The 144,179-nt window shown below is 39.6% G+C and overlaps 2 protein-coding genes and 1 long non-coding RNA gene across 3 annotated transcripts; 2 read left to right on the top strand and 1 right to left on the bottom strand.

Annotated features, from left to right (window-relative positions):
* The first annotated feature begins 28,208 nt into the window (after nt 1-28,208).
* On the top strand, nt 28,209-89,676 carry DPT (dermatopontin). The gene is made up of 6 exons (XM_059935788.1): nt 28,209-28,289; nt 32,470-32,532; nt 45,674-46,208; nt 67,921-68,046; nt 84,819-84,926; nt 88,514-89,676. The coding sequence occupies exons 3-6, from the start codon at nt 45,904-45,906 to the stop codon at nt 88,578-88,580; spliced, it is 606 nt and encodes a 201-aa protein (XP_059791771.1). The 5' UTR covers nt 28,209-28,289; nt 32,470-32,532; nt 45,674-45,903; the 3' UTR covers nt 88,581-89,676.
* Nucleotides 44,665-89,778, bottom strand: LOC132373155 (uncharacterized). Its single transcript, XR_009505357.1, has 2 exons — nt 89,485-89,778; nt 44,665-49,343 (listed from the first exon to the last, which is right to left on the bottom strand). It is a non-coding gene; the product is annotated as an uncharacterized LOC132373155 (long non-coding RNA).
* Nucleotides 89,779-95,196: 5,418 nt separating this feature from the next.
* Nucleotides 95,197-95,989, top strand: LOC132373147 (riboflavin kinase-like). Its single transcript, XM_059935801.1, has one exon. The coding sequence runs from the start codon at nt 95,461-95,463 to the stop codon at nt 95,926-95,928; it is 468 nt and encodes a 155-aa protein (XP_059791784.1). The 5' UTR covers nt 95,197-95,460; the 3' UTR covers nt 95,929-95,989.
* The last annotated feature ends 48,190 nt before the right edge of the window (nt 95,990-144,179 follow it).

Below are 144,179 nucleotides of genomic sequence, written 5' to 3'. Positions count from 1 at the left end.
TATTAGAGACAATTTTTATTTTTTATTATTACAGTTAATATAAATATATTTATTATAATTATGTTAGGTATTATATCAAATTAGGGTTAAATAAATATAATCAGAACAAGCATAGCATAGGTAAAATTATAAAAACTATATTCATGTTTTCATTGAAAGTGTGTGTGTAGGTGAATAACATAGATTTTACCTAGCTAACTGTGAAAAATTCTGAGGCCCAAATTTAGAATAGCACCGCTATAGAGGACCTTGGCTTTAGAGTCAAAGATACCTGGTTTTGTCTCAGTCTCTTACTGGCTGTGTGACCTGAGACGACTTACTGTCTTAGCTTCCATTTCTTCATTTGTAGAGTATAGATAAAAATAAAATCAAGTGGGCTTCCCTGGTGGCGCAGTGGTTGAGAATCTGCCTGCCAATGCAGGGGACACGGGTTCGAGCCCTGGTCTGGGAAGATCCCACATGCCGCGGAGCAACTAGGCCTGTGAGCCACAATTGCTGAGCCTGCGCGTCTGGAGCCTGTGCTCTGCAACAAGAGAGGCCGCGATAGTGAGAGGCCCGCACACCGTGATGAAGAGTGGCCCCCACTTGCCGCAACTAGAGAAAGCCCTCGTACAGAAACGAAGACCCAACACAGCCATAAATAAATTAAATAAATAAATAAATAAATTTTAAAAATAAAAAAATAAAATAAAATCAAGTAAGGTTATTGTAAGGAACTAGTAAGGTAATACATGTAAAGTGCTTAGGTTAATATCTAGCATAGTAAATGCTACAAATTGATAGCCAGAATTTCTGTTACAGGGTCAGCCATCATGGAAAAGGCTTATGGAGATTTAGTGATAAAAAATGCAAAGAGCAAGCATACATCTGTCTTCAGGGTACCATCTAATAACAGGAGTCAGATGCGTGTTAAAAACCTGCAGCATAATAGACTACTAAACTAATAAGAGTTCAGCAAAGCTGCCAGATATAAATTCAATTTACACTATCACTAACCACCAAGAAAATGTAATAGAAATTGAAATGGCTTTCACAATATCAAGAATCTCTAAACTTTCCAGGAATAGAAATAACAAGGAATGACAAAATTTTATGGATAAATCTTTCAAATTTTATTAAAAGACATAGAAGACATAAATAATGAATGAATGAAGTGGAATTAGTTGATATTATAAATTTGTCAGTTCTCCCCTAAATTAATGTATATATCTAATATGTTCCAATATAAACTTTAACTGAAATTTTTGTAAAAGTTGACAAACTGATTCTAAAGTCTATATTGAAGAATTAGGTTTCACAAAGAGTTGTCAATTTTGTGTGTGCATGTGTGTGCACACAAACACATACACACACACACACACACTCACATGCAAAGAGTGAAGAGAGAATAGTATATACCAGCACAGCAGCAGACAAATAAAATATGGAACAGATAAGAATGCCCAGGAACAGAGCACATGTGTAAAGAAATGGAATATAATAGAGGTGGGGAATAGATAAATTGTTTAGTAGATGGTGTTAAGAAAGCTGGCTCACTTATGAGAAATAAATGTATACATTCTTATTTCATGCCATGTATACATTGAACTCCAGGTGGCTTAAAGCCCAAAATGTAAAAGGTGAAACTGTAAAGCTAATAGGAGAAAATATGACCTTAGGGTGGAAAAAGTTTTTTTTAAACAAGACTGTATAAACACAAATTATGAGGTAGAAAATTGTTGGATCTGACTACACAAACATTAAAGATTTCTATTCAACTTGGGCCTAATAGGAAGTGTTAACAGATGTGTACCACACCTAGAGAAGAATTTGCAACATTTAAAATCAATGGGATTAATACATTATAAAAATAATTCCTATTAATCATTGAAAAAATAGAAAATGAGTAAAAGATATGAATACAATGCACAAAAGGAGAGACCTGAACGACTAAAGTTAAAGAGATTCTCACCCTTACCTGTAATAAGAGATATAAAAATTAAAACAACAATATTATGTCACTTAATACCCACTTAATTAATGTCACTTGTGACATATTAATTATGTCACTTAACAAGAGATATAAAAATTAAAACAACAATATTATGTCACTTAATTGAAAAAAAATTAAAACCTAGAGGACTCCAAGTTTTCGACAAGTTGGGAGAAACAGGAATCCACATGCCTAGCTGGTGGGAGTGGGAACTAACACAGTCTTCTTGGAAAGTTATCTGGCAGCTCTGAGGGGAATTAGAAAGTCTATGCACCCTGCAATACAGCAGTCTCTCTCCTGAGAACATGCCTGAGAAAGTCTCACACAAGCCCATGAGGCACCACGTAGAAAAATGTACACAGCAGCATTATTTGTAGCAGCAAATAGCTCTCCATGATTAGATGGAATATTATGCAGCCGTCAAAAGCAATTAACTAGAGGGTACACATTAGAATATAATATTGAGTAAAAAGGTAAGAAATACAATGAGACACCCTTATGGAAGCTGAAAGCATGTACATACACAAAACACCACCACATATTTTCTGCAGATACATACATATCAAGAACGTATATTAAACATCATAAAGGAGGCGACTTCTCAATGGTAAGGAATAGTAATGGGAAATGGGAGATGCAGGGAAAACTAAAATAAAATAAGAAAGGGACCTTGTGGGATCAAACATAATAGTGTGTTATGAATTAAGAAAGGTGTTTGATTAAATCAAAGCTCTGCACCTAAAATCCAAAAAGTTAAAAAGGAGGGGGAAAAAGGTACATGCAACGTGGAACAGTGTTACCAAAGGCACACTTGGTTCCCCATACATGCTTTACCTAAGCACATGGAAACACTTGAGACCCTCAGGAGAGAAAAATGAGTATTGAAACTCTGTTCAATCATGAACTGTGGGTCTCCCAGACTGGTCTTTGATCCCTTGACGTTCCTTTCAATTCTGCTATATTTGTGATGATTAGCGAAGTGGGAAGCAGAGGGCTTGGTTTCTCTATCCTGAAAAGCTGGTGACAAAGCTATCTCCTGGTTGAGGTATCCTAGAAACGCTCAACTGTGTTCTTGCCTGAGCAGTATTTTCCATGTTTCTCCTGTACTGCTGGCAGTAGCAAATGTCTTTACCATGGCTGCCGTCCAGAGAATTCGAAGCCAGAGCTTTGCTCTGGGCTAACATCCAGAAGAGTAATTTGGATTCCACGGCTGAATAGCCCCAAACTTTAAGGAGGACTCAGAGGCTACACTGACTGCCTCTTCAAGCCTTTGTAAGCAAGAGGGGAAACGGCTGGAAGCGCTCAGTCACTCTCAAGTCTGTGTGAGGGCCTTACTTCGATTTTTGTTCTTGTTCCAGGAGGCCCAGATATTTGGTGTTTCAAGAGCAAGAGGTGAAGCATTACCAGGATAGGCATATGTTTGTATTTTAGACTTTGCCTCACCTCCACCCCGGATCTGAAGATCAGTTGGGTAACATTTTCCTTATGCGTGCTGTGTTCATGAAAAGACTGAAGTGTGATTATCTTTTCAGTGGGTCAACATTCATTGACAAAGCAAGCATGTTCCCACACAGGGTGATAAGAGGCATCTGAAAGTTCTTCTAGTCTCACATCAAATGTCCTCCAACAAGCTGAAAGTCCCATTATGTTTAGTAATGGTAACTATCATTTAAAATATGTATAGTGTTGTAAGATGTTTATAAACAAAGTCTCATTTTATAATTTTAACAAAACTGCTAATGCTCTTATCATTCCTAGTTTACTAGTAAAAATGGTTTCAGAGAGGTTCCTGCCTCGTCCAAGGTGACACAGCTGGGATACAGCAGATCCAAAATGCAACCCAGGTCTACATGGGTCCATGTGTATAGCCTTACACCATCTCAGTATTGGTATTAAGAGCTTCTGATGAGATATAGATATATTTTATGCAGCAGATTGGAAGCTAAGTCATCCTCAGCATTCAGTATTATTGATTGGTTAAAATTAGGCGGATGTGGCCTCAAAAATAGGACTTTGAAAGAATGAAGCACAGAAAACATAAAAAGCTTCCAAGCTTGGGACCACTCATCACCTAAGGAGAACAAAATAGTGCATCACATAGGAGAGGCCCAATCAATACAAATTCCCTTCCCTTCTTGTCTTACATGAGGTACACAGTGGAGTGTTAGAGAGAGTAGGCTGGACACCAGAGATCCTGGATTATAGGAGAGGGGGTCGACAAAAATTGAGAGTTCTCTGAAAGGGTGATAAGAGATTCTCCAAGGCAAACAGAACCCATTTTTTTCCAAACACACCAAAGGTCAGTCCTCTCTAATCACACAAGGGCTGTTCCCTGTGCCATTTTCTAGCTAAGGTTGATGGTCCCAAAGCACAGGACAGGTTTTGATTCTTTCTCATTACCTCTAAGTCTACCTGAGGACTCTGCTGATAAGGAGCCTATAGTTTGTCATTGTTATATGTCAGGCATACTGACTTTCATTTGATAGCCAAAATGCCTGGTGATTACAGGTAATAATAATCATAGCTGCAGTGATAGCAAACTCTAGTTAAGCACTTAGTACGTGTTAGATGCAGTGGCAAATGCTATGTGTGTATATATATATATATATATATATATATATATATATACAAAATATATACATATATATTATATATGTATACAGCCTCATTTGATACTCTAACAGTCCTCAAAAGTTAATATCATTACTCCTACTTTATATAATTAAAACAGAATGGAAAGGTCAATTAATTTGCCTATGACCACCCAGCTAGTGCGTGGTGGTGTAGAACCAATTTATTTCAGGCTCCAAATGCCATACTCTTGACCCTTACATTATACTCTTTGCTGCTATTACCCTGATCATCTATGATCTGGGGAAACTGAAACACAGAGTATAAATTCATTAGGGTAACAGTTTGTGATATATTTGTGACCTAAAAACATTTTACTTCTTAACTGTCCAGCCATTTATTTTACTAATATTTACAGTGAGAAATAATTAATTAATATAATTAACATCTGCAGTAAAGTATAATTGAACATGGTAAATATATTACTGTAAATGAAAAAAAGTAAACATTAAATGCAATCCTAAGTGTTATTTCCTCCACAATTTATTGCCTTCCACTCAAAAGCCTTCTTTAATTTCCTCTAAACCAGGGATTCTTAATCTTGGGTCCCAAAGGATTCATGCATAGAATTCCGGGGTGGAAAAGGGAGGATGTACAAAGATTTAGATAGGAAAAAAATGGCATTTTTGTTTCACTGATCTCTGATTGAAATGCAATATGTTTTTCAATGACAAATACTGCCAACAAACTACTGCAGTATTTATGAATATCTAATTGATGACTTTGTCATCAATAGAAATTGCATATTTTTAAATATTATTGTACAGGTGTGACAAATATCTTGAAATATCATTTGTACATATCTCTACTTAGAAATTGAAGTAGTTATTAGACCCACTGCTAAATCTTTTATCTAATACTTCCATAAAGATACAAACATAATTACTATATAAAAATATTTTAATATTTTGATAAGTGCATTTCAATATAATTTGTCTCTTCTGTAGTCCAATGTAATTGATATATTTAATAACATTATTGAGAAGAGTACATGGGCTTTACCATAGAAAAGTTTGAGAACGTTTCCTTGAAGCTACACATTAGAGGTAACTTCTCTTGCAAGTGGGACAGAGAAGGTAACTGAACCTGACCTCTGCAGAGAATGGGGGCCCTGAACATAAGGCGCCCTCTGAAAAACTCCTTCTATCCACCTTGCTCAGACCAGTGAATATGCAGGTAGAGGTATCTCTTTGGTTAGCTTATTTCTTCACGTTCCTAGAAAGCAGCATGTCCTCATAGACAGAAAACTCAACAATTGGTGTCTCTCCAAATATTGACTAAGCAGGGTCTGCAATGCTGGCGGGTACTTCAGGAGTTTGGTGCTGACACCCGGGTCCTGTTGGACCTTCCTATATGATTCTGGGCAAGGTCTTCAAGACACTGAACCTCAAGTTTGTCTCATCTAAAGTCAGGATAACAAGGCTTGATATTTGTAAAGCACTTTACAACTTTCAATCTCCCTTTACATTAACACTTCAGCCGTCACAACAGCTCTGAGGTACTGGATAAGCATTATCACCCTTGTGCCACATGTGACAGGACAGGGTAGAGCTGGGACCAGCACCCTTAGCCAACTACCCCTTCCTCAACACAGATGCCCCTGCACTGTTTCCCTGCAGAAGTAGCTTCTGGGCACCTCTCGCCTGCTGCTTTCATCCTTAAAGACACTCTTCCTCCAATGACTCATTTCTTCCCATGATGATCCCTCTCTACCCTGCTCTGTGTAGCACCTGACAGCCTATCTCTCATGAATCCATCTTAAATCGTAATATTCTTGTGTGCTCAGGTCTGAATCTCATAACAAATCTCAGTCCACAAATTTATGGACTGGCTGAGTCATTTAAGCTGCCTGAGCCTTATTTTCTTATCTATAAACAGGGTATTACTGATTCGAGGTTTGTCATGAAAATAAATGATGTATGAAGATGCTTTTGTAGAATCATACAATACTTTATAAAATGTCACTTGATGCTATCAACAACCAAAGTAAAGACAGACTGGGAGGTGGTGAGGTACAGAATAAGGGTCTGAGGACACACAGACCCCTTGGGTCCTAGCTATGACTTTTTACTTGTATTGATATAACCCTGGAAAAATTGTTCCCCCTTCCTGAGCCTTAGTCTTCATCTTTGATAGAAATATTTTTATCTTCCTATTAAAGTTTTGTGAAGCTAAAGGGGATCAATGTATCAAGGACCTTAATACAATGCCTGGCACTTAATAATTTGTGCCATTATATTTTTCGTGGTGGTGGTGTGGTATGATTATTATTTTTTTCTTTTTTAGAACAGAATCTTTTTTCATACATTTTATGTCCACAACATTAAGCATAGTGTTTTGCAAATAATAGGTACCCAAATATAATTTTTGAAGGAATGCTTGTTTTTATTTTTTTAAAGCTTTGTTTTTAAAGGTTTTTTTTGATGTGGACCATTTTTAAAGTCTTTATTGAATTTGTTACAATATTGCTTCTGTTTTTATGTTTTGGTTTTTTGGCCGCGAGGCATGTGGGATCTTAGCTCCCCAACCAGGGATCGAACCTGCACCCTCTGCATTGGAAGGCGAAGTCTTAACCACTGGACCGCCAGGGAAGTCCCTTGATTGTTTTTAAATACTATGAGGTAGTCAAGAGATAGGAACCACTGTAAAAATTTTAAAATTCTACCTAAATATCATAACTTCCTATTTTTCTATGTTATAAAGCAGAGTGAACAGGCCTCCGTTCTTGGGGTTCATCCTGGTTATTTTCTCCACTGAAGACTGTAGGATATATAGTCTACATAACACTTCCTTGTTCTACTGCACATGTGACTTTGCAGGCTCCACACCCCCATTAGGTGGTGAGCTCCATGGGAACTGAGTCCACGTTTACAGTTCTTCAGTCCTCAGGCATCAGCATAACACAGGGCAAGGGCAAAGGCAAGGCCCTCACAAACGTTTATTGCTGACCACCACCATTCTGCCCATCCCATGGCACAGAGGCCAGGCAGAGGCAGCTGCTAAGGCTTTGAATACAGGACCCATTCTCCTTTCTCCTTTTCTGAATTCTTTTGAGAAAAGCAGTCCTTAGGTTTAACATAAGAGAACTAAAACACCCATTGAGGATGCTGTGATTTTTACTACAGGAGTTAATTATGAGCTGAATGAAATGAAAAAAGAGAAATGTGTATAGGCATTTAATGTTAAATTAATTAAATGCACAGCTTGACACTTCAGTGTCATCCCAGCAGATATAATAAAGTTAAGCATATACCTCTAGCTTATTAATTCTAGGAGCTCATAATACGTGATATTAAACAAGATTGAAAAGGCCTCTATCTAAAATATGATGTTCCTGGAGATGGATATCTAGCTTTTATGTCACATTTAATACTGTACGAATAGCTCTCATCTGCATCATATCATTTAAGTCTCATGACACCCTTGTGTAGTAGATGGCATTATCTCCATTTTTACACGTGAATAAACGGGAGTGTAATGAATTAAATCACTGCTTAAGAATATACAGCCAGTGCATTTTTCATTTATTGCTGTGTAACAAATTACCCAGAAACTTAGAGACTTAAAACAACCAACATTTATTATCTCACAGTTTCTGTAGGTCAAGAATCAGGGCACAGGTGAGCTGGATGTCTCTGGCTCAGAGTCTATCCTGAGGCTACAGTCAAGTTGTTGCTGAAGGCTCACCTGGGGGAGGGCTGGCTTCCAAGCTCACTCTGGGGCAGAATTCAGTTCTCTGCAGCCTGCTAGCCTAAGGATCTCAGTCCCTCACTAACTCTTAGCCAGAGGCCCCCCTCAGTTCCTTGCTGCGTGGACCTCTCCATAGGATGGGTCACAACAGGGCAGCTGGCTTCCCTCAGTGAGACAGAGAGAACATGGGGGAGGGCACCCAACACAGAGCCACAGTCATTTTACACCCTAACCTTGAAAGTGACATCTGTCATTTCTTCTGTGTTTTATGAAGGGAGTCAATAAATCTACCACGCTCAAGGGGAGGGGATTAGAGTGGGGCGTGAACTGCAGGAGACAGGGCTCACTGGTGAATCATCTTCGAGGTTGTCTACATAGCTAGTTAGTAGTGAAGAAAGGACTCAGATATAGATGAGTGTTTCGTCTAAAACACCGTGATGCTCCAACCAGGATCCAGTGATTCATTCGAATGTTTACTGCTGGGACTATTCTTGACACAAAAGATTTTAAGATATAATATGTGTCCTCAAGAGACTCACAATATATACATGAAGACTGACTGGACAGTTACAGCACATTGGGACAGAGGCTGTGCTAGAGGAAAGCAGCGGGACAGTGGGAAGCACCCAGGAAGGCACACAGCCAAGTCCTGGAGGGACTCAGACGTCTGAGCCAAGTGTTGACAGACTTGACGGACTCTCAGGCCTAGGTGAAGAAAAGAAGGGGAGAAAGGCCTGTCCAGCGCCTGTGAAAGGCAGAAATTTGAGAAAATATCACCGTTCAACAAAGTGTGGATTATTTACTACAACTACTAAGAGGCAAGTAACACATGAGGCTGGAGAATTAACTATGTGCAGTAGCTCTCAACCCTGATTACACTAGAATCACCTGGAGGGCTTTTTAAAATGGCCTATACTTTAAGTTAAATTAATGAAATCCAAATCTCTTGGGGGTGGACATTGATTTTGGTGGGGATTTTTAGCATTTATTTTGTGGCAGTCTTTTTAATCCTCGTAGCTACCCTATGAGGTAGATATTGTTAGTGCCCTCATTTTACAGAGGATTTACTTCTGCATACTTCATTTTATTTCTAAATTTAAGTTACATGGCATCAGACATGTGATCTAAATGCAGTTCCCCCAAATACATTAACTGTGATGAATACATTTGCATTCCTGCCATGGTGCCTTGCAAATAATATTTTCTAAAATAATTGTTTCATTCAAGTTAGCCATCTTGCACATGGCTGATTCACTTTGTTATACAACAGAAACTAACACAGTATTGTGAAGCAATTTTACTCCAATAAAGATCTCTTAAAAAAAAAAACAGGGCTTCCCTGGTGGCGCAGTGGTTGAGAATCCGCCTGCCAATGCAGGGAACACGGGTTCGAGCCCTGGTCTGGGAAGATCCCACATGCCGCGGAGCAACTAGGCCCGTGAGCCACAACTACTGAGCCTGCGCGTCTGGAGCCTGTGCTCCGCAACAAGAGAGGCCGCGACAGTGAGAGGCCCGCGCACCGCGATGAAGAGTGGCCCCCGCTTGCCGCAACTGGAGAAAGCCCTCGCACAGAAACGAAGACCCAACACAGCCATAAATAAATTAATTAATTAATTAAAAAAAAAAAAAAAACAATAACCATCTTTGGGTTGCGAAAAAGCAGTTGATAATAAACTACCAAATACTTTAGCAGGTTAGTCCTACAGGCTCCTCCATGAACCAAATTCTGATTATGAGGAGTGACTGGTGGATGCAAGGGAAGAGAGACCTGGTTCTCTGTCCTCATTTGGGATAACTCTGAAGGGTCAATGCAGCCCAGAGCTCCTGTGGGATCAGCTGAGGCGTTTGTTGAGACTGCACTGTAGTTCAGCTTCTCCCTTTACCCAACCCTGCCTCCTTTACTCTCTCACAGGTCTTGATCTCAAGGACTCTCCCCAATAAACTTCCAGCACACAGATTTCCATGTCTCCAGAGTCTCCCTCCTGAAGAACCCAACCTAAGAGCAAAGGACTATGGAAGGACCACATTTATTAACTTTATTTTACCTTAATAGATACATCGTACATGCTTAATAATCAGAGAGATTGTACATGCTTCATAATCAGAGAGATTGGAGTTTATGAGTTATCATCTCTGGGAAGTTACTTAATCCCTGTTTTCTGATTTCTGAAGAGAATTTTACCAGGATTAAATACAATTCACATAAAGCACCTATTGTGGCATTTGACAAAATACAGGCATGCAGTACATGGAGATCTATAACTTAGTAAAGTAGAATCACTAGAAGACTACATATCTAGGGCACATCTTCTTAACCCCTCCACATTGGTACTTTTTAAATCACTCTAGGAGACTCCAAGATGTTGACAGGGTAAGAGCCACTGGGCTCAATCATGAAAGGGCCTTGTCAGCTATGCTAAGAAGTTTACATTCTATTTTGAAAATATCAAGGGAGATTTAAAGTAGGGCAGTAGCTTGATTAGGTTTGTATTTTAGAAATATTCTATCTATACAGTCTAGAATATGGAAGAGAGGAGATGAAACTGGAAAGCAGGAGTGGGGTACAGAGGCTAATGCAATAATCCAGCTTAGACCTGAAGGTGAGAAACGGTGAACCAAAACAGCAGTGAAGATATAAGGGAAGGGACAAATTTGAGGATTTTAAGGCAATAAATCTGTCGCATGTGGGATGTAAGAGGGAGGGATAAGCTAGAGGTGACTGCAGGTTCCTGGCTTGAAACCATGGGGAGACAGTAGTGTGAATCCTCAAGAAAGGGAATGCAAGAGGAGCAGCATGAATGAGTGAGGAAATTGTAGAAATATGAGTTCAGATGGGACAGGACATCCCAGTAGAGATGTTCAACAGGCCACTGGCATTATAGTCAAAAGCTGACAAGAAAGATGTGAGCTGGAGATAATTATTTATGGATCACAAAGCCACGGTATTGGATGAAATCAACAAAGAAAGAAGTTAAGGATGGAACCCTGAGGGAGAATGTTGTTTAAGATGAAGGCAGAGAAAGGGAAGCTATCCTCCAAGGCTGAGAAACAGCTACCTAAAACTTGAGAAGAAAACCAGAAGAAAGTAGTGGCATCTAGAGCAAAAGAGGAGAAACTTGCAAGAAAAGAAGGTAACCAACAGGGCCAAACCCTACAGAAAAATGAATAGCCCCTCTTTTGAGTAGCAGTTTTGTATCAGGCACTTCACAATTCTTTCAATGAAGAATATTTGCCAGTATATGTGAGCACAGCCCTGATTTAAATAATTACATTTATTATTTCACATATCAAGATGTCAACAGAGAGAAGGCTCCAGGAAGAGTATGCCAGAGCTGATCGGGATTTATCCGTGAGCTGGAATAAGATCACCATCCAGGAGGGTATCCAACCACCTCTAAAAATTGTAAGTTTCTGCTAACAAGTAGGAAGGAGGAAAAATGAATGTTGGGTAGCCAACCAATAGTGTCTGCTACAGAGGATTTACTTTAGGTTCCCTTCACAACAATTGTGCAAAGTAAGGATTCTTGTCTCCTTTTTTTTTTTAATAGATAAGGAAACCATAGAAGGCAGAAGTAAGAACATTTCCAAGAACCCACGTCTTAGAAGTGGAAGATACACAATTCAATTCGAGTCTGTCTGATTACCAAGCCTGTATTTTTGAAATAGCTTGTAATGAAAGTTTCTTCTACAGCTCTCCATAAAGGGGCACACAGTCTTTTCTTAATATATTTTTTCCTTAGGCACTTATTTCTGCATTCATATGTTTGTGAAGGTGTCCTCTCTAAATAAGCTACTGTGACCTTACATGCCTGCAGCTTCCTCACTTTACAGCTATTTCTCCAGCTTGTCGAGATTATTCAGAATTTTAATTTTACTCTGCAAGGTGTTAGTCATTCCTTATAACTCAGGATTTACTAAAGAGAGAAGCACACTGTCAGGAAACATCTTTCAAGCTGTGACCACAATCACCTGTGTGTGCTGGGTGACTAGGACTACTCCTGGAGTGTGATTAGTGGTGCATCTACCTTACAGTGAAATGCCCTCTAGAGACTGAGTTTGTCTAGCTTGTTAGCAAGTTTGCTGTGGCACAGAGTCATATGTCTTATTGATGATAAGGTAGTCTGTATTTATTACTTATTTTACCTATAGAGTAGCTCAACAATCTGACACAGAAGAATATTAAATCAGTTCACATGAAATGGGTTGCAAAGCTGGTTTGTTATTATAAACAGCTGTGATTGTCCACGTGTTATCAGATTCATCATCTGACTTTCTCTAGGGTGTTTCTGGGAAACCAGGTCACAGTGACTGATCAACCATGTCATGGACTTTTCTTTATATTCCCTTGTTTCCCCTACATCTTCTTTCTTCCTCTGACACTTGCACTTCCTCTGACACTTGCAATTCATTTCCATGAATTTCTTTTCCATAAGAGAGTTCGCCAATTTAACCCTGGAGCCATGCTCAGTGATGAAATAGGCACAAACTTGAATAATGGATTTTTTTTTTTTGGCAGCCCCACACAGCTTGCAGGATCTTTGTTCCTGAACCAGGGATTGAACCTGGGCCCTGAGCCCTAACCACTGGACCATCAGGAAATTCCCAATACTGGATTTTAGGTGGACTATTAACCCTCCAGTTTCTATAACCAGTGCCATCCGTGGGCATGTCTGTTCCACATTCCAAAGGGAGTGAAAGGAGAAAATGAAATGGGTGGGCAGCAAATCTAGCACAGTTTGAAGGTAGTATCGTTTGATTTAAGTCCCAATTGCCCCATTGGCCAGTGACTTGACCCTTCTTGCTCACTAAATGTTAGTCTTCTACCCCGTGAAGGACAGCTATGGGATATGAGCAAGACCGACATACAGTGGGAAGATGTTGATATCAGGAGAATTGTTGATGATAGTAGTAGCTACATTGATTGAGTGATTACTATGTGCCAGGCAAAGTGCTCAGCACTTTTCCATACAATAACTCTTTTGATCTTCATAACAACCCTGTGAGGTAACCACTATAAATAGACCTATTGTGCAGCAGAGGAAACTGAGGCTTGGAGAGGTTAAGTAATTTGCCCATGGTCACCCAGCTAGGTAGTGACAACCTGAAATTTCAATACAAGATTTTCTGTCTTCAGAGATAGCAATTCTTAGCCATTCTGCTGCTCTATCTTATATAAGCAATAGCAATCGCCTCTTGACTCGTTCATTTAACTCATATATATATTGAAATTTTGCTACTGTACCCAGGACTTGGGTTTACAAAAGGAATAATACTTTATTGGTTCTCTTGGGTGTATTATTTCTTCAACCCTCCAAATTTTCCTCCATAGAGAGGGTAAAACTCATCTTGGTCTATAACAAAGGTAAAAGTTCTAAGGAAGGCTTTTCAAGGGAGAGGCTGGCTCAGTTCTCACTAATCCTGGACTGATCTGAGTGGAGAGGGGGCCTCCCAGGAGAGATGGGACATGAGCACTGAGTCACCTGTGGCCAAGCACAGACGGAATACGGGGCTGCATATCTTGCGTGTAAGAAGGCAGCTAATGTTTTTTTAATAAATTATTAGAGGACAAGTGTAGGCTACTGTGAAAGCTGGAACCCCTGGGAGCCAGAGACACTAAGGCCGTAGTCATCCACTTGGAGATTCTTCCCTCTGGACATCTACTGGGTGCTCATGGAAGGTCTGAAGTTAGGGCTAGGGACCCAAGGGAGCATCCATGGATGGTGCAGGCCAGTTGCAGATAAAGCATGAAACATCACCCACTCCCTCTCCTCTAAGGAACAAAAACCTGCAGTTGCTTGTGGGAAGGCAGCTAACTCTGTCACCCCCAGGTCAAAATTGAAGACCCATTGCAGCTGGGAGAAAGCAAAAGAAAAGAAAAAACACTAGCCCCAGGGTAAGGGGATGGAAATCCCCCTGGGCCAGTTTTTATATGAATCCCGCTGCTGAGAGTAGGGCAGGACCAAAGAGAAAGACCCACCCTAGCAATCTGAGACCCAGGGCATGCCTAGAGCAGATTAGCAAGCCCCTGGCAACAATCAGCAATAGTCTAGTGCCGGGGATCAAGAGGAAGCAAGGAATGAGGTGCTCTCAACCACAAGGGCACAGGAAAGCAGGAGGTTTGGGTGGTGCAGGAACACTGAGGAAGACTTTTAGGCTGCCAACTGTCCCCAGAGATGATGCTAGAAGAATCCGGAGCTGGTGGTGCACTGAAGGTAACAAAAGCTAAAGTCTGATTGGGGTACATTTGGGCTTTCTGAAACTGAAGGTTCATATCAATCGTCAATTCTTTAAAATAGTGTTGCCTTTTCTCCACTTTCATTCCTGAACTCTGATTAGACCTAAGTTAGTCATCTAGTCTCTATGGTCCATACTCTTCATGTTTCCCATCTCATTGTTTCCCTGTGCTACGTCCTGGCTTATTTCTGCAAATTGATGCTTTCGGTTCACTTATCGTTACAGCTGTGTCTAATCTGTTGCTCAGCCTACTCAATGAGTTTGTACATTTCAAGTATACTTTCTTTTATAGGAGTTCTATTTGATTTTATTTGACTCTCCTTTGTCACTTTTGTAGTCTCTTATTTCTTGCTCATACTTCTGGCATTTTAAAAAATGTATTTAAACTGGGAATTCCCTGGAGGTCCAGTGGTTAGGACTCCGCACTTTCACTGCGGAGGGCCGGGGTTTAATTCCTGGTCAGGGAACTGAGATCCCACAAGCTGCACAGCGCGGCCAAAATCTTAAAAAATGTATTTAAACATTTTAAATATACACACTTTATATACCACAACTAATAAATCCAATATCTGAAATCCTCATGCATCTGATTCTACAACCTGTTTGCTTCTGCTGGCTCTCATCTATGATACCCTGTTTTTTCCATGCTTTTTGATTATATTCTTGTTTGATTTAACTTTATGTGGAAAAGGGTCCTGGTGAAACTATATTCTTCCATAAAGAAATTGTGTTTTGCTTAGCCAGATGATAGGGGGCTACAGATGGAATACCATCTAAAAATAAAGTTTTAACTTGCAGTTTTTTAAAATTAAATAGGTAATATGAATTTGGCAAGAAATCCCAAGAGGGCCAATGTTCAATTAAAAATTCTCAAGGAATAATACATTTTTTCCTCTCCATCTGTGGCCAAGTTTAAAGCAGCAATTTTCCTTATGGGCCCCATTTGTGTGTGTGTGTGTGTGTGTGTGTGTGTGTGTGTGTTCTTTCTTTCTTGTAACCTAGTCTATTCTTTTGTGAAGAATAGATGGTCTTTAGGGTTCTGGCTTTCCTTACCCTCTCTGATTTGCATGGACTCCTACAACATGGGTGGTCACCCAGATCACCAAGAATTAGCTGATATCTCCAAGACAGCCAGTGGTTTAACTCTTACTCTCCTTTTGGATTCCTGCTTTTTCTTTGTTTTTTATCAAGTTGGAATCACTTATAAAAAATAAAGGAGCAGAATGTCCTAGTGATGCTTTTTAGTCTATTCTCGGGTTTGAACCCCGGGTCTGCTATCTTAATCATTATGCAATCTTAGGTAATCTATCTGCTTTTCTGAATTAGTTTTATCATTTTTAAAACATAACTAAGAATACTTATCTACATATCTGACTCTTAATAAGATTCAAGATAATGACTGCAAAGTACCTAGAACCAAAAGACCTTGCCTGGCTATTAAACAGTGGCAGCTATTACAAGTTTTATTAGTAGGCTCCCTGGAGATAAATGTCCTGAAATCTTTAAAAACTCCAAATTGGCCACTTCAAGACAGGTCTGCTGCTCACTCAGCCCAGAGTGATAGTAACAAAGGAGAGACCTGGTTTGGAGTCCATGCACTATTATATTATGTGTGAGGGTAGTCATAAAGGAAATTTATTTTTTTCTCCATCTGTGTCTCAATAAGAAATGACCTGGCAGCATAAATGGCACATCTCATGTATGAATGATTGCCTCTTAAAGAAAATAATAAATAGGATAGGACTCTCAATCAAGAGACCAAGTTTTATTATTATACAGCCTCTTGAAAAGTAACAAGGAGTCTGACTTCAGTGGTATTTGGGCTGTGAAGCAAGCATTTTCCATTTGCCAGGGTGATGGTCTTAATGATTACATACACAACATCCAAAGGGTAATTTAATTCACAAGCTCCTGATCCACTTACACTAATATAATTTGAACTTGGCCTGATAGACACCGATAGACATGACAATAAGATTGCCCTCTCTCCTTTTGGTTAATTTGGCCAGAGGAAAATTAATGGTAACTTAATGTCCATTTGAAAATTCTTAGGTCTATTGGATTTTAACGTGGCAAAACACCATTACTTTTAAAGGTTTTTTTAAAGTTTTTTGATGAATAGTTATGTGTTTATGGCCGCTTTGGACGTTTATGTTTACTGTGCTCTGCAGCAATCATTTAAATGTCTGTCTTTCAAAGAAATAATAAATTACGACAGCATCATTAATTGGAGTCTGTCCTATATCTTAGGAAATGTTTGCCTATAAAACTATGGAAAGTGGCCATGGTTTCCATTCTTTCCCATCTCTGGAGGGATGTTTATATTAAATTGAATTGATTTTGCTGGCAGCTTTACCTCCTTCCAGTGTTCACTCAGACTTCCACAAATATTATTTGAACCCTACAATGAGTATCTTTTTTTGGGTTGGGCTCCCTAGGAAACAGATTTTGCTGGCAGGTCTATTGACAAATGCTTTTGGCTACTACACCTGTTAGTGAGTGAGGAAAGCAGGACTGGGAAAAAGTAGAAGTTGAATTTTGACCCAGTATCAACGAAGGCCTCAGCTAGTCATACAGAAAGTTCTGGAGCTGAGGATGGCCCTTCAGAGTTGTCTTAATTGAGGCAAGGGCCCCAGGCCTTTGTACCACTGTACTGACCAGCCATTGGGCTGCGACTGTAGAGGGGATAAAACCTTGGGCAAGGAACTTTCTTCTACCAGGGGCAATGCCTGAGAAGGCACTCAGCTGTGAACCATCAGCAGCCAACATTCCCAGCAGCTAGGGAAAGTCTATGCTTCCATCCTGAAGGTGGGACATGGGAAATGCATTACAGTGTCCCCTAACCCGGGGTTACACCAGTGAGCAAATCAAACATAGTTTCCTGCTTCGTGAATATTCAATGTTTCTCTATTTCCTTTACCGTGACCTCCAAAGGTCACACTCATCCTGTGCTTGGTAGCCCTGCTCCACTCTGTCTTCATTTACTTGTTCGGGCTTCCTTTCACTCAAGGACCTTGGAGACAATTATGACCATCGTTAGCAATGTTTGAGTCAGCATTGGGCCCCTTCTTGCTTGAGGAAAGAGTTCTATTAACCCAGTGCTGTGTTCCCAGTGGTTTGGTTCTATCCATGATCTGAAATCACAGCTATAACATGAAGGCATATTTAGGATTGATCCAGGGAATGGGCACTCTCCAACATCTCCTTTCCTCCAGTGTCTTTTAGATACGGCTCTACACTAGCTGGTCTCAAACTATTGTGAGCATCAGAACTTCTAGAGGCTGTTTTTAATGACACAGAGATATCTGGCCCCAGAGGTTCTGATTTAGCAGGTCCAGGTTGGGTACTGGTACGTGTAATTATAGAAAGATTCTGAATTGGTTCTTATGCATTTCAGATTTGAGAAGCACTTCTCTACTCCTTCTGCTTTGTGATTCTGGGAGTCTCCTCCCCTCACCCAGACTTACATTCCTGACTTGAATATTTTTCTCCTCTGGCCAAATTCTGTTCCACTTTGAAAACTGGGCTCAAGGGTCACCACTGCATTTAAGGGCAAAATAGCACCATGATTGAGTAAGGTTTCTGCAATCAGACAGGTGAAATCAAATCTCAACTTATTTTATTGACAACATACAGAAATAAGTTTGCTTATGTAATCTCCCTGAGCTTCAGTTTCTTCTTCTGTTATATGAGAATAATAAAACTATTATCTCACACGGCTCTCAGGGTTGTGATGAGGATTAAATGATATAATATTCAATACATGTAAAGTGTTGAGTACACCACCAGGCACACACTAAGTATGCAATTGTCACTTCCCAGTGGGAAGGCAGCACAGCACAGTGCTGCCAAGTGCAGGTTCTTTGTCTGTATGTGGTCAGAAGTGGGACCTCATACAATGTACTTAATGTCTCTGAGCCTCAGTTTCTTCTTTTTAAAATTGGAGTAATACTAACCTCCATCTCAAAAGGTTGTTGTGAGTATTTGAGACAATAATACCTGTAAAGTACTGTGTAGTTTCCTGGCACTTAGGAAGGATCTCAGCAAATATCTGTTATCATTATTCTATGAAGATATCCTGCCTTTTCACTCACGATACAGGATTTACTTTTCCTCTTTGGCATTTCCATAAAACTGTTCATACTCTTATGAAAGTACTCATATTACTTAACAATTATCCCGGAGAGACCTTCAAGACAGCGGAGGAGTAAGACATGGAGATCACCTTCCTCCCCACAAATACATCAGAAATACATCTACATGTGGAACAACTCCTACAGAACACCTACTGAACGCTGGCAGAAGACCTCAGACCTCCCAAAAGGCAAGAAACTCCCCACGTACCTGGGTAGGGCAAAAGAAAAAAGGAAAAACAGACAAAAGAATAAGGATGGGACCTGCACCAGTGGGAGGGAGCCGTGAAGGAGGAAAGGTTTCCACACACTAGGAAACCCCTTCACTGGTGGAGACGGGGGTGGCAGGGGGGAAGCTTTGGAGCCACGGAGGAGAGCGCAGCCACAGGGGTGCAGAGGGCAAAGCGGAGAGATTCCCACACAGAGGATCGGTGCCGACCTGCACTCACCAGCCTGAGAGGCTTGTCTGCTCACCCGCCAGGGCGGGCGGGGGCTGGGAGCTGAGGCTTGGGCTTCGGAGGTCGGATCCCAGGGAGAGGACTGGGGTTGGCTGCGTGAACACAGCTTGAAGGGGGCTAGTGCACCACAGCTAGCTGGGAGGGTGTCCAGGAAAATGTCTGGACCTGCCTAAGAGGCAAGAGACCATTGTTTCGGGGTGCGCGATTAGAGGGGATTCAGAGTTCCACCTAAATGATCTCCAAAGACGGGCGCAAGCCGCGACTATCAGCGCAGACCCCAGAGACGGGCATGAGATGCTAAGGCTGCTGCTGCAGCCACCAAGAAGCCTGTGGGTAAGCACAGGTCACTCTCCAAACCTCCCCTACCAGGAGTCTGTGCAGCCCGCCACTGCCAGGGTCCCGTGATCCAGGGACAACTTCCCCGGGAGAACACAAGGTGCGCCTCAGGCTGTTGCAACGTCATGCCGGTCTCTGCGCTGCAGGCTCGCCCTGCATTCCGTACCCCTCCCTCCCCCTGGCCTGAATGAGGCAGAGCTCCCGAATCAGCTGCTACTTTAACCCAATATTGTCTGAGTGGGGAACAGACGCCCTCAGGCGACCTACATGCAGAGGCAGGGCCAAATCCAAAACTGAACCCCAGGAGCTGTGCGAACAAAGAAGAGAAAGGGAAATTTCTCCCAGCAGCCTCAGGAGCAGCGGATTAAATCTCCACAATCACCTTGAAGTACCCTGCATCTGTGGAATACCTGAATAGACAATGAATCATCCCATATTGAGGAGCTGGACTTTGGGAGCAACAGTAGACTTGGGGTTTGCTTTCTGCACCTAATTTGTTTCTGGTCTTACGTTTATCTTAGTTTAGTATTTAGAGTTTATTTTCATTGGTACATTTGTTTATTGATTTGGTTGCTCTCTTCTTTCTTTTTAAAATTATTTTTAATATTTTTTATTTTTAATAATTTTTTTATTTTTAATTTTAATAACTTTTTCTTTCTCTTTCCTTTCTTTCTTTCTTTCTTTCTTCTTTCTTTCTTTCTTTCTTTCTTTCTTTCTTTCTTTCTTTCTTTCTTTCTTTCTTACTTTCTTTCTTTTTTCTCCCTTTGCTTCTGAGCTGTGTGGCTGACAGGGTCTTGGTGCTCCGCCCAGGTGTCAGGGCTGTGCCTCTGAGGTGGGAGAGCTGATTTCAGGATATTGGTCCACCAGAGACCTCCTAGGTCCACATAATATCAAATGGTGAAAGCTCTCCCAGAGATCTCCATCTCAGTGATAAGACTGAGCTCCACTCAACGAACAGCAAGCTACAGTGCTGGACACCCTATGCCAAACAACTAGCAAGACAGGAACACAACCCCATCCATTAGCAGAGAGGCTGCTTAGAATCATAATAAGGTCACAGAGACCCCAAAACACACCACCGGACGTGGTTCTGCCCACCAGAAAGACAAGATCCAGCCTCATCTACCAGAACACAGGCACTAGTCCTCTCCAACAGGAAGCCTACACAACCCACTGAACCAACCTTAGCCACTGAAGACAGACACCAAAAACAACGGGATCTATGAACCCGCACTTGTGAAAAGGAGATCCCAAAAAAAGTAAGGTAAGCAAAATGAGAGGACAGAGAAACACACAGCAGATGAAGGAGCAAGATAAAAACACACCAGACCAAACAAATGAAGAGGAAATAGGCAGTCTAGCTGAAAAAGAAGTCAGAGTAATGATAGTAAAGATGATCCAAAATCTTGGAAATAGAATGGGGAAAATACAAGAAACATTTAACAAGGACTTAAAAGAAACAAAGAGCAAACAAACAATGATGAACAACACAATAAATGAAATTAAAAATTCTCTAGAAGGAATCAATCACAGAATAACTGAGGCAGAAGAACAGATAAGTGACCTGGAAGATAAAATAGTGGAAATAACTACTGCAGAGCAGAATAAAAAAAAAAAAGAATGAAAAGAATTGAGGACAGTTTCAGAGACCCCTGGGACACATTAAATGCACCAACATTCGAATTATAGGGGTCCCAGAAGAAGAAGAGAAAAAGAAAGGGACTGAGAAAATATTTGAAGAGATTATAGTTGAAAAATTCCCTAATATGGGAAAGGAAACAGTCAATCAAGTCCAAGAAGTGCAGAGAGTCCCATACAGGATAAATCCAAGGAGAAACACACCAAGACACATATTAATCAAGCTACCAAAAATTAAGTACAAAGAAAAAATAGTAAAGGCAGCAAGGGAAAAGAAACAAATAACATACAGGGGAATCCCCATAAGGTTAACAGCTGATCTTTCAGCAGAAACCCTGCAAGCCAGAAGGGAGTGGCAGGACATATTTAAAGTGATGAAAGGGAAATAACTACAACCAAGATTACTCTACCCAGCAAGGATATCATTCAGATTTGACAGAGAATTTAAAACCTTTAGAGACAAGCAAAAGCTAAGAGAATTCAGCACCACCAAACCAACTTTACAAAAAATGGTAAAGGAACTTCTCTAAGCAGGAAACACAAGAGGAGGAAAAAAGACTTACAATAATAAACCCCAAACAATTAAGAAAATCGTAATATGAACATACATATCAATAACTACCTTAAATGTAAATGGATTAAATGCTCCAACGAAAAGACATACTCTGGCTGAATGGATACAAAAACAAGACCCGTATATATATTGTCTAAAAGAGACCCACTTCAGACCTAGGGACACATACAGACTGAAACTGAGGGAATGGGAAAAGATATTCCATGCAAATGGAAATCAAAAGGAAGCTGACATAACAATTCTCATATCAGACAAAATAGACTTTAAAATAAAGTCTATTACAAGAGACAAAGGAGGACACTACGTAATGATCAAGGGATCAATCCAAGAAGAAGATATAACAATTGTAAATATTTATGCACCCAACATAGGAGCACCTCAATACATAAGGCAAACACTAACAGTAATAAAAGGGGAAATCGAGAGGGTAGCACAGAGGGAGAAGACTCAAATCAACAGAATTAGAAATGAAAAAGGAGAAGTAACAACTGACACTGCAGAAATACAAAGGATCATGAGAGATTAGCACATGCAACTATATGCTAATAAAATGGACAACCTGGAAGAAATGGACAAATTCTTAGAAAGCACAACCTTCTGAGACTGAACCAGGAAGACATAGAAAATATAAACAGACCAATCACAAGCACTGAAATTGAGACTGTGATTAAAAATCTTCCAACAAACAAAAACCCAGGACCAGATGGCTTCACAGGCGAATTCTATAAAACATTTAGAGAAGAGATAACACTTATCCTTCTCAAACTCTTCCAAAATATAGCAGAGGGATGAATACTCCCAAACTCATTCTATGAGGCCACCATCACCCTGATACCAACACCAGACAAAGATGTTACAAAGAAAGAAAACTACAGGCCAATATCACTGATGAACATAGATGCACAAATCCTCAACAAAATACTAGCAAACAGAATCCAACAGCACATTAAAAGGATCACCCACCATGATCAAGTGGGCTTTATCCCAGGAATGTAAGGATTCTTCAATATACACAAATCAAATCAATCAGTGTGATACACCATATTAACAAATTGAAGGAGAAAAACCATATGATCATTTCAACAAAATTCAACACCAATTTATAAGAACCCTCCAGAAAGTAGGCATAGAGGGAACTTACCTCAACATAATAAAGGTAACATAATAAGACAAACCCACAGCCAACATCATTCTCAATGGTGAAAAACTGAAGCCATTCCCTCTAACATCAGGAGCAAGACAAGGTTGTCCACTCTCATCATTATTATTCAACATAGTTCTGGAAGTTTGAGCCACAGCAATCAGAGAAGAAAAAGAAATAAAAGGAATCCAAATCAGAAAAGAAATAATAAAGCTGTCACTCTTGGCAGATGACATGATACTATACATAGAGAATCCTAAAGATGTTACCAGAAAACTACCAGAGCTAATCAATGAATGTGGTAAAGTAGCAGGATACAAAAGTAATGCACAGAAATCTCTTGCATTCCTATACACTAATGATGAAAAATTTGAAAGAGAAATTAAGGGAACACGACCTTTTACCATTGCAACAAAAAGAATAAGATACCTAGGAATACACCTACCTAAGGAGACAAAAGACCTGTATACAGAAAACTATAAGACACTGATGAAAGAAATTAAAGATGATACAAATAGATGGAGAGATATACCATGTTTTTGGATTGGAAGAATCAACATCGTGAAAATGACTATACTACCCAAAGCAATCTACAGATTCAATGCAACCCCTATCAAACTACCACTGGCATTTTTCACAGAACTGGAACAAAAAATGTCACAATGTGTATGGAAACACAAAAGACCCTGAATTGCCAAAGCAATCTTGAGAAAGAAAAACGCACCTGGAGGAATCAGGCTCCCGGACTTCAGACTATACTACAAAACTACAGTAATCAAGACAGTATGGTACTGGCACAAAAACAGAAATATAAATCAATGGAACAGGATAGAAAGCCCAGAGATAAACCCATGCACACATGGTCACCTTATTTTTGATAAAGGAGGCAAGAATATACAATGGAGAAAAGACAGCCTCTTTGATCAGTGGTGCTGGGAAAACTGGACAGCTACATGTAAAAGAATGAAATTAGAACACACCCTAACACCATACACAAAAATAAACTCAAAATGGATTAAAGACCTAAATGTAAGGCCAGACCCTATAAAACTCTTAGAGGAAAACATAGGCAGAACACTCTATGACATAAATCACAGCAAGATCCCTTTTGACTCAACTCCTAGAGAAATGGAAATAAAAACACAAATAAACAAATGGGACCTAATGAAACTTAAAAGCTTTTGCACAGCAAAGGAAACCATAAACAAGACAAAAAGACAGCCCTCAGAGTGGGAGAAAATATTTGCAAAGGAAGCAACTGACAAAGAATTAATCTTCAAAATTTACAAGCAGCTCATGCAGCTCAATATCAAAAAAAAAAAAACAACCCAATCCAAAAATTGGCATAAGACCTAAATAGTCATTTCTCCAAAGAAGATATACAGATTGCCAACAAACACATGAAAGGGTGCTCAACATCACTAATCATTAGAGAAATGCAAATCAAAACTACAATGAGGTATCACCTCACACCAGTCAGAATGGCCATCATCAAAATATCTACAAACAATAAATGCTGGAGAGGGTGTGGAGAAAAGGGAACCCTCTTGCACTGTTGGTGGGGATGTAAATTGATACAGCCACTATGGAGAACAGTGTGGCGGTTCCTTAAAAAACTAAAAATAGAACTACCCTATGACCCAGCAATCCCACTACTGGGCATATACCCTGAAAAAATCATAATTCCAAACAGAGTCATGTACCACAATGTTCATTGCAGCTCTATTTACAATAGCCAGGATATGGAAGCCACCTAAGTGTCCATCAACAGGTGAATGGATAAAGAAGATGTGGCACATACATACAATGGAATATTACTCATCCATAAAAGGAAACAAAATTGAGTTATTTGTAGTGAGGTGGATGGACCTAGAGCCTCTTATAGAGTGAAGTAAGTTAGAGAGAGAAAAACAAATACCGTATGCTAACACATATATATGGAATCTAAAAAAAAAAAAAAAAAAAAAAATGGTTCTGAAGAACCTAGGGGCAGGACAGGAATAAAGAAGCAGATGTAGAGAATGGACTTGAGGACACAGGGAGGGGGAAGGGTAAGCTGGGACGAAGTGAGAGAGTGGCATGGACATATATACACTACCAAATGTAAAATAAATAAGTAGTGGGAAGCAGCTGCATAACACAGGGAGATCAGCTCAATGCTTTGTGACCACCTAGAGAGGTGGGATAGGAAGGATGGGAGGGAGACGCAAGACGGAGGGGATATGGGGATGTATGTATATGTATAGCTGATTCACTTTGTTATAAAGCAGAAACTAACACATTATTGTAAAGCAAATATACCCCAATAAAATTTTTTTAAAAAGTTAAAAACAATTTTCCCCATGTTTCTTCATTAGGCCTTGTTTGTTATATTATATTATATTATATTATATTATATTATATTATATCTATATTATATTATATTTTATTTTATTTTATGTTATGTTATATATATATACACATATAAAACAACCACCACCTCATAGGTATTCCATAAATGTTAATAAATCCCTGAAGCAACCCAAAATAATCAGGTAAGTTTTTTTATTAGATCAACAAGAGGTTCTTTGAGTTGGTCCAGAAAATCTGGCTTATATGTGACCTGATTTATTTTTGGATAACTAACAACATCCCAGACTCATCATGTGTTTAATGAGAGACAGGAAGTGCATTGCTTTCCTGGAACAGCTTAATAAAGTCCTCAGTGTATGATGCTAAAAGGGAAGATGAGAAAATGAATAAATTAATGTTTGCCAAGAGCAAGAAGCTCTGGAGAAAACAAAAGTTGCATAATAATATAATGGCTGTGGGTCATGCATGGCCAGAATTTTTCTCCTTTAGTCATTGAGGGAACTCAATCTTTTACAGTAAAGAGGTACACTATCTCTACAGCTTTTGTGAGATTGAATTAGGCAGGAGACTCAGATTATTTCCATTCTGCAGATGGGGAAACTGAGGCATGACATAGGCATAGATTTTCCCTATGTCACATACCAATGAAGTGGTGCATGTAATAAAAATAGCTACTGGTTGTGAAGAATCTACTATGTCCCCTCACTCTTAGGCTTATTATAAACATTATCGCTAATTTTCACATCTATGCTGGGAGGTAAATATTAGCAAATTGAAGTTCAGAGGGGTTAAGTGACTTGCCTAAGGTCACAGAGTGATTAAGTGACAGAATCTGGGATCATCCTGTATGATTCCAGAGTCCATGCTCTTTGCACTACATCAAGACCAGGCATTCTGATCTCTAGCCTAGAAGATTGCACTGTGGGATAGGGAAAGAGTACTGGCTTTTGAAAAACCTGTGATTAAGTTTCAAGATTTCAGAGAGCAGTGCACAGGACATGGTTGAAGGTGAATTTAGCCTCAGGTGAATGCCGCTGCAAAACCAGTTGTTCCTGGTTTAACGAATGTGATTAAGTTGCAGTGGGAAGTGGGGTCGAGAGGAAGAGTTTCAGGGCCCTGCTCTGGCTCAGTGGAATAAATAGTGCAGGGACCCAGCCCTCAGCTGGAAAGAGGAGCCTCTCGCAGGGAATGGACTGCTATCTCTCGCTTGAGTGTCCTGCAGAGAGGAGCAGGAGAGAGAGGCTGTAAGCTAGTGTGGTCTCGGGGAAAGCACGAACTGCACAGCCAGACAGGCTAGGTTTGAATCTTCTTTCCGACATTCTCAAGGGTGTGCCTCGGGTATGTTCCTTCACCTAGCTGAGCCACTGCTTCCCAGTTGGGAAATCAGAGACATTCTGATCATTTTCACAGCAATGTGATGATGATTACAAGAACTTATGATTAAGATGCCAATCGCAGAGCAGGTAGTTTGACCTTCCAGCTCTGGGATGGCTGGGACTCAGAAAGCAGTCAGAAAGCCAAGCTGCCTCACTGGGAGATGAGGTGACCCAGGGCAGCCCAGGCTGGTTTGTGGTTACCAGCATAGGCCAGACCTTGCCTTTACTGCCCTGCAGGAAGGAATAGGTCATGGTTCCGGTTCACTAGCTGGTACGAGGTAGTTTCTACCAGGCTAGCGTAGAAGAATGAGGCAGTGAGAACAGGAATGGCTCAAGGCGAGATTACGTCCCCGGGAAACAGCACCAGACTGCCTTGCTCTGCCCAGAAAGCAGCAACCTTCAAGCTGGGGCTACAGAGTCCCCGGGTATGGGAAGGGGTAGGAGAGAAATTGTCTACTTCTCAAGGCCACTTGCAGGCCTCTGATACATCACCCACACCTTTGAGCAGAGTGTGAAAATGACACCCAGCCCTGCCAGATCTCCCTCCTTGTATTTTGCCTGATGAACAGCAGGCTTTCAGGGGCACAGCTTTAGAAGAGTGAGAGTTTTCCAAGTCCAGACTAAATGGAGCCGACGTGGCACCAGGGCCTTGGCATTTATTATTCCTGGGGAGACTTGAGCTCTCCTGTAATTTGCAATTAATATGGTGAACTGTTTCTCACTTGTCAGCAGCCTAGACTGAGTGCCTGCTCTCTGCAGAGCACAGTTGCACAGACGGACTTAGAGTCCTGACTTTAAAGCACACAGTATGGAATGGGAGCCTGAGCCAGGGCTTACTAACTGAAGGGCTTTGAACTCCCTGAATTTCAATTGCCCCATCTGTAAAATGGGAAAAGTGTTAATATAACCTGATGCAAATGAACAAATGCATTTTCAGATACTTTCTCTAATGCCTGGCACTTGTTAGATGCTCCATAAATGCTACCAATACAGTGAATAGTAGAATAGTTGTATTCTCAATGTGGTCACACTGAAAAGCAAAGGAAATGATGATAGAATGAAATGCACAGATTGCATGACTAGAAAGAAACATGGGCTGCAGAATTATGGAGAATGACCTTAAAAGCATTTATTTCAGACAGATGGCCACACTGTCACTGATGAAAGTCAGTCAGCTCTAAGGGGGCCTCGGCTTTAGAACTGCATTTTATATGAGAAGGATTTTTAACTTAGTTATCATAGGGCTCAGGGGTGTGGGTGATAATTTCGTTCATTCCACAGATATTTTTAATGCCTCCCATGTACAAAGTTTTCAAAGTAAAACAACTGCCACATCCAGACTAGAGTGATTGGAATTATTTGGGTCGAAACTAAAAAGAAGGTAGTTTACCCTGTGCGTTTTCAACTGGTTCTTTCAGCATTCCCTTTCCGCCGGGTGTCTTCTCCCCCAGCACATCCCATCTCAGCACAAGTGTCCTTAGTCATCTCTTAGGGTCTCCCTCTTTTCCGGATGTCAGTCAGAACTTACCTGTCCTTGCTCATTGTCTTTCGTTTTTCCGGGCCCAGTCTCGGCTAACTACGAGAAATTGAACTGGGAGGCCACATTTCACATCATATTAATGATTACAAGCCCATTATAGTCTTAACCATCTGAGAAATATTTACAGCATAAACAGGGACGGGTTGGGGACTTCACACACTGGCCCAAGGAACAGAATCTAATAGGATTCCAGACTCTGCAACAGGAAGATGAGGTATGTACAGATATTTTTGCTTCTTACTCTGTCATTTTTTTTTGCCAAAAGATGGGAAGAAGGAAGCAAAAAATTTGCAGAAAGAACAATGGGTCAGATGCTGACTTGGGCTTTGGAAATATGTAAATGAATAAGAGAGTCTGAACAAGTTTTAAGTAGAAAAAAGGATGTGATTTGGAAGGTGCTAAGATACCTAATACTTTTTTCCTCCAAATAGAGCTTTTAGCCATGTTATGATTGTGACATTTTCTTAATATTTCCCCCTCTGTTGAAATCTCCTATGCTTGTCACCTCTCACCACCCACCTAACTCATTTCCTGTTTGACCTCTTGGATTAATCCTTAAAATGCTCCAGGTCACAAAGTAGACATTTAAAAGGGAATTTGTGATTGTACTGACACAGTGCTCTGCTAAGTGGTCAACCCTTAAATTTGTTTTCCTGGCATTTTAATACAATGGTCACATCAGGGTGGTTCCTTCAATCAGGCCTATAATAAGGTTTCACAGGTGAACATTAGTTCTTATCAAAATGTGATTATTTGTTTATATTTACAGTCTAGGGTCAAATTTTTTTTTCCTGGAGAAATACCTTTGAAATCGTAATTCAAGTAGAAAGTCTGGTTCATTAAGAAAATTTAATTTTATTTACAAATATACAGAAAGGAACCTAAGGCTTATTTGAAGTTGTTTGATTAAAATTTTATAATACCGTATGGGTTAAAATTCAGGAAATATCAGATTTTTAAAGTTTTAACCTGATACTCTCTAGAACACTGAATTTAAAATTAGGTCTTTGAAGGCAGAAGCAGTGCCCCGTGGTTTATCCTCTCTTGGTAGGAATTCATAGTCATAAAATATTAGGAAAGAATCCTTTGGGTTGCAGGGACCCATGGTCTGTGGTTGGATTCAAGGTGTCCATAACGTCCCTGAAAATGTATGTTAAAAGTCTAATGTATGCACTCTCTTCTGCAAGGAAGGTTTAGTGTTTTCATCGGATTCTCAAAGATTGTCTATGATCTTTAGAATGCTAAGCATCACAGTCTTGAAGATAAGCTGTACCGACCTCCTCATTTTACCGGTTGGGAAACAGCTCACTCCCTCCCAAACTTGTACGGTTAAGCAACTTGCCTGACAGTCTGCATGAGTGCAAGGCAGATCCCAGGCATAGACGAAAGTCTGTGGACTTCAGGAGCATAAGAATTAGAACCATCTACACTAACACCAGTATCTGATGGAGCTTTTAGGCAAACGAAAGATACTAAGTTTAGTTTTTAAAAATATTATTTTTCACCGTAATTGTAAATGGCTCATTAACATTGATGAGGAGTTGGAATTGTATCAGTGAAACCCTGCATCACTTAGGTTCACTGGCATCCAGTTTGGCTCCGATTTAGGACAGGGGCTGCATATGTGCTGGAATAAACACCCCCTCCCTCCCTTTCTCCTGCACTGCATCTTGCTCACATGTTTGGTGCCGGTGGCAAGTATTTGGTCTCTTCTGATGAAGCCCTGGAGTTGAGGGATGCTGTCTGCTTTTGTTTCATGGAAAATAACTGCCATATCTCGCCCTGATATCTGAAACCTCATACCATGGTTGTCATCCAACAGGTCTGTCAGGTGTGAGGTGTTTGCACAACAGTTTCTTGGACAATAAGGAGAAGATAAAATTTCCCAGATGAGGAGGAAGTGATATGAGTGGAAACCTGCAGAGGTTTAATTCCCATCTCTCCTCTCCTCACCTCGTCCCCACCCCTCTCAGGGTCTGTCAGTACAATGCTATCTGCACACATACTACAAGCTGTACAGGGTCCATAAATCATAGTTGTAAGTGATCCACCATTTAATATTTATTCTACTTAGTGTGTCAGCTGATTTGTCTTTAGCTGAGTGAGAGTAAATAAAGTTGAATTTGAAAGGTTAAACTGTCAGGAGTTGAGTGACCTTGATTCCCTTTCCTGGCAAACCTGGGAAAAATTGCCCAATTCATCGATCTCGATGCTCTCCAAATAACATGTTTAATATCATTATTCATATTTTTCTCAGTGATTTTTCCTGTAAAATGGAATTTTTACTTGTGTCTTTCAATCACTTCTCACCCTCAATCAATTTCCCGACCACCCATGTCAGGGTGACTGTTAAATTTGATTTGTTTCTTGCCGTTTTAGTTGTTTCTGGGGAGACACAGCACCTCTCTTCCTAGTTATCATGTTTGGCAGAAGGAGTTTTCTGTTTTAATTCATCATTTCAGTTCAGCTCAACAATGGCTTTTGAGCCTTTACTATGTACCCACACTGATTCTGAGGAACTCATGGCTGAAACAAGCAGTCCTTGTCTTCAAGAAGCACACAACTTTGTGTGGGAGTCTCGTGTAAGCTGCTAATTTTAACACATGGCAGCACGACAATTTCATGCTGAAAAGAAATACGGGCAATGTGTTATGGCAGCTCAAAGCAATGACATCTTAGTTGTGTGATCAGAAAACTCTTCAGAGAGGGGGATGCATGTGAGTTGAGCTTTTTTTTTTGCCTAAAATAGTCAACGAATATCTTTTGTTGAGTGCTTACTATGAAGCATCGTGCATTTTCTCCTTTCATACTCACAACAATCCTATGAAGTAGATACTATTATCCCTATGTTACAACTGGGCAAACACAAACGTAGAGTTCAAATAACCAACTGCCAAAGGCAGTTCTTCTTGCTGACTCCAGAGCCCCTCACCTCACCACTCTACCACGCACCTGCTTATTTGAGTAAGTTCTCTAATCAGCAGGAGTTGAAAGCATCCCAGGCTGCACCTCTATGTCTACTGGATGAGCCGTGGAAATGGAGTCTCAGAGGGCAGGACTGTGCAGCCTAGAAAAGAGGACAGGAATTGTCCTCAACTCCTGACTGGTTCCTCTGAGCCAGGCACTGCCTGAGCACTTCACAGACACAATTATCATCTCATCCTCATAATACATTTGAGAACTGGATATTATTATGCCAATTTTTACAATTGAGGAGACTCAGAGAGTTATGTTTACTTACTTGAGGCTTCAAGGAATATTGGAGGGCAGGGACTTGATGTCAAGTCCTGATGATTCCTTTCCAACCTCTCTAATCCATTAGGGGAAGAGTAGGTTCCACAATACTGATCAAAGACTCCTGGGCTTTTGACCATAAGTATACCTTCACCTTCCTTTCTCCAACCCAGGACTAGAAAGCAAATGAAAAAAAAAAAAAAATAGCCTAGATTCCTTTCATCAAATTGCCTTCCTGTTGTGAGCTGGATTATAAATTGGCAATTAGGAAGAAAAGGGAGTAGATTAATTCTCACCATAACTCCCAAGATGAATACTGATTACCTTATTTTACAATGAAAGTATTTGTACTCAGAGAGTGAAGAAACTTTGTCATGTCGATGAAAATTCAATTAGCTATCAAGAAGAAAAAGAAAGAATTTTAGTCCAGCCAAACTGAGGATTATAACCAGGAAGGCAAATTCTCAGAAAGCTCTGAGAACTGTTCTGCTTGTTAGACGTCAAAGGCATAGTCACGTACATTTTCGAGACAAAGGATCATACATCAAAATGACATACTGATATTTTACATAAAGTTTACCAAGGATATATAGTCCAGGTAAGTGCGTACAAAGCAAGCAGCAAGTCACCATGACCCCCTACAGAGCTGGGAAAGAACACTATTCTTTTGAGAAGTTACATTGCTAGTGTGAGAAGAAAGAAAAAAAAAAATTGATCTTTATGGTTGAACAGGCACTCCTATCTTTAAGGAGCTGTGGTTAATGTATAATGTAGATGCACACTGCACATTAGGGAGGGAGGAGACCCAAATAAACACACAGAGAGAATTTTATGTTTAATTTTTTCTTGTCCTGCCTTAAAATGGAAACTTTATTTCATCAGTCAAAATTAGATGGCAATTATTAGAAGCAGAAGGGATGAAGGCATCATTGTTTGATATTTATGGAGATTATCAAGATGTAAAACAATTTGTATTCAGATATTTATCCCTGGCCTTTTCTGGACTATTCTTTTAAAGGACTCAAAGTCAAAATTTGTAGAAGGATCTCCTTCCTCAAAGTTTGTATTTGGGGTATTCTAGTCCTTGTGGGGTTTGAGGAGCTTTGCATTGGATTTACCATAAATGTTAACAAATTCTCCTTTGCCTTTCTCTCATGAAGTCTTCTTGGAGCAGACCCCATCTGAGGCCACTTTCACAGATTTGGATTATCTCTCCAAAGGAGGTAAGGGAGAATCCCAAGATTCCAGAACCCTAGGGAGACTCTGTGAAATGTACTTCCCATTCCAGAAAAGTGAAAATAGCGTGTTTCTCAGATGGTCCTAGGGTAAGTACACAAATGCCTTTGGGTAGCCTAACCAAGCTGGTGATTTATGGAGCAGCTCTCCATGACAATGGGCACTGAGAAGAGCTGACTGACAATGACAAATGTGAAAATGTTACTCAGAGGTACTAAATTGTTACTAAACTGTTGAAGATTATAATTGGCTCAGAGTTTACAATTCTACCATAGCAACAATAAATATTTATCAAGCATCGATTATGGGCCAGAAACTCCATTAGAAATAGGATGTAAGGGTGAATAACATAGAATTTCTATCTTCAGGGATCTTACAATCTAGAGAAAGTTTCTAAAAAATAAATAGGCAAGCACACAAGTTTGGGAGGTGGTATAATAGGGGCACTTAAACAGGAATGCACAGGTGAGCACTATCCAGATGGGAGGGTCAGGGAAGGCTTCCCAGGAGAGGCACTGTCTAAGTGGAAGTCTGCACGTGGGTTGAGGTGAGCCCAGTGAAAGGGGAAGAGGCCATGGAAAGTGTCCTGCACTGTTGGAAGATCACGCAAAGGCCAGGAAGTAAGAAAATCATGATATTTCTAGACATCTGAAAGTAATATGGCTCTGGTGAAGAAGTAGGGGGTAGACTATGAGAGGACAGCTCCTAAACTTTCTCAATGATCAATTCTTTTCCAGAACCAATAATTTAATAGTGACTTTGAGGTTTCAGAGACAGAAGCTTTGACAACACTAAAAAGCGTATCTTTTTTCAAGAATATATTTTAAATATAGAATTACTAAATGTTAGAGATGGAAAGGGACCCTCATCTGATGCAATCCCCTTGTTTAACAAATGAGGAAACTGAGGCTCAGAGAGGTTTGATGACTTATCCAAGGTCCCAGCAAGCTTTAATAAATGATTTTTCTTTAATAAATGCGCAAGTATATTACATTCCTGGATGGGAAGAAAGTAATGTCAAAGTGAATATTTTTTTCCAAATTCAGATATGGCATTCATACAACTCCAATTAAAGTGGCAAAAGGATTATTTACAAACAATCCAACAAAATCATTCTAGAAATTAGTGACACTTAAATGTTCACGTCTTTCAGGGTAATTGTCTATTCCATAGTACAGTCTACACAGAAAGGTAGGATGGAAGAGGTAAGAACCCTTTCCTTCTAACACACAAGGTACTTTCATATGTTATATCCCACTTTCAATGAGTCCAAGTACATTTTAAGAACACACTTTCCAGGGGAAACGTTCTTGTCCTTACTACTGTCCTGCCACCCGACAGCTAGCCAGCAAGCTGATGTGCAGGTAAGCTCTGTGATGACGCCTTCAGTGAAAGGAGCAGCAAAGGCATCATAAGTCATCCCTGACTCAGAGCCTTCCATTCCAGCCCTTAAAAATATTTCCTGTATTAGTTGTTCTTCCTTCCAACTGCAATAAGAATTAATGCTTATATAATGTCTCTCATCCCAGGAGCTCTAAGGGCTTGACTAACATAATGGTGCTTAGTACCTTTCTGATTAGCCATGGGAAAATGTCAGTTTTCATTGCTCAGGAAAATTACTGCTCTTCCTCGTACCCACCCCCGACAGCCTAATTCATCACTCTCAGGCCAGGAGAGCAGAGTCCCTGCACTGGAAGAGCAGACTGAGACCGGAACAAGGGCGGGACTTGCGTCAGGGATTGGGAGGCTGTTTCCGAGGGGTGGTGTTTACACAGGGCTCCCACTCCTCAACGTGAGCAGTGCTTTGGGAGTTCTATTGTTTAGGGAACCTCACTCTCCCCGCTGCTGTCCTTGGCTCACTGCAGTGTGCTTCACTACTGTGCTTTAAAACCATGCGCTTCCTGTAAGCCACCTTTTTGTCTCATGGATTTGTTTCTGATGCCAAAAGCTCTGTGTGCGTGTGTGTGTGTGCATGTGTTTCCTAATTAACAGGGTAAAGGTTGCAGCATATGGACGATCTCCTTTCAGAGCTATGCAATCTCATTTGTAGGGTATCCAAGTACTTTGAAGAAACAGATTACTCCTATGGGGATACTAGTATTTAATACTCTACTCCTTCAGTACCTTTCCATCATTGTAATACAGATGTATTATATGTATATGTAACAATCCACATGATCTAGCAGATAGAAAGAAAATAATTCATTCAGAAAGCACTTAAGTGATGTCATTCCAAGTCAAATTTCCTAATTTGAAATTGGCCTTTTAAATGCTTAAAGCTATGTATATAATCCACATGATCTAGCAGGTAGTAGGCACTCAGTAAATATTTAGTCTCTTCCATTGGCAGGGCTATAGCATGAATCAGTTCATCCTTGCATTGATTGGAGGCGGTAAAGCTAGCTTTATTATTTCCACTTTACCAGTTTGGAAATGGAGGCTTTGAGAAGTAATGGCCCAAGTTACAGACATATTGGGTGACAGGGTCTGGATATCAACCCATGTCTCCCAGTTCCAAATTGAGGGTCCTGAAGCACCCCACATTGCTCTGACCGTCAGTCCCAGCACCCCTGCCAGGTCTCTCAGGGGTGTGGAGGACTTGGCATCGTGAGACTCGACGAACGTGTCCTGTAGTTCATGCACATTTAACACGCCCTTCCCTCTGACCATCCTGAAGCACGCAGGGGCAGGGTGTTAACAGGGAAAGGACCCTCCCTGAAGGTGACTTTCCTCTCCAGGGAGACAGTATTTCCATTGTCTCTGCCAGTTGCTTCCCCAGCGCTGTCTGTCTGCCGCTTCCTCTGATCTTGCCTGACTACCTTAACTAAGAGTCACTCTCTTGCTCCCATTCCCGCAGGGTCGCCCTTGTACTTCCTTTGGGGTTGTACACTCACTTAACCTTTCTGGCCTTCAGATGATGGACTTGGTCACCTAGGAAGCCTATTGTCTCTCCCAACTCTAAAAACACATGACCGCTCCAGATCAGCATTTCTCAAAGTGAGGTCCACAGACCACCTGCATCATAGTCACGGAAAAATGTGCTAAAGGCAGGTTCCTGGAGCCCCATCAACCCTACTGAAGTGCAATCCCTGGGTCTGGGGCGCTGGAATCTGTGTTTTTAATGAGCTCCCCCACCCCAACTCCCACCGTGACTTTCATGCATAACAAAGTCTAGAACCACAGGGTTAGGTGCATGTTCATTCCCTGAGAATGAGTCTGATTTCATATTGTTTCCCGAGTGAGTGAGGCAGAACCACGCAAGGCTCCTCTGCCAGCTACCCAGCTGCCGGTCCGGGTCCAGGTGTGTCCGTGGCTCCATGGCACGCAGGCTGCGGTCAGGGCTTTGCACTATAATCCTGTTTGCACGGGGCCCACCCTGGCCTCCTGCTCACACACCGCCCATGCAGACAGTGACAGAGAGGAACTGAGAACCACAGCAAAGGCTGCAGCCCAGCCTTCCTCCCCTCCCTGTCAACAGCCTGGAGCCAAGCACGCTGGACGCTAATGACTGCTATTTTCTAACCCAGCTTTTTAAATGCTGCAATATTAACGTCTACCAAAATAATTCAACCCTCTTGGACAGTGGAGTTGCTTCACCTAAGCAGAAGCACTGATTGAGTTGCCAAAGCCATGCAGGGTGTATGTGTGTGTCTGTATCTGTGTGTCTGTGTGTGTATCTGTGTGCATGCACGGGTGTGCCCACGTTCATGCACTCATACATATATGCACATACTTTACTTTTAATCTACACAAAATTAAATAAGACAGTATGTAGAAAGTGCTTGAAGAGAGGCTGGTATTAAAAAAAAAAATGAGTTATGGTTTTGCAAGGTGACGTGATGGATAGTCTCCATTTCTCCTTCCAGATTACTTCTCTTTCCTGCCCTGGGCCCTGAGAAGCGTAATGCACTGCGTGAAAGTGCCCTCCGGCCCTCGGGTCCTCATTAGGCTTGGCCAGTGGGAGGCACCAGGGGAATATTAAAGGATGAGAAGAAAGGGGCAAAATAGTAATTTCCCTGCCAAGCCCTGGTAGGCAGTGACGGGGTTTCTCTCCATGAAGCCTCAGTTTCTGTTGGCTGTCCCCTCTTCTAAGACTAGGTTCCAGTAACATCACCCTTTCCCTGCCCCTTCAGGCCTGGGAGCAGTATTTCAGCTCTTTCTAGTGTAGCTGACCTGGGGGTTCACCTTTAATCCTGCTCACACCTTTGCACATGGTTCTTTCATTTATTCTCTCCAGTCATCCCTCTTGAATATGTACCTGTTTCTTGCCTGGACCTGGCTGATATAAATGATAAGTGCCTGGATTCAATACAAGGGCAATTCTGAAGCATGGTGATGGTCCTCAGCACTGGACATCTGTCTCCAGTTGCTTGTGGCCCTTAGCTACGCAGTGGGAGAAGAATGTTCTTTTCAGTTGTGTGATGTTGGGAAGCATCACTGTGGTTCCTTCTTCAATGTGAAGCCAGTCCCACTTCCACCCACCAATCTTCTACCCTCATGGCTCATACCACTCCATCCAAATGCCCACTTTTGCAACTTGTTCCATTCGGGGAGAGAGCAAAGCTTTGTGTTCCACCAGACTTTAAAACATTATCTGCACCAGCTGATAACTTGGGCAAGTTTCTTTCTCAGCATCAGTCACCTCCTTTGAAAAACTGGGAAAAGTTGTCCTTCAAAGAACGCAAAGATGACATTCAAAATCATGAGTATAAAAGTGTGTGCCACAGTTAGACATACTGATGTAAGTGTGCAGGTCTGTGAGATGTCAGTTTTCTTAGTGCCTCCCACTGGTCAAGCCTAAGGACCCGAGGGCCGGAGGGCACTTTCACACAGTGCATTACGCTTCTCAGGGCCCAGGGCAGGAAAGAGAAGTAATCTGGAAAGAGGAATGGAGAATATCCATCACGTTACCTTGCAAAACCATAACTCATTTTTTTTTTTAATACCAGCCTCTCTTCAAGCACTTTCTACATACTGTCTTATTTAATTTTGTGTAGATTAAAGTAAAGTATGTGCATATATGTATGAGTGCATGAACGTGGGCACACCCGTGCATGCACACAGATACACACACAGACACACAGATACAGACACACACATACACCCTGCATGGCTTTGGCAACTCAATCAGTGCTTCTGCTTAGGTGAAGCAACTCCACTGTCCAAGAGGGTTGAATTATTTTGGTAGACGTTAATATTGCAGCATTTTAAAAAGCTGGGTTAGAAAATAGCAGTCATTAGCGTCCAGCGTGCTTGGCTCCAGGCTGTTGACAGGGAGGGGAGGAAGGCTGGGCTGCAGCCTTTGCTGTGGTTCTCAGTTCCTCTCTGTCACTGTCTGCATGGGCGGTGTGTGAGCAGGAGGCCAGGGTGGGCCCCGTGCAAACAGGACTATAGTGCAAAGCCCTGACCGCAGCCCGCGTGCCATGGAGCCACGGACACACCTGGACCCGGACCGGCAGCTGGGTAGTTGGCAGAGGAGCCTTGCGTGGTTCTGCCTCACTCACTCACTCGGGGAACAATATGAAATCAGACTCATTCTCAGGGAATGAATAGGCACCTAACCCTGTGGTTCTAGACTTTGTTATGCATGAAAGTCACGGTGGGAGTGGGGGTGGGGGAGCTCATTAAAAACACAGATTCCAGGGCCCTGTCCCCAGGGATTGCACTTCAGTAGGGTTGATGGGGCCGCAGGAATCTGCCTTTAGCACATTTTTCTGTGACTATGATGCAGGTGGTCTGTGGACCTCACTTTGAGAAATGCTGATCTGGAGTGGTCATGTGTTTTTAGAGTTGGGAGAGACAATAGGCTTCTTAGGTGACCAAGTCCATCATCTGAAGGCCAGAAAGGTTAAGTGAGTGTACAACCCCAAAGAAGTACAAGTGCATCCCTGTGGGAATGGGAGCAAGAGAGTGACTCTTAGTTAAGGTAGTCAGGCAAGATCAGAGGAAGCGGCAGACAGACAGTGCTGGGGAAGCAACTGGCAGAGACAATGGAAATACTGTCTCCCTGGAGAGGAAAGTCACCTTCAGGGAAGCTCCTTTCCCTGTTAACACCCTGCCCCTGCGTGCTTCAGGATGGTCAGAGGGAAGGACGTGTTAAATGTGCATGAACTACAGGACACGTTCGTCGAGTCTCACGATGCCAAGCCCTCCACACCCCTGAGAGACCTGGCAGGGGTGCTGGGACTGACGGTCAGAGCAATGTGGGGTGCTTCAGGACCCTCAATCTGGAACTGGGAGACATGGGTTGATATCCAGACCCTGTCACCCAATGTCTGTAACTTGGGCCATTACTTCTCAAAGCCTCCATTTCCAAACAGGTAAATTGGAAATAATAAGGCCAGCTTTACCGCCTCCAATCAATGCAAGGATGAACTGATTCATGCTATAGCCCTGCCAATGGAAGAGACTAAATATTTACTGAGTGCCTACTACCTGCTAGATCATGTGGATTATATACATAGCTTTAAGCATTTAAAAGGCTTATGTCAAATTAGGAAATTTGACTTGGAATGACACCACTTAAGTGCTTTCTGAATGAATTATTTTCTTTTTTTCCTCATCTGTATCCATATCTTCCCAACGGGACATTCCTTTCAGCAGTGTTCTCTAGCAGATCATAAGCTCTTGATTACATGTATTCTGATTTCAACATGTTGTTTCACTTACAAGCACATAATATATTTACTACAGTGATATTTCCAGCAGCCTCCATGTCTCTGGGCTTCATTCATCCTCACAGATCCCCAAATACTAATTCGGCACTTAGACCTACCAGCTTCCTTCCATGAGCGTCTCAGAACCAACCTGGCTTGGCTCTCCCTTCACAATCTTGGTTCCAGTGCACGTGAAGGCCTCCTTCTCCACCATGAAGGCTCCTCCTTCTGCCTACTGCTTCCGAACCTCCTAAATTCTCCTCCCTCGCTCTCTGCCTTCATTGCTCAGCCCTGCCACTCACTCTCAGTGACCTCTGTCATCCACGCTCATCACATGGACTAATGGAGCCCCTGACGGTGGTGAAACAACACCCTCCCAGTCTTGCTCATTTCCACACTAATTCTGCCAGTCACATATCTGCACAAGGATACTCAGCTGCCTGCAGAACCCTGGGCTGCTCAATCACACCGATTTGCATAACGATCCCCTCCGCTCCAGTGTCTAGTGTTTTTCTGAGGTGATAATGACAACCTACGTTTGTGTCAAGCATTACAATTTACAAAGGCCTTGCCAGACCACAGTTTGATATGATTCTCACAATAATCTCATGGTGGTTATTATCTCTCATTTTACAGATAATAAAACAGGTTTGTCTAACCCAGTGGTTCTCAACCAGAGATGATTTTATTCCCCAGGGAATGTGCGGCAATGTCTGGAGGTATTTTTGGTTATCACATTTTGGAGAGGGGAGACCTACTGGCATCTAGTGGATAGAGGCCAGGGATGCTGCTCTACATCCTATAATGTACAGGACAGTCCCCACGACAAGGAATTATCTGGCTCAAAGTATCAATAGTGCCAAGCAAGATAAGCTGGTCTAATGTCGTTTCATTTACTTGTTGAACCAGGATTCTAACCCAGATATTTGGCGTCCAGGAGCCCCTGCTCTTTTTAGAATCGTGTGCCACTGCTTTCAGGTCCTGCCACTACCTTGGTTAATATCATCTCCTCATTAAGAGAAGAAGACTGATGAATTCAATGAAGTTCCCTTGGTGCTTTGTACTAGCTATGAAAATTAGGGTCAGTTATTAATTCTCTCTGAACCTAATTTTCCTCAACCATAAAATGGTTATCCTAGAACTATTGGAAGATTAACTGGTCTGTCACATGTAAAGCACATGATTGAGTATCCAGCACACAGTAGGTGCACTTTATTCTACCCGTCCCAATCTTCTCTCCTCTCTCTTCTTAACTTCAGCTCTTCCTGAACTTCCTTAACTTTCTCTGCTGCCTGCAGTATGAGCATTTTAAACATTTTAGCTCTCAAGCCTAGCTTCAAATGGCAAAAATGTGGGTTCCATCATAGGAAAGCAAAGGATCACACAAAGAGAGGCAAGCTTCAGGAAGAGGAGGACAGCCTGGGTATACCAGGGCTATTCAAGACCTTCCTCAGCTAAACTGTGAAGCTGGCAAATATTCTTGTTTGGAGGAAAATATGAATGGTTCAGCAGACACTTGCCATCTTTCCTGAGAGTACATATATAAAGACCCTGTATTTTGGTCACATAGTGCTGCAGCCAAATCCTAATTATACACAGACGTTAAAAGGGAAAAAAGAAAGTGCCCCAAAATGGAATCCTCCAATAATTTCCAGTCAATATTTTAGGTTAAGTAATCTGTTCATCTGGGGTTACCACCTTCTCCCAGGCACTAGGATGAGCCATGCCTTCTGCCTTTCCAATAGCTTGTCCATGGAGCCAACAGGTCTTATCCAGATTGCTCTAGTAGATGTAGATCTGCTCTGGAGTGACATCGTGAGTATATACTGTTTTAACTAGCGATGTACAACAGGATCTGCCCCAATCCTAAAAGTAACTCACTCAGAGGGATGTGTTGATTCAAAGGCCTTTGTGGAGGCTCCCCGTTGAGATCAGGCCAAACAGCATATTCAGAATTTCTCAAGAAGGGATTATATGCCTGAGGAGGCTTCCAGGTAGGAGTGGATCCAGGCTCTAAAAACTCTCACCAGAGCAGCAGTGGCTTTCCATAGCTTTCTGAAGAACGTAGGCCTAATAACAAGTATGGGTGAGGATGTAGAGAAATTGAAACACTCATACCCAGCTGGTAGGAATGTAAAATGGTGCAGCTGCTTTGGAAAGCAGTCTGGCAGTTCCTCAAAAAGTTAAAAACAGAGTTACCATATAGCTCCAAAACTCCACTCTTAGGTACACAGCCAAGGGAAATGAAAACATACGGCCACACAAAAACTTGCATGTAAATGTTCATAGCAACATTGTTCATAGCCAAAAGGTGGAAACAACCCAAATGTCCATCAATTTGTGATGGATAAATATCATGCAGTATGTCCATACGGTGGAATATTGTTTGGCAATAAAAATAAATGAAGTACTGACACATGCTATAACATGGAAGAACCTTGAAAAAATGCTAACTAAAAAACAATCACAAAAGACCACATACTGAATGATTCCTTTTATATGAAATATCCAGATTAGACAAATCCGTAGAGACAGAAAGTAATTTTGTGGTTACCTAGGGCTAAAGGGTTGAGGAAAAATGGAGAGTGATTGCTAATGGGTACAGAATTTCTTGTTGGATGATAAAAATGTTTTAAAATTGATTGTGGTGATGGTGTTGGAACTCTGTGAATATACCAAAAGTCATTGAATTATATACCTTAAATGGTGAATTGTATGGTGGAAGGAATATATCTCAATAAAGCTATTAGAAGAAGGAGGAGAAGGAGAAGAAAGAAAAGGAGACAAAAAGGAAAAGGAAGAAGAATCATCCAGGCATTGGAATGCTCATTGGCAGAGTCTCTCCAAAACTTCTCAAGTTCATTACTGCTAGGAAGTGAGACAGTCCAGTGATTACGCTGTGGGCTCTGGAATAAATATGATTGAGCTGGGATCAGATAGGCGTTAGCATGACTGTATTACTCCTTACCAAGTGACTCCTGAAATTTAGGTAGAGTTTTCTGAGATAACTTGTGTGTAGTGGTTCTACAGCATGCATCAGATCACCTGGAGGGCTTGTAAAAATGAATATTGTTGGGCCCCACCCCAGAATGCCTGATTCAGTAGGTCTGGAGTAGGGCCAGAGAATTTGAGTTTCTAACAAGTTCTCAGGTGACACTGACGCTGCGGGTCCTAGAACCACACTTTGAAAACTACTGATCTAACAGTGAGTTCTTGAAGTTCCCCAGGGCCTACTGAGCATACTTTGCCAACAACAGCAGAAATTCATAGTGCAAATTAGTATGTGTGATTTAATATTAATCACCTTATCAATATTTTGCGTGGCAATTATTTCTAAATGTTGATATATAATTAGTGGACTGCAGTTTTGATGAAATGATGAATGGAATCACAGTCTAGGAATCAGAAGACCTGGGGGTCATGCCCTTCCAGCCCTAGGAATTTGAACCAAAAAAGTTCCTGACCACGGTTTTCTCATCTGTGGAAAACAAATCCCAATAATGCCTCACTAATATATACAAGGCTGTGAGAAAGATGATATGATAACCTAGTTGAAAATGCATGGTACATTGCATATGCGTTAAACTTACATTCTTAATGTCTGCTCAGGACAACCAGTCTCTGTGAAACTTCCAGCAATGGGCTGCAAGTCCTCAGTTTCTAGAATCCCCTGAGACACTGCATGAGCTAGGATACTATCAACTCTAAGTAACAAGAATCTATACCCAAACTAGCCTAAACTCTAAAGATGTTTACTTGTGCACATTACAGGGAGTCTAGCCATGGAAGCTGTAAACCGTAAGATAAAAGAGGTCTGCAGACAATGGGGAACAGGCAGGGCCTGGAAATTGTTGGGAAATGAATGTATGATAAAGATGAGTGCTTGCAATGATTTGCATTGTCTCTTGGAGCTCTTTAAGTCTTAAGATTGCTCATAAGTCATATCCAGAACGCAGGATATAACTCATGAGCATCAGGATGGTCCGTTTTAAAACCTCTACAGTAGTGGTTCTCAACCTTGGCTGTACATGCAAATCATACAGGAAGGTTTTAAAGGATACTCTTGTCTGGACCTGGTTCAAAAGTTTCTGATCTGATAGATCTGGGGTGAGGCTTAGACACTGGTGTCTTTCAAAAGTTCCCCAGGTAATTCTTAAGTGCTGACAGGGTTGAGAATAATTGCTCCAGCATATCATAAACCAAAGTGGTTGCCCTAAGCTTGAAGGACTCCAGTTGCCAGCACTGGGGAGTTACTTAGGGATAGGAGTGATAGGACAGTGGTCCCTAATCTTTCTGGCAGCAGGGACCGGTTTCAAGGAAGACAGTCTTTCCACGGACGGGCGGGGGAGGGGGGCAGGGGAGCGGGGGAGCTGGGAAGGGTTTTGGGATGATTCAACTGCTTTACATTTATTGTGCACTTTATTTCTATTATTATTACATTGTAATATATAATGAAATAATTATACAACTCACCATAATGCTGACAGAAGGTAGAGTTCAGGTGGTAATGAGAGCAATGAGAAGCAGCTCTAAACACAGATGAATCTTCACTCACTCACCCGCCATTCACCTCCTGCTGCATGGCCAGGTTCCTAACAGGCTGCAGCCCAGGGGTTGGGTACCCCTGTTATTGGAGAAGGTGGTACTAAAACAAAACTGGGACTCATGCCTATTCAGCCCAGAGCCTCTTCCCCTCCCTTTGATAACTACATCACCAGAGCAAATTACATGCTCAACACACACACACAAATATACACACGTTTGCTTTCCTCCCATGTGTGACTTTCTCCTTCAAGGTTACCTTAATCTAGCCTGAATGCCATCTGGTAAATGTGCTATAAGTTGACAAGGGGTGGAATTCATAGGGTGATTTTTTTTTCCCCTGGATCCACATTTCTTTAGGAAAGTGGTTATTAAACTTTGGTGTGAGTAAGAATCACGTGGAAGAATTTTTTAATGTAGATACCTGGGCATCACCTGTGAGGTTATGATTTACTAGGTCTGGAGTGGAGCCCAGGAATCTGCATTTTAACAATCTTCACAGGAGCTTGAGAAATCATTGGTCTACAATCACAATTTTAAGAAACTTCCTTAGGGACAGCCTTGATGAAAAATGGGAAATACTACCCACTTAGGAGATGCCCAAAGGGCTCAAGAAATTTGAACAGCTAAATCACCAAAGAAAACAGACAGATGACCAATACACACATGAAAAGATGCTCAAAATCATTAGTCATTATGGAAATGCAAATCAAAACCTCACTGAAATACCACTGGAAACCTACTAACTTGTTAAAATGGTTAAAATAAAAGAAACTGCAATTTTTCTGGGAGGGATGCATGATAGTTCAGCACTTTAGAAATCAGGTAGTTTCTTACAAAGTTAAATATACACTTAATCCAGTATTCTCACTCCTAGATATTTGCCCAAATGAAATAAAAATTTCATCACACAAAAACCTGTTCATGGATGTTTATAGTAGTTTTATTCATAATTACTAAAAGCTAGGGAAAAAAACAAATGTCTTTCAACTGGTAAATGTATAAGCAGTCTGTAGTACCGCCATACCATAGAATACCACTCAACAGTGTAAAGGAATGAACTATTGACACTAACACACAACAATATGGATGGATCCAGAAAGCATTTTTCCTAGTGAAAGGAGTCAGACAAAAGACAACATATTGTATGATTCCATCTATTTGACATCCTGGAAAAGGCAAAACTACAGTGACAGAAAGTAGATCAGTGGTTACCAGGGGCTGGGTATTGGGAAGGACTTGACTACCAAGGGGCATAAGGGGCCTAGAGGGTTGAGGGAACTGTTTTGTGTCTTGATTATGGTACTGGTTGAATGACTGTATGCTGAACATTGGAAGAGATGAATTTTATTATACGTAAATTATACCTCATTAAAAAGAAAACTCAACACAGAGGGGAAAACCACCAAAGAATAAAAAGTGGTTTTATTTAAATTAAACTCATGATGTATTTGACAGCCGAGCACAGTTTCTAGGTGTAGATGGGTCCAATTTCAGCAGCTCAGAAGGATGCTTAAATGTAGTGATAATGCCCAACTTATCTCTCCAGGGGCCCATAGTACTTCCATATGTGACTTAAAAATTCTCAGAGTAGCCTGCAAACTGGCATTCCGTGCTTATACTCGGGGTTAAAAGATGTTGGGCTGAGAACTTAGAGCAGGCATCTAGCCTTGCAGAAATCTAAATAACTCTGACCCTTCAACCTATTATTTTGGTGTTTTGAAATCACTTTCTGCATATTTGTGTGGTCCTGGAAGGCTGGTTTGGAGAACAAATACAGGGGTTTGCTAGTGGTGGGTGGGGTAGGGAAGAGAGAAGTGAAGTGCTAAGAGATGTGGGATAAATTTGCTCCTTTTTTCAAGTGAATGTTTCTGAGGAGTGTGAAGCCATTTGCTTCTATAATCTATCTGCTAAGTTGTTCCTTCTCTAGGGAGTTTCTTCCATTTGCGTGTTCCGTACGTTTTCTTAGAATTCCACCTTAAAACAAACTGAATGTACTTACGGCCAATATCTCCACGCTGAAAAGTTTTGCTTAAACGATGACACACTGCAGTTGGAGCCTGCTCACCCACATCTGGAAGCCACATGTCAGCAGCAGCTCTATAAAACCAGCAGCCCAGCAGACACAGGGTGACATTTTTTGCCAGAAACCCAGACAGCATGGACCTTGCTCTTCTGTGGGTGCTTCTGCCACTGGTCACCGTGGCCTGGGGACAGTATGACGACTACGCGTACTCATACCAGCAGTACCATGACTATAGTGATGATGGGTGGGTGAATCTGAACCGGCAGGGCTTCAGCTACCAGTGTCCCCATGGGGAGGTGGTGGTGGCCGTGAAGAGCATCTTCAACAAGAAGGAAGGTTCTGACAGACAGTGGAACTACGCCTGCATGCCCACGCCTCAGAGCCTCGGGGAGCCTACAGAATGCTGGTGGGAGGAGATCAACAGGGCTGGAATGGAATGGTAAGAGCCAGCAGGCTGCACACGGCCGGTATTATCGCAGCATATCCCTCTCACTGGGGGATGCTTGACGCTCAGGGAACAGCACTTACTGGAGACTGGGCAAGTTCTACAAGGAACCTTTCCATTGCATGCTCTGGGTGGGGCAGGGCCACTGCTGGGCAGACTGCATTACAGGGCAAAAACCCAGAATGGGGGGTGTCCGTGGCAGATGGACTCCTCTGTGGTTCTGTTCCTTCCAGAAGCAGCCCTACTCTCAGTTTGGTCCAGGACTAGTATGGGTCTGCGAAACGTTTACCAGTTCGCCGAAAGTTAAGTACAGAAATTGAAAGTATTTCTGGAACTTTATAGCAATTTAACATTGCTGTGACATCCAAGTGACATCTTAGTTTGGTAGTAATTTATTTTGACTGTTTTACAAAAGTATTGGTACCCAATAGTTTGGGGAAAAGAAACAATGGGACGTTCACCACAGACAGTTTGAGAAATATTGATTGAGAGCAAACGAATGGGGAGAGGGGTCAAAGAAGCTTAGGCAAAGAGAAGTGAAATTAAGTAGCTCTCTCCTGCCCCGATTAAATGTGCTCTCTCAGTTTTGAGTACCAAGGTCCTTCTCTCTGTCTGAATTTAAAATGGGTTTCATTGCTGGGAAATAGTTTACTATAAAGTCTTTTGGGGAGAAGGACTGTTCTCTTCTGACTGGGCTCTGCCGTGGTTAAGGACATGGAAATGGTCTGAGCCTGTGTCTTCACTGTGCCGTGTGACTGTCTTACCCTAGTACTTGGTCAGAGCCCATCCTAGGAGCTATGGTCTGTGAGGCCAGTTAATCACAGCAGCCAGGATGAAAGCAGGACCACTGGGTGGGTCGGGGAAATGGGTGGAAACAGACCCTGTGGAAGGTCAGCCTGGGGAAGAGGAAGCCCAACTGGCAGGTTGCTGTTATGGTAACTGTAGAGAGAAGATTCTATGAGGACTCCCAGCACGCATGTGGTATAATGGGGGTTAGGGGTGGTCAAGCACAAGACTCTGAGGGTCACTCCAGCAGCACACAGAACAATGATGGGAGATCAAGAGGAAAAGACTGATGGATGGAGGGGACCCCTCAGTAACAAAAACAGCGGCCATTGATTGAGTGCTTACCCTGAGCAAGCACCATGCTGGGTGATTTATATGGATTATCTCATTTAATGCTCAAAACAAATCTCGAAGTCATTTTATAGGTAGACAGAACGCAGTCTAGAGATCAGGGGTTTCCTCAGCTGGGAAGTGGTAGAGCAAGGATTTGGATCCAGTGAGTCTCAGCTCCAAAGTGTATGTGCTTAGCCATGGTGATGGGTGAGACAGACTTGAGAGTCTGCTCCCTCTGCCCAGTGTGGGCTCAGTCAGCACAGCCGGGGCCACAGGACTGGACTCAGGGCAGTTCTTCATCCTGGGGAGGGAGGGCTCTGCAAATCACAGCAGTAGCCAGCCCTGGAGGGATTGGACCAGCTTGATTACTACCATGACTGAGGAGGGGCTCAGCCAGCCTGTGGAAGGGATGGGGAGAGGGTCACACAGGCAGCTTCAGGTCGGGGGCCCCATTATTGGGTCTTTCCCATCCCCCCCACTGCCTCTAGTGAGCTGATTTAATTATCCAAAACCCCTTCTGACAGATGGCTGGCTCAGAATCCAGCCTCACCTCAATGACTGACAGTCTCCAGTGGTTCCCAGTAGCCAGGCCAGTTGCCTGGCACAGAGCATGGGGATGACCAAATTACAACTGTCTGTCTAATCCTCCAACTTAGGGGGCTATTATATGGGTGGGGCCCCTCTCTAATGTTCCCCTTGTAGAGCCACAGCAAAACACACTCAGATGATTTCTTAAATCCCAAAGGAAGAACCCTGGGCTCTGAATCAGGAGGCCTGGATTTAGATCCTGGTTCTAAAGACAACTTGCCGGGTGACCTTGAACCACGGGTTCAGCTCTCTAGGCTCCCACCGCATTTGGAAAGTGAGCGGTCAGACTGCATGATCTCGCAAGGCTCCATGGCTCCAATTCTCTTTCCTCTGCTTGGCTCTGAAAAGACAGTTGGATTTTTCTTTCATTCTGTTGATTCTTGTGTTTACCCCTGCTAGGGAGAGAAGGCAAGTTATGTTTAGTTTCAAACTTGCCAGCGTGTGACTGGTTTGTCATTAACTCCCAAACTATTTGAAGAAAAGCATGAGAGGGAGTAGAAATTATATGATTTTGTTTGACCAATGCGGGTCGAATGAGAAGCTGACCGGCACGATCTCTCTTCCACCTTCCCTTCTTCTACATTTTTGAGTATGCAGAGTCAAATGATATCTGTTTTCTTTCTCCCTTTCCACCCTCTGTTTTCTCATCTGTTCCTCCATTAATCACAGAGTAAAAAATGTACAAACATGAAAAACAGTAGGACTCAGCTGCCCCAGAACTGATCCCAGTTATCCCAGAGGCATTTTTGTTGGATGATTATTGCTTTGAGTTTAGACTCCAGTCTCTGAAAAATCTGGAAGGAAAGAAATTGCTCATAAAATGGGGAGCAGTTATATCTTCCCGTTGGCTGCAGGGTCTTAATCTGTTCCGGAGGAAGAGTTGACAGTTTCGTGCAATTTGGCTGCCTTGTATAACTACACTAGCTTGCAGGCTTATTTTAAAAGGGGACGAGGAATCTTGAACACAGATGTGACAACAGTACATAGGGTCTGCTAAAGACACTTGCTAATTGGAGCGCAGTCTTTAAAAAGTGCTTCTGTCATGGCTGAGTGACTTGTAACACTGCTGTTTTGTTAGGGTTTCTCTGTTGAAAATCACTTCTTCAGTTGGCAGATTCTGAAGTGTGCATGCTGGTCCCTCACTAACAACTGCTTGGAAGCTTTACCTGGGTTCCATGAGTGGCATTTTGCCATCTCAGAGCATGCCTCAGTTGTTCTTGGGGAGTCTTCTCAAGCCTGGGTTGACCCAGGCTGTAGAACATGTGGGTCCTGTGTGGAACAAGATGAAACTGGAATTTTTTAGTGAGGCTGAGCTGGAGTGTGGTGGAAGGGGCTCTGGTCTTAGAATCAGGAAACTTTGATTTGCAGCTCCTGTTTCTATCATCTCGGAGCTCTGTGGTCTTGGGCATTCAGTTTCTCATTCTGGAAAAAAAGAAAAGAGTGTGACACCCACCTCACAAGCTGTCAGAGGGTGTTACCGTGATGCTTACAGGAGAAAGTGTAGGAGAACTCTAGAACAAATCTAAATCTAAAACAAATTCCTGGCACATCATGGACAGTCAATAAAGATTTTGTGAATCTGAAATTTGATGAGGCTAATTTGAGGCAAACCAGCTTTACATGGAGTCTGAATTCAGAAGAAGAGCATTCAGTATATTGGCATCTGCTTTTTCCCCAGGGCTTCAAAGAATTCCCAAGAAGATATTTCAAAATGGCAGCTTGTTTTAGAGCTAATTATTTGAATTTATGAATTTACCAAAGATACATCACATGATAGAGAAGAGGAAACCATGTTTCTTCCACAACATTCCAAAATCATGAGCTACTCCAAATTTTGGCAGTTTTATCCTTGGCTAAGGTACAAGCCCACATAAGAGCATATAATTCAGCCTGTTAGGCTGAAGTAGCCATAGATAAAGGTACTGCCTCAACAATATCAAAAGAAGTTGCAATAGCATATTCAGCACAATATTTGCCATTGTCATCTTTTAAATAAGAACTACTAGTGAACAATGAATAGTGAACATTACCCAAAGAATTTCCTACAGATCATTTACAAGGAGTCAGTAGGTGATCCATCAGTGTTAAGCAGTCAAGAGGAACTTCATCAGTGACAGAGGGGAGAAGAGTAGTAGAATTAAGATTATTACAACATAAAAGAGTGATGTGAGGAACAGCTAACAAAAGGACTTCTTATGAAGTGAGGAAGCTGAGAAATGTTGAGTGTGATGAGAATTTTCAGGAGAGCTTCTACTGAAATGGTTAAATGGTCCTGGACAAACCTCCACTCTCAGTCCTTAGGTTTTCTCAAAAGTAAAATAAGAGCATTACAGGGACTAGTTAAGGGACAGTGAGGCCTTGAGCCTTGTAATCTTCTAATATGGTTTTTATGCCTTGAAGGGCTTCTTTACTTACAGGATGTTGATTAATTCTGGGAAGAGGTTTTAAGAGATCTATTTGAATCTTGATGGGAGGTGGGCTGTGAATTTTGCCAATAAGGAGGGTGGTAATTGATTCAATAGGGGCAGATGATCAGTGTTTCCAGAATAAACTCTAGTACCATCAAAAACAAAGCAAATAAAAGATGTCAAAGAGTCATTTAATTCACCTGGTTGGCTGCTTTGATAACTACTGTCAATTCTAGAATTGCTTTCTCCTTTTGGGAGAAAGAAAGTTCTATATACTTCTCTAAGAAGTCTTGACCTAATAAATGGATGGGCAGAGAAACTAAGGAGAAAGGGGTATGTGTCTTTCAAAGGGCCTAAACAAAAGGGAATACGTTCAAGGACAGAAACCTCTTGAGGTTTGTTAGAGATCCCTACTATTTGAATTTTTTTAGTACTACACGACAAGGGGTGATTGATAGTAGAGGAGTTGAGTACCAGGAGTGTGGCTCCAGTGTCAGTGAGGTCTGGAAGAGATTTATCCCCCATCTGGAGAAACGTTCTTCAAGTCAGTTAAGAGGGAGGATTAGGAAGAGCTCCTATAGTTCCCAGGAGCTTAGTCACTGAGAACTGGGAAGATGTTGGAAAGGCTGATTAGAGGGCTGAAGGCACCTAAAGCACTTAAATTTGTAGCAAATACTTTTCCAATATCCTGGCTTTTTGCAATAATAGCAGAAACTTGGGGTGGGGGTGGGGGTCATTTAGGGGCCTTCACTTGCTGGAGTTGAAGGTTAAGAATTTTGTCAGTCTTCCTTTTAGGTGACTCATTTAAAGTATGAGAGAGCTGGTTTATCAGATTAACTGAATCTGGAGTGGACAGATTTTCCTGTTCCGTCCTGGTCCTTTTTACCAGAAGGGAGATGTTCTGGGTCAGCCTATTACTAAACATAGAGTTACAAGCTACATGGGTGGAATCAACATCTGAAGAAAGACCAGAATTTGCTTTAAAAATAATATGAAATCGATTGTAATAGTCATAAACATGTTCATCAGATTTTTGTGTGCAAGCCTGAGTTTTGTTCCAATCAACAGGCTTTGGAAAAGCCCTAGGAATTGCTCAATGAAGTCACTTATTGATTGTCTGAGCCTGATCATATAATAAGTTAGTGGGCTGGTCTCATGGTTGTACTTCTAGAGACCTTTCGGGCTTTCCTCTACTAACAGTTTTCATTCAATGCTGCTCCTGGTCTTCACCTACAAGCATATGAACAAGCTGATGTAAGTCTTAGAAACCAGGTTGATAAATTTGAATGACTATATTAATTCAGCAAATCTGTGAGGATCTCCACTTACTTTGGGAGAATCTCTGACCATGACTCGCAGTTCAGCGTTAGTCCAGGAAATATAAGAAATTAAGGGTTTAGCCTCTGGATCCCCAAAAGGCTTAATTTTAAAGGGATAGGTTCTGATAGGTTCAGAGGAAAAGGGAGTGGGGAGAGTTTCAGAGAAAAGGGGAAGTCTGGCAAGAGAATTAGTATTGGGGAACTGGGGACGTAAGGGAGGTGTAGGCAGGCAAAAAGAAGGGAAGGGGGAAGCTGGCACTGGAGGTGGGGCCCGAGCAGGAGGAGCTGAAGAAGTGAGACAAGACAGTGCTGGAGATGGAGCCTGAGACAGAGAAGCCAAGGAAGAAGAGCCTGAGGCTTCGGGAGCCATGTTATCTTTCTTTAATTGTTTACCTTAGTTCATCTTAAAATCGTATTTTGCAAAGATGCAATTTTAAGCTGCTGATGATGTTTGGAAGCCTAAAAATACCAATCAAAATAGGCATTCCATTTAGTTTTGGAAATTTTAGAGCTATGGTTGTCCAATATTGTTTTAAGAAAAGTACGTTTAGGGATTTCAAAAGTTCCTCATAATGGTCATTGATATGCTAAATTGCTTTCGGTTAGGTCAATCCAGTTTGGTTAGACATGCACATGAAGAAGGACCTTGGTTTTCAAACATAAAATGGGCCAGGATCCCTGTAGGAAAGGGGTACCCTCAAAATATTTAGATAACTGGGATCCTATGTCTCAGAGCTTTTTCTCTAGAGTAAAATAATTCTTTTCAAACAACTTAAGCAGCTCAAATAGCTCAAACAGCCTGCAGGCCTAATACCAGCCAGTTCTAAGGGAACAGTCTAGTCCTGGAAGAGCCAGGCAGGAAGCTGCTCAGCACAGTTCCAATAGAACAGCCCCTATTCCTGAACGAATGGGCTGATGGCTAGCCAGTTCAAGCTGGATCAGTCTGATTTCAAAAATCAGGCCGAAGTGCCAAATGAGTAGTCGCATACAGAACAAGGTCTTAACCAAAAAAGATGAAACCTTAAAACAGATCCCAAATAAAACCTGGAGAGCTTCAAAACGCAAAGAGGGTGAAGCTCCGATCCAGGAGAAAGACTTGCCCTCAAACCCCAGGGTCAGTTAGAAAAGCAGTGAGCAACAATGAGCTCAATGTGGTACCACACCTGTTTGCTTACAAGCCTCAGAGTAATCGGGGGTCTTCACTGGACCCCCATATGGAACAACAAAATGTTGACCTAAAACAAATAGACGTCCAGTTATAACTCCAGAAAAAAATGGGTTTATTTGGATGAGCAAAGAATTGCAATTTGAGGTCTACAACTATAGTGAGGCATGCACAAGTCCCCTGCAAAATGGAGAGGAGAAAACTCTTTTATAGAGGGGAAAAGGAAGTTGGGGGGCCTATAGTAAACAGAGTTCATGGCTTTTCATTGGTTGCATTATGACAATCTCTCATTGGCTGAGCTCTTGCCAGGCAAGAAGAGGAAATCTTTCTTCTTCTGTTGGGTCTGCTATCTTTGAAGGGTATGAGAGCACTCTTTTCTGGTCTCCTGACTCTAATTGAGGTTTCTGCTTATTAATTTTTTATAGTAGGAACTCAGTTTTCCATAATCTGATTCTAACTGAGACCAAGGTTCTGTCTAGTATGGAGCAATCCGTCCTGATTCATTATTCTGATCATTCAGTACACACAGTGCTCACCTCTTCAGAGAAGTTTTCCCAGACCACCTCCTCTAAACCAACGTCTCTCACACTCTACTCCCCAAACTGCGTTATGTTTCCTGCAGTGCTCTTGTCATTACATGATTTGTATTTATAGTTTGTCCCCTTCAGATTATAAGCTTCATGAATGTAGGGACTTCATCCCATTCACCACTGTATAGAATATTGCCCAGCACTAGAATAATGTTGGCACATAGTAGGCCCCACTAAATATGTAGCAAAAGACCAAATAAGACTAGTTAGTGCATTGAGAAGCCCACAGTGCCCTCAACAAAGAAGCCTGAGATCTTCCTGCAAGGGAAACCATTTTGCTTACATTTTTTGATTTAATTTTTTATTTTATATTGGAGTATAGTTGATTTACAATGTTGTGTTAGTCTCAGGTGTACAGCAAAGTGATTCAATTATACATATGCATATATCCATTCTTTTTCAAATTCTTTTCCTATATAGGTTATTACAGAATGTTGAGTAGAGTTCCTTGTGCTGTATAGTAGGTCCTTGTTGATTATTTTCTATATAGTAGTGTGTATATGTTAATCCCAAACTCCTAATTTATCCCTCCCCCCCCAGTACATATATACAGTGGAATACTACTGAGTCATAAAAAAGAATGAAATAATGCCATTTGCAGCAACATGGATGGACCTAGAGATTATCATACTAAGTGAAATAAGTCAGACAGAGAAAGACAAATATCATATGATATCACTGATATGTGGAATCTAAAAATATGATACAAATGAATTTATTTACAAACAGACAGACTCACAGACTTCAAAAACAAACTTATGCTTACATTTTTGATTCTCAATGTTCCAGTGTCTATAATATGGGGCTCAACTTTATTGTACACATTTCATTTTGGCTTCTTGCATTCACCGCCATGCAGGATCATCTTTTTTGACTTCCTGAAGTTCTCTAAACCATGCGCAGAGGATGGCTGACACACTTGTTACCTCAGGATAAATTCTTTATTAGGTTTCCATTATCCCCCAAATCTTAATGTCCCAATATGCTTTTAAAAATACAATAGTAAAACTCTTTATTGCAAAAGCCATACGGGTTAAATGCTACATGGTATCCTGGTTTGGATCCTGTAACAGAAAAAGTGCATTAATGGAAAACCCGGTAAAACCTAAATGAAGTCTGGAGTTTAGTGGTGTACAATGTTAATTTCTTAGTGTTCATAAAGGCACAAGAGTGATGAAAGATAACTTTAGGGTAAGCTAGGTGAAGGGCATACATGAATCCTATGTATTATCTTTACAAATCTTCTGTATCTCAAAAATTATTTCAGAATTAAAAGATTAAAAAATAAGGATGCAGGCTGGTAGAGTACATATTGGGAGTTTAAAAGGCAGAGTGTAACAGAATCACAAAATCTCAGCACTGGGAGGGATCTCATGTAAAATCTAGAACAACCTCCCTACATGATAGATTAGGGATTAAAGCCAAGAGTGAAGCAATTGAAAAAGCAATGAAACAGGTACATTAAGTATAAGTGCTATTATCTTAATCCTAATTGATATGGTGCTTTATAGCTTATAAAGTATTCCTCATTCATACATTCATTTGCTTATTCATTCACTACCAAATGTTTATTATCACAAACTTTGCCAGACTCCAAGATTATGAAGATAAATAACATACAGTCTATGCCCTTGTACTACTCATGGTCTAATCTTATTTGATCTTCACAATAATACTGCAAGGCAGCATTACTGTTTTCCCCATTTTATACATGAAGGACCATGGTTCAGAAGCATTAGGAGACTTGCCTGCTCATAGCTAGTGCAGAGGTGGAACCCAAGCCACAGTGCTGATGCCACAGTGCTGCCGGTGAATATTAAATGTTGGTGGTATTTTTGGTCTTGGATAAAGTTGTAGTGAGTTCTGGGCTAAAGAAGATATCACATCTATGTAAGATTGTCTTCTGAGGGAAACAAGGTTGAGTGTGGGAGAATAGAGTTATAGCAGATCTAGGATTCTTGACAACTTTCCATCTTGGTCACTGTCCTGAGATCTAGGAATCAATTGTCTGAGGGAACTTGGGCTTTGCAAAATGGCTCTTGGCTGTGCTCTTAAGGATGGTAAACGTTCACTCCTCCCAGTAGGGGATTTGCTTCTGTCTGCATACTTGTCAGATATAATATTCCTAATGAATAAGAGATTTCCACAGAGTTAGGATACTTTTCTCTCTCTCTCTTTCTCTCTCTCTCTCTCTCTCTCTCTCTCTCTCTGTGTGTGTATGTGTGTGTTTCTTCGAGGTATCTTGAAGTAATGGAAAGAATATGGACTTTGGAGACAAACAGAACAGTTCTCAAAATGCAGCCCCACTACTAACTTTAGGAAAGTCATGTCAACTTTCTAAGCCTCAGCTTCTACTTCTACAAAGACAATGCCCCAGAATTGTTGTGAGAATAAAACGAGATAATATATATGTATTAGTGGCTGTGTGTCCTTTGGGGAATTACTTAACCTCTCTAAACCTGAGTTTCCTTATCCATCAAATGGTGGTGGTGGTAGGGAACTGATTATCCAAGCCCATTTCACGGGATTGTTTTGGTGATTAAAATAATTAATGCAGGTATAGTGCTTAACACAATGCCTGGCACATGGTAAGTCCTTTATAAGAGTTATTTATCCTTACTATTATGACTACTCTCTAGAAACTGAAACTCAAAGAGATAAATATCACACAGTTGGTAAATTATAAAGCTGGAGTTGAAATATACAAATTGCTAGATTACAAAGACCATTGATAGGTACCATTTTGTTTTGGGAACATATAATTCAGTATACATATTAAGTGTACAATATGAGTGTCAAATATTTTTCACATTTCAGATAACACAGTGGTAGATTAGATCTCTTGGTTAACAAATATTGTAAATAATTGACTTCAGGAGCTCCTGTGGTTAATTAAGCCTGAAATCCCTGCATGACCTGGAATTGTTCTCAGGCCAAAAGTGATCTCAGGACATAAATGCATCTCATAATATAACCTGGATCTTCACAGAGGCCTTTGGGTTAGCCTCTACTGCTTGTATTTTTCTAAAACAGGGCAGGAGTTTGTGTTTTGGGAAGAATTTCTATTTCTCCCTTTTCCTGTCCTATGGCTTTCTATCCAGAGAAGCTGTTCAGCAGTTCATTTCTGATTCACCATCTTGAAACCTGCTAGATACTAGCAGAATTAAAACCCGACAAGGAGAAGATAGCAGAACTCTTACCCAGATGTAGGCAGGAAGAGAGCAGACTGAATATAACTCAGCATTATTTAAAGAGACTGTTCATACCCCCATCATTGTGGCAGGGGGACCAGTAATCGGTGGTACAGTGTTTACCTTCAAAACCCCTGCACTATCCCACCATGAGATGGTTCAGAGATAGTACATGTTAGGTGAAATGTGTGATGGTGACATCAACGTGTCATGAGGAAGAAAAATCAGTAAGAGTTAGAATTGTCAAGAAAGGAAGATTTCTTGGAGCAGGTGAGCTTGAAATTATGTTTTATTATCTACTTTCTAAGGCTAATCTCACTGCCCCACTGGAAGAGTTCAACCTTGAAAATTCCTAATGTAGGCTCCAACAGGAAGTGTTTTGTGGAGACTAGGCTGTAGCTTCTCTTTCCATTTAACTGAAAATATTTATGATAATAGTAATAAGAACAACTACTACCTTTCCTGCCTTACTGCCTTTCTTTTTTTTAAAAAAAACATCTTTATTGGAGTATAATTGCTTTCCACTGTTGTGTTAGTTTCTGCTGTATAACAAAGTGAATCAGCTATATGTATACATATACCCTATATCCCTTCCCTCCCTCTTGTATCTCCCTCCCACCTTTCCTATCCCACCCCTCTAGGTAGTCACAAAGCACCGAGCTGATCTCCCTGTGCTAGGCAGCTGCTTCCCACTAGCTATCTATTTTACATTTGGTAGTGTATATATGTCCATGCAACTCTCTCACTTTGTCCCAGCTTACCCTTCCCCCTCCCCGGGTCCTCAAGTCCATTCTCTACATCTGAATCTTTATTCCTGTCCTGCCCCTAGGTTCATCGGAACCAATTTTTTTAAGATTCCGTATATATGTGTGAGCATACAGTATTTCTTTTCTCTTTCTGACTTACTTCACTCTGTATGACAGACTCTAGGTCCATTGACCTCACTACAAATAACTCAATTTCGGTTCTTTTTATGGCTGAGTAATATTCCTTTGTATATATGTGCCACGTCATCTTTATCCATTCATCTGTCAATGGACACTAAGGTTGCGTCCATGTCCTGGCTATTGTAAATAGTGCTAAAATGAACATTGTGCTACATGACTTTTTGAATTATGGTTTTCTCAGGGTATATGCCCACTAGTGGAAATGCTGGGCCAAAGAGTAGTTCTATTTTTAGTTTTTTAAGGAAACTCCATATTGTTCTCCATAGTGGCTGTACCAATTTACATTTCCACCAACAGTGCAAGAGGGTTGCCTTTTCTCCACACCCTCTCCAGCATTTATTGCTTGTAGGTTTTTTGATCATGGCCATTCTGACCACTGTGAGGTGATACCTCATTGTAGTTCTGATTTGCATTTCTCTAATGATTAGTGATGTTGAACACTTTCATGTGTTTGTTGGCTACCTGTATATCTTCTATAGAGAAATGTCTATTTAGGTCTTCTGCCCATTTTTGGATTGGGTTGTTTGTTTTTTTGATATTGAGCTGCATGAGCTGCTTGTAAATTTTGGAGATAAATCCTTTGTCGGTTGCTTCATTTGCAAACATTTTCTCCCATTCTGAGGGTTGTCTTTTCGTCTTGTTTATGGTTTCCTTTGCTGTGCACAAGCTTTTAAGTTTCATTAGGTCCCATTTGTTTATTTGTGTTCTTATTTCCATTTCTCTAGGAGGTGGGTCAAAAAGGATCTTGCTGTGCTTTATGTCATAGAGTGTTCTGCCTATGTTTTCCTCTAAGAGTTTTATAGTGTCTGGCCTTATATTTAGGACTTTAATGCATTTTGAGTTTACTTTTGTGTATGGTGTTAGGAAGTGTTCTAATTTCATTCTTTTACATGTAGCTGTCCAGTTTTCCCAGCACCACTTATTGAAGAGACTGTCGTTTCGCCATTGTATATTCTTGCCTCCTTTATCAAAGATAAGGTGACCATATGTGTGTGGGTTTATCTCTGGGCTTTCTATCCTGTTCCATTGATCTATATTTCTGTTTTTGTGCCAGTACCAAACTGTCTTGATTACTGTAGCTTTGTAGTATAGTCTGAAGTCAGGAAACCTGATTCCTCCAGCTCCTTTTTTCTTTCTCAAGATTGCTTTGGCCATTCAGGGTCTTTTTGTCTCCATACAAATTTTAAGATTTTGTTCTAGTTCTGTAAAAAATGCCATTGGTAATTTGATAGGGGTTGCATTGAATCTGTAGATTGCTTTGGGTACTAGAGTCATTTTCACAATGTTGATTCTTCCAATCCAAGAACATGGTATATCACTCCATCTGTTTGTATCATCTTTAATTTCTTTCATCAGTGTCTTAGAGTTTTCTGCATACAGGTCTTTTGTCTCCTTAGGTAGGTTTATTCCTAGGTATTTTATTCTTTTTGTTGCAATGGTAAATGGGACTGTTTCCTAATTTCTCTTGCACATTTTTCATCATTAGTGTATAGGAATGCAAGGGATTTCTGTGCATTAATTTTGTATCCTGCTACTTTACCAAATTCATTGATTAGCTCTAGTAGTTTTCTGGTAGCATCTTTAGGATTATCTATGTCTAGTATCATGTCATCTGCAAACAGTGACAACTTTACTTCTTCTTTTCTAATTTGGATTCCTTTTATTTCTTTTTCTTCTCTGATTGCTGTGGCTAAAACTTCCAAAACCATGTTGAATAATAGTGGGGAGATTGGGTAACTTTGTCTTGTTCCTGATCTTAGAGGAAATGGTTTCAGTTTTTCACCATTGAGAATGATGTTGGCTGTGGGTTTGTCATATATGGCCTTTATTATGTTGAGGTATGTTCCCTCTATGCCTACTATCTAGAGAGTTTTTATCATAAATGGGTGTTGAATTTTGTTGAAAGTTTTTTCTGCATCTATTGAGATTATCATATGGGTTTTACCTTTCAGTTTGTTAATATGGTTTATCGCATTGCTTGATTTGCATATATTGAAGGATCCTTGCATTCCTGGGATAAATCCCACTTGATCATGGTGTATGATCCTGTTAATGCGCTATTGGATTCTGTTTGCTAGTATTTTGTTGAGGATTATTGCATCTATGTTCATCAGTGATATTGGCCTGTAGTTCTCTTTTATTGTGACAACTTTGTCTGGTTTTGGTATCAGGGTGATGGTGGCCTCATAGACTGAGTTTGGGAGTGTTCTTCCCTCCGCTATATTTTGGAAGAGTTTGAGAAGGATAGGTGTTAGCTCTTCTCTAAATGTCTGATAGAATCACCTGTGAAGACAGCTGGTCCCAGGCTTTTGTTTGTTGGAAGATTTTTAATCACAATTTCAATTTCAGTGCTTGTGATTGGTCTGTTTATATTTTTTAGCTCTTCCTGGTTCAGTCTTGGAAGATGCTTTTCTAAGAATTTGTCCATTTCTTCCAGGTTGTCCATTTTCTTAGCATATGGTTGCATGTACTAATCTCTCATGATCCTTTCTATTTCTGCAGTGTCAGTGGTTATTTCTCCTTTTTCCTTTCTAATTCTGTTGATTTGAGTCTTCTCCCTCTTTTTTGTGATGAGTCTGGCTAATGGTTTATCAATTTTGTTTATCTTCTCAAAGAATCAGCTTTTGGTTTTATTGATCTTTGCTATTGCTTCCTTCATTTTGTTTTCATTTATTTCTGATCTGATCTTTATGATTTCTTCTGCTAACTTTGGGGGTTTTTTTGTTCTTCTTTCTCTAATTGCTTTAGGTGAAAGGTTATGTTGTTTATTTGAGATTTTTATTGTTTCTTGAGGTAGGATTGTATTGCTACAAATTTCCCTCTTAGAACTGCTTTTTCTGCATCCCATAGGTTTTGGGTTGCTGTGCTTTCATTGTAATTTATTTCTAGGTATTTTTTTATTTCCTCTTTGCTTTCTTCAGTGATCTCTTGGTTATTTAGTAATGTATTGTTTAGCCTCCATCTGTTTGTACTTTTTTACATTTTTTTCCTGTAATTGATATCTAGTCTCATAGCACTGTGGTCGGAAAAAATGCTTGATAAGATTGCAGTTTTCTTACATTTACTGAGGCTTGATTTGTGACCCAATATATGATCTATCCTGGAGAATGTTCCACGAGCACTTGAGAAGAAAGTGTATTCTGTTGTTTTTGGATGGAATGTCCTATAAATATTAATTAAGTCCATCTTGTTTAATGTGTCATTTAAACTTGTGTTTCCTTATTTATTTTCATTTTGGATGATCTGTCCATTGGTGAAAGTGGGGTGTTAAAGTCCCCTACTATGATTGTGTTACTGTCGATTTCCCCTTTTATGGCTGTTAGCATTTGCCTTATGCATTGATTTGCTCCTATATTGGGTGCATAAATATTTACAATTGTTATATCTTCTTCTTGGATTGATCCCTTGATCATTATGTAGTGTCCTTCTTTGTCTCTTGTAATAGTCTTTATTTTAAAGTCTATTTTGTCTGATATGAGAATTGCTACACCAGCTTTCTTTTGATTTCCATTTGCATGGAATATCTTTTTCCATCCCCCCACTTTCAGTCTGTATGTATCCTTAGGTCTGAAGTGGGTCTCTTGTAGACAGCATATATACAGGTCTTATTTTTGTATCCATTCAGCCAGTCTATGTCTTTTGCTTGGAGCATTTAATCCATTTACATTTAAGGTAATTATCAATATGTATGTTCCTATTACCATTTTCTTAATTGTTTTGGGTTTGTTATTGTAGGTCTTTTCCTTCTCTTGTGTTTCCTGCCTAGAGAAGTTCCTTTAGCATTTGTTGTAAAGCTGGATGATGGTGCTGAATTCTCTTAGCTTTTGCTTGTCTCTAAAGGTTTTAATTTCTCTGTTGAATCTGAATGAGATCCTTACTGGGTAGAGTAATCTTGGTTGTAGGTATTTCCCTTTCATCACTTTAAATATGTCTTGCCATTCCTTCTGGCTTGCAGAGTTTCTGCTGAAAGTTCAGCTGTTAACCTTATGGGGATTCCCCTGTATGTTATTTGTTTCTTTTCCCTTGCTGCCTTTACTATTTTTTCTTTGTACTTAATTTTTGATAGTTTGATTTTATGTGTCTTGGCATGTTTCTTCTTGGATTTATCCTGTATGGGACTCTCTGTGCCTCCTGGACTTGGATGCCTATTTCCTTTCCCATGTTAGGGAAGTTTTCTACTGTAATCTCTTCAAATATTTTCTCTGTCCCTTTCTTTTTCTCTTCTTCTTCTGGGACCTCTATAATTTGAATGTTGGTGTGTTTAGTGTTGTCCCCGCGGTCTCGGAGACTGTCCTCAATTCTTTTCATTCTTTTTTCTTTATTCTGCTCTGTGGTAGTTATTTCCACTATTTTATCTTCTGGGTCCCTTATCCATTCTTCTGCCTCAGTTATTCTGCTATTGATTCCTTCTAGAGAATTTTTAATTTCATTTATTGTGTTGTTCATCATTGTTTGTTTGCTCTTTAGTTCTTCTAGGTCCTTGTTAAACATGTCTTGTATTTTCTACATTCTATTTCCAAGATTTTGGAGCATCTTTACTATCATTACTCTGAATTCTTTTTCAAGTAGACTGCCTATTTCCTCATCATTTGTTTGGTCTGGTGGGTTTTTATCTTGCTCCTTCATCTGCTGCATATTTCTCTTTCTTCTCATTTTGTTTAACCTAATGTCTTTTGGGTCTCCTTTTCACAGGCTGTAGGTTCATAGTTCCTGTTGTTTTTGGTATCTTCCCCTAGTGGGCAAGGTTGGTTCAGTAGGTTGTGTAGGCTTGCTGGTGGATGGGACTGGTGCCTGTGTTCTTGTGGATGAGGCTGGATCTTGTCTTTCTGGTGGGCAGGACTGTGTCTGGCGGTGGGTTTTGGGGAGTCTGTGACCTTATTGTGATTTTAGGCAGCCTCTCTGCTAATGGGTGGTGTTGTGCTTCCGTCTTGCTAGTTGTTTGGCATTGGGCTTCCAGCACTGGAGTTTGCTTGCTCTTGGGTGGAGCTCAGTCTTAGTGTTCAGACGGAGATCTCTGGGAGAGCTCCTTTCCTGCCCTTTCATAATAAACTTTGTGCTATGCTCTGGGGTAGACACTTGACATATAGCATCTCTTTAATCTTCATGTAATACTATCAGGGTAGAAATTGTTATCTCCATTTTGCGGAAGTAGGTATAAATGTCAGCAGAAAGGACAAGATGGGGAATGGAGTCATTCTGTTGGGGCTTAAGAGAGAAATCCAGAACTTTTAAACCTCCTTTACACAGGCAAACTTGCTCCAAAACTGTTTGCCTCTGCCCCTTGCCATTTCACTGCCCCACCATCCCAAGCCTGTCTCTTGTTTCTCCTCTTCTCTGTCTTTAGTACCAAGCTACTTCTTCTCTCCAATATCTGTATTGTTGTGGTGTCTCTTACTAGCACAGTTGTCTGGAAAGGATTGCAGACCAAGTACAGCACCAGACATAGAGTAGGTTCTAATGACTATTTGTTGAAAGACTTAACAAACATTCTGAAACTCTGTGACCCATGTTATAAATGTCTGATAGCAACTCTAAGGATTATTCTGGGGAACATAGAATTTACAGGAGTCAAACTTTACTCTAAAAGAATGAGTCTCCCTTGGTGGAATTTAAACCCTCATCAAGCTGGGTTGGGAGAGAAACACTGGGGAGTAAGAGCTTTGCCACATGGTCTCCCGTCACATGGAGTGGCCACCAGCCTGGATGATGATCAAAGCTGCTCTTATTCCATATTTGCCATGGAGCTGAAGACTGGCTAGCAGTCCTGGAAACACATCTGTATGTTTATAGAGCTGGAAGAAAGATACCAGCACAACCAGCCCATCCATTTGATGGGATTGTAAAAGCTCTTAACCAAGATAGTGCTGTTTTCCTTTACCCTGTTCTCCGCTTAACCCAATGCCACCCCCAACTTGCTAAGAGTTTGGACTTTCTTTGAGTTGGGACTGAGACCAGCAGAGATTGGAAGGAGAGACTAAAACTTCACAGAGGAGTTCACCAGCAAAACCAGATATGTGCACACCTTCCAGTCCTGGCCTCCATCATTGGGCCTGACCAACAGCCCTGGACCCAATGAAGAACACAAAAAACAGTGAGAAAGCCTGGCTGGAGATTGGACCAGAAGCAGAATGACAATACTGGAGCAGCATTTTGTGCTCCCTGAAAGTTCATGAACAGGAGCTTTGGCCTCAGAAATATCTGAGTTTGGATCCTGGATCTTCCTGTTTCTATCTTCACCAAGATTTTTGCAGGCATCATTTTATTTCATCCTCACAGTGACTTAGATGAGGCTCCACACAGCATGTGAAGGTCAGGGCTAGGACCAGAACTCATGTCTGCTGATTCCTCAACAAGGGCTCTTTCCCCTGCATCCTATTGCTTCCATGTTTTGCTATTGTGGACACAGGAGGTTTTGTCTTTGTTTTCAGGGTGAAGGCCCTGAGAGAAACCACTTTCAGAAAGACTACTTTCTCAGAAAAGATCCATGACTATTGTCAAAGGAGGAGTAACTGTCTGCTGATTTTCCTTCTAGAAAGTTTCTAGTGTCAGGTGGATCATAGCTAACAGTGCTCCAGTTTGTGAAACTGAGCCTCCAGGCTTCAAAGGGATGATAAGAAAGAAAATATGTCTTTTCAAATGGAGAGGAGAGAGTCCTGAATGAGGGCACCCCAGGGTCCTCAGACTCTGAGGGAATGTTCTCAGGGAGTCTGTGCCTAGGGCTCAGCTGGGGTCCTGTCACTGTTCACCAGGAAAGCTGCAGTCTTGGGCTCAAACTCTTTTCTGTGGACCATTCAGGAGCAACAACCAAGTGCTGGGAAGTAAAGCAGATACTCAGGAATGTCCTTTCACCATCAACCTTTTTTAAAAATTGAATCTGAATCACTTTAATGATTCAAGTTTTCTCCAACTTCCCCCGCCGCTCCCACTGACAGGCTGCCCTCATTCCCTTTCTCACCTGCCTGGCTCCTGTGTTTGCAATCCTGCAGTTTGTGGCCAAATGTTTAGGTGAGTCTTATTAAATAAGGTACTTTTTAAAAAGGTGATTGAAAGGGAGAGGAATGCCTAAAGCTATATTCATTTTGCACCCTCGTCCTGGAGTAGGCTTTGTTCCTGAAAGAGAAGGTGGAAGTGGGAAGATGGATTGCTCATGTGAGTTCCTGAAAACTACTTGGAGGGAGTTTCAGGGCCCTTCCTGTATTTGAATGACAGGCTTTTAAAAGTCCATTCTGCCTCTGATAATGGAAGATGCCCTGATCATTCATTTGTTCATTCATTCTTCCATCAAACATTTGCTGGACCCCATTGTCAGGCACTGTGGGGAATTCAAATTGAAGATTAAGTGATCTTTCTCCTTCAAGGACTTTACCATCTATTGGGGGCAATAAGTCATACTCAAATATCTATGCTGCAAAGTGGGTGTGTCAGCAACTAAGACAGTCAACTGCTGTGAGCTTTGTTTTAGAGAAACAGCAGCTCAAGGAACACATATGAGTCCACGAGCTTTCCACTGATGGAGACTGGGAAGCCAAAGGCAGATTTCACAGAGTATACTCACAAGTGCCGTGTGGACTAAATGAAAGTATGATGACAATAGTAAGTAATTTATTAGCCATTAATAGACACTATCCCCAGAGTTGTATATACATCGCCTTAGTTGGTCTTCACAATAACTTTAATAAGTACGTACTGTTATTATGCCCATTTTACAGATGAGGAAACTGAGACCATTAGAGGGTCTGAAGCCTATCAAAGGTGACACAGTCAGAAGTGGTTGGAGCATCAGTCCAGCAACATAGCCTATGCTCTTAACCGCCCTGCTATACTGCTCTCACATGAGTGTGAAAATGTACCCTTACAAAAATCCAATTCTAGAAGGAATAATTTCATTGTGTTGGCCTCATGTACTGCCAAACTCCAGTGCAGGCTCACTCTACTAAAATGTGAGTGCAATGGGACAGAAGCTGGGGGAGGTGAGCTCTGTTTGGTTGTCTAACTTTCGTCATATGTTCTTAGGCCCTGGGCTTGTAGTGTCCAAATAATCTTCACAGGGCAGTGTTATCTGAGGTGGTGTGTGAGAGAGTGACACACACACTTCCCATATAGGACTACGGGGTCAGCTGCCTGGCTGGCAGCCGGCGGAGAATTCATGGAACTTGGATGGCCTTCAGAACTGGTATCCCGTGAAACCATTCAGCTTATCTTGCTACATTTATTTTTGCTTATGGGAACTCACCACCCCGGGAATGCTATCCCCGTGATAGTCTGAGTGCACAGGACAAACCAAGACAATGGAACAACAGCTCCAGGGAAACCACAGCCTGGCTCAGTTCTGAAAAGGCTGTTTTAGAGGAAGGCATAATTTTAGTGATGGTAAGGAGGAAGATCACAGAGAGCACCAGTTTGCTGCACCGTCTCTCTCTGGACACATATGAGCTTTGTTTACAACTCTTAGAGCTTTCTGTTGAAGTTGGCTTTCACTTGCATTGCTAGAATTAGGATAGAATAAGACCATGCTGGAAGATCAGCCCCCAAGTCTACCCTTCAGACCTTGGTTGTCCATTCCAAGTGTGTGGCTTCCTGATACGTACCAGGTGTTTTCCAAGGTGGTAATACTCCTGATGAGATGTGAGCACTGGTAGAGCAAAGAAGACTAGATCATCAAAGGGCATAGGTCACAATTTTTGTCATAAATTGCACTATTGATCTCCTACAGCTGAGCTTTCTAAGGTCTGTCAGAACTTCTTACAGGTCCTGGGAACAGGGAATTCAAGCCAGTTTGTATGGTGACCGAGTACCAAGCCCATCTCTCAATTCTTCTTTCAACACAGAAGCACAGTGATTGATACAGAATAGTGAGGGAGTACAAGTTTGTTGAATGAATGAATGAATGGATAAATAAACACGTTTGAATATATATAAGCATAAATGAATAAATGAATAATAAATGATGAAAAGTACAGATGCTTTCTGACCAGACATGAAATATATTTAATACCTAGTTTTGTCAGATCCAGAAGATCATTTCCAATAATTAAAAACAATGAAATGAAATCCAGTCACTGACGGTTTTATAGTTTGTGTGTCAGCAAGGTCCCTCTCACCTATCAGCATTGGGTACTTATTCTTACTTTATCTATTATATTTTCTGGAAACTTACCTTTCCTTGAAAAGCAGGGTTATATTCCAGCAGCTTTCAGGTCGTGACACAGACAACTGCCTTCTCTGCTTACTCATAAGAGGGAACATGATCAATGGCCAGGTCGGTAAAAATACAAAGAAGCAGAGGTAGCTAAAGACCTCATTTGGAAGGTTTTATGAAAGCTCTCACTCTGCCCAAGGTGGGAGCCCACTGTGGCCAGGTGGAGTACAGCAATCTCATCAACACAGCAAAAGGAGCAAGCCTTAAGGCACTGGTGGGATGTGGGAAAGGAGTGGGAGAAAGTGGGACAGGAGATGGAATAAAGGGAGAAATGATTACACTGTTCTAAGCCAACGCTTAGCTAGAAAGGTGCTGTGAAGATGAAACAGGCTGATTCCTAGATCAACAGCAGCCCGGACAGAATGAAAGAGTGAAAATTCATGTGACTGCAGGAAGGGTCTGTGGACTAGAAGAATTAGAACTGAGCAGCTTGGACAGGAAAGGGACCCTTAGAGGATGTTTGAGGAGTTCAGGTGGCCCGTCACCACTCTGTAAGGACTGCCTCCATATGCCAGGACCCACAGTGGGCACTGGGAATAGAATTTTGACCAAAACACTCCCTGACCACGTAGAGCTTGCTGTCTAGTGGGCAATAGAAAAATTCCTGGATAAGTTGTGAGAACTTGGGGCTGTGGTCCCAGCTCCCCACAGCCTGTACTGGGTCACCCTGTACAAATCGCTGTGCCCATCTGGGCTTTGCCTGTTGAGTATCTTTGTGCTCAGTCTCCAGGCTTATGCTTCTAAGAAGGTCTTGTGAAAGCTTCTCTTTGTATTCTTTTTATTTTAATTCAAGTAATGTGAATTATATTATCTTTTATTTTAAATGGCATGAACAATACAATATTGCATTTGTAAAAATTCTAGATGCCTCTATGTCCATTCATTTATGCATTCTTCCATCTAACAATATATTCATAGAGGTCTAACAAGAGCAGAGTTTCCCAATTTTCCTTCGGTTGAAAGACTGTGAACCATTTGAATATTAATGGTGAGTATACATCATTCCTACCAGTAAAACAAAGTTTTTTTATGATTTGCATAAAAATGGAATAAACTGTAAGGAATCTAGGTCATTGAAAGAGTGGCATGACTCAATAACTGAGGGAGCTGGGATCTTGGAAAGGGGGGGGGGTCTACTTGTGCATCATTGGTTTACTTGGATTTGTTCTCTTCTCTTCAGGTACCAGACGTGCTCCAACAATGGACTGGTGGCAGGGTTCCAGAGCCGCTACTTTGAGTCAGTGCTGGATCGGGAGTGGCAATTTTACTGCTGTCGCTACAGCAAGAGATGCCCATATTCCTGCTGGTGAGTTTAGCAGCCAAACGCAACTCCTCACTGCTTCTGGGGCTGGAGGGAAGCTTGCGGGGGGTTGGGGGTGGCGGTGCTCTGGTCCAGGTTTCTGGCTTCAAATAAACCTGGGCTGTCACAAACAAGTTTTAAATATAGCATCTAGCCTATAGAAGGGGATGGATGGATGGATGGATGGATGAGTGGAAGAAAACACCAGAATAATATTCACACTGGGAGAGACCTTACAGGTCATCAACCCAATGCTCCTATACCCCTCTTTTGGCAGAAAAGGAAACAAACAGACTAGAGCAAGGATGTGACTTGCCCGAAACCACCCAGCTATTTCATGGGGGTTCACTTCTAAGCTGAAGTGTACTGACTCCTGTTTCAGTGCTCTTTTCCCTCTATCAAAATAACTACTCATCACATCCAAGGCTGCTGAACCCATTTGGGAACCTATGTTTTCCCGCGGGACTTCTTTGGAAGACGCCAACCCTGTTCCAAGTCAGAGTGGCAAACATAGTATATAATTACAGACTGAAAAAGGAGGCTAGTGCTTTCTAGATAACTATGTAATTCCAGTCTGTGAAATTTTGTTCCTTTCCCACTCCCTGGGCTGATACCAAATATCCCCTGACCTAGCCTTTGAGTTGACTAGGAGAATGTGTGTATATTTATTTACCCTGATAACTTACACTGGATGTTGACAACATAACTTGTCCCAAGTTCTTCAGTCTGCAAACAAGTCAGACATTTCTGCTTTGGACAAAGGAATCCAAAAGTGTCAACTTTTGAAGGTTGGTGACTCACAGGATGTATCTCTCCACAGTGTGATGCTTGGAAGAACAGCCTTGTGGGTTATGCTTATTCTCTGCAACCAGAGAGCATTACTCCACAGGTGCCCAAGTGGGGCACAATGTCTCTAGGGATATGCATCTCCAAACTCTTAACATTTTTCTGTTTGAAGCAATGATAAATGGTAAATTCAGAGATCAAGGTCAGCTGATATCAGTAGCTATCTGATGGGGCAGGGACCTCGTCCAGCTTTCCAAAATGCCTCCATAAAGCTTTTCTTACTCCACCACAGCAGGCAAACAGGCATGGATGGCTAGGGTGTAGGATATAACTGTGAAAGGTCCTGACTCCAAGGCCAAAGGGGTTTCACGTGCTGGGGTAGAGTAGAAGGAGCCCACCAATCATTAAGACACTAGGAAATTAATGAACATGGAGCTATGTAGGTAGGTACAAGGTCTTGATATCAAAGACTGACAAATAGAGATGTGCAACTTTTCTTAAGTTGCCCAAGACATTCAAATCTCTGGTAGCAACATTTATCCTTGGCTTTGGTCTGCAATGGTCTGCCCATCCTCCTTCACCACCCCACTCTCTCCCTTCCTCATCACACTACATCACCCAGACATGTCACTGATGGTTGGGAGAACCAAAGGGTGGGGGGAGAGAGGAGAGAATTACTCAGAAAGACACAGCAAGTCAACTTAGAAGCGGTCCCTCTAAGGAAGGCTTCACTTGGCTGCACCTCTTTCTGGTTGCGTGGTGTTAGAGCTGAGAGCTACCACGGTTGTCAAGGAAATGGTACTTTTTCAAAGGGACACTTGGAGCAGCAGCAGAATGAGATTGCCGTGTCACCATGGTAAGCAGCGCATGACTCACTACCCCACTGGTGTGTCTAGACATTTTAGTGGCATCCTTAAATTTCCTGAGTCATGACGGTATATGTTTTTCCAAATTGAATGAAACCTCTAGGGCATGAATTAGGTCATATTTCTTCAGCATCTCAGCATATTGCCTGGCACAAAGTAGGCCCTTAATAAATTTCTCGAATGAATAACAAAACATCACAGGTGCATAGGAACTGTAACAGTGGTGAAACCTGACATTGATATGATGATGTTTTATAGTGGAAAAGGACTTCATTCACGTGCATCATTTTATTTGATCCTTTTAACAGCCCTTTGGAGTGAGAACTGTTTTCCCACACCTTCCCACAGTGAAAACTCCTGATAACTCTCTTACTTGAAACCTTCCCTTACATCACTTTAACTAGCTTGAATCACCTCCCAGGGAACTGGACGTGTGTAGGTGGGGACGTTTTTCTCTTCCCACTTTGAAGGCCATTCTGCAGCACTGAGCCTGACACTGAGAAGTGAGCATCTATCCTCTCTGTGCTTACAAGCTTTTAGGGATTCAGGAATAGCACCACTCTGCACAGGAAAAAAAAAAAAAATCATCCAACCAACCAACTCCCACGTAAGTGCGGGATTTATTTGTTTGGTGGGAACCAAGGTGCTGCTCCCATTTCAATCTCTGCAGTTTCTCATGAGATAATACAGCATCACTGAACTCTGGCAAGAAAGCGAATTCCTGATAGATGCAGACATGGCGTCACTCACCGGTCCCCACTGGGATTGGATACATATGTAAATGTTACACATATTTATTTATATGTGAGAATTAATTCTTTGTCCATTCATCTGCAAACCACAAACACGTCACTGAGGAAGCCACAACCTTTCAGAGACTGTTGGAAATAATTCCTCAGTCTCCAAACAGCTCCAGCAGCTGCATGCCATGCACCAGGCTGTCCCCCATCAGCACGCTAAGGCTGTCCAGGTGTAGAATATGTCCCAGGAACCGACAGTTTTGAATTGAGCATGTGTTTCCTTTCCTAAATGGTTCTTCTCCAGATTCATGACCTTTCATCAGGTTCACTGGATAATATGTTTTGACAAAAAAAATAATGTCCTTCCTCAGAATTAACATAGAATTAACCCATTAGTTTTCCTTCAGCCTTGAGTTTCTATGACTCTCAGATGTTGCATTCTATTTTCCACTGCCTGGTCCCCCTCTCCCTTCTGCTCAAGTCATAGCCACAGAATTTTTTTCTTAATTCCTAGATAGCTCTAGCTAACAACAACAACAACAAAATCGGTTCATCAGAATATTCTCCTCTGTCTACCCCAAAGCGCTCCATCAAAGCTAATCTTTAACTCCTACTCTCGTTGTTCAGATTTTAATACAAGATGGATAGTGTCTGCATGACTGTTCCCATGAAATCGTGGCAGGGACAAGAATGACCTCATAGGCACCTCCTCTGTGGCGTCTGTCACCCCCACCCCAGCTCAGATGCCTGCTGCAGCACTGTTCCCAGAGGTCTGGTGGGAAGGGCAGCTTCTACACTGGTTCTTCTGAGCAGGTGGGAAGCTGCTATTATAGAGATGGAGACACCCACACTTTGAGAAATAGGACTGAATGTTAACATTTAAAGCAGCTTGCATTGAGTTTAGATGCTTCGGTGCCCTGGACCAACCATTGCCTGGCATTGCATGATGCACAAAGCACTCATTTCGGGAGACAATGGCCCCTCTGAGCTTGAGCAAAATCAGTCATACCTTTCATCAGTTGGGGTGGCCATCGTAATTACTGTGCCATATTTATAATACAGAAATGTGTTTGCTGCATGCATATCAGTGCTGCCTCCCTTCTTATGCTCAAACTTCAAGAGCAGAAATTTCAGAGATGTCGCTGGTTGTCTAGTAAGTATTGGGTAACGAAGGCCAGGCCCTACTTGCTACTTTAGAACAAAGTAAACCTCACAATTTGAGACCAAAGTTGTCATTTTGTTCTCTCTAGTCTGCTCCCCTTTACTGTTTTCTAGAAATAATCATTCATTCTTCTATTCATGAATTCATTTAATCAGACTGAATACAAATGAATATAAAATAAGTACAACTCATAGACTTTGATTCAGTTCCTGATGATCACGATGATGATGATAATGATGATTTTTATTTATTGAGCACCTACCATGTTAACACGTTTACTTTTTTTTGAATTATATTTTATTTTTTTAATACAGCAGGCTTTTATTAGTTATTTTATAAATATTAGTGTATATATGTCAATCCCAACCTCTCAATTCATCCCACCACCACCACCACCCCCGCTTTCTGCCTTGGTGTCCATAAGTTTGTTCTCTACATCTGTGTCTCTATTTATACCCTGCAAACCGGTTCATCTGTATCATTTTTCTAGGTTCCACATACATGCGTTAATATACGATATTTGTTTTTCTCTTTCTGACTTACTTCACTCTGTATGACAGTCTATAGGTCCATCCACGTATCTGCAAATGACCCAATTTCGTTCCTTTTTATATCTGAGTAATATTCCATTGTATATATGTACCACATCTTCCTTATCCATTCATCTGTCGATGGGCATTTAGGTTGCTTTCATGACCTAGCTATTGTAAATAGAGCTGCAATGAACAGTAGGGTGTATGTGCCTTTTTGAATTACGGTTTCCTCTGGGTATATGCCCAGGAGTGGGACTGCTGGATCATATGGTAATTCTATTATTAGTTTTTTAAGGAACCTCCATACTGTTCTCCATAGTGCTGTATCAATTTACATTCCCACCAACAGTGCAAGAGGGTTCCCTTTTCTCCACACCCTCTCCAGCATTTGTCGTTTGTAGATTTTCTGATGATGCCCATTCAAACTGGTGTGAGGTGATACCTCATTGTAGTTTTGATTTGCATTTCTCTAATAATTAGTGATGTTGAGCAGCTTTTCATGTGCCTCTTGGCCATCTGTATGTCTTCTTTGGACAAATGTCTATTTAGGTCTTCTCGCCATTTTTTGATTAGGTTGTTTGTATTTTTAATATTGAGCTGCATGAGCTGTTTATATATTTTGGAGATTAATCCTTTGTTTGTTGATTCATTTGCAAATATTTTCTACCATTTTGAGGGTTGTCTTTTCATCTTGTTTGTACTTCCTTTGCTTTGCAAAAGGTTTTAAGTTTCAATAGGTCTCATTTGTTTATTTTGGGTTTTTTTTCCATTACTCTGGCAGTGCATTAAAAAAGATCTTGCTGTGATTTATGTCAAAGAGTGTTCTTCCTATGTTTTCCTCTAAGAGCTTTAGAGTGTCAAGTCTTACATTTAGGTCTTTAATCAATTTGGAGTTTATCTTTGTGTTTGGAGTTAGGTAGTGTTCTAATTTCATTCTTTTCCATATAGCTGTCTAGCTTTCCCAGCACCACTTATTGAAGAGACTGTCATTTCTCCATTGTATATCCTTGCCTCCTTTGTCATAGATTAGTTGACCAGAGGTGTGTGGGTTTATCTGTGGGCTTTCTATCCTGTTCCATTCATCTATATTTCAGTTTTTGTGCCAGTACCATATTATCTTGATTACTGTAGCTTTGTAGTTTAGTCTGAAGTCAGGGAGTGTGATTCCTCCAGCTCTGTTTTTTTCCCTTAAGATTGCTTTGGCTATTTGGGGTCTTTTGTGTCTCCATATAAATTTTAAGATTTTTTGTTCTAGTTCTGTAAAAATGCCATTAGTAATTTGTAGGGATTGCATTGAATCTGTAGATTGATTTGGGTACTATAGTCATTTTCACAATATTGATTCTTCCAATCCAAGAACATGGTATATCTCTCCAACTGTTTGTGTCATCTTTGATTTTTTCATCTGTGTCTTATAGTTTTCTGAGTACAGGTGTTTTACCTCCTTAGGTAGGTTTATTCCTAGGCATTTTATTCTTTTTGTTGCAGTGGTGAACGGGATTGTTTCCTTAATTTCTCTTTCTGATCTTTTGTTGTTAGTATATAGGAATGCAAGAGATTTCTGTGCATTAATTTTGTATCCTGCAACTTTACCAAATTCATTGATTAGCTCTAGTAGTTTTCTGGTGGCACCTTTAGGATTTTCTATGTATAGTATCATGTCATCTGCAAACAGTGACAGTTTTACTTCTTCTTTTCCAATTTGTATTCCTTTTATTTCTTTTTCTTCTCTCATTGACGTGGCTAGGACTTCCAAAACTATGTTGAATAATAGTGGTGAGAGTGGACTTCCTTGTCTCATTCCTGATCTTAGAGGAAATGGTTTCAGTTTTTCACCATTGAGAATGATGTTTGCTGTGGGTTTGTCATATACGGCCTTTATTCTCTTGAGGGAGGTTCCCTCTATGCCCACTTGCTGAAGAGATTTTATCATAAATGGATGTTCAATTTTGTCAAAAGCTTTTTCTGCATGTATTGAGATGATCATATGGTTTTATTCTTCAGGTTGTTAATATGGTGTATCACACTGACTTATTTGCATATATTGAAGAATCCTTGTATCCTTGGGATAAATCCCACTTGATCATGGAGTATGATCCTTTTAATGTGTTGTTGGATTCTGTTTGCTAGTATTTTGTTGAGGATTTTTGCATCTATATTCATCAGTGACATTGGGATGTAATTTTCTTTTTTTGTAGTATCTTTGTCTGGTTTTGGTATCAGTGTGATGGTGGCCTTGTAGACGGAGTTTGGGAGTGTTCCTTCCTCTGTAATTTTTTGGAAGAGTTTGAGAAGGATGGGTGTTAGCTCTTCTCTAAATATTTAATGGAATACATCTGTGAAGCCATCTGTTCCTTGACTCTTGTTTGTTGGAAGATTTTTAATCGCAGTTTCAATTTCATTACTTGTGATTGGTCTGTTCATATTTTCTGTTTCTTCCTGGTTCAGACTTGGAAGGTTACACCTTTCTAAGAATTTGTCTATTTCTTCCAGGTTGTCCATTTTTTTGGCATAGCGCTGCTTGTAGTAGTCTCTTATGATGCTTTCTATTTGTGCGGTGTCCATTGTAACTTCTCCTTTTTCATTTCTAATTTTATTGATTTGAGTCCTCTCCCTCTTTTTCTTGATGAGTCTGGCTAAAGGTTTATCAATTGTGTTTATCTTTTCAAAGAACTAGTTTTTAGTTGTATTGATCTTTGCTATTGTTTTCTTTGTTTCTGTTTCATTTATTTCTGCTCTGATCTTTATGATTTCTTTCCTTCTACTATCTTTGGGTTTTGTTTGTTCTCTATCTCTAGTTCTATTAGGTATAAGGTTAGATTTTTTATTTGAGATTTTTCTTGTTTCTTGAGGTAGGAGTGTATTGCTATAAACTTCCCTCTTAGAACTGCTTTTGCTGCATCCCACAGGTTTTGGATTGTCGTGTTTTTGTTGTCATTTGTCTCTAGGTATTTTTTAATTTCCGTTTTGATTTATTCAGTGATCTCTTGGTTATTTAGTAACGTATTGTTTAGCATCCATGTGTTTGTGGGTTTTTTACGGTTTTTTCCCTGTAATTTGTTTCTAATCTCATAGTGTTCTGGTCAGAAAAGATGCTTGATATGATTTCAATTTTCTTAAATTTACTGAAGCTTGATTTATGACCCAAGATGTGATCTATCCTGGAGAATGTTCCGTTTTCACTTGAGAAGAAAGTGTAATCTGCTGTTTTTGGATGGAATGTCCTATAAATATCAATTAAATCTATCTGGTCTATTGTGTCATTTAAAGTCTGTGTTTCCTTATTAATTTTCTGTCTGGATGATCTGTCCATTGGTGTAAGTGAGGTGTTAAAGTTCCCCACTATTATTGTGTTACTGTCGATTTCCTCTTTTATAGCTGTTAGCAGTTGCCTTATGTATTGAGGTGCTCCTATGTTGGGTGCATATATATTTATAATTGTTATATCTTCTTGGATTGATCCCTTGGTCATTCTGTAGTGTCCTTCTTTGTCACTTGTAACATTCTTTATTTTAAAGTCTATTTTATCTGATATGAGTATTGCTACTCCAGCTTTCTTTTGATTTCCATTGGCATGGAATATCTTTTTCTATCCCCTCACTTTCAGTCTGTATGTGTCCCTAGGTCTGAAGTGGGTCTCTTGTAGACAGCATATATGTGGGTCTTGTTTTTGTATCCATTCAGTGATCCTGTGTCTTTTGGTTGGAGCATTTAATCCATTCATGTTTAAGGTAATTATTGATATGTGTATGCCTATTACCATTTTCTTAATTGTTATGGGTTTGTTTTTGTAGGTCCTTTTCTTCTCCTTGTTTCCCACTTAGAGAAGTTCCTTTAGCATTTGTTGTAGAGCTGGTTTGGTGGTGCTGAATTCTCTTAGGTTTTGTTGCCTTTAAAGCTTTTGACTTCTCCATTGAATCTGAATGTGATCCTTGCTGAGTAGAGTTATCTTGGTTGTAGGTTCTTCCCTTTCATCACTTTAAATGTATTGTGCCACTCCCTTCTGGCTTGTAGAGTTTCTGCTGAAAAATCAGCTATTAACCTTATGGGAGTTCCCTTCTATGTTACTTGTCATTTTTCCCTTGTTGCTTTTAATAATTTTTCTTTGTCTTTAGTTTTTGTCAATTTGATTACTATGTATCTTTGCATGTTTCTGCTTGGGTTTATCCTGCTTGGGACTCTCTGAGCTACCTGGACTTGGGTGGCTATTTCCTTTCTCCTGTTAGGGAAGTTTTTGACTATAATATCTTCAAATATTTTCTCAGGTCCTTTCTCTCTTTCTTCTCTTTCTGGGACCCCTATAATGCAAATGTTGGTGTGTTTAATGTTGTCCCAGAGGTCTCTTAGTCTGTCTTCATTTCTTTTCATTCTTTTTTCTTTATTCTGTTCTATGGCAGTGAATTCCACCATTCTGTCTTCCAGGTCACTTATAAGTTCTTCTGCCTCAGTTATTCTGCTATTGATTCATTATAGTGTATTTTTCATTTCAGTTATTGTATTGTTCATCTCTGTTTGTTTGTTCTTTAATTCTTTCTAGGTGTTTTTTCTTTAATCCTTCTAGATCTTTTTAAAATATTTCTTGCGTCTTCTCGATCTTTTCCTCCATTCTTTTTCCAAGGTCCTGGATCATCTTCACTATCATTATTCTGATTTTTTTTTCTGGAAGGTTGCTTGTCTCCACTTCATTTAGTTGTTTTTCTGGGGTTTTATCTTGTTCCTTCATCTGGTACATAGTCCTCTGCCTTTTCATTTTGTTTATCTTTCTGTGAATGTGGTTTTCCGTCCACAGTCTGCAGGAATGTAATTCTCCTTGCTTCTGCTGGCTGCCCTCTGGTGGATGAGGCTATCTAAGAGGCTTGTGCCTCATTTACTTCTTATGCATGTGACTCATGATACTATGACACAGATCAGAGAATTGAGGTGCAGAAATTGTGACTTGTTCAAAGTACTGAACTCAATTCCAACAGGTCTATCTGCTTCTCAATCCCATGTTCTTTGCAGAGAACTGAGCTCTCTGAGTGTTGATAAGGAAATAAGCCCTGGACAGATGAATTATTAGGAAACAATACAGTAGGCATCTAGTAGTGAAAACAGAGAAGAAAGTGGTTATTTTTGCTGAAGGGGAGATGTTGCAGGTGAAATTGCCCCCACTGATTGCAGGACCATGGCAACCATGATATAAGGTGGCCAGTGAAAGCCAGCATGAATCAAAACAAATGTGTTTGCTGACCAGCCCTGAGCTTGGACAGTGAGCTGGAAACTCAGTTCTAAGAGAATAATTTGGAAAATACTTAGGGACTTTCCTCTTCTAATTTAAGTCACAGATATCTCTGGAACTGTGTTCCCCATGTTGTGATACATACTTGAACTGTTTGATATATAGATCTCCAAAATCCCCCACAAGAGGACAGACATGAACATACTGCATTCTTTCTCATACCCCCAGAGTTCAGGGTCTCTCTGCAGAGAAGGGCACTTTGGTGACTACAGAGTCGTTTAGTCTCACTTGACCACTTTCCCCAGCTCTTTGCAGGAGAAGCCAGGGTGACTGTTCCCTTGAGGTTGCTTTCCTTTATGCATAAGTGCAATTGGGTTTTACTTTTTGCATTTTTGCAAAAATAATTCAAGCAGGTTCTGATACAGCACCTATTGGGGATGCCAGGCCACTGGCAAATTAGCCTAACCTAAAGTTTTCTCATTTCTTGTAGCTTACCTAGGAAAGCATTTATTATGCAAGAGGATTGATCACAAACAGATTCTGTTTATTTAAGACATTTCTCAATGATTTGCCTGTCAGAAAGGGGTATCCTCTTTTTGGCTGGATGCAGAATGTAGGCCAGCTTCAACACATCAAGTCTATAAATGTTGAATTTCTCCTCCATGCCCACTGCTGAACTAGATCATAAAGGTGTATATGACTTCCATGTACCAATGACCCCTCAAAGAGTTCACTCTTTTGATCATCATCATGAAACAAGATGCTATACAGTATTTTGTTTTTAATCAAATGCTAAATATGTGGTGCTAACAAGTAATAGAACATTAGAATATGATATTTTAAATAAGGTGCTAATTGGGAAGTGGAGAAAATAGGAGCAAAACAGAATTAGAGATTGGACTGACCAGAAGAAGCTTCTCTGAAATGTTGTTTGAGCATGGGCTGAGCTCTAAAAAATGGGATGGAAAACATTGTTTACTCTTGTCTTTAAAAATGCTCAAGTATGGCTTCCTCAGGTACCCCTTTCTGGTTTGTTAACTTGTAAATGCTGAGTTTTCTTCCAGTTTTTATGGTAGAAGTCTGTAGTGTGTGCCTCTCTGGCATCCCACAAAGTGGGATAAGGTTGAGGATGTGACACTAGCTGACTTTGGGCCATGAGACATGGCCCCATTTGTTCATGTGCACTCCAGTGGGGTGCATGGCCTGAAAGTGGAGCCTCTAGGATGATCCCAAATAATCCAGCTGTCCTACCTACCAGCAGGTCAGAAATGTAACAAATAGATGCTGGTGCTATGAAGTCTGATTTTATGTTCAAGTCTCAGTAATCAATAATAAAGGTGAAGTTTGTTAAAATCTTATACTGAGTCACTTTCTGTTAAAGAATAGAGTCAAAACCCTTTAACTATTAAAAACTGCATAATTTCTTAAGCAAACCTCTGACAAAAAGTAAAATTGTCCTCTTTATCTAACTAAATTCTATCTCTACTCCCCTTTTTAAAATGAATGAGATAACATATATCTGAGTAAGCTCTGTGATATGTCCTATTCTCACAGCGAAGGAGAATGCCATCTATCAGCTGCAGTTCAGTTTGTGGTAATGTATTGGAGAGCAATCATTTATTGATTCTAGTTGGATCTACTGATAATTTCAGAGCTTTAATAACCTTAGACGAGAAAATCCTATATCAGTCTTAAAAATCCCTTCCATTTGCATGGGCTCTCTTCAGTTCATAATTAATTTCTTTCCATCTCCTTCAACCTTATCTCATACAAGAAGTTGTGCAAGTGGTCCTATGTTATCAAGTTCTCACTTAGCTTTGGAACAACTTTCTGTCTCTCTCGTCTTGCCTGCATAGGGCATACAAAGTAGTGTAAAGCGAGGAATTGTACCCCAATAGTCACTCATCCAAAAGTGATAGGAGGAACACATACACACACATACGTACTTCTTTGTAAAGGGGTATGTAAGGCTCCTGATAGAAGAGCTTCAATAATAGACTCACTTCAGTAAATTGAATAAAGACACCTTTCTGACTGACCTTTCCCTTCATCTTGCCAAGCTAAAGGCTTGTTTGATTGTTGTAATTGGTCTAGGAATGTATGGTAATGCTCAGTATGAAGTGTGCTTTGCCAAAAAGCTTCCTGAAGTGACCTGGTAATTCACAAGGAATCTGGAACCACACTGAACTCTCCCCCTCTCTCCCTCTGGAAGCTCATGGCCATAGCTTATGAAACCCTGATCTTCTGCTTCCTTGTAGTCTCTTAATTTCCTGACAAGTCCCTATGCCCTTGTCCCAATACCTAGTTCTGAAAGTTTAAATTCTTTTTTTCCTCTGAGGAGCCATTACTAGGGCTTTCATTTATTAGAATATTTTGTGTGTGCATGATGTCATCATGAACTAAATGGAGACACGTCTATCTGGTTCTAAAATTCAGAATCCTGGAATGTATTGAAACAGCAGCCCCCTCTATGAATGGTGTTTGGGAGGTTCACTTTCCTCCCAAAGGGGAGGAAAGGGGCCTTTCTCCCTCTGTATTTTCAGTTTCATAAAGTAGGGATAATTTCTATCAATATCCAAACTCCTTCCCAGCCCCTTTAATCCAGGATTCTGTAAGATAGTCTAAACTTTATCTCATGATTTTGTAAGAAAAACAAAACAAAACAACAACAAACCCCAGAAATCAAGCAAAAACAAAAACTTGCCTGGGATCAAGATGGAAATACACAAATAAGCATGCATAATACCTTCTCCAGGGCATTCTAGAAATTCACTGAACAGCAGTCCCCCACAGAGAAACCTCCCAGTTGAACAGCAGGACCTTTGGTCTGGTCACCTCCAAAAATGAAGCAATAGGGAATGCTTGTTGAAGAAAGCGTTGGATGACTTTTGTCCCCCTTTGAAGCTTAAAACGTCATGATTTTTTTTAAATGCAAGCCTCTTTCCCAATTATTCCAAATGTATTTAACTATCCAAATCATCTGAAGGTAGATCAGTAAAGACTTAAAAAATAAAAGTCTAGCCTAATTATTTCCAATAGTTTTGGCAATTGGATTTAGCCTAATGCAGTACTACCTTATGTAGATTTTGCCTCAGCAGGTATTAAAATGTTTGGCAATTAACTTTTATACATTGTATCTAAAGAATGCTCTAAAAGTTCTGGAAAATACTTTGTGCTTCCTGATGCAAGAAAAACGCCTCCTACTCCATCTCTTTTAATCCTAATTTGCATTATCAACATTCTCAACAAATCCCTCTTTCTTTGGGTAAACTTGAATCTAGCACTTGTTAGAATCCTCAGGGATCATAAACCAATGGAATCCAAATGACAACCTATTAGGTCCACTTATGAGTCATTTAACATTTTCATTAGAAAGAGAAAGCCCTTGTTCTGGGTCTCTTTAGAAGCACAAAATAGACTTCTGCATTAGCCTTATTTCCTTTCATGAACATTAAGCAGAAATACATGTAACCCACTCCAGGTTGGGTCTGGCATCCTGATAGAGCATAATTATGTCTTGAGAAGAGAAAAATCAGAGAACAAGGACAACTGCATAATGTGGGAAAAGGAATGGTTATGAACAAAGACAGTGAATTTTTAGGGCTCTGGCTAACCCAGGTTACCTTGAGCTAACCATTGATCTTGCTGCATCTAAGCATTGATATTCTCTTGGGAGACCTTCCAGTTTATAAATCAATCTTTTTAAGATTTCATGACAATCTTGCGGTATTATGACTACACAGAGAGAGATCTTTCTATCATCAACAGACAATGACCTGTGACCCCAAATCACATTAAACTACTAACACTCACTATTTGTTTCCCAAGCAGCCTTGGGGGTGCAGATGAAGACTTTGGGGAACGTATCATAATGAAAGGACTATTTTGGTCCTGAAGAGCCCCAGTGGTGAAGCCTTATAAGAACCAGGAAATTCTAGATTTATTCCAGGGTGGACCACAACGAACCTATTCAGAGAGAGGCCCAGGATTGACTTAATCTTGGAGAAATAAGGAAAGGAGAAGGAGGAAGAAGAAACAAAATTTCTCCTAATAATTCAGCTCCTACCACGTGTCACACATATTTGTATTGGTGCCAATGACAAACCTATAAGGTAGCTTTCATTCTTCTATAGACCAGGAAACTGAGATTAAATGACTCTCCCAAGGCTATTTATTTATTCAGCAAATACTTACTAGGTACCAGGAACTGTTTTAGGTGCCAAACAATGGCAGACTAGGTAAAGACTACCCTTGTACAGCTTACCTTTTACTTTAATATTTTTCAAATACTTTTTTTTTTCACACACACACACTGTATTTTATTTTTACAAGAGATAAATAGACTGACACCAAGCATTGTACATGGATGACCACAACAAAAGCAACAATGATTGCAATTACCAAACATGAAACACACTCATACTATGTCATAATATTGACATTCAGTCCAGTAATCCTCCACTGTAACAGCTCCTTTACTTTGCAGTGAAAATTGATTTCTATATTCTTTGCGTCTGAGTCCTTGTGGGATTTTTTTTTTTTTAATTCAGACAGAAAGTCACAAAAATTATACTCATCCTCATCAGTTCACTCAGTCCCATGTAATTAATTTTTTTTTTCATCTTGATCTTTTGTTAGCACTTTTATGAGTTCATCAGTTTTTCATTAGAGTTCTGAAAATGCTTATTCATTCAGTTCAGCAGTACAGTCAGTTACCAGAAACCTGTACTTGTCAGAGTCTTTTCCATGAATTTCTTGAAGATGAAAGCCTTTTATAGGAACATATTTGCAAAAGCATCAGAGTACACCCAGAACTGTCTGTAAATGACAAAAGACTTAAAAATGACCACTGTTAAAGATTTGATGAAAGTTCATAATAATGCAGTTGACAAGAAAATTAGTTATTTTTGAGATACACATTTTAAAGTAATAACTAGGATTATTACTTATAACATTATAGCAGAACATATAAGATTTTTAGAAATTTCATGTAATGTCTGAAACATTTATATTAACATATTTCCATACAAATAACCCAATGAAAGTTTAGTATTAGTTGTTTTGTTTGTCTGTTTTTTTATACTGCAGGTTCTTATTAGGCATCAATTTTATACACATCAGTGTATACATGTCAATCCCAATCGCCCAGTTCAGCACACCACCATCCCCACCCCACCGCAGTTTTCCCCCCTTGGTGTCCATATGTCCATTCTCTACATCTGTGTCTCAACTTCTGCCCTGCAAACCAGCTCATCTGTACCGTTTTTCTAGGTTCCACATACATGCATTAATATACGATATTTGTTTTTCTCTTTCTGACTTACTTTACTCTGTATGACAGTCTCTAGATCCATCCACTTCTCAACAAATGACTCAATTTCGTTCCTTTTTATGGCTGAGTAATATTCCATTGTATATATGTACCACTACTTCTTTATCCATTCGTCTGTTGATGGGCATTTAGGTTGCTTCCATGATCTGGCTATTGTAAATAGTGCTGCAATGAACATTCGGGTGCATGTGTCTTTTTGAATTACGGTTTTCTCTGGGTACATGCCCAGTAGTGGGATTGCTGGGTCATATGGTAATTCTATTTTTAGTTTTTTAAGGAACCTCCATATTGTTCTCCATAGTGGCTGTATCAATTTACATTCCCACCAACAGTGCAAGAGGGTTCCCTTTTCTCCACACCCTCTCCAGCATTTGTTGTTTGTAGATTTTCTGATGATGCGCATTCTAACAGGAGTGAGGTGATACCTCATTGTAGTTTTGATTTGCATTTCTCTAATAATTAGTGATGTTGAACATCTTTTCATGTGCTTCGTGGCCGTCTGTATGTCTTCTTTGGAGAAATGTCTATTTAAGTCTTCTGCCCATTTTTGGATTGGGGTGTTTGTTTCTTTAATATTGAGCTGAATGAGCTGTTTATATATTTTGGAGATTAATCCTTTGTCCGTTGATTCGTTTGCAAATATCTTCTCCCATTCTGAGGGTTGTCTTTTCGTCTTGTTTATGGTTTCCTTTGCTGTGCAAAAGCTTTGAAGTTTCATTAGGTCCCATTTGTTTATTTATTTTTTTTATTTCCATTACTCTAGGAGGTGGATCAAAAAAGATCTTGCTGTGATTTATGTCAAAGAGTGTTCTTCCTATGTTTTCCTCTAAGAGTTTTATAGTGTCCAGTCTTATATTTAGGTCTCTAATCCATTTTGAGTTTATTTTTGTGTATGGTGTTAGGGAGTATTCTAATTTCATTCTTTTACATGTAGCTGTCCAGTTTTCCCAACATCACTTATTGAAGAGACTGTCTTTTCTCCATTGTATATCTTTGCCTCCTTTGTCATAGATTAGTTGACCATAGGTGCGTGGGTTAATCTCTGGGCTTTCTATCTTGTTCCATTGATCTATGTTTCTGTTTTTGTGCCAGTACCATATTGTCTTGATTACTGTAGCTTTGTGGTATAGTCTGAAGTCAGGGAGTCTGATTCCTCCAGCTCCATTTTTTTGCCTCAAGACTGCTTTGGCTATTCGGGGTCTTTTGTGTCTCCATACAAATTTTAAGATGATTTGTTCTAGCTCCGTAAAAAATGCCATTGGTAATTTGATAGGGATTGCATTGAATCTGTAGATTGCTTTGGGTAGTATACTCATTTTCACAATGTTGATTCTTCCAATCCAAGAACATGGTATATCTCTCCATCTGTTGGTATCATCTTTAATTTCTTTCATCAGTGTCTTATAGTTTTCTGCATACAGGTCTTTTGTCTCCCTAGGTAGGTTTATTCCTAGGTATTTTATTCTTTTTGTTGCAATGGTAAATGGGAGTGTTTCCATAATTTCTCTTTCAGATTTTTCATCATTAGTGTATAGGAATGCAAGAGATTTCTGTGCATTAATCAAATACCTTTTTGATCATGACTCACAGTAAAAAAAATGCATATTAAACTATTACACAATGCAAACGTCATATAAATACAAACATGCGTACATACTTGAAACAAAGTTTTTACACACACACCCAAGAACTTATGTTTAGTGTGTACAATGCAGTCTCTGATATTTTCTATTCTATTTCTTCTTTTTCTAAAGTTCATTTGGTACTAACCAATTAAATTGATTTCACGATCTGCTACTAAGTCACAATCCACAGTTTGAAAACATGGTTCTAGTGGACTTGAATGGAATGGACTATTATTGATATTAATCAATATTTCCTCAAGGCCTGAGGAGTTATCTACATCTTTTTTAAACTAAGTGTATAGTTTAATGGCAAGAAGGAATATGAGAAGTGCAAGGAAGCTGTCCATCATTTTGCAGCCTGGAATGGCTTGGTGGAGGCCATCCAGCTCTGATTTGGGTCTCCCATAATGTTCAAACTCCATCTCTCCTTTATAGTATGTCTCTTGTTTGCTCCTGTTTGCCCCCAGCAATAATAGTTTTATCTTTTTCCTCTAACCTTTTGTTCTTCCCACATAGGCTGACAACAGAATATCCAGGCCACTATGGTGAGGAAATGGACATGATTTCCTACAATTATGATCACTATATGCGAGGAGCAACAACCACTTTCTCTTCAGTGGAAAGGTGAGCCTTCACCATGGGCTAGGGTTAGCGAGGTCAGGGATTAGCTCCACACAAGGATCACGCCTGCAGGAACCTTGATCTGGGGTTTTCCCTATTTTAGTTTCCTACTTGGTCTAAGATTAACTGAGAGATTGATGGGACAGTGGAAAGAAATGGGAATTGAACCCATTTCATGCAGCAGCTCGCCCTTGCAGATGAGGTTGTGTTCCAGCTTGCTCAGAGCAGGAAATTCCCAACTTGGTATTCCATGATGTTCTAAGCTCTTCCCTTTACTCAATTTCAAAGAGCACTTTTCCTTACCAAACATTAGGAAGAGAGCACAAAAATGATTGAAAGAGTACCCACTGTCAAGATGAACCCTCTCCAATGCCATTTCTCCCTATGGTCCCCACTTTGGGTTGTGGGAAGGGAGAGAGAAGAGAAGAAGAGGGGGCTGGAGGGGAGAAACACACAAAACTTACCAACCATGTTTAGAAATAAAAAAGGAGAATTTAAATAACGGAAAAGAAAACGGCACTAATTTTTTAAATCTGTTTGCTCTCATAATCAGCTCCCAATCTTATCACAAATATTGACTACATCAAAACAAAACAATAAGAAGAAAATAAAAATTCTTCTCCCTACTGATAAAGAGATATGAATAAATTCAGGTGTTAAAAGGTTGATCTGTCTACTTTTAGTCAGGTGATCATCACTTTACACAGCAAATGAATTCCTGAAAAGTTAGCAATAAATATTTTTCAAATAGGACAAAACCTAACTCATTAACTCATTAAATAATAGATTGACAAATTTGAGTGTGACTTATCTTTTGTGTATATTTATGCTTTTGAGTGCAATGATATCACACCTAACTGAAGTTAAGTTACTTAATATGACCCTTAATTTAAAAAACAAGAATAAAACAGAAAAAAAACCATGAAGTAGCTCTGAAATGACACAATACGTGTTGCCGGTTCCATGAACAAAAACCCTTACATTTACTCATAGGAGAAATTCTTAGTTCTCACACATTAATTATTTGTATTTTAGATACGTTTTTATCTAGCTTAGTTACTATTTTCTAGAAGGGGCAAATTAAAAAATAAAGAGGGAAGATACTACTTAGAATGAGACTCACTTCACCAGTGAGAAGAAATAGCTGAATGATGTGACACACACAAAAACATACTTAAGAAAAAGAAAAGACCTAAGAACTCAAAGACTATGGAAACCCGGTGACATTTAGCAGGAGTGTGTATCCCCAGCGGTCAACACTGGATAACATTATATCAGAGTGCTCAATATTCCTAATGATGTCTCCAAGTCATCATGAAAATTAATTCTGCATCTCCTGCTTAAGAAGGCAGCAAGGAATACAGTAAAGAAAGCATGCCATCCAAAATTTCCACCAAATAAATACATTTTGGCAGTTAAAATGCCCAACTGCTTGGCTTGGAAATTTTCAGTTATGTGGTTTAACTCAAAATCTTGGAAAACTGAGATACTATGTCATGCATTTGTTTAAAATGAATATACCCATGCAATTCTGCTGCTGTCACTAACAATCAGTGGCTTAAAGGTCCACAACTTGGATTTCTTCCACTCTGCTAAAAGACGCTGAGGCCACTACCTTGGAGAGATATTGTCAGTGCACAGGACTCACTGAGCAGGAGCTTTTCCTCTACATGCAAATCATAGTGGTTTCCTCCTGGAATGGAGTTGCTCATCTGGGGCACTACTGACAACTGGGGCCAGATACTTCTTTGTTGCAGGAGCCTTTCCTGTGCAGTCTAGATGTTCAGCAGCATCCTGGCCCCTACACACTAGCTGGCAGTAGCAACCCCCGCCCATAGTTGTGACAACAACGAACCCTGGAGAGCAAAACTGCCCCTGCTTGAGCACCACTGTCCAGGAAAGAAATCAGCGACTAAGCCTGATTTGAGTACCTTGATTCTTTTACAACCACGTAGTCTACATTTTGCTTAGCATCAATTAAAAGCCTCGTAAAAGGGTAGTGTGAATGCCTGGCTGAAGATCTTATTTACCTGTGTCTGTCGGCACAGAGATAAATAAGACTTGTCTACAGTAATAAAATTCATTTGATAAATACGCATGCCACCAATTTTCTAACCTCCATCTAAAACAAGCCATGTCCTCTGTTGACAACTGCAGGAATAAATACTAATAAATAGTTAGTTATCCAGGCTCTTAAAGATTTGTACTGGAGGACCCTATGCCCAATAACTCTAAACAAACAACCTGGAGCAGCAGACTCAAATTATAAAGGCTGCCTTAGGCTGTTTGAGCAGCATGTACCATAGCTGCTGTTACCTCCCAGAACTGAGAGTGTTCAGTCCCACCTTCCAGATGGATGAAGATCTTATCACTGTTGGTGTTTAAGAGAAATTGATCTGGGAAGAGGCCTTTCAGATTGAAAAGGAAGAAGTATATTCTAAGGTTGAATGACCTCACTGTGCTTGGGAAGCATTTGTGTGATCGTATACGGAATGACTCTTTCTTTTTGCCTTTCATCAAGACTTTGCAAAGGATGTGACAGCCCATGTCCTCGATGGGGTTATGGGTATCAAGTTATGGAGGCATTCTGATATAAGATAAAGAGGAAGATTTGAGTTCAACAAACTTGGAACCTGAAATTGTCACCTAATTATGTTAATGAAGGTCACTTATTTCTCTGAGTCTGCTTCTCCACCTTAACAATGACTTATCATGAGGATTGAATGAAAAAATATGTAAAGCATCTAGTGCAATGCTGGATATATTGGAGGACTCAGCAAATAGTAGTTACAATTGTCATTACCATCACCGTTATCATTGTTAAACAGTATCAGACCAGAAAAGTGCTGTGCAGAGTAGGATCTCAATAAAGTTTTGTTAAGTGGGTAAACAAAGAACTTAGGCTAGCCCTTAGCAAAGGACATTCCTTGAAATGTATCCACACCATGTTTTTTCAAAATTGAGCAATTCTATGCCCTCTCATACCCATGCCTGACCATTTAAACAAATACTCAATTCAATTTCTGTTATACAAGAATGGCAGGCATTTTCTTTTTCACTTTATGGTTTTTAGAGTTGTTTCCCCTCCCTTCATTTCCCTATGATAGTGTCTTCTGAAGGGGAACACACAGGGTATAGCATGGAGCCTAACACATGATAGGTATTTAGGAAAAGAAAGAATGAGCCAATGGATGGCCTAGGTAAGAGAAGATTCTTTACCATGAAGTGGAGACAATGTTGAATGAGTGCTTTTATTACAAGTTGTTAACCTATATGTCCAAGAGGTCCCTTGGAGACAGAGCAGTGGTGAACTGATCACTGGTGATAAACAGGACCTCAACATGCCAGTGACCTAGTTAGTCCCCTCCTAGGTGCAACTTGAACTAGGTGAGGAGGTGTCCAGGACTCCTGACCTCATAGAAGATTACTTGTATGTTTTCTAGAGACTTCATAGATGTGTCTTCTGAGAGGAAAGTGAAATTAGTTGGCCTTAAATTCTCCAAAGGTTTTTCATCGCTTTTCTCTTAGCAGTGATTTTTCCTAAGGTGCCTTTTCTCACTGACGTTAACTCTCTGACTCTCTCCCCACAGGGATCGCCAGTGGAAGTTCATAATGTGCCGGATGACTGACTACAACTGTGAATTCGCAAATGTTTAGATTTGCAACCTACCAATCTGGGTGAAGGGAAGGGGGCCAGGAGACCTGAGGATGTCCACTTATGTTAACATCAGTTGGGACTCCTAAGTGGTTTCTACTGCTCTCTTTTCTTCTCCCTGAGCTGGTTGGTAGTTGCTATGCCAGCTTTCTGGGCCCTTCTGACTAGTATCACACTTATAATAAAATCCACAGTTTCTCACTTTCGACATGTTCCATAGCAACTATTTTATATGAGTGACAATGGCTCTGTTGCACACCATATATTCTGTGTGCATGCTCACAGCCTGAAAAAAAGCCTGGCTGCTGGAGCACCTGTCACAGCCTTGCTGCTGCTTTTACTACCCAATAAGCTGCCTGTTGCTGAGCAGTGTCTGTGAGCAGGTTCAGTAGTGGAGTGAAGGGGCAGAAACTGAGGAAGGGGAAGGAAGGTCTGCAGCTATGACTGTTTGAAGGAAACCTAGGGTCGTCACCTAGAACAGACCTTCTGCCTTCAGGGGACGTGCTTCCACTCTCCCCCACCACATGAGCCATGCTTGCCTAGAAGTTCAGCTGCAGAGCTCTGTGCTCCAGGAGGGAGGAGACTGGGAGGTGAAATGAGGAGGTGGAAAAGTTTGGGGGCTGAAAGACTGAGGATTAGAAGAATTTCCTAAATTGGAAGAAGACTACTAGCATACCCAGAAATGAAAATGAGCATAGGAACCAGAGGAACCTGTGGGAATCAGTCTCAAGTAAGATAGAAACAAGAAAGAAGAGAGAGGTCAGAGAATGGGACTCAGCTTAGGAACCTGGAGGGAAGGGGAGTGTGGTCAGGTTGCTTTGGAAAACTGAAAAAAGGGCTTAACTCACTGGCACCTGGAAAGGCTGGCATATGCCCTGTAGCTGTGAGAGCTACTGGAAAACTCACTTGGATTGGTCTCAATATTCTGGATGGGAAAGGCTGTCCTGGGGCGTCTACTTCTCTTCTATGTGTCGTTTAGGAGTGTCTTTTGCAGAGGTGGCATTATCTTTCCTCCTCCTGTGATGTCTCCGTCCCCAGCCCTTTGCACTCTCTTCATCATAAAAGGAATAAAAATATTAACATTTACAATGCTGCAAATGTTAAGGGTCAGTTTTCTCTCTCTTCACCTCCCCTTTCTGATTATTCATCTATCCATTCAGAAAATATAGCTTAGCATTGTGACTTGTGCCAAGTACCATGCATGGCACCAGGAATACAGTAATGATAATGACAGAATATGGTTAAGAAATCCAATAAATAAAACATAAAGTGCTAAGTGCTTCCATTAAGGATTGGACAAAGGGTGGAATCACATTTCTTTGCCTTCAAATCCAGCCTGATTTGTCCTCAACGTCCTCCAAACCTCCTCACGCCAATGATTTTTAACCACAGGGAGCCCCTATTTCCTTTATCCATACAGTTGGCCTTTTCTTTTCAGATCTATGCTGCCCTTCCCTTCTCTTCTCTCTCAGGGGACCCAGGAGAGCAGGCAGCCAAGCAAAAGCACAGAGGTCATCCACCTTGTTATGCAAGCCATCTAGGTGGCCAAGATAGTGAATCTCAGCCAGTGATGCTGCATTTCCCACAGTGAGATCCTGGTATTAGGAAGAGGAAGGCAGAGCTAAGGATGTCCTCCTTTGTCTTAATGCTGAGGCCCTTTTTCATATTATGGTTTTGCTTTATTTCTTCCATTTCATTGTTTCCACCTCTGTGGCAACTTTACAGCAAGCTTCACAGTGTTGTTTCACAATGGGCATCATTAATATTTTAGCAGTTGCAGCTCTGGGTCAGGACGGCAGCCAAGAAATGGACTTAGTTGGGTGTGTGGAACACAGCTGGAAGGGAGGCAAGCGACACAGACTGGCTGACTTAGCAGCTATGATGAAAACCAAAGGTGTGTAGGGGGGGTTGCACCTCACCAGGGCTGAGGTTGGAGAGATGCAGCTGGGAGAAGCAGTCCAGGAGACTGCCAGACAGCACAAGTCGAGGAAAAAAAAATAATAAAGCAATCCAATAAGTGTCTGTGCCAAGTAGAATAAATGGAGAGAAAAACTATGAGAGAAGCTGTTTTAGCATATAGGCCAAGGACAGTAACACTAAAGACATTATCAACTTGGTTCAAACCTGAATAATTTATACTTTCTATTGTGTCAGTCAGTAAGAACTGGGTGCCAGACTGGGGCTAAATCCCAGATCTTTTGACTGCAAGTTCTCTCTCTGTGCTCTCATTACTCCAATCTTTCTACTTACTTGTCCACAACCTTGGATGAGCTACCTCTCCACTCTAGGAGGACATTTATCTAGGTAATCATTGTGTTTTCTTGCAATCCTAGAATTCCATGAATGCTATCATCTGCCCCAAAGTGTTTACAAAGGGCTTTGCTAAGGCATTTTCTTCCAGAGAAGAAGCCTGGGATGAGAGTTGAAAACCTAGGTCCTACCCCTGGCTCTGACAGAAAGCGGCTGTGTAATGCTAGACAAACCCCCAGGCCCACCCTTTCTTCATCTGCCTGGTACGAACAGGAATCCCTTTTCCAATAACTTCACAAGACGGTGATCACATAAAATGGGAAGAAAAGAGACATGATTCTGGCCTCACAGGGCCTACAGTCTGGTAGGGAGAGATGAGAAAACAGACAATGGAGACACAAGTGCAGGAAAGTTTCCTGAGGAAGCCAAGCCTATGGTTAGCCCTGAAGGACCAGGAGAACTTGTGAGGTGAGTGGGAAAATTGTGGGCTCTGGAGTCCAACTGTCTGGGCACAAATCCTGGTTCCATCCCTTATCAACTGCATGACCTTGACTCAGTCACCTACCTTCCCTGAGACTCTATTTCCTTACCAGTAAAGACAATAATAGTACCCACCTCATGGGGTTGTTGTAAGGATTAAATGTGATCTCATAGTGTCTTATACATAATAAGTACCCAATAAATGTAGTAAGAGGAATGGAATATTATTAGTATATATTAGAAAAAATGTTCTTCAGGTAAGCTGGATATTAGTAGAGATACAGAATAGGAAAATTCATAAAAGAGGTGGGACTTAAGTTTTGCTCTCATTCATTTATTTATTTGTTTATTCATATTCAGTCACTGAATCAATAAATTATTAAGTTCTTATTATATATTAACCACTGTACTAGGCACAGTTCCTGCATTCCAGAGGATTATAAACTAAGGGAGTCAGACAAGCAAACAAATCATTACAGTCCAGACTGATAAGTCAAGAATAGGTATCATTTCAATTGAGAGTGGTGAGAGGTTAGGGTGGGAAAAGGGAAAGTGGCATTTCAGGCAATAGAAGCAACATCATGGAAGGTATAAAAAGATGTATAGGCTTAGGAAAGGTTCCCTAGGAAACACTGATGTCACCAAGGTGTCTCGGAGGCACAAAATGCAGTCATAATGCCCTAAGGACGTACTGGTAGCTCACATCAACACCATAAACTATTTATGCATATTAATTGCAATTTTTGTATCTATCTAGAACTCAGATTGCAGCTGGGGTCTCCTAGAAATCTAGGGAGAGGGAATTTATCAACTCTTGCCTCTGCTCCTCCATTCCTCTCATATGCACAATACCATGGCCTGGGAAGTTTTCTCTCCATCCTGGGTATTCATCCACATATATTATCTTTATGATCAACTGCTTTGACCCAGACTAGAAACTCAACATTTTTTTTTAGTTCCTTCAGAGGAATGTATTCTCATAACAGCATTAATGAATGTACAAACTCAAACAAAACAAAAACACTTTAAAATTTAGACATTTCCTTCTTCCATGATTTTTTTTATTGTCCATCATGTAGTCAGGGGTTTTCCCTCTCTCTAGCTGGTCCTCCATCTAGCTTCTAACCTACTTGATTCTCTTCTTACCCTTCCAGATTCTTCTCCCCCTATTAATGCTCAGTACAGACCACATCCAAAAACGTATGCATATCAAGGTGGCCAACACAAGCAAAGGCCATATAGTCAATAGAGTCCACTCTTACAAAGAAAATCAAAGAAAAGAAAATCTTACAAAGTTTCAATCAATTTTAATTAAACCTGTTTAGCGCTTCTGTTTAGCACTCTGAAGTTAAACCATTGTGTAAAGAAGTAGTATCAGAGCCTGGTTACCATTCTGGAAGCCAGAGTCATTTAGGTAAGTGAAATCCTTTGCAAAATGGTGTCTGGATCTAACTGGGTGTGTTATCTGTTACCCATTAACGCGTTGAATATATTTTAGCAACTTATTCCTTTGTAAAGCAAGGATAAGAAAACACACCTACCTCAAAAAGTCATTTTAAATAATAATATATTCACGCATAGCTCAGATTTTCATGGAACTTAAACTTTTCACAGGATGAAATAACCACAATCTCCTAAAAACTAAAAGCCAACCAACACTATCTATGTATTTTAAAACCTATTTATTAGATTCCGCTGTGCCTTGCTAAGTACTGGAAATGTACCAATTGTGACCTCCTTCTCCTCCTCTTCCCAATGCACCCAGAAGGAGCCCAGTTGTCTGTGTGAATGAATGAGTATCTGTATCAGTGAAAAATGCTGAATAGAAATATCTTTTAAAAAATGTAAATTCCTGTATTCTCTGAATTCTCTGAATTGTAGCATTACTGTTTATTTCTTTGTTCTTTTTTATACTTTTCTGCCTTTCCCAACTTTAAAAAACAATTACCATTGATTGTGTTTATAATTTTTTAAAAAAAGTAATTTTAATCTTATGGAACAAAAACAATCACCAGCTGCCAAGCATTTCAGCCCTAGGACCGTGTTCCAGCTGAAAGGTGAGCATATGGTGACTTCATGGAAAGAAAGATTATAAAAGCAGACTCTTTCATCTCACCGGCTGCCTAGTGAGTTATAATTTAATATGCAGAATTACCTGCTCTTTCCAACGTCTCTCACCATCCCCAAAGACAATGGAACAGATGTTCATTCTGTCATATGGCCAATGAGAAACTACTATTTAAAACTCCTCCACTCACCAAAGTCTTACTTGCCCTTCAGGGCCAAGCATGGGCTCAGCTTCCCCAGAAAACTTCCAGTGCTTTCTAAGACTGGTTCAGGGTCCCTCCCTGGCTCCCTCAGTACTCCACGTCTTTGTTTTCACTCTCATGAAGGCAGGGGTCCTGCCTCTCTTGTTCATTTGTAGGTTTTTAGTGCCTGGCAAGATGTTTTACACATAGTGGACATCCAAGACATATGTTTTAAAACTAATCTGGATTTCTAGTTGGTTTTCAGTTTTTATTGGGAAAACCGATCAAAGCTCTAAGCAATCAATAATTGAAAACATGAGTAAAGGCACTTTGAAAATTGTGTAGTTCTATTAAGAGGCGTGGTATGATGATGGTGCTGTGGTTTTGAGGGGGGTTAAGGCCATCTCCTGCTCCTTCCCCAGCATCATTAGGTAATCATTAATTTCACCCTTTGCGGAGCTACTCACTAATGATGAGGGAGTTGGAAAAGACACCAGTCACAATTGTCACATGTTCAGAAAGTGTGTTACCACACTAATGACCAGAATGTGAATTTTGGTGTTTTTATGACCTTTTCAACTATATTGAAATCAATATCTGAGCAGCAAGGACAGGGCTAGGTATTTGTTGCACATGAGATAGAGCCTAGTTAACTAAGCCCTGAAGAGACTGGGGGCTGAGGGGCAAAGGGGCTCAGGTTGGTAAGCTGGTGTAACTCTGTATGAATTTGGATGCTTTTTGAGTCTTATAACAGCATATGAGTTCCAGAGGGGTGGGAGGGCAGTGATTTTTGTTTGATGCATCCCCGATACAACAAATATTTGATGAATAAATAAAAGTAGAGCCCTAAGACAAACGCTAACACAGATTAAAATTTCATGAATACAGACTTTATGACCCTTGTTTTTCCTGGTTATTCCCACTAAAAGTTACTTGTGGGATTAGCTGGTGATTAGCTGGACTAATCACCAGCTAATCCCACAGTGAAGCAGTGAAGCCAGTTTCTCAGAGTCAGGGTTTCCTGTCTATAAGGTTGCCTGGCAGGCATTCATAAGCCATGCTGGTGTGCCACATTTTCCCTCTCTGTGGACTGGTGGATTTCAGCTGACCTGGGTGTCTCCTTGGGCCTCTTTTGTTGGCAGACTCAAAGGTGAGCTCATTAGCCATTACTCCTTGGAAAGACGTTTTGGAAATCAAACAGGCTCTGAGTCATACCTGCCTGTCCCCTACCGAGACGGTAGAATGTCATGCAGATTAGTTCTGACCACTGCTCCCAGGAAAAAGGAATTGAAAATCTCTCACAGTGTAAAACAGCACAGTTCAAGTTGGAGAAGGACTTCCCAGAAATTCAGAGAGAAGGCAGGCTTAGTTCTCCACCTGCGTAGGTAAGCCTTGATAAAAGTCCTTGCAGAGGGATAGAAAAAAATGGAAAGATGTGGATGAGTGGATTATTGGGGCAGGGTATCAGGTTCAGCCCTTCCCAGAATGGCGCCATTGCTTGTTCTAAATCCATAATCTCACACATCTGTGCTGTTGTACATTTAATGTTGACTTCAACAAGGTATCATTAATCACCTACTTCGTTCCTGGAACAAACTGAAGGAAGCCACAAAGCATAAAACACTCTTGACTTACTTCCGCGGTCGCCGGCGTTCCGGAGCCCAGACGCAGCCTCTGCGTCGCCAGGCACCTTGTGTTCGGTCAGCGGCGTGAAGGTCTCGCCGCAGCGTGTCGTCCGCGCCGCTCGGCCCGTTGTGAGCCCGTGTGCTCGCCGGGTCGGCCGGCCGGCGCAGCTCCAGCCCGTATCCCCCGGCTGGTCCGGGGGGGTCCGGGCACCGCCTCGACAGCGCCGCCGCCGGACGCGCGGAATGGACCGCAGCCCGCACCCCGAGCGGACGGCGTCATGAGGCACCTGCCGTACTTCTGCCGCGGCCAGGTGGTGCGGGGCTTCGGTCGCGGCTCCAAGCAGCTGGGCATCCCTACAGCTAACTTTCCTGAACAAGTAGTAGATAATCTTCCAGCTGATGTATCCACTGGCATATGTTATGGTTGGGCCAGTGTTGGAAGTGGAGACGTCCATAAGACGGTGGTGAGCATAGGGTGGAACCCATACTACAAGAATACAAAAAAGTCCATGGAAACTCATATCATGCATACTTTCAAAGAGGACTTCTATGGGGAAATTCTCAATGTGGCCATTGTTGGCTACCTCACACCAGAAAAGAACTTTGATTCTTTAGAGTCACTTATTTCAGCAATTCAAGGTGATACTGAGGAAGCCAAAAAACGACTAGAGTTACCAGAACATTTGAAACTCAAAGAAGACAATTTCTTCCCGGTTCCTAAAAGCAAAATAATGAATGGCCACTGATGGAAAAGCATCTTATTTATTCATTCACTATTTCCTAATATTTTACTGCTCATAACTCTACAGTCTCATCTTGGTTATATTTAAAAAATCAAACATTTTCCTACAGCTGTGAATTAGTTTAAACAGTATAATGTAGTTACCATATGATGTTCCAACTGTTCAATTAAACCCATCATGTTACAGTACTAAAAAGGTTCATTTTAAAAATCAAGATTCTATTTTATATAATATGTTGATTAAAATGTACCACTAGAAAGGTCTTAAGTGTTTTATAATGGAAATGAAATATATATAAATATGGGTAACAGGCAAGTCATTAGTTTTAGATGAGAACTATAATTCTCATGGTAAAATTCTAGCATGCATGTACCTGGATAGCATGCTTTGCTAATCAGAAGGCTTATAAAAGTAACTATATTAAGCAGAAGTTTGACAGTTTATTACAAACCTAAGGGGAAAAATCCAGACTTCGTATTTTTGATATTTTGTGCATTTATATATTATTATAGACATGAAGACTTGAGAAATTTCATTTTAATTAGTCATTTCCTTAAAGGGCTCAAATCACTGTACTGTGTTCCATTTTTGTTACAGCTGCCTCAGTTGCAATTGGTCTAGACTCCGTGCCTATTATTTTTTTGTTTTTCTTTTGAAACAGTAAAATGAGTGTTTTTCAAATCTCTAGGTCTCATTTTTGTGTTGTATAACACTTCTCCCTTTTTAAGAGTAGATATCCTTCAAAATTTTTCTTAACCTTTGCTTCCTGTAAACAATTGTCAGTGTCAGTTTTTTTCCATTTAGAATATCCTACAACTCTACATTTACAAAATGTAGAGTTTCATCTGCGTCTGTATGTGCCATCCCATCCCTTCACTATATAAACAGTGATTAAATGCATATCTCTCTCTTTTTTGTAGATTTCACATCATTTTTATTAATTAATTACTTTGAGCATCATAATTTATTTAGCCATTAAGGGATTGGGTCCTGTCCCATTGTCAGAATCTTTTCACTTTTTTGTGTGTGAATTTTATTTTATTTATTTTTTATACAGCAAGTTCTTATTAGTTATCTATTTTATACATATTACTGTATATATGTCTAACCCAATCCCCCAATTCATCCCACCACCACCACCCCTCGCCACTTTCCCCCCTTGGTATCCATGCGTTTGTTTTCTACATCTGTGTCTCTATTTCTACCCTGCGAACCGGTTCATCTGTATCATTTTTCTAAGTTCCACATATATGAGTTAATATACGATATTTGTTTTTCTCTTTCTGACTTACTTCACTCTGCATGACAGTCTCTAGATCCATCCATGTCTCTACAAATGACCCAATTTCGTTCCTTTTTATGGCTGAGTAATATTCCATTGTATATATGTGCCATATCTTCTTTACCCATTCGTCTGTTGATAGGCATTTAGGTTGCTTCCATGACCTGGTTGTTGTAAACAGTGCTGCAATGAACATTGGGGTGCATGTGTCTTTTTGAATTATGGTTTTCTCTGGGTATATGCCCAGTCGTGGGATTGCTGGGTCATAGGTATGGTAATTCTATTTTTAGTTTTTTAAGGAACCTCCATACTGTTCTCCATAGTGGCTGTATCAATTTACATTCCCACTAGCAGTGCAAGAGGGTTCCCTTTTCTCCACACCCTCTCCAGCATGTATTGTTTGCAGATTTTTTAATGATGGCCATTCTGACTGGTGTGAGGTGATACCTCATTGTAGTTTTGATTTGCATTTCTCTAATGATTAATGATGTTGAGCATTCTTTCATGTGTCCGTTGGCAATCTGTATATCTTCTTTGGAGAAATGTCTATTTAGGTCTTCTGCCCATTTTTGGATTGGGTTGTTTGTATTTTTAATATTGAGCTGCATGAGCTGTTTATATATTTTGGAGATTACCCCTTTGTCTATTGATTCATTTGCAAATATTTTCTCCCATTTTGAGGGTTGTCTTTTCATCTTGTTTGTAGTTTCCTTTGCTTTGCAAAAGGTTTTAAGTTTCAATAGGTCCCATTTGTTTATTTTTGGGTTTTTTTCCATTACTCTGGTGGTGCATCAAAAAAGATCTTGCTGTGATTTATGTCAAAGAGTGTTCTTCCTATATTTTCCTGTAAGAGCTTTATAGTGTCCAGTCTTACATTTAGGTCTTTAATCAAGTTGGAGTTTATTTTTGTGTATGGTGTTAGGGAGTGTTTTAATTTCATTCTTTTACATGTAGCTGTCCAGTTCTCCCACCACCACTTATTGAAGAGACTGTCTTTTCTCCTATTGTATATCCTTGCCTCCTTTGTCATAGATTAGTTGACCAGAGGTGTGTGGGTTTATCTCTGGGCTTTCTATCCTGTTCCATTGATGTATATTTCTGTTTTTGTGCCAGTACCATATTGTCTTGATTACTGGATTACTGTAGCTTTGTAGTATAATCTAAAGTCAGGGTGTCTGATTCTTCCAGCTCTGTCTTTTTCCCTCAAGACAGCTTTGCTATTCAGGGTCTTTTGTGTCTCCATACAAATTTTAAGATTTTTCTTGTTCTAGTTCTGTAAAAAATGCCACTGGTAATTTGATAGGGATTGCATTGAATCTGTAGATTGCTTTTTGTAGTATAGTCATTTTCACAATATTGATTCTTCCAATCCAAGAACATGGTATATCTCTCCATCTGTTTGTTTCATCTTTGATTTCTTTCATCAGTGTCTTATACTTTTCTGAGTACAGCTGGTTTACCTCCTTAGGTAGGTTTATTCCTAGGTATTTTATTATTTTAGTTGCAATGGTGAATGGGACTGTTTCCTTAATTTCTCTTTCTGATCTTTTGTTGTTAGTGTATAGGATTGCAAGAGATTTCTGTGCATTAATTTTGTATCCTACTACTTTACCAAATTCATTGATTACCTCTAGTAGTTTTCTGGGGCATCTTTAGGATTCTCTATGTATAGTATCATATCATCTGCAAACAGTGACAGTTTTACTTCTTTTCCAGTTTGTATTCCTTTTATTTCTTTTTCTTCTCTGTTTTCAGTGGCTAAGACTTCCAAACCTATGTTGAATAATAGTGGTGAGAGTGGACATCCTTGTCTCGTTCCTGATCTTAGAGGAAATGGTTTCAGTTTTTCACCATTGAGAATGATGTTTGCTGTGGGTTTGTCATATATGGCCTTTATTATGTTGAGGTAGGTTCCCTCTATGCCCACTTTCTGAAGAGTTTTTTTTCATAAATGGATGTTGAATTTTGTCAAAAGCTTTTTCTGCATCTATTGAGATGATCATATGGTTTTTATTCTTCAATTTGTTAATATGGTGTATCACATTGATTGATTTGCGTATATTGAAGAATCTTTGCAGCCCTGGGATAAACCCCACTTGATCATGGTGTATGATCCTTTTAACGTGTTGCTGGATTATGTTTGGTAGTATTTTGTTGATGATTTTTGCATCTATACTCATCAGTGATATTGGTCTGTAACTTTCTTTTTTTGTAGTATCTTTCTCTGGTATTGGTATCAGGGTGATGGTGGCCTCGTAGAAGGAGTTTGGGAGTGTTCTTTCCTTTGCAATTTTTGGGAAGATTTTGAGAAGGATGGGTGTTAGCTCTTCTCTAAATGTTTGATAGAATTCACCTGTGAAGCCATCTGGTCCTTGACTTTTGTTTGTTGGAAGATTTTTAATCACAGTTTCAATTTCATTACTAGTGATTCTTCTGTTCATATTTTCTATTTCTTCCTGGCTCAGTCTTGAAAGATTATACCTCTCTAAGAATTTGTCCATTTCTTCCAGGTTGTCCATTTTATTGGCAGGGAGTTGCTTGTAGTAGTCTCTTATGATGCTTTGTATTTCTGTGGTGTCTCCTTTTTATTTCTAATTTTATTTTTATCTAATTTTATGATGCTTTGTACTTCTGTGGTGTCTCCTTTTTATTTCTAATTTTATTGACTTGAGTCCTATCCCTCTTTTTCTTTGAGTCTGCCTAAAGGTTTATCAATTTTGTTTATCGTCTCAAGGAAACAGCTTTTAGTTTTATTGATCTTTGCTATTGTTTTCTTTGTTTCTGTTTCTTTTATTTCTGCTCTGATCTGTATGATTTCTTTCCTTCTACTAACTCTGGGTTTTGTTTGTTCTTCTTTCTCTAGTTCTGTTAGGTGCAAATTTAGATTGTTTATTTGAGATTTTTCTTGTTTCTTGTGGTAGGATTGTATTGCTATAAACTTCCCTCTTAGAACTGCTTTTGCTGCATCCCATAGATTTTGGATCATCATGTTTTCATTGTCATTTGTCTCTACGTATTTTTTGATTTCTTCTTTGATTTCTTCAGTGATCTCTTCGTTATTTAGTAACGTATTGTTTAGCCTCCATGTGTTTGTGTTTCTTACGTTTTTTTCCCTGTAATTGATTTCTAATCTCATAGCGTTGCATTCAGAAAAGATGCTTGGTATGATTTCACGTTTCTTAAATTTGCCAAGGCCTGATTTGTGACCCAACATGTGATCTATCCTGGAGAATGATCTGTGTGCCCTTGAGAAGAAGGTGTAATCTGTTGTTTTTGGATGGAATGTCCTATAAATATCAATTAAATCTATCTGGTCTGTTGTGTCATTTAAAGCCTGTGTTTCCTTATTAATTTTCTGCCTGGATGATCTGTCCATAAGTATAAGTGAGGTGTTAAAGTCCCACACTATTATTGTGTTACATTCAATTTCCTCTTTTATAGCTGTTAGCAGTTGCCTTATGTATTGAGGTGCTCCTATGTTGGGTGCATATATATTTATAATTGTTATATTTTCTTCTTGGATTTGTCCCTTGGTCATTATTTAGTGTCCTTCCTTGTCTCTTGTAACATTCTTTATTTTAAAGTCAATTTTATCTGATATGACTATTGCTACTCCAGCTCTCTTTTGATTTCCTTTGCATAGAATATCATTTTCCATCCCCTCACTTTCATTCTGTATGTGTCCCTAGATCTGAAGTGGGTCTCTTGTAGACAGCATATATATGGGTCTTGTTTTTGTATCCATTCAGCAAGCCTGTGTCTTTTGGTTGGAGCATTTAATCCATTCACGTTTAAGGTAATTATTGATATGTATAGGCCTATTACCATTTTTTTAATTGTTATGGGTTTGTTTTTCTAAGTTCTTTTCTTCTCTCATGTTTCCCACTTAGAGAAGTTCCTTTAGCATTTGTTGTAGAGCTGGTTTGGTGGTGCTGAATTCTCTTAGCTTTTGCTTGTCTGTAAAGCTTTTGATTTCTCCATCGAATCTGAATGAGATCCTTGTCGGGAAGAGTAATCTTGGTTGTAGGTTCTTCCCTTTCATCACTTTAAATATACCATGCCTCTCCCTTCTGGCTTGTAGAGTTTCTGCTGAGAAATTAGCTATTAACCTTATGGGAGTTCCCTTGTATGTTATTTGTCATTTTTCCTTTGTTGCTTTCAATAATTTTTCTTTGTCTTTAATTTTTGTTAATTTGATTACTATGTGTCTCAGCATGTTTCTGCTTGGGTTTATCCTTCCTGGGACTCTCTGGACTTCCTGGACTTGTGTGGGTATTTCGTTTCCCATGTTAGGGAAGTTTTTGACTGTAACCTCTTTTTATATTTTCTCAAGTCCTTTCTCTCTCTCTTCTCCTTCTGGGACCCCTATAATGCAAATGTTTTTGCATTTAATATTGTCCCAGAGGCCTCTTAGTTTGTTTTCATTTCTTTTCATTCTTTTTTCTTTGTTCTGTTCTGCCGCAGTGAATTCCACCATCCTGTATTCCAAGTCACTTATCTGTTCTTCTGCCTCAGTTATTCTGCTATTGATTACTTCTAGTGTATTTTTGATTTCAGTTATTGTATTGTTCATCTCTATTTGATTGTTCTTTAATTCTTCTAGGTGTTTGTTCTTTAATCCTCTAGATCTTTGTTAAACATTTCTTGCATCTTCTCAATCTTTGCGTCCATTCTTTTTCTGAGGTCCTGGATCATCTTCACTATCATTATTCTGAAATCTTTTCCTGGAAGGTTGCCTATCTCCACTTCATTTAGTTGTTTTTCTGGGGGTTTATCTTGTTCCTTCATCTGGTACATAGTCCTCTGCCTTTTAACTTTGTCTATCTTTCTGTGCCTGTCGTTGTCATTACCTTCACCTCTGCACAGTGGCATCTTTCTCTCCGCAGACCTCTGGCAGCACTCAAGCGCATATCTCTTACATTTTAGAAAAAACTCCCAAAACTTCATGTTTAGGTTTCCTCAAAGTTTAAACTAGCACCTAGCAGTGCATTTATATATACCAGTTACTTAAACAACACAAAATACTTGTTTCTCCCTTAGGAAAACTATTGAAGAGCCAACTAGACTATGAAATACAAAGTTATTTGTCTTTAATGTGATTATATGTTCCTGAGCAAATGCAAACTGTTGTAGTTTTCTGTGCACAATGTAATTTAAGGCTAAAGAGTGCTATCTAGAAGCTAATTTTAAAGATAACTCTTTATAAAACCATTTTCCCCTAATCCACATAAATGAGAGAACTGATTTTAACAAAACAGTTTATATAATATTTAGAAAAACATCTAAAGCTAATGTTGGAGAAAGGGGAAGCAGCAATAAATTCAGATGGATTGCTTTGAATTTTTGGTGTATGAATTTATGGCATACAATGTATTATGTGTTCTTTTCATTTATTCTTTATAGAAATACTTAGAAAATGTAATTTAATGTTAGAAATCCTATACTTGAAAGAAGCCTCAATTATCAGTGGCTCTGAAACAGAGTTAGAACAAACATGGAAAGTGTATAAAAGATTTGTGTTTGTTCAAGCACCTTGCTGCTGATTCTGTCCTCATTGAGTGTGAAAATTCTTTGATATTGTGTTGTCACCTTACATTTTGTTAAATTACTATTGCTTTTGGAAAACCTATAGTGTGTGGTTTAGGAATTAGTTAATAGTGTCTACATTTTTGTAAGTTTTTTATTAAGTATTTATATATTATAAGAAATTGCAGTAGGGCCATTTTCGATTAGTCAATATTTTCAGGCCTTGAAGTAAATCTTGTAAATCTTTTTTATAAAACACACACACACACACACACACACACACACACACACAGACTCCTTTCTTCATGAAGATTTTTGTTCTAGATAGGGAGCCAAGACCTAAAATTCAAGAAAGGTTAAAAATTAAAAGAAGGCTGCTTATAATCAAGTGCTCAGTGAGTGACAATGAAGGGTACGGTGAGTGATACACCCAGGAAATCTCATGTTATTGCAGAGGTAGGAGGATCACTATGGGCTGATGAAATAGAAGACATTGGGACAAGTGAAAAAAGAGTAAGAGTCATGACAGTAGTGGAGATTGTCTGGGCATACCTGTGGAAGTGTGGTGCTTCTCAAGGAGCTGAGGGAAACCCTGGGGCCCATGAGTCCAATTCTTACCTCTTACCCATGGAAGGCTGGAGCCCACTGAGGTAAACGACTTGCTCAATGACACCCTATGAATAAGTGGCAAGGTTGGATCTAGAATTCAAGGCTCTGGTATATTAGCTTGGTTATGTACACTCCCATGTCCCTGTCCAGTGGTTTAGTGAGGTTAAATGAAAGGGTGATTGAGGCCCTTGAACTCTGTGCTCTAACAGGTTTTCCTATTTAACACTTGCAGCTACTCTAGGTAGGCTTGCTTACTGTCATTTTTTAGATGGGTTCAAGGGTTTCTGAAATAGAACGTAACTTGCCCAAGGTCACACAGCTAGTGAGAGTGGACTTGGAACCCAAGTCAGGCTGTTTGCAACACCCAGTTTCTCTCTGCTGTGTCAACCTGGAGTCAAGGGTTTCCAGTGAGAGTAAAGAGACAGAAAGATTTTAGACTCTGTGTTTTATTTTTCCATAGCTGAATGTTGTACAATATAAAGAAAAGATTTACAGATGTATTCCAGTATTTTACATATCACCCTTGGAGAGAGAGATACATTGTACAGTAAGTGGAAGAACATTGTTGGAGGTCTAAAAAGCCAGATGAGTGGTCTGAAAATCATAGCATTACTACTCTACTTTTTCATGTTACTGTAGACTTTACCCATCATAGTAAAATCAGGAACAGATTCAACATCTCCTGTAGTTACAATAACTCTTTGTTGTCTGCCTTCTAAAATGACTCCTACATCACAAACCTTCAATTCCATAAGCTCAATCTAACCCAAGTAAGCAGGATTATTCTGACAACTGAGACAATAATTATCTTTGCTTGGCCCCCAGCCTCCCCAATTATTTCAGCTCCACACAGAGTCACAGCCTCATTTTTTCTTTGCCACATGTGCCCTGGGAAGATTTCTGCCTAGAGAATCATCATGCTTAATAAGTACTACTGTTCTCTTCATTAGATTAAGCCTCAGGATACCCAGTGTGTTAGCAGACTGATAACTGTGTTGGGCTGATATCAAAGCTCTTCTCATGAGGCTCTTTTCCATGAGAAGAGAGGCTCTTTCCAACATTACCATGAAGCTCTTTTCCAACATTATCTTGAAGGATGAATGTTACCTGCATCATAAACCAAATTGATCACTAGAATTTGGTAGTCACAACCTATTCAATAGAAATATAAATTATTTTTTTATTAGCTTTAATCCCAGTGAAGGAATTTGGACCCCTAATCTAAAGAAGTAGAATAAAGTGTCCCGGATCCATCAGACATTGTAAAGATCTTACTTGCTAAAAGAAAAGTAGAAAATAAGCAAGTTAACAGTACTGGCAATTTTGAGGTCCTTGCACATGAAGTTAGTCGTCCTTAAAGAAGCTGCCTTTGGGCTTCCCTGGTGTTGCAGTAGTTGAGAATCTGCCTGCCAATGTAGGGGACACAGGTTCAAGCCCTAGTCTGGGAAGATCCCACATGCCGCGGAGCAACTAGGCCCGTGAGCCACAATTGCTAAGCCTGCGCGTCTGGAGCCTGTGCTCCACAACAAGAGAGGCCGCGGTAGTGAGAGGCCCGCGCACCACGATGAAGAAGGCCCCCATTTGCCGCAACTAGAGAAAGCCCTCGCACAGAAACGAAGACCCAACACAGCCATAAATAAATAAATAAATAAATAAATAAAATTAAAAAAAAAAAAAAAAAGAAGCTGCCTTTGACCTTATGTGTCACTTCAGCCCACACAGGCCTCAGTGAATTCAGAGTCGGTCTCCATGTCCTGAGGTAACCAGGTCTTTAATTTACATGTGGCTCTAAATATAGGTACCAAATTGTGATGATGATAACAATTATTTTGTACATACTCTGAGCCGTGTACTTAGCCCTTAAATGCACCTCATTTGAATACTCATATTAGACTTACAAGGTGGCTATCATTATTCTCATTCTATAAACAAGAAAAACAACAGAGAAATTGAATTACTTTTTCAAGGCCACATACCCTACACATCAGAGCTGGCTCAGACCTGGCTGAGTCCAGTGCATGAGTATTGTAATGTAGACTGCGCTATGCTGCTTTTTATAGGCGATGCCGTGGACTGCTAATTTCATTCTTTCTCTCCCCACTTGAGGCCTCAGCCAGCAAGAGCACCAAATCAACTCAACATCTGCAACTATAAAGCCGGTCAGTCTTCCCCGGGTAAACATGGCCCATTACTGTATTCCCAACACCTAGCAGAGTACTTAGTACATTGTAGGAGATCAAAACGTGTTTGTTGAGTGAATGAATGGCTTACTCAGTTGATTATTCTTGGCTAATGCCCTCAGTGGCAGCCCCTTTATTTATCTCTTCTCTCCCATACTCTTTATTCATATTCTTCCAATCATATTATCTCACTATTGTTTTCATTCTCACATCCCCAAACGTTTATACTACCTAAGCTCTTAGAACTTCTATCCCATGGCTCAAAATAAGAAAAAAAGGAAAATAAATAAACATACATTTTCCATCGTTTTCATAGACTCATACCTCACCTGCCCCTTGTTTTTAGTAAATCCTTGTTTTCCCTGCATTCCTCTTGAGCGGGGATCATACATTCACATTTGCTCCCAGTACTATGGAATCATCAGTTATAATTTTTGCCTCCTGAGCAATTCTTGAATTTGACCTAGTTTACTTAATCTCCAGCTACTACATTTATTTAAACACTAATCATTGCCTCACAGTCTCCTTAGCTACAGTTTTCTTTTGAAATCCATCCATCTGCTGGAAGAAGATTTTTCCAAACATAAATCTAATATGTTTTGTCCTCGCTTAAAATCTTCACATGATTCCTAAATACATTCCTTCCAGTGGTATATATTCTTTCACACTCTGCCCCTCGGGTGTAATTCTGCTCCAGCCATGCAGAATTATTCACATTTCCCTGAAGAGAACATGACATGTCCCTCTATGACTTTGTGTCTTTTATATATTATTTCCCATTCCTGTATTTCCCGGATGCCTCTGTACCTGCACCTTCTTTCCCTGGCTGACTCACAGTGCTGTATCCCTGATTCCCCAGGGTGAGTTAGTAGTCCTTCACTGGTGCTGCCATAATACCTAACTATACCAACTTCACAGCATTTGTCATACTTTTACATTTTTCCTGTTTTGACAAAGACTAAATGTTCTCTTTGTCCCTTTGTACCCACTGTCCCACATACAGTAGGTATTTATTAACTATTAACTATATAAATAAAGTATGAAAGAAGTACCTTCGAACACCAGACAGTCTACAGTTCCATGAAAAATAACTACAAGTAGAACTCATCATCTCTTTTCCAAACTACTGCAACACTTTTCTATTTGGTCTCCTTATCTCCATTCTGACTTGCCTCCTCCAAATTCCACTTACACATGGCTGAGAGAGTGACCTAACATAGTGATCTTTAACTCTTACTTTCTATGCTCCCTATAGTGCATGGGTTTAAGTTCCATTTCCTAATAAAGCAGCACTGTCTTCCTTGGGATTGTCCTCTGCTTCTTGTCTCCCCATTCCTTGCCTTCCTTGATCTCTCCCAGGCTGGTTAGGAGACCTTCATGTGGGATCCTACAATACTGTGTATGGAACCATCACTGCCTTTGCCACAATGCTTTATGCTAACTATTTAAAATGATATTCCCACCCTCAGACAGTAGATTCCTTGAGGACAGGGATTGTGTCATATTTATCTCTGAATCCTTGGTAGCTACTACAGGTTATGACCTATAGCAGGTGTTCACCAATGTGTGTTGAATTAATATTATCTGACAACAGACAGAGTAGTTAGATGGCAGGAAAAGTGTTGCAAAAGAAAGCAAACTTTTGAACAAAGATCAGGCCTTCCAGGAGACTTTAAATTTAACGTATCCCAGAATGGTAGGGGACTTGTATTTCTCACCGAAGTTTTCAACTGAAGACAATACTCTGGTACAAATTGAAATTTGATTATACCATAAAAGTAACAAATAAAAGTGCAGATAATCTTCATAAAATGCAATGAATTTTATAAAGCAAGAAATTTTTAATATACATTTTCAAAACTAACCACATGTAACATTAACATCATTGCATTTATCAGTTAGTATGCACAGCAGCGGATTGCATTCCATTACATGCTCTGTGCCACTGTTTGCCACCACACAATGTCCCCCATCATCAGGCAAGGTTCCAGTCAATTGGTCAGCACGTATTTATTAAAAATATCTTGTGGGGACAGCACCCTTTTGGTTGCAGTGGGGGAATAATGAAATAATTATTTCACTCAAGCAGCTAGTAATTTATTTGGATAGAAAAAAGATACCCAAGAGCAATAAAAGATAATATATAAATTCAAAATGCAGAAGCTGACCACTGCAGATCTGATGAAAGGAGGCAATCACTGAAAGCTTAACGGAGGAAGTGGAAAGGATTTGGATAGTTGGGAATAGAAAAAAAAGCTCTTATAGTATTTGAGAGTCAATATATGCTTCATTTGTTTGTCTCTTTATTCATCTATCAAGTATGAATTGAAACTAAGAGTCCAGTGCAAATTCATCTCCAGATCCAAGGGCTAGTTTGGTCCCAGTCATGTGTGTTCTATTCATGCTTATTACCAAAGAATGCAAACATAATAAATAACCTGGACAGCTACATGTAAATCAATGAAATTAGAACACTCTCTCACACCATATACAAAAATAAACTCAAAATGATTTAAAGACCTAAACATAAGACATGACACCATAAAACTCCTAGAAGAGAGCATAGGCAAAATATTCTCCGACATAAATCATAGCAATATTTACTTAGGTCAGCCTCCCAAGGCAAAATAAATAAAAGCAAAAATAAACAAATGGGACATAATCAAACTTAAAAGCTTTTGGACAGCAACGGAAAACGAAAAGACAACCTATGGAATGGGAGAAAATATTTGCAAACAATGCAACCAACAGGGGTTAATCTCCAAAATATACAAACACGTCGTATAACTCAATATCAAAAAAACAAAGAACCCAATCAAAAAATGGTCAGAAGACCTAAAAAGGCACTTTTCCAAAGAAGACAGACAGACGGCCAACAGGTACATGAAAAGATGCTCAACATCACTAATTATTAGAGAAATGCAAATCAAAACCACAATGAGGTGTCACCTCACACCTGTCAGAATGGCCATCATCAAAAAGTCTACAAACAATAAATTCTGGGGAGGGTGTGGAGAAAAGTGAACCTTCCTACACTGCTAGTAGGAATGTAAATTGGTGCAGCCACTATGGAAAACAGTAGGGAAGTTCCTTTAAAAACTAAAAATAGAGCTATCATATGATCCAGCAATCCCACTCCTGGGTATATACCCAGAAAAAAACAAAAACTCTAATTCGAAAAGGTACATGTACTCCAGTGTTCATAGCAGCACTATTTGCCATAGCCAAGACATGGAAACAACCCAAGTGTTCATCAACAGACAATTGGCTTAAGAAGATAAGTGTGTGTGTATATATATATATATATATATATATATATATATATATATATATATATATATATATAATTGAATATTATTCAGCCATAAAAAAGAATGAAATATTGCCTTTTGCAGCAGCATGAATGGACCTAGGGAATATTATACTTAGTGAAGTAAGTCAGACAGAAAAAGATAAATACTAAATGATATTATTTATATGTGGAATCTAAAAATAATACAAATAAAAAAAATAACAACCATATAGCTCTTCTACAGACGTGTGTGGTAGGTATTATTGCCCCTATTTTACAAATGAGGAAGTAGACACCCAGAGATTGTGACTTGACTGAGTTTACATAGTTACATGAGATAGGACTAAGACTTGAACTCAACTTCTGACTCCAAAGCCCAAGCTCTTTCCAGCATTGTGCAAGAGGCAAATGTCAAATTTTGCCAAAAAGTATCATTGGCCCTTCCAAATACCTTCCGGCATGAGATTTTATAGACGATACTTGTAAAAGTATAGTTGATTACAAACATTGGACAAGGAAATCTATACTGTGTTTTCCAATCTAAAAAGTAATAATCCTCTCTAGACCGTATTTATGGGCACCAATTCTGCCATAATTCAGCCATTATGACTGAACTGTTCCATCAAGCAACCAATCAGGCCAATGAAGAAACAAACAATATATCTGATTTATTTAACTGGGTGATTTAAGCACAATGGTTAAACCATTTAAGAGTGAAACAAAACCATAGTTTTGGCCGAGCTTAGTATTACCTCATTCTTTCAGTGTTATGACATGCAATACGCTGGATTCCTGTTTGTAAACAGCACCATGCCCTCATTAAAACTGAATTTTGGCTATTAGAGGTTCTAAAATAATTCACTTTGGCTACTCAAAAATATTCACATTAGTCTCTTTTGGTTTCTTTCATATCTCTATACTCTTACACAATACCCTATTATTTATTTGTTTAATTTTTAATACACTGCTGAATGTGTTATTATTGCTATGACTTGAGCATTATGTAATTATTAAATGTTCACAGAATTCTCCACTTTTCTATGACATTATAAGTGTGCCTTAAACTATTAATCTGAATTGCTATGAAGAGAATCTTTTGGGGCTTCTAGTTTCACTTTTTTTTTTTTTCTTGATGGGAAGACAGTGTCAAATGTTTGAGGCAAATGTTCGGCTTTCATCCAACTCCTGTATGTATGGGCATTCTTTTTCCCTAGGGTGTATCCCTGCTTCCTCAAGGAACCAGCATTATTAGGAATGATTTTGAAATAGCACAACAAGAGAGACCTCCTAAGTGTACCTCACGAGTATCAACCTCTTTGCCTTCAACAGCTTTGTGCTGGACTACAGCTACTAAGATGCCCCCTGGGCACCTGTTGGCTGCATTCTACCTTGCCCTGACTTCCAAGCTTGGACACTTGGTGTAGGTGCTAAATTCCAAGACAACCATTTTCTCTAAAGGGCAATATTTTAACTTAAAATGAAAACAATCCACCCCTAACCAAGACCATGAGTCTTACGTAAATTTAGTTCAGAAAAGAAAAGCAGAAAAAGAATTTCTTTACAATGAGAGCTCTTGTTTCTAGGGCAAAGTATGACTCCTCATGCCTTGGTTCAGATGTACAGATATAGAGGAGATTTTGTAGGGAAATATTTCATCAATTGGGTTGGGAAGATAACAGCTCAGCACCATTGGGAGAGTATGGGACACAGAGTCAGGTTACCTGGTTCTCATTCTGCCTCTGCAATGTTCAATCTGCACAACTTTGGAAAAGTAACTCAATCCTCATGAGTTAAAGTCTTTCTCTGTAAGATGAGGATAACTATAATAATTCCTCCCTGCCTCAATGAGTTGTTGTGAGGGTCAACTTAGATATGATAAAACATACCATAAATACCAAATGCTGATTTTGTTATTAGTATTAATTTTACATTCTGATCTGCCATTCAAGATTGCCTGAGGAGATCCTTCTTCTCAGACCCCCTAAATGCTTTCAGTTTTGAATAGGAAAGAGTTTGAAAGCAAGTATTCTTTGAGTACCAAGTGTGGGTCCCACACTTTGCTAGGAGCTACAAGGATTAACAATAAATAAATAAATAAATTGTAATCCTAACCCTAAAAATCTCATAATCTAGTCATGGAGAAGGTATGGATACAAAAGAATACTGAAAAAATCAGGATAATGTAGATTTAGGGCCAATTAGGTGAGACCTAATGGATGGAGTCATACATAGCAGAGGTGGAAGGTAGACAGTGCTGAGGCAAAAATTTATGAAAGAGGCACACGAGCTGGGTGCAGATATGGGCATCTGGAGAGATTAAACTAAAGGAAAACTCACCCCTTAGTTGAGCCACTCCTGAGCTGAGACCAGTGTTAAAAGATAAACTGAGGCATATTTAAAATGTTTGAGTTTATTGAGCAAAAATTGATTCAAATTGGGCAGTATCCAATCTAGCAGATAGAAAGGAGCTCTCAGAAGTTGTACAAAATGACTTTCATAGGCAGAATGCAACAGGGAAGTTACACTAGGCAAAAAAGTGCATTGGTTATTGCAAAGTTACTTTCCTTTAGGGGATGGTAGAGGTCTATCAGGCAGTTTACCTAACTAGTGCTGATCAGGCAATTTTTGATTGACAGGTTTCAGATTTCATCCCTGGAAAAGCTGAAACTATAATTAAGTCTCAGTCTGGTGACATGGAACTTAGCATGAACAACTCCACTTTGGGCTGGTTTTCTCGTTTTTAACACCAGAAAGGAATGACAAAGTAATTGAAGAGAAACAAAAAGATGGAATCCAAAATTAAGATCTTAGCACAGGATTTCTATCTTCCTAGAAAAAGGTGGAAACATTGGCAAATGTATAAGAAAACATATTCAGTGAAGTTGACTGCAAGGTTGAATAGAATATTCAGTGAAACCAAACACAATGAAATGCTCACCCAAGTACCAATTCTATCACACAAACTAGGAAAAATTATTTTACTAGAGGATTACATTTCATATTTTCAAGTATCCATATCTCTTTTAAAAATGATGAACATTTTTTGAGTCTGTAACTTGTCCAAGATAACTATACTAAGGTCTTTACAGATATCATCTAACATATTATCTAGTTTAATATAACTACCCAGTGAGATAAGTTTTATATCCTCATTTTACTGATGGTAAAACCAACTGAAGCTTTAGAGCAGTGGATTAACTTGCCCACATGAGTGAGGATTCCAAGAGATGTTTTCAATCATCTTAACAAATATTTCTTTTCCTTTTTCTTTTTCATGAGCCACTTGTCCATTCAGATGTTGAAAGGTTGCCAAACATTTATGAGAGAAACAGCTAAAATTGGATAGCTATTCTGTAATTTTGTTTTCTCTGTGAATTGGGATGTAACCTCCATTATTCTATTTTAGTGACAGAACACTTCAGCACTAAACATTTCAGACATGGAACGTGGTATGTTCCCTGTAGGAGCTTGGTTTGAAAACCACTGCTAAGCAAATTAAAAAAGCTGAGAAAGGCAGAAGCAAGAATCCTTGCCTGGCACCAAGAACATTCCTGGCAGCAAATTAATTGGCCTTCTTTAGCATTTTTGCAATGCCAGGGGCTGGGATCCCAGGCGGCACCAAGAAAATCACTGCTGGGCTTTGTGAGATTTCATCTCCATTACTGACATCTGGGTAAAATACGGTTTTAATAACCCCAACATTTTTTTTTCTACATTACCCTGAGTTCTAGCTGGCAGCTCTGGATATTTCCACTTCTGTCGCCACTACTAAACTGAAAATCTCCCAATATCAAAGGAAAACCATTCCACCTAGACACAGCAGCTCTTCCTCTCTGTGAAAGTTGCATGCATGCTGCATTAGCCTGAGCAGCCTCGTATCATGGGGATGAGGGAGGTCACGACCTTCGAGCCTTGCTAGACAGCATCTTCTCTTTCCATTTGACCCAGACTCCATTTGCCATCCCTGCAGGTACTTTTGTGTTCCACAAACATGCTCATAGGTCACGGTGTAATTCAGTGTGGCTGAAATGTTATTCAGGAAATAGATTGCTTTTTGTTGTTGTTTTAGATTGCTTTGTTTTGTTTTCATAGAAGTGTTCGAAGTTTTGGAGAAACTTTTTTATAACCAACCAGGTGTCACATAACACGCTCCATCCTGACTCAAGCCCCTGAGTGGAGAGATGGGATTGGGACCTCATCAGTAATGAAATAAGGGGAAGTTCATTTCTGGAGATGAGTGGTGAGGACCACTTGTAGGCAGACCCTTAAGAAATAAGGAATTCCATGAAAGGTACAGGGAAGTGAAGAACAAAGATGATTCTTAAGAGGTCTAGCCAGAGCTTCTTATATTTAATAACACTCCTGAGGGAGAGCCTGTTTTCCTTGTTGGCCTCGGTTGGAGCATTTCACAGACAGCTCTAGCTCAGGACAAACTCCTTCTTTTGCATGTGTCCAAATATAGGGAAGACGGCAATGATCAGATTATTCACGGCCCATGCGTACCTCTGCCTAGTTTCAAGTTGCCAACAATAACAAACCTCTTTGCCTAGATTGTCCAGACAACTGCCTCAATTTCTCCTTTCTGTTGTGAAGCTCAATATCACATCTTTAATTTGGCTCTAAGTGAATGGCCAGCTTAAAGTGTGCTGAGAGGGAGAAGGAGGAACAGAGTGGAGAGAGAAAGGTATCCTTTGGGAAACCTGTGGCAGAATCTTGGTGAGCAGAGGTAGTTATGCCAAATTAGAAGAAGAGTCTCACAGTGTGTATTTATCAACCAGGCAATGACTTTGATTTTTTTTTGGAGTATACGGACTTCTTTATACTGCAGGATGACCAACCATCCTAGTTTGCCCAGGATTATCCAGTTTTAACGTTGAAGGTCTCCTGTCTGGAGAAACTCCTCCCTGGTAAGCAGAAAGTCCAAATGGCGATGGGTGTGGAAAGTTAAGGAAAAAGTACAAAACCCATAGAGTGACCAAAAAAATAGAGCTGAAAGTAACTCTGTTTTTTGTGTCAATTGAAAGCAACACATTATGTGCCTTCTATAGTGACTATTGCTGCTTTTTGCCATGATCTCTCTCTTAGTCTGTGCTGCTCTAACAAAATACCATAGACTGGGTAGCTTATAAACAGCAGAAATTAATTTCTCACAGTTCTGGAGGCCAGAATTCCAAGATCAAGGCATGGGCAGATTCAGTGTCTGGTGAGATCCAACTTTCTGCTTCATAGACGGTGCATTTTGGCTGTGTCCTCACATAGCAGAAAATTGCAAAAGAGCTCTCTTGGACATCTTTTATAAGGGCACTAATCCCATTCAAGAGGCAGGACCCTTGTGTCCTAATCACCTCCCAATGGCTGAACACTACCTTCACCTTTGGGGTTAGGTTACATATTTGGAGTTCACAATAATGGGTCATCCTCTGTTGCATTGCTCCAGCTAATAACACTTAAGTGTGCAACTTAAGAGCATGGTAATCATAAGAATTAACAGTCCATTTTTTACTTTGCCTATGGATCAATAATTGTGCTTTGTATCAATATAGAGCTAGTTAAATTTTTTCACATTGTGACTGTTGTGACCCTGTTTCCTGAGTTCAGATAATGAAAATAAGAATGATTACAATACCTTTTGAATTATGGTTTTCTCAAGGTATATGCCCAGTAGTGGGATTGCTGGATCATATGGTAGTTCTATTTTTAGTTTTTTAAGGAACCGCCATACTGTTCTCCATAGTGGCTGCACCAATTTACATTCCCACCAATAGTGCAAGAGGGTTCCCTTTCCCCCACACCCTCTCCAGCATTTGTTGTTTGTAGATGTTTTCATGATGGCTATCTGAACTGTATGAGGTGATACCTTACTGTAGTTTTGATTTGCATTTCTCTAATAATTAGTTACATGTACCCCAATGTTCATTGCAGCACTATTTACAATAGCCAGGACATGGAAACAACCTAAATGTCCAAAGATAGATGAGCGGATAAAGAAGATGTGGTACATATATACAATGGACTATTAGTCAGCCATAGAAAGGAATGAAAGTGGGTCATTTGTAGAGAATTGGATGGACCTAGAATCTGTCATACAGAGTGAAGTAAGCCAGAAAGAGAAAAACAAATATCGTATATTAACGTATATATGTGGAATCTAGAAAAATGGTACAGATGAACCTATTTGTATGGCAGGAATAGAGATGTAGATCTAGAGAACGGACATGTGGACACAGTGGGGGAAGGGGAGGGTGGGACGAATCAGAAGATTAGGTTTGACATAAATACACTACCATGTGTAAAATACATAGCTAGTGGGAACCTGCTGTATAGCACAAGGATCTCGGCTTGGTGCTCTGTGATGACCTAGATGGGTGGGATGGGAGGGTGGGGGGGAGATTCAAGAGGGAGGGGATATATGTATACATATAGCTGATTCACTTCACTGTGCAGCAGAAACTAACACAACCTTCTAAAGCAATTTTACTCCAATAAAAAAATACATTAAAAAAGAATGATTACAATAGTATAATCATATACCATAATCAATTACTATAGCAGCATGACCCAGATATTGCCAAAAGAGAAGGCTAACTAACTGTGCTGTTTTAATGATTGATGGAAAGATAGGTACAACTGCATTGGGATGGGGGGTGGGGGCATACGTAATCAAAATAGAGCACAGTGCACAATCTGAGGAAATAATTTGGAGTTGGCATGGCATAGGGACATTTATGGTGAAAACACTGACTTGGAGACTGAATCTCACAAGCCCAAAATGAGACACAAAAGTATTTCTTTCAATTAAAGCGTTTTTGTTGTTGTTGTTGTTGTTATTTTGTCTTCTAAAAAGACACCAATGCTCAGCTGAAAATTAGCATAGGCACACCACACCAATGAACATACATTATCATATCTTTGCCTTGATTTCTCTATGAAACTGAGTAAAGCTACGTTTTCTGATTCATAGATTACAACTGAAATGTCTATTGTTGCATAATATAGAAATTTTTGATAATAGATAATAGTAAAGAATTGATTCTGTCAAATTTTACTGAAAACCATGTTTTCTACAGTTTATTAGGTGGTAAGTTGAATCAAGGCAACAACAACAAAAAAATTCCCTCTATGTCTTCAGTATTTCAGTTTGAAAAATGGATTTTCCAATTATTTTCTTGAATTCTATGAAGATTTTTTTTAAACCACAGAAAATATTTTTTTAAATTTTATTTTATTTATTTATTTTTTATACAGCAGGTTCTTATTAGTTATCTATTTTATACATAGTAGTGTATATATGTCAATCCTAATCTCCCAATTCATCACACCACCACCACCCACTTTCCCCCCTTGGTGTCCATACATTCGTTCTCTATGTCTGTGTCTCTATTTCTGCTTTGCAAACTGCTTTGCATATATTCTGCTTTGTTATTACTTTGCAAAAAATATATCTATTCTCATAGCGTTGTTGTCAAAAAAGATACTTGATATGATTTCAATTTTCTTAAATTTACCAAGGCTTGATTTGCGACCCAAGATATGATCTATCCTGGAGAATATCCCATTAGCACTTGAGAAATGCATGATCTGCTGTTTTTGGATGGAATGTCTTATAAATATCAATTATCCATGTTGTTTAATGTACCATTTAAAGGTTGTATTCCTTATTTATTTTCATTTTCGATGATCTGTCCATTGGTGACAGTGGGGTGTTAAAGTTCCCTACTATGATTGTGTTACTGTCAATTTCCCCTTTGATAGCTGTTAGTATTTACCTTATGTATAGAGGTGCTCCTATGTTGGGTGCATAAATATTTACAATTGTTATATCTTCTTCTTGGATCGATCCCTTGATCATTATGTAATGTCCTTCTTTGTCTCTTGTAATAGACTTTATTTTAAAGTCTATTTTGTCTGATATGAGAATTGCTACTCCAGCTTTCTTTTGATTCCCATTTTCATGGAATATCTTTTTCCATCCCCACACTTTCAGTCTGTATGTGTCCTTAGGTCTGAAGTGGGTCTCTTGTAGACAGCATATGTACATGTCTTGTTTTTGTATCCATTCAGTAAACCTGTGTCTTTTCGTTGGAGCATTTAATCCATTTACATTTAAGATAGTTATCAATATGTATGTTCCTATACCACTTTCTTAATTGTTTTCGATTTGTTATTGTAAGTGTTTTCCTTCTCTTGTGTTTCCTCCCCAGATAAGTTCCTTTAGCATTTGTTGTAGAGCTGGTTTGGTGGTGCTGAATTCTCTTAGCATTTGTTTGTCTGTAAATGTTTTAATTTCTCCATCAAATCTGAATGAGATCCTTGCTGGGTAGAGTAATCTTGGCTGTAGGTTTTTCCCTTTCCTCACTTTAAAGATGTCCTGCCACACCCTTCTGGTTTGCAGAGTTTCTGCTGAAAGATCAGCTGTTAACCTTATGGGGATTCCCTTGTATGTTAATTGTTGCTTTTCCCCTGCTGCTTTTAATATTTTTTCTTTGTATTTAATTTTTGATAGTTTGATTAATATTTCTTGGCATGTTTCTCCTTGGTTTTATCCTGTATGGGACTCTCTGCGCTTCCTGGACTTGATTGACTATTTCCTTTCCCATATTAGGGAAATTTTCAACTATTATCCTTTCAAATATTTTCTCAGTCCCTTTTCTTTTTTTTTCTTCTTCTTCTGTGACCCTTATAATTCAAATGTTGGTGCATTTAATGTTATCCCAGAGGTCTCTGAGATTGTCCTCAATTCTTTTCATTCTTTTTTCTTTATTCTGCCCTGTGGTAGTTATTTCCACTATTTTGTCTTCCAGGTGAAGGTCACTTATCTGTTCTTCTGCTTCAGTTATTCTGCTCTTGATTCTTTCTAGAGAATTTTTAATTCCATTTGTTGTGTTGTTCATCATTGTTTGTTTGCTCTTTAGTTCTTCTAGGTCCTTGTTAAACGTTTCGTGTATTTTCTCCATTCTATTTCCAAGATTTTGGATCATCTTTACTATCATTACTCTGAATTCTTTTTCAGCTAGATTGCCTATTTCCTCTTCATTTGTTTGGTCTGGTGGGTTTTTATCTTGCTCCTTCATCTGCTGTGTATTTCTCTGTCTTCTCATTTTGTTTAACTTACTGTGTTTGGGGTCTCCTTTTCTCAGGCTTCAGGTTCATAGTTCCCATTGTTTTTGGTGTCTGCTCCTTGTGGGTAAGTTTGGTTCAGTGGGCTGTGTAAGCTTCGTGGTGGAGGGGACTTGTGCCTGTGTTCTGGTGGATGAGGCTGGATCTTGTCTTTCTGGTGTGCAGGACCACGTCCAGTGGTGTCTTTTGGGGTGTCTGTGAACATATTATGATTTTACCAGCCATTATTTCTTTAAATAAGATTTCTACCCTTTTCTCTCTGTCTTCTCCTTCTGTAAGTGTGATAATTTGCAAATGGTTCTTTTGATGGTATCCTATTGATTATGTAGGCTTTCTTCCCCCTTTTCCATTCTTTTTTTCATTTTGCTTCTCTAATTGGATAATTTTAATTGATCTGTTCAAGCTAACTTACTCTTTCTTCTGCCTCATCTAGCCTGCTCTTGAAATGCTCTATAACATTCTTCAGTTTAGTCATATATCCCTCAGCTCCAAAATTTTTTATTCTTTTTTATATTTTCTATTCCTTTTTTTTTAACTTCTCATTTTGTTTTTGTATCCTTTTCCTGATATCATTAAATTGTTGTGTTCTCTGAGCCTCTTTAGAACAATTATTTTGAGTTCCTTTTCAGGCAATTTTTGGCTCCCCATGTCTTTGGAGAAACTATTGGAGATTTACTGTATTATTTTGATGGAGTTATATTTCCCTGATCTTTCATGATTCCTATAGCCTGTGTAGGTGTCTTCACATTTGAAGAAGCAGTCACCTCTTCTAGACTTTATGGACTAACTTCAGTATGGGAAGATTTTCACCTACAGATAGGGCACACTGGGGTATGCTGTGACCCTGTGTCTAGTGGTACAGGGTACCAGCTGTGAGAGAACACAGTGGCACCAGGTTCAGAGAGATGTGATGTTTCTTCAGCTCAGGTTCCTGGGGTCCACAGCACTGACAACTATGTGGTCCTTGGCAAGCACAGCAGAGGATCTGCAGTGGCTGCAAGGGCTCTTGTGGTCTTCAGTGTTGTCTCCAGGCCCATTGGCTAGAGACCATGACAGGAAATGATGGTGGCTAGAGCTGGTGGTTTGCACACACTCAGCTGTGGGGGCCAGCTGCAGGTGCCTGTGCAGTAGAAGAGGCCAGTTTCAGACACACTTAGGGTGGGGGCTAAGGTGGGCAGCAAGAACCAAAGCCACTTACAGGCACACTCTTAGCTGCAGGGGCCCTGGATGTCAACTACCTTGGCTGCTGGGTCTTGTCATGGATACATAGTAGTGGAGGCCATTGACAAGAGTCAGGCTGGGGGCATGCAGGTGCATAGCTAGAGAGACTAGCTACAGATGAGTGCAGTAGTGCAGGCCAGTGACCAAAGACAAGGCTTGATCCAGGCCCGTAAGCAGCTACAAGAGCCTTGGCTTTTGGCATGCTTTCTCATGGCTACACAGTCTCCACTCAGGCATGCACACTGAAGTGGAGGCCAGTGAAGGGCATCAGATTAGGAACATGCAAGTACACAGCTGGAGGGTCTCCCCCCAAGTGTGTGCACAGTGGTGTGGATGAAACATAGGTTTCTTTGGCTCATGTCTTGCTGCAGAGCCTGTGTTGGCAGCCAGTGCTCTGCCCATGTTATGTCGAGGGCAGGAAGGAAAGTGCAGGAATGGACACAGGCAACTGGTGTCGTGAACATGAAAGCCTGTGGGGCAAAACTGGTGAAATCTGCAGGGTTCTGCAGAGGCTGTGCTGGCCACTGGCTTCTTCAGCAGTGAAATCTGCTGGGTTTGTCTGCAGAGCAGGTCACTGGGAACCACAGTAGGTCCTGCAGCATGGCTGCTTTTGGTAGTACCTGCTTTTCCCCTTGTTCCTAGATTCGCTGGTATGGGGTGGGTAAAACCAAAGCAGGATCTTCGTGTGGCATCCAGAAAGGCTGGGGAAGCTGGTCACTCACCCCATTCTTCCTTTCCTGGTGAGGGGACCTCTTTCTAGCTGAGGTTCCCTCTTGGCACTGAGCAATGCTGGCTTGGGGGATGGGATAAGAGGCAAAATGAAGCTGTCTTTCTTCTTTTTTGGTGCAGTAATTTTCAGGGTTTTTTTTTCCCTACTGTGTTGCTAAAGTTGCTTAAGTTTACCCTTGAGCTCCTCCAGAGCTATTTTTGTTCCTGGGTAGCTGTCTAATTGTTGATCTTTGTGGAGGGACAGAGGCTGGGACCTCCTTTATCACCATTCTTCCAGACTTGAGCCTTGAGATGACTGCAGCCCTGACTGACAGCTTGTTGACAGTGCTCTGAGAGACCCTGAGCCAGAGGTGCTCAGCTTATCTAAGCTGTGCTGGATTCCTGACCCACAGAAACTGTGAAACCATAAATATTCATTGTTTTAAGTTGCTAAGTTTGGAGTAATTTGTTACATAGCAATAAACAACTAATACCGTGCAGGACTTTCTATAAGTCATCCTGCCACTTGACCTACTTTGTAGCTCATCCTTTCCCTCTCCACTCTTGCCACTTTTCTAATTCAAATCACCAACAAACGCTCTGAACTCATCTCCCTCTGCTTCCTTGGGGGATCTCACCTTACCGATTAGTTACTGCCTCTGTCCTGAATCTTTAGCACCTCCCTCTCTGCTTCTATTATCACAACATTTAACAGTGCTCAAAATTTTCTCACAATAAACCCATCCTCAGCTGACATTTCCCCCCAAGTGACTTCTCTATCCTGTCTATCTCTTTTATAAGTGTTGACCTTCCTAAAACAATGACCTTCATTTCTTTAAGTTACATTTACAAACATCACACCCCCTGTATTTGAGAGATTTCAGTTCAGATCTCATTCCTGAATTCCAGAAACTTAACTCCAGTGGCTTATTATACATCTTTCATTGGATGTCCTACATTTGCCTCAAACTCAGTATAGGCAAAACTGAAATCATCTTCCTTTACAAACTTGGGATTCCTCTTGTTTCTATCTCAGGAACAGCTTTAAGTTTCAAGGCCTGAGTATAGTCTTCTGTGGTTCAAGGCTTCACCCTCTGGACCCACAGCTTCATCACCCCCTGCACCCTTGGCAGCAGCTCCACTGCCTGCTCTACCCTCAGCAGCTGCTTCATTACCCCCATTCTCTGGACCCACAGCTCCACCCACTGAGGCAGTCTTCCTTTTTCTTAAAGGGTAGGACGTGCTTGCAGCCTAGTAGCTCTATTGGCTCATTTCCTGCCTATCGAATTTGGGGAATCTGACAACCATTTTTAATTTTGTCCACTCACTGTCCTTTACAGTCCAAGGTGGAAGTGTTTCTGCTAATATCTCCCAAAACCGCATGGGTCTCCAATGTATGTTAAAGGGATCCATGCAGTAGACAAGAGAGGTCTACACAGATTCTTCCTGGATAACCCCTTCTCTACTACTAGCTTCTTCTGGGATGGTTGATTGAATCCATGTGTCTCATACCTAATCTGTTTAACAAAAGGATATCCAGCCATACCCTTGACCTTCTCTCTATAGTATGTTTTACAAAAGTAAATTTACTAATTTTTGCACCCTTTGCAATCTGGATAGTTTTAGAACCTCCCAAATTGTCCAATCCTGGGGCAGGAAAGGGTTGCTTAATATGTTTGACTTCAATTTATCTCTTTCTCATTTTACTATAAGCAACAAAAAGAAAACATTCTGCACCTTCCATACTTTGCTTGGAAATCACCTCAGCTAAATATAAAATTTCATCATTTACACATTTTGCTTCTCAGCCAGCACTAGAATACAATTCAGCCAAATTTTCTGCCATTTTATAAAAAGGATTGTCTTTCCTCCAATTTTAAATAACATATTCTTCATATCCTTGAGACCTCACCAGAAGCACATTTGACTTTTTTTTTTTAAATATACTGCAGGTTCTTATTAGTCATCAATTTCATTCACATCAGTGTATATATGTCAATCCCAATCACCCAATTCAGCACACCACCATCCCCACCCCACCACGGTTTTCCCCCTTGGTGTCCACACTTTTGTTCTCTACATCTGTGTCTCAACATCGGCCCTGCGAACCGGTTCATCTGTACCATTTTTCTAGGTTCCACATACATGCATTAATATACGATATTTGTTTTTCTCTTTCTGACTTACTTCACTCTGTATGACAGTCTTTAGATCCATCCACATCTCAACAAATGACTCAATTTCATTCCTTTTTATGGCTGAGCAATATTCCATTGTGTATATGTACCACATCTTCTTTATCCATTCATCTGTCGATGGGCATTTAGGTTGCATCCATTACCTGGCTATTGTAAATAGTGTCGCAATGAACATTGGGGTGTATGGGCCTTTTTGAATTATGGTTTTCTCTGGGTATATGCCCAGTAGTGGGATTGCTGGGTCATATGTATGGTAATTCTATTTTTAGTTTTTTAAGGAACCTCCATACTGTTCTCCATAGTGGCTGTATCAATTTACATTCCCACCAACAGTGCAAGAGGGTTCCCTTTTCTCCACACCCTCTCCAGCATTTATTGTTTGTAGATTTTCTGATGATGTCCATTCTAACTGGTGTGAGGTGATAACTCATTGTAGTTTTGATTTGCATTTCTCTAATAATCAGTGATGTTGAGCAGCTTTTCATGTGCTTTTTGGCCATCTGTATGTCTTCTTTGGAGAAATGTCTATTTAGGTCTTCTGCCAATTTTTGGATTAGGTTGTTTGTTTCTTTAATATTGAGCTGCACGAGCTCTTTATATATTTTGGAGATTAAACCTTTGTCTGTTGATTCGTTTGCAAATATTTTCTCCCATTCTGAGGGTTGTCTTTTCATCTTGCTTATGGTTTCCTTTGCTGTGCAAAAGCTTTGAAGTTTCATTAGGTCCCATTTGTTTATTTTTGTTTTTATTTCCATTACTCTAGGAGGTGGGTCAAAAAAGATCTTGCAAAAAAAAAAAAAAAAAAAAGATCTTGCTGTGATTTATGTCAAAGAGTGTTCTTCCTATGTTTTCCTCTAAAAGTTTTATAGTGTCCGGTCTTACATTTAGGTCTTGAATCCATTTTGAGTCTATTTTGTGTATGGTGTTAGGGAGTGTTCTAATTTCATTCTTTTACATGTAGCTGTCCAGTTTTCCCAGCAGCACTTATCGAAGAGACTGCCTTTTCTCCATTGTATATCCTTGCCTCCTTTGTCACACATTAGTTGACCATAGATGTGTGGGTTTATCTCTGGGCTTTCTATCTTGCTCCATTTATCTATGTTTCTGTTTTTGAGCCAGTACCATATTGTCTTGATTACTGTAGCTTTGTAGTATAGTCTGAAGTCAGGGAGTCTGATTCCTCCAGCTCCGTTTTTTTCCTTCAAGACTACTTTGGCTATTCAGGGTCTTTTGTGTCTCCATACAAATTTTAAGATGATTTGTTCTAGTTCTGTAAAAAAATGCAATTGGTAATTTGATAGGGATTGCATTGAATGTGTAGATTGCTTTGGGTAGTATAGTCATTTTCACAATATTGATTCTTCCAATCCAAGAACATGGTATATCTCTCCATCTGTTGGTATCACCTTTAATTTCTTTCATCAGTGTCTTATAGTTTTCTGCATACAGGTCTTTTGTCTCCCTAGGTAGGTTTATTCCTAGGTATTTTATTCTTTTTGTTGCAATGCTAAATGGGGTGTTTCCATAATTTCTCTTTCAGAATTTTCATCATTAGTGTATAGGAATGCAAGAGATTTCTATGCATTAATTTTGTATCCTGCAACTTTACCAAATTCATTGATTAGCTCTAGTAGTTTTCTGGTGGCATCTTTAGGATTTTCTATGTATAACATCATGGAATGTGCAAACAGTGACAGATTTACTTCTTTTCCAATTTGTGTTCCTTTTATTTCTTTTTTTCTCTGATTGCTGTGGCTAGGACTTCCAAAACTATGTTGAATAATAGTGGCGAGAGTGGACATCCTTGTCTCGTTCCTGATCTTAGAGGAAATGCTTTCAGTTTTTCACCATTGAGAATGACGTTTGCTGTGGGTTTGTCATATATGGCCTTTATTATGTTGAGGTAGGTTCCCTCTATGCCCACTTTCTGGAGAGTTTTTATCATAAATGGGTGTTGAATTTTGTCAAAAGCTTTTTCTGCATCTATTGAGATGATCATATGGTTTTTATTCTTCAATTTGTTAATATGGTGTATCACATTGATTGATTTGCATATATTGAAGAATCCTTGCATCCCTGGGATAAATCCCACTTGATCATGGTGTATGATCCTTGTAATGTGTTGTTGGATTCTGTTTGCTAGTATTTTGTCAAGGATTTTTGCATCTATATTCATCAGTGATATTGGTCTGTAATTTTCTTTTTTTGTAGTATCTTTGTCTGGTTTTCGTATTAGGGTGATGGTGGCCTCATAGAATGAGTTTGGGGGTGTTCCGTCCTCCACAATTTTTGGGAAGATTTTGAGAAGGATGGGTGTTAGCTCTTCTCTAAATGTTTGATAGAATTCACCTGTGAAGCCATCCGGTCCTGGACTTTTGTTTGTTGGAAGATTTTTAATCACAGTTTCAATTTCATTACTTGTGATTTGTCTGTTCATATTTTCTATCTCTTCCTGGTTCAATCTTGGAAGGTTATACCTTTCTAAGAATTTGTCCGTTTCTTCCAGGTTGTCCATTTTATTGGCATAAATTTGCTTGTAGTAGTCCCTTAGGATGCTTTGTATTTCTGCAGTGTCTGTTGTAACTTCTCCTTTTTCATTTCTAATATTATTGATTTGAGGTCTCTCCCTCTTTTTCTTGTTGGGTCTGGCTAATGGTTTATCAATTTTGTTTATCTTCTCAAAGAACCAGCTTTTAGTTTTATTGATCTTTGCTATTGTTTTCTTTGTTTCTATTTCATTTATTTCTGCTCTGATCTGTATGATTTCCTTCCTTCTGCGAAATTTTGGTTCTGTTTGTTCTTCTTTCTCTAGTTCCTTTAGGTGTAGGGATGAATTGTTTACTTGAGATTTTTCTTGATTCTTGAGGTAGGTTTGTATAGCTATAAACTTCCCTCTTAGAACTGCTTTTGCTGCATCCCATAGGTTTCGGATGGTCGTGTTTTCATTGTCATTTGTCTCTACATATTTTTTGATTTCCTCATTGATTTCTTCAGTGATCTCTTGGTTATTTAGTAACGTATTGTTTAGCCTCCATGTGTTTGTGTTTTTTACGGTTTTTTCCCTGTAATTCATTTCTAATCTCATAACGTTGTGGTCAGAAAAGATGCTTGATATGATTTCAATTTTCTTAAATTTACTGAGACTTGATTGGTGACCCAAGATGTGATCTATCCTGGAGAATGTTCCGTGCGCACTTGAGAAGAAAGTGTAATCTGCTTTTTTTGGATGGAATGTGCTATAGGTATCAATTAAATCTATCTGGTTTATTGTGTCATTTAATGCTTCTGTTTCCTTATTTATTTTCATTTTGGATGATCTGTCCTTTGGTGTAAGTGAGGTGTTAACGTCCCCCACTATTATTGTGTTACTGTTGATTTCCTCTTTTAGAGCTGTTAGCAGTTGCCTTATGAATTGACATGCTCCTATGTTGGGTGCATATATATTTATAATTGTTTTATCTTCTTCTTGGATTGATCCCTTGATCATTATGTAGTGTCCTGCCTTGTCTCTTGTAACATTCTTTATTTTAAAGTCTATTTTATCTGATATGAGTATAGTTACTCCAGCTTTCTTTTGATTTTCCATTTGCATGGAATATCTTTTTCCATCCCCTCACTTTCAGTCTGTATGTGTCCCTAGGTCTGAAGTGGGTCTCTAGTAGACAGCATATATATGGGTCTTGTGTTTGTGTCCATTCAGCAAGCCTGTGTCTTTTGGTTGGAGCATTTAATCCATTCACGTTTAAGGTAATTATCGATATGTATGTTCCTGTGACCATTTTCTTAATTGTTTTGGGTTTGTTTTTGTAGGTCCTTTTCTTCTTTTGTGTTTCCCACTTAGAGAAGTTCCTTTAGCATTTGTTGTAGAGCTGGTTTGGTGGTGCTGAATTCTCGTAGCTTTTGCTTGTCTGTAAAGCTTTTGATTTTTCCTTCGAATCTGAATGAGAGCCTTGCTGGGTAGAGTAATCTTGGTTGTAGGTTCTTCCCTTTCATCACTTTAAGTATATCATGCCACTCCCTTCTGGCTTGTAGAGTTTCTGCTGAGAAATCAGCTGTTAACCTTATGAGAGTTCCCTTGTATGTTATTTGTCGTTTTTCCCTTGCTGCTTTCAATATTTTTTCTTTGTCTTTAATTTTTGCCAATTTGATTACTATGTGTCTCAGCGTGTTTCTCCTTGGGTTCATCCTGTATGGGACTCACTGTGCTTCCTGGACTTGGGTGGCTATTTCCTTTCCCATGTTAGGGAAGTTTTCGACTATAATCTCTTCAAATATGTTCTTGGGTCCTTTCTCTCTCTCTTCTCCTTCTGGGACCCGTATAATGCGAATGTTGTTGTCTTTAATGTTGTACCAGAAGTGTCTTAGGCTGTCTTTATTTCTTTTCATTCTTTTTTCTTTATTCTGTTCTGCAGCAGTGAATTCCACCTTTCTGTCTTCCAGGTCACTTATGCGTTCTTCTGCCTCAGTTATTCTGCTATTTATTCCTTCTAGTGTAGTTTTCATTTCAATTATTGTATTGTTCATCTCTGTTTGTTTGTTCTTTAATTCTTCTAGGTCTTTTTTAACCATTTCTTGCATTTTCTCGATCTTTGCCTCCATTCTTTTTCCGAGGTCTTGGATCATCTTCACTGTCATTATTCTGAATTCTTTTGCTGGAAGGTTGCCTATCTCCACTTCATTGACTTGTTTTTCTGGGGTTTTAGCTTATTCCTTCATCTGGTACATAGCCCTCTGCCTTTTCATCTTTTCTATCTTTCTGTGAATGTGGTTTTTGTTCCACAGGCTGCAGGATTGTAGTTCTTCTTGCTTCTGCTGTCTGCCCTCTGGTCTTGACTTTCATATTTCTACTAATAGTCTCTTTAAGACAGTCTAAGCATTTTCTATCATGCTTCTCAAAATTCTTCCAGTTTCTACTCATTACCCAATTCTAAAGCCACTTCCACATTTGTAGGTATTTGTTAAAACAACACCCCACTTCCCAGTATCCAAAAGATCTGTATCAGTAACGGTTCTAGCAGAAAAACAGAACCAGAAGAGAGAGAGAGAGAGAAAGAGATGGGGAGGGAGAGAGAGAGAGAGAGAGAGAAAGAAAGGAAGACTTATTTCAAGAAATGTTTTCTATGATAGTACGGTCAGGCAAGTCCTGTCTGTAGGTCAGGCCAGCTGAATGGAAACTCTAAGGCAGGAACTGACACTGCATTGTACAGGCAGAATTTCTTCTACTTCAGGGAAATCTGTTTTGCACATGAAGGCTTTCAGCTGATTAAATGAGGCCCACCAGATTATCAAGGACAATCTTCTTTATTTTTTTTTTAAGCGAATGGTGTTTATTTGTTGTTGTTGTTTTTAATTTATTTTATTTTTGGCTGCATTGGGTCTTTGTTGCTGCGTTTGGGCTTTTCTCTAGTTGTGGTGAGGGGGGGCTACTCATCCTTGCAGTGCGTGGGCTTCTCATTGTGGTGGCTTCTCTTGTTGTGGAGCATAGGCTCTAGGCTCCCAGGCTCAGTAGTTGTGGCACACAGGCTTTGTTGCTCCATGGCATGTGGGATCTTCCCTAACCAGGGCTCAAACCCATGTCCCCTGCATTGGCAGGTGGATTCTTACCCACTACACCATCAGGGAAGCCCTGACAATCTTCTTTAAAGCCAACTGATTGTAGATGTTAACCACATCTACAAATACTTCTACAACACCTAGATTAGTGTTTAATTAAATAACTTGTTACTCTATCCTATGCAAGTTGACCCATAAAACAGATTATATCATAGTGAAGTATGAATCTGCATGAAGGATTTAATTCTTCCTGGCTTTTACAGCCCTTTATATGGTAAAAATATTGACTTTCAAAATGAATATGTTTGACTGCCAAATTTGATAGAAAATATATCTGCACATTTTATGACTCTGTTCATAAAAGAATATAGTGAACAGCAAAGAAGTATCACTTACATTATTTTTGCCACTTTTCACTGCTTCCCCTGACTGATAAATTAAAAGAACTTGGGTTGAGGGGTAAGCTCGTGTCTTGTCCCTTGGTTCCTTGAAATGGCACTCAAGTTGAAATGTTATAATCCTTTGCATTACTGCCCAGAACACTACAGGTAAAGCATTCCTTTAAATTCTAATGTACCACATAGAGGGAGTTCTTCCATATTTCTCAAATTATGGTTGAAAGTACTAAAATAATTAATAATTGTACTTACTAAAGCATTGTCTTCAAACATTTCCTGTGATGCTTTGGGAAGAAGGCTTAAAGGATTGGGCTGGCATTTATATATACTTTTATTAGGTGATTTTTGCCTAAAAACTTTCCTATAAATTCTTTGATTTTAATTTGATTATCAAGTCAATTTAAAATATATGGGCTACAATCTGAAAAAGAATGGATATATGTATATGTATAAGTGAACCATTTTGCTGTACATCTGAAACTAACACAATATTGTAAATCAACTATACCCCAATATAAAATAAAATAAAATATATGGGCTACATATGTGTTCCTGTTATATTTAAATAAGCATTGTCAAAGACTACATAGAAAGGGATTTTTGCAAATTTAGGGGAGGTTACTTGTTGCACAAGTTAAGATAACACTGTCCTCACAAATATTGAAAAAATACTTCATTTGTTGAGTTTGCTATAGTTCAGTGTCTGACCTTCAGCTACACAGGCTCAAAGACTCCATCTCTTCAGTGCCCTGGAGTTTATTTAACTTGGGAAGCTGATTCAAGCTAAGTTCACAAGAAAACAGTTTATAAAACCATAATATCGATGTATTAATTTAAAATAAAATTATACTAAGTGAACTAGATGCTTGCATCCACCTGACCATCCCTTTTTTCTTTGTAGAAAAGCCTCATTAGAAAGCCTCATTCTTAAGGGATTGCTTGGTGATCATAAAATGAGATCAAGGGAAACTGAAATAATCAAATACTGAGTGAACATCAGGATTTGCTAACTGATGCTTCCATCTCTACAGTAAGGATTTACCTGTCAGAATAACTAAATACTTGTTTCTATCTAAATCCCTCTTCTTTAGAAAGGGCTTGAATGGCACATTGCCAATATCTAAATCCATGACTCTATTTCTATGTTACTAAGGCAGATGACCTTCATGTACAATGTAATTGACACCTTGTTCAGATATGTTAACGTTTTCAATCTGGTTATAGTCAATAGCCACGTTGGCCTGTGAAACAATCACTTTCTTTAAGATGTAGTTATTATAAAGAGCCCTTCTGAGCACCTGCGCTTCAGAGTCTCCTTGAGTTTGGTGGGACCATGTGACTAATACGTTTGATCAATACTTTTCAAGTGGAAGAATATAAGTCACTTCCGACTGGAACATTTAAATACCAGTGCAAAACTCTCCTGAGTTCTCTTTATCTGCCAAGATACCCAACAGCAGCCAATGCTCCAGATAAGATCTGCTCTGGGTCCCAAGGGCAAGAAAATATGGAACATAGGCCTCCAGATATCTTGTGACGGACACATGTTATGAACAAGAAACAAACCTTGATGTTTTAACCATGGAGATCTTGGGGCTGTTTTTCACTATAAAAAAAAATCTTGCCTATCCTAAATAATTAAAAATGGCATTACATATTTTGTCTTTGATATTAGGTTATTTTTGATGGCAATTTTATTTCCTTTTTTTTCGAAGTTTTTGGCAAACACTTCACTATTGTTTATGTCCACATATCACCTATGAAGTCATAAATAAATAAATTCTATATACGTAGTGTTTATGAAGCTAAAGGATACTTACCCATCAAATCCTATCTCTGTATATATACCCTGAATTGCCACAGAAGACCCAATATTTCAAACATTTTCATCCAATTATGATTGCTAAATAATTTGAAATTTTCAAATAGAACTTCATTTACCATGTTTTTCTATCAAAATAACTAAGAAGGGACTGGGAATTATGACCAATTAGTATTTTATTTTTGTCCAATTTTTGGTTAGAGAGATCTATAAAGATGTTAGGTTAGTTCTTCCTATCTTTTAAATGACATAGTTCACCTTCTTCTCCAACCACTAGACTTTTTTTTATATATTGGAGTATAGCCGATTAACAATGTTGTGATAGTTTCAGGTGCACAGCAAAGCGACTCAGCCATATGTATACATGTATCCATTCTCCCCCAGACTCCACTCCTATTCAGGTTGCCACATAACATTGAGCAGAGCTCCCTGTGCTATATAGTAGGTCCTTGTCCAACCACTAGACTTGACCATGAACCCTGATGATTGTCCCAAACGATAGGAAATGTGTTCCAAGTGCTGATTATATCAAGACTCAGCCTGCCATGAAGGAGAACTCTGTGTACATGAAGATAACTAAGAAAGGATACTTGAATCTCTTTATCTCTTCCCTTCCCCTGAAGGAAGCTTCAGCATCACGATCTTTTTCTCTTGTCTGTTTGTGGAAGAAAAGGGAATGGGGAAGAGACTTTGAAAGGAACTTCCCAAATCAAAGACTCTAGTTTGCTACAATTGAATCAGCATTTTATCTAAACACCTCCCTCTTTTTTTTTAAGGAAACTTTAGCTCTGTGAAGATACAGAAGGAGAATTCTGTATCCTTTTGGATAAAGGACTTAAAACCTGTGAGTACTATATAAATGTTATTTCTTATTTTGGGGGACTAACAATTCATATGTCAGAAATATAATCAAGGTATACATTATCTTCCATGTGTAATTTTCAATGTGATTATATTCAAAGTCATAATTATATAAGGGAAATTAACTTCTCCTTGTAGCTTCTTACTTTCCTTTGATAAGTTCCTTTGAGGTGACTTGCTTAAATGCTCCAGAAATTAAGGCTATAAATAACAATCACTGCAGAAGAGAAGAATGCTGGGCTTAAAGCCTTGGGAATGTTGCCACCGAGTCACCAAGTCCTTCATCTCAGTGTCTCTGGTCAGCATCCAGCAGATGTTGGCAGCATGCAGACAGTTCATCCCTTGCCCCATTACCAAGTCGAGGCCATTAAGGGATGAGTCAATAATTATTTTAACCAATTCCCAGGGATTTATATACTAAACACTACTCTTTCATGATTATAATACAAATTTAGGGTTAGAATGGGCCAAGGATCCAGGAAAATCTTTAATAACAAGTGACTAAAAATCATTTGGACTACTCTATTAGCCAGTGAGAAATCTGTTCCACAGTATATCTGATAAGTAATGTGTTAAAGGAATTGAGTCTTATATGCAATAGTTAATAGCTATAATGACTATCATTTATTGAGTTATTAGAAACTAGGGAATGGGTCCTCACCAAAATCCTATAAGGCAAGTAATTTTAGTGCTTTCATTTTACAAATGAAGACCTTGAGGTTTAGAAGAATGCCAAATAATTTACCTGAGATCTCAGATTACATGAGGCCAACTCTGGCAGTTTCTAAATTTCATGCTTATAACCTAATTTACATTGCTTCTATCAAGTAATCATTAAAGACTTTGAAGTTGAGAGTGACATAACAAGGCTTTTTTTTTTAAAGAAGATGACTTTAATACCACAGAAACAGGAGAGTTTATAAAAAGCCAGAGAAAGTCCTAATTTCAAAAAGGGAGAGGAAACAAAACTAACGCATCATATTAATGTCTAGGTGAGAAATCAACTGGAAAATAAAATTTGCACAAAATCTTGAGATTTTAACAAAGGGAGTTTTATCTTAAGATTTTAACAAAAGTTTAACAATGGGTAAAATGAAATCTAACTGAAACATACATATATAATTGATTTTTGTAATTCATATGCTTGTGTATTTCCCATTGACCTCATTTCCTTACCTCTTATAATTCTTGTTCATCACTGTAAGCTCAATGACTGGCATATACCCAAGTGAGATAGACAGTAAAAAGTTGTTAGTTGACAAAGGATTCAGAGTGACAGTTAGTTCCCTATTGTTCTTTGGTCATTTGATTTTATTTTAACCACAATTTCACTTGCTTCAAGCAACCCTATATTGAAGTCTTACTTCGAGTAAATACTACTCTCACTTACATTTTTAAATAGCATTATTATATTTTAATCTCACAAATACCAAAGTTGCTATGTTAAAGATAGATATTTTTAAAAATTCAGATTTAAGCCCTTCTTATTGATGGCAATGAATAAGTTAGGAACATTTATAGAGAAAAAGAGACACTGAAACTTTCATCCATGCCTTTGGGCAACCTTAAGCCCAGAGTCCTCCAAAGACTACTGTGTTCCTTTAAAGCAATCATTATCCTTCAAACTCTAAATAGTTGAACAAGTCAGATTCTAAAGGGTTTGTTGTACATGTCTCTAAATATATATATATATATCTCAAAGGAAAAGAAGCAATAGTAAATAGCTCTGATCAGAGAAACCATTTAAAAACAAATAATAAAATTCAAGGCATATGTCATTTTGGCAAATGGTAAGTACTGTCATCTCAGTTTTAAGAAAGGAAATATGGTAAGCATAAGTCCTCCCTGTGATACAAGATGCATGTCCTATGAAGAGTGAGCCAGCATGGTTATCTTCATTAATTAGGTATGGCAATCACTTTTCATGGTGTTACATCTACTTTTCGGAAAAAAAGGATTAGATAAATGCAAACTCTCAAGAGAGAAGTTAGCCAGCACTTCTAGAATCACTACTAAGTGTGAGTCATTCAATTCATCTCTGATTAATAGTCTTGATGTTGCAGGCTGCCATGATACCAGAGAGAAGAGTAGAAAATTATTCCTTGGCTGGGACATAAAATATTAAGAGACACCAAAATTCAATATGGTAACTGATGCATCTTGAGACCCTCAGCACCCTAGGAAATAAAAAATCGCCTCTCCAATTCTCTTTCCACTGATAGGTCAGTTGTATAAAAGACCTTCTAAAGCTATGTTAGCTCATCTAGAAAACATTTGACCTTGTCCTCATGAATTGCTTGTTCTGTTATCTTCATATTTTAAAGGAAATGTTTGCTATTCTTAAATGAGTCCAAAAATAAATGGTTGATTTGACCTACTCGACTAACTAGCAAATTTAGTGAGGAAATAAAACAAACAAACAAGCAAAAAACATTTGAACAAGTAGTGAAGATACCTATGCAGGAATTGCTCCTTCAAATCTCTTGCCCCATTCACATGAGTATGGAGGAAGTCACCACCTACATACAAAGAAATCACATTCTCTTGCAAGCACAAGGTCATTACCCTCCTCACATGAACACAAGGTCATCACGCTCCCCATCTGTACAACGTAACCACACTGCAACCACAGCTGATTGTCTCAAGAGTAGATAAGTGGCCCACATTAATTAGTCAATTTCTTTAGATTTCCTTGTGTACTTGGGACAAGGTTAACCCAGTCCTTTTCAGGTGACCAAAACTATACGGTATAAAATTTAAAAACTGACCACAACCATATTTTCTCATCTGTGGAAAGGATGACCTGTGGTAGAAGAGGAGAAAAAAGCTGACATTTGGAAAAAAGCAGAATTAAAAGACAGAAAGATCCCTGAGCACATTTCAGTCTTTGACTCAGTTGCCCCTAAGAGTCTGATGCATCCAAGCCCTTTAATGGTTTTGGCTGTTCAACTTTCCCTTAATCTATTAGATAAATCCAGCATGCTTTCAATAAAATCTCTTTTTATATTATGATACTTGCAACTTGGTTCTTCTAGCCTCTAATAACAGTTTCCATTTCTATATCAGTTAATAAGTATAAATTTTACTGAAGTAACAAAGAAACTTTGAATGGCTTTCAATAAAATCTCTTTTTATATTATGATACTTGCAACTTGGTTCTTCTAGCCTCTAATAACAGTTTCCATTTCTATATCAGTTAATAAGTATAAATTTTACTGAAGTAACAAAGAAACTTTGAATGGCTTTCAAAGTTTAGATTTTTGTTCTCACCTCTTTACTATAGAATCCAAGTTGATTAAACAGCCACCATCTCAAATATTGCTGCTTGCTGTGGAAAGAAAAAAAAAAATTCTGAGGGTCTCACTTTGTTTAGAACTTATGGGTCGGAAATAGCCACAGACCTACCCAACCACAAAGAGGCCTGGAAGTACAGTTCCACCGAGTAACTAGGATATGAAGAGCTAGAAATAATGGGGAAATATCTCTAATCACCACCACACCCACGTTTCAATGTTAACAGAATTGAAGCTGATATTATATTGATCAAATATAATATGTATTGAAGCCAGAAGAAATCACTGTCCTACTCATTTTGTTGTGGACCTCAAATATTCAGTTCCTTAGTAATTAGGTAAGCTTTGCTGAATAATACTGATATATTGGCACCATTACACTCAGGACTAGAGTTTGCTAATTTAAAAAATGAGATAGTTTCAGCTGTGAGCTTTTTTCTATTTGTTTGAGTGAAAATAATGAGAACGTTAAAAGTGAAAATAAATTGTTTAATTAATTTTTTAGTTTTGAGGCCAAAGTACCTAACATACAGACAACACAATTGATACTAAGGTTGAAAATTGTGTAAGATACACAATAACCATTATCTATTGCATTAATATTTGCATGGGGAGTGGGTGCAGAAGATGAGAAGCAAAACTCCCCCACCTCAGCCAATCTACATTAGACATATAGTGTGAGCAAAAAATAAAACTTTGCCTTTAAAAGCCATTTGAAGTTTCTTTATTACTTCAACAAAATCTATACTATCTAACTGGTACAGAAATTGAAACTGTTATTGGAGGCTGGAACAATGTTGACAGGGACAAAACATTTGATAAAACTCCTGCCTGTGATAACTTAGAAGGCAAATGAGGTCCCTAATGAACTTTCACATATCAGAGAAGATGCTGTAAAAAGGATATTAGTACCATGTTTTTTTAAGATGGCTGAATTTGACAAGGCACAAGAAGTAAAAGGGGGAGAAAAAGGAATAGAGAACATTCAGGAATCAGGGTACGTGTAGGGTTAGAAAAGGCAACATTTTATCACGTTAAGCAGTGACAGATAAAACTGAGAGGACCTATGAGCCAATTAAAATTCAGCCTTAAGTTAAGGATCAAATCAGGGGCACAGCCATGGCTATAACACCCATTTGTTAGAACCTCTAAATGAAATAAGATGTTTCAGAGCAGAGATCCACGTAAGTTCATGGTACCTAGTAGATACCGTCAATTGAACACAATAATTCAGAGAAAAGAGATTAGATATGTGGTTCTCCCAATGAAGTCTGACAGACTGAGAAACTCACAAAAAAATTGAAATAAAGGCATGAGGTAAAGTAAGCATAAAAACATAGCAAATATAAGAAATATGTCTAGGAAAGAACCATAGATGTGGCTATTGGCACAACGAGATGATCAGGATCAAATATAATACATAAGAATCCTAGTGCACTTTTAAAGGGTTATGTTGTCAAAGAAACTGTGAGCCTCGGCTAAAAACCGTTTATGGCTATTCAAAACTCAAAATGACACTTTAATTTCCACCAGTCTACAGGGAGGAAACTGGCTGAGACAGCTGTTCAGATTTCACAAAGGGCATACTCTGAAATAACACTTTTTAGATGTCTAAGTTGGATTATGGAAAAGGAAGAATCTCCCAGGGGAAGGTCCATGAAGAACTTCAGGCAAAAGAACTACTCTAAGAAGCATTCAAAAAGCAGAGGGCTATCACAACATCTGCCAAGTAAGAGTTCAGAATTGGGCACATCAGTGACTGGGGATTCTCACATTCTTCTCACTTCTACTGAAGTGTTTATTTCAGATCTCCTGTCTCTATTCCAGTATTGAATATTGGGTGCGGGAATGGGAGCATGAAGTGGATTGAATGGTGGTCCCCCAAAACATATGTCCACATTCTAATCACCAGAAGCTGTGAACATGACCTTATTTGGAAGAAAGAAACCATCTTTGAAGATGTAATTAAGGGTCACTGACAGCTTGGACTGAAAGGAACAGAGACAGGAAAAAATGAAAGAAGGCTGCTGGACTTCTAAAATTCTACAGTCAGGAAATTGACTGATAGAGCTACTCAGCTGCAAACATCCTATCCTTCAAGAAAAGGAAGGATGACTCCAAGGGCAGAGCACAGTAGGTGGCACAGAGGCTAGTGGAGCCATCATGGGCCCAGAGAGTGGAGCCTGGAGAAACAAAGGGTTACTCGTAGACTTTGAAACCTAATGAAATTTTCCCTGCTGGATTTAGAACTTGCTTGGGATCACAGTGAAATTTGGAGTTGATATCAATCATAGCATCTTAAATCTCACAGTCAGAAGGGAGCTCTAAGTAGCATATTTCAAGTGGCTAGAATGCTAATATTATTATTCCATGGATGAGGCATTTGAGGACTGTAGCAGGCTGAAAAATGGGTCCCCAAAAGATCCTACATCCTAATTCCTGGAACCCATGAATGTTGCCTTATACGGTGGCAAAAAGAGTTACAGATTTTGAGATGGGGAGATTATCCTGGATTATCCAGGAGGCCCCAAAATGTAATCACATGTATCATTACAAGAGAGGCAGAGAGAGTTTACACAGGGACACACAGTGAAGAAGGTGATGTGAAGACAGAAGAAATAGATTTGAAGATACTGGCCATGAATATTTTAGTGACACAGTCAGGCACCAAGGAATGCCAGCAGCCACTAGAAGCTGGAAGAGACAAGGAAGGAGTCTCCCTAGTACATCTGAAGGGACCATGACCCTGCCAACATCTTTATTTCAGCAAAGCAATACTGATTTCAGACTTCTGGCCTCAAGAACTGTGAAATAATAAATTTCTGTTGTTTTAAGCTACTAAATTTGTAGTAATTTGTTACAGCAGCCCCAAGAAGCTAATACAAATCCCAAGAAGATTAAGTGGCTTGGCTAAGGACTCACAACTAAAGAAAAGTTGACAGAAAATTAAAATGCCTATGTCTTTGCAGTGCTCTTTCCACTACAACATTTAGACTGAAGGGAATCTTATTAGAAATTCAAGGGCTAGAGGTGGAAATGGGGGTGAGAGGGAATAAGAGATGAGTATATTAGAAATTATTATTCCAGCCTTTCCCATCTCTCTGGCATAAACATTTCAGGACTCCAATTTCACAGGAGGAGAGCAGGGTTCCTAGGGCATTGAATTGGCGTCTACTTCTCCAGCCAAGAACATGAGTCAGTCCATGGCGGTGAGCACCCCTGGCCAAGTCTGCATGATGAACCAGCTGTTCGGTCTTCTCTTTTTCTCTGCTCCAAGTTTGTAGGTGGATCAGCATATTTTTCAACACAAGAAAGATTCTGGAGTTTGGCTAGCAAAATCTATAGAGATTAATGGCCCTTTTAGGCTGGGACCTAATTAATTGACTCAAATGATGAATGTGGCTGAAAGTTGCAGTTTGCTTTTCTAGAGGTCACTGAGCATACCCACATCAAGATTATCTTCAACAAGTCATTGACTCCTCAGCCAGTGGAAAGCACATTGCCCTTGCTCTTTCCAGTTTACAAGGCTGGTAGGATACATTCCATTAAAAGGTCAGAATCTAAGAAGAGCCACTGATTGGAATTCTGAGATGCATATCCCCAGGGGAGTCTGAGGAAATGGGAAATCATCAACCTGACTCAGGAGTCGCCAGGTGCATATCAATAAGCAAACTGTTAGAGTCTCTGAGCTCCCAAATCGCCATGTGTCCTTATACACAAGATTCAGTTACATCAAGTGACTCTCTGAAGGTGAAAATCACTGCACTAGGCATCAGGGGAACTTGCGTAAGTCCCAGTTCTCCTAAAATTGGTTTGGCAATTCACGTGACACTTTTGAACCTCAACTTTCTTACCTGTAAAATGGTAAAATGAAGGCCTTTAAAGTTCTTCCTCAGGAATCCTTGTGCACTGTTGGTGAGAAGGTAAATTGGCTTAGCCTCTGTAAAAAACAGTATGAATCTTCCTCAAAAAATTAAAAATAGAACTACTATATGATCCAGCAATCCTACTTCTGTGTATATACCCAAAAGAAATGTAAACAAGATAATGAAAAGATATTTGTACTCCCATTCATGTTTATTGCATCATTATTCACAATAGCCAAGATATGGAAACAACCTAAGTGTCCATCAATAGATGAATGGATAAAGAATATGTGATATATATATACATATGTGTATATATATCACGTGTGTGTGTGTGTGTGTGTGTGTGTACATACACAATGTTATATTATTTAACCACAAGACAGAAGGAAATCCTACCTTTGGGACAGTATGCAGAAACCTTGCTAAGTGAAATAAGTCATTTTGCTAAGTGAAATAAGTCAGACAGAGAAAGACAAATACCCACAGGGTATCACTTATATGTGGATTTTTTTTTTTTTTTTTAAAGTCAAACATAGAAAGGGAGAGTAGAAAAGTGGTTGCCAGGGACTCGGGGGCAGGGGGTGTGGGGAATAGGAAGAGGCTGGTAAAGAGTACAGAGTTAGCTATAAGATGAATAAGATCTGAGGATCTAAAGCAAAACATGGTGACTATAGTTAATAACACTGTATTGTATAATTGAAATGTGTTAAAGGAGTAGAACTAAATATTCTCACCAGAAGAGACAGAGAGAGAGAGAGAAAGGAAAAGATACATATGTAAGGTGATGGATGCATTAATTAACTACATGGGGTGAATCCTTTTAAAATGTATACATATATCAAATCACCATGACGTACACTTTAATTATCTTACAATCTTATTTGTCAATTATACCTCAGTAAAGCTGGAATTTTTTAAAAAGAAATATAAATTAAAAAAAAATTCTTCCTGGCTCTACATTCAGGTAATTAACATAATTAGGACCAAGACATTTGGACAGATGTATACACCCACGTCCCTTACTACATCCTTCAGGTCCAATGGGCATTAGGTAGACAAGGGCTGGGGACTCTCAAGTATGTGACTGGAGTATATTGACACAGTGTTCTCTGCTTTGCAGATATTTGTAAGTTGCATTCTGAATCTCACAAATGCATATTTATCTCTTACTTCCCAGCAGAGCTTGACTGCAGTGTGAATCACTAATCTATTGATTTTAGAAGTATCTATCTGCTCTGTTGGAAATGAGAAGAGACGTCAGTATTAAGTGAAAGCTTAAAGGTCAATACATATTTAAGGAATTATCATCAAGAAGGTCTTGTTTTCTTAAAAAGATAAATTTCTAAATTCTATACTCCCCTCCCTAGATAGTATAAGGAAATTCTCAGGAAAATGCAGCTTGGTATAGTAAAAACAAATAAACAAGAAAACATACAACCCAATGCAATTAATACGCAAATGAAAGCTTGCGTTCAAATTCCAAATTTTCGCTTTACTAAGTCAACAAATGAACCTTACTTTGCGGAAGGGAGGCATTATAGCTATTAAGGGGAAATGGAGGACATTCTTGATTTGAACCCCAGTTCTTCCAAATACTAAGTGTGACAATTGGCAAATTAATTTTCTCAGACTCGATGTATTTCTTTATAATATGGGAATGATAATGATTCTCTCAAGTGTTATCAGGATTCAAAGGAGATAATCAATGTAATAGACTTTCCGTACAGCCAGGAATATCTAAGTAATCAATAGCTGATTTTGCCAAAGATTGAGGACAGCATGGGTAATGAATATAAATGAAAAGGCATTTAAATGACTATTTTAAGTAGTTTGGCTAAAAAGGGAAGATGAAAGAAGAGATAAAGGGAATAAAGGGATATTTGGAGATAGATGGTGTGGCTGATACTTTTTGTTTTTGGTCTATTTGTTTCAGGGTTACTATGTTTTTTTTATTGTGATGGTAATTGATGGAGTAAGGTCCCAGGGGTCAGAAGGGGTGGAATCCAGTAAGTTTAGTAGGAAAAGGGACACCTCTTCCACTGACATGGATGTACAGGAGGGAGGCAGAAACAGAAGGAGATGGAGAGAAGTTGGGCTTGCTGGGAGAAGACTATAGGAGGGGGAAAGAGTCGTTGTCTGAGGCCACAGTGCACTGAAGGAGGTGAGGATGGAGGTTCTCTGTGGCAAGTGATGGCTGGATGCTTGAGAAGAGTCATAAATGTTCAAAATTTGTTAGGAGAACAACTCATAACAACAGCAAAAAAATAAGTTTGTTCATTTACCCCAGAGGAGTTCACCTGGGACACATAAAAGACTTGCCATGCAAGACTGAGGGCTCAGTAGAGATTGAAACCTGAATTTGCAGGACACAAATCAGTAATATTATAAACTTTTCTCCAGCAGAGAAAGAAAGAAAGTCTTAGACCAAATTTAGGAATACAGAATTTGGGTCATCTGGGTTCTTCAGGAATGGAGTTTTGTTGAGAGATTGGAGTAAAATGACGATAGTACTACAAATAATATTGTAATGTGTTTATACCATGCCAGGATAGTTTGGTTTGGACAGGGTTCAGAACATGCAAGTTTAGGTATTTATAAAATGAGAACAATAGTGTCAATAATAGGACCATTTTTGTTCATCATTATCATTGCCCTAAAGTACAGAAGTGACTAAAACCTTCCATATGGGTTTTGTCTTAGAGAGCTGTTCACACAGATTTAAAAAGAGAATTTCTAATTTTCCTATCTCAAAACTTCTCTTCCATCAGTCTTTTCATCTCTGTGAATTACACCACCATATTCCTATTTGCTCAAGCCAAACCATACTCACCCAGGATATTTTTCCTTCATTCTCCCTTCCCACGTCCACATCCAATCCAGCAGACAGTCCTGTTACCTCCACGTTTGAAATATTTTCTGAATCCAACCACTTCGTGCAATCTCCTAGTCCAAGGGTTGCAAACTTTTTCTGTAAGGGCCAGATTTGGTCCCTGGGCCATAGTTTGATGACCCCATCCTTTTTTTTTTTTTTTTTAATTTATTTATTTAATTTATTTTTTTTGGCTGCATTGGGTCTTCACTGCTGCGCGCAGGCTCTCTCTAGTTGTGGGGAGCGGGGGCTACTCTTAGTTGCGTTGTGTGGGCTTCTCATTGCAGTGGCCTCTCTTGCTGCGGAGCACAGGTTCTAGGCATGCGGGCTCCAGTAGCTGTGGCACGTGGGCTCAGCAGCTGTGGCACACGGGCCTAGGGGTTCCGCGGCATGTGGGATCTTCCCAGATCAGGGCTCGAACCCTTGTCCCTTGCATCGGCAGGCAGATTCCTAGCCACTGCACCACCAGGGAAGTGGATGGGGTTCACTAGTCCAAGCTTTTATCATTTTTCATTCTTCTTATTTGTATACCCTCTTAAAGCAATCTCCCTGATTCTAATTTTACTCCCCTTTGGCCCATTTTCATAGTAGCTAGAGTGACCTTTTTGAAACAAAAATCAAATTGTGTTGCTTAAAGTTCTACAGTGACTTTCCATTATAATTAGAACTAAGCAAGCCTCTGGCCTCCAAAGTGCTCCATGATCTGGTCCCTGCCTTCCACTCATTCTCCATTTGCTAAGCATCTTTTGCTTATACTGTCCATTTTTCTGTTCTTTGGACTCCCCAAGACTTTTCTTGACTCAAATACAAGTCCTTCCAGCTCCCTCTGCTTGAAATGGCCTTTTCTGGGCTGATTTTCTCTTTCTCATTTATACCAACTATCCCCTCCTCAAAAAAGTCTTTTCTTTCAATAAAATTATTATTTTTTTAAAAGTCTTTTCTGATCTACCTGACAGAAATACTCCTTTGTATCTCACCCTTCCTAATTACTCTATGGTTCATTCTCCTGGTTAGTTTCTTCATTGCACAACAATCTGAAATCATTTCATTTACCTATTTATTTACATATTAAAGTCTCCTCCATGCCTGTAAACTTTATGAAGGAAAGGAATTTGTCTCCTTTCTTGGTGTATCTGTAATCCCTGTAATAGACCTGGCAGACAGCAGGCACTCAAAAAATAATTGTTGAATGAACAGAAGAATGAACAAATGCATGAATGATCAATAGTAAATGATTTGGAGATAAAATTTAATGCCAAAGGCCCCTCTCTGTCTTCTCATTAGTCCTCTATTCTCTCATTTTTGACAAATATTTGATAACCTTTTTAAAGGTTTGTGGAGCTACTTTGGATACTGTGAATTTTTTGTTTTTTTTTTTAATTTTATTTATTGTTTTATACAGCAGGTTCTTATTAGTCATCAATTTCATTCACATCAGTGTATACATGTCAATCCCAATCGCCCAATTCAGCACACCACCATCCTCACCACTCTGCGGCTTTCCCCGCCTTGGTGTCCATACATTTGTTCTCTACATCTGTGTCTCAACTTCTGCCCTGCAACCCGGCTCATCTGTACCATCTTTCTAGGTTCCACACACATACGTTAATATACGATATTTGTTTTTCTCTTTCTGACTTACTTCACTCTGTATGACAGTCTCTAGATCCATCCACGTCTCAACAAATGACCCAATTTTGTTCTATTTTAGGGCTGAGTAATATTCCATCGTATATATGTACCACATCTTCTTTATCCATTCGTCTGTCGATGGGCATTTAGGTTGCTTCCATGACCTGGCTATTGTAAATAGTGCTGTAATGAACATTGGGGTGCATGTGTCTTTTTGAATTATAGTTTTCTCTGGGTATATGCCCAGAAGTGGGATTGCTGGATCATATGGTAATTCTATTTTTAGTTTTTTAAGGAACCTCCATACTGTTCTCCATAGTGGCTGTATCAGTTTACATTCCCACCAACAGTGCAAGAGGGTTCCCTTTTCTCCACAACCTCTCCAGCATTTGCTGTTTGTACATTTTCTGATGATGCCCATTCTAACTGGTGTGAGGTGATACCTCATTGTAGTTTTGATTTGCATTTCTCTAATAATAAGTGATGTTGAGCAGCTTTTCATGTGCTCCTTGGCGATCTGTACATCTTCTTTGGAGAAATGTCTATTTGGGTCTTCTGCCCATTTTTGGATTGGGTTGTTTGCTTTTTTAATATTGAGCTGCATGAGCTGTTTATATATTTTGGAGATTAATCCTTTGTCTGTTGATTCATTTGCAAATATTTTCTCCCATTCTGAGGGTTGTCTTTTCATCTTGTTTGTAGTTTCTTTTGCTGTGCAAAAGCTTTTAAGTTTCATTGGGTCCCATTTGTTTATTTTTGTTTTTATTTCCATTACTCTAGGAGGTGGATCAAAAAAAAATCTTGCTGTGATTTATGTCAAAGAGTGTTCTTCCTATGTTTTCCTCTAAGAGTTTTATAGTGTCCAGTCTCACATTTAGGTCTCGAATCCATTTTGAGTTTATTTTTGTGTATTGTGTTAGGGAGTGTTCTAATTTCATTCTTTTACATGTAGCTGTCCAGATTCCCAGGCAGCACTTATTGAGGAGACTGTCTTTTCTCCATTGTATATCCTTGCCTACTTTGTCATAGATTAGTTGACCATAGGTGTGTGGGTTTATCTCTGGGCTTTCTATCTTGTTCCATTGATCTATGTTTCTGTTTTTGTGCCAGTACCATATTGTCTTGATTACTGTAGCTTTGCAGTATAGTCTGAAGTCAGGGACTCTGATTCCTCCTGCTCCATTTTTTCCCCTCAACACTGCTTTGGCTATTCGGGATCTTTTGTGTCTCCATACAAATTTTAAAAGTTTTTGTTCTAGTTCCGTAAAAAATGCCATTGGTAATTTGATAGGGATTGCATTGAATCTGTAGATTGCTTTGGGTAGTATAGCTATTTTTGGAATATTGTTTCTTCCAATCCAAAAACATGGTATATCTCTCCATCCGTTGGTATCGTCTTTAATTTCTTTCATCAATGTCTTATAGTTTTCTTCATATAGGTCTTTTGTCTCCCTAAGTAGGTTTATTCCTAGGCATTTTATTATTTTTGTTGCAATGGTAAATGGAGTGTTTCCTTAATTTATATTTCGTATTTTTCATCATTAGTGTATAGGAATGCAAGAGATTTCTGTGCATTAATTTTGTATCCTGCAACTTTACCAAATTCATTGATTAGCTCTAGTAGTTTTCTGGTGGCATTTTTAGGATTCTCTATGTATAGTATCATTTCATCTGCAAACAGTGACAGTTTTACTTCTTCTTTTCCAATTTGTATTCCTTTTATTTCTGTTTCTTCTCTGATTGCTGTGGTTAGGACTTCCAAAACTATGTTGAATAATAGTGGCAAGAGTGGACATCCTTGTCTTGTTCCTGATCTTAGAGGAA

This window comes from Balaenoptera ricei, chromosome 1, assembly GCF_028023285.1.
Source record: "Balaenoptera ricei isolate mBalRic1 chromosome 1, mBalRic1.hap2, whole genome shotgun sequence".
NCBI lineage: Eukaryota > Metazoa > Chordata > Mammalia > Artiodactyla > Balaenopteridae > Balaenoptera > Balaenoptera ricei.
The sequence above is the reverse complement of the archived record's forward strand: the minus strand, read 5'-3'. Positions and strand labels throughout refer to the sequence as shown.

Excerpts from the sequence above, each read along its gene's own strand:
- DPT (XM_059935788.1), top strand. The coding sequence starts at position 45,904 with ATGGACCTTGCTCTTCTGTGGGTGCTTCTGCCACTGGTCACCGTGGCC. Across the intron at positions 46,209-67,920 it reads AACAGGGCTGGAATGGAATG|GTACCAGACGTGCTCCAACA; the intron begins GTAAGAGCCAGC and ends TCTTCTCTTCAG. Across the intron at positions 68,047-84,818 it reads AGATGCCCATATTCCTGCTG|GCTGACAACAGAATATCCAG; the intron begins GTGAGTTTAGCA and ends CTTCCCACATAG.
- LOC132373147 (XM_059935801.1), top strand. The coding sequence starts at position 95,461 with ATGAGGCACCTGCCGTACTTCTGCCGCGGCCAGGTGGTGCGGGGCTTC.